Source organism: Osmerus mordax, chromosome 12, assembly GCF_038355195.1.
Source record: "Osmerus mordax isolate fOsmMor3 chromosome 12, fOsmMor3.pri, whole genome shotgun sequence".
Lineage (NCBI taxonomy): Eukaryota > Metazoa > Chordata > Actinopteri > Osmeriformes > Osmeridae > Osmerus > Osmerus mordax.
The window spans coordinates 15,731,580-15,875,758 of NC_090061.1; the positions used below are offsets into that span (position 1 = coordinate 15,731,580).

Below are 144,179 nucleotides of genomic sequence, written 5' to 3' on the forward strand. Positions count from 1 at the left end.
GAGGAATCCTAATAAATATAACTGCAAGCAGCAATGGCGGATTCCTCCAAACATTGCAAACCATTGAAAAATTTATATTCTTTACAAATTGTCACTGTAAAAATCCATGCTGCAGACTTACCGATGGGACACAAAATCTGAAATGCAATACCATCAAGATCCACAAGAGCTTTTATTCCGAGCCAAGGAGTGAAGGGAGGGGGCTTGGTGAGCCTACCCATTCCAGAAAGCCTTGTATCTTTGTGCATCAGGGCGTGGCCAGTAGCGTCACCTATGGGTGATGTTGGGCCATTTGTGGTGTGGTAGTTACTATTAACCTATACTATCAATGTCTCAGGATTTTTAGAACTTTTTACCATTGCATACAAAATCGGAAATGCAATACCATCAAGATCCACATGGGCCTTTGCTAAAGACCAAGCAATGAGTGGGGGCTTGGTCAGCCCACAATTGTCTGAAATGTTGTGTATGCGTCTCGCCAAGCTTGCGCGTGTCAAGGGAAAGGCTGAGTGTGTGAGAATGTGGAGCGCGCGCGCTGAGGGTCAGGGGAGACATTTCATTGGAAATTTCCTTAACAATTAGCAGAGCATGCATTTTTCAAATATTCACCAAAAATCAACTTTTCATCTTAGAGTCAACTTTTTCTGAGATTTGTGTACTAAACATTCTCAAGAGTCTTTATGAACATGTGATTGAATCAGAGGTTTTTGACTGGCGGGTGTGTAAAGCATTATTTTAGCGTTAGATAGAAATAAATTAGATTTCCTTTATTTCAATCATTTTTTAAGATATTAATTTGCCTTCTCACATGGGAACATGATGTAATGTCTTTGAAATTCAAAAATCTGTTGAAGAATTCAGTGAGGGTTGCTCTGACGATGATACCTGCCAATTCTGGGGACGATTGGACAAAAATTGTAGGAGAAGTAAAGAAAAAACGTGTTTCCTAAATCTTTATTGTACAAAAAAATCCAATATGGCGGCCATTATAGGTTATTGAGGCTTTTTTGTTCCTCATGAGAAATAAGGCATATCTAATGAATTTCAGAATTTTGGGACAAATGGGATGCGAATGGCATCACTTTGTAAATGGAAAATTGGGGCTTGGCCGTAGCGCCACCTATGGATAATGGTGCGTCATTTGTGGTGTGGTAGTTACTCCTGGCCTATACTATCAATGTTTCAGGATTTTGAGAACTTTTTCTAAAATGCATTACCATCAAGATCCACAAGGGCCTTCACTTCAAGCCAAGGAGTGAAGGGAGGGGGCTTGGTGAGCCTACCCATTCCAGAAAGCCTTGTATCTTTGTGTATCAGGTCGTGGCCTGTAGCGTCACTTATGGGTGATATTGGGCCATTTGTGGTGTGGTAGTTACTCTTGGCCTATACTATCAATGTTTCAGGATTTTGAGAACTTTTTACCATTGCATACAAAATCGGAAATGCAATACCATCAAGATCCACATGGGCCTTTGCTAAAGACCAAGCAATGAGTGGGGCTTGGTCAGCCCACAATTGCCTGAAATGTTGTGTATGCGTCTCGTCAAGCTTGCGCGTGTGTCAGGGAAAGGCTGAGTGTGTGAGAATGTGGAGCGCGCGCGCTGAGGAGCAGGGGAGACATTTCATTGGAAATTTCCTTAACAATTAGCCAAGCAAGCATTTTTCAAATATTCACCTAAATTCAACTTTTCATCTTACAGTCAACTTTTTCTGAGATTTGTGTACTAAACATTCTCAAGAGTCTTCATGAACTTGTGATTGAATCAGAGTTTTTTGACTGCCGTATGTGTAAAGCATTATTTTAGCGTTAGAAATAAATTAGATTTCCTTTATTTCAATCATTTTTTAAGATATTAATTTGCCTTCTCACATGGGAACATGACGTAGTGTCTTTCACGTGACACACCAAGTTTGGTGTTGATATTTCAAAGATTTGCTGAGATTTGATCCAACTTCCTGTTTGGTTGCTCTGTTGACGATTTTGATTGGCTGTACCGGACAAACGGTTTTGAAATTCAAAAATCTGTTGAAGATTTCAGTGAGGGTTAATCTGACGATGATACCTGGCAATTCTGGGGAAGATTGGACAAAAATTGTAATAGAAGTAGCGAAAAAACGTGTTTCCTAAATCTTTATTGTACAAAAAAATCCAATATGGCGGCCGTTATAGGTTATTGAGGCTTTTTTGTTCCTCGTGAGAAATAAGGCATATCTAATTGAATTTCAGAATTTTGGGACAAATGGGATGAGAATGGCATCACTTTGTAAATAGACAATTGGGGCTTGGCCGTAGCGCCACCTATGGATAATGGTGCGTCATTTGTGGTGTGGTAGTTATTCCTGGCCAATACTATCAATGTTTCAGGATTTTGAGAACTTTTTCTAAAATGCATTACCATCAAGATCCACAAGGGCCTTCACTTCAAGCCAAGGAATGAGTGGGGGCTTTGTCAGCCCACAATTGCCTGAAATGTTGTGTATGCGTCTCGCCAAGCCCGCGTGTGTGTCAAGGGAAAGGCTGAGTGTGTGAGAATGTGGAGCACGCGCGCGCTGAAGAGCAGGGGAGACATTTCATTGAAAATTTCGTTAGCAATTAGCCAAGCATGCATTTTTCAAATATTCACCACAAATCGACTTTTCATGTTACAGTCAACTTTTCCTCAGATTTGTGTACTAAACATTCTCAAGAGTCTTCATATGAACTTGTGATTGAATCAAAGTATCAGTTTTTGACCGGCGGATGTGTAAAGCATTATTTTTGCGTTAGCGATAAATTCAATTTGCTTTAAATCAACCATTTCTGGAGATATGAAATAGCCTTTGCACATGGTAACATGTTGTAGTGTCTTCCTTGTGACATACCAAGTTACGTGTTGATATCTCAAAGATTTGCTGAGATTTGACCCAAGTTCCTGTTTGGTTACTTTTTTGCTGATTTTGATTGGCTGTGCCGGACAAACGGTTTAGAAAATCAAAACGCCATGGGATAACTTTTGTGAGGCTTGGTCTGAAGATCATCTCTGGTCATTTTGAAGAAGATATGACAAAAATTGTAGGAGGAGTAGGCTTTCAAAGGTTTTTGATACAACCGGAAATAGCGGAAAATCTATATAACCGGAAATTGACGTCATATGGTGCGTTGAACTCGTCTTGATCCAGGGAATCCAATGGTACCTCATTTTTGAAAATCAGTCATACGGTTCAAAAGTTGCGTGTGTAAACACAAGTCCAACTTTGACCCATTGGTGGCGCTAGAGTGGTCTGATGGGATACATGAAACTTGGTGTAGGTATAGAAGGAACTGTCCTTAATGAGTGTGCCAAATTTAACAAAAAGTTATCCAAGGGTTCTAGGGGCTGCCATTGACTCCCATGGAACTAGAATAATAATAATAAATATAACTGCAAGCAGCAATGGCGGATTCCTCCAAACATTGCAAACCATTGAAAAATTTATATTCTTTACAAATTGTCACTGTAAAAATCCATGCTGCAGACTTACCGATGGGACACCAAATCTGAAATGCAATACCATCAAGATCCACAAGAGCTTTTATTCCGAGCCAAGGAGTGAAGGGAGGGGGCTTGGTGAGCCTACCCATTCCAGAAAGCCTTGTATCTTTGTGCATCAGGGCGTGGCCAGTAGCGTCACCTATGGGTGATGTTGGGCCATTTGTGGTGTGGTAGTTACTGTTAACCTATACTATCAATGTCTCAGGATTTTTTGAACTTTTTACCATTGCATACAAAATCGGAAATGCAATACCATCAAGATCCACATGGGCCTTTGCTAAAGACCAAGCAATGAGTGGGGGCTTGGTCAGCCCACAATTGTCTGAAATGTTGTGTATGCGTCTCGCCAAGCTTGCGCGTGTCAAGGGAAAGGCTGAGTGTGTGAGAATGTGGAGCGCGCGCGCTGAGGGTCAGGGGAGACATTTCATTGGAAATTTCCTTAACAATTAGCAGAGCATGCATTTTTCAAATATTCACCAAAAATCAACTTTTCATCTTAGAGTCAACTTATTCTGAGATTTGTGTACTAAACATTCTCAAGAGTCTTTATGAACATGTGATTGAATCAGAGGTTTTTGACTGGCGGGTGTGTAAAGCATTATTTTAGCGTTAGATAGAAATAAATTAGATTTCCTTTATTTCAATCATTTTTTAAGATATTAATTTGCCTTCTCACATGGGAACATGATGTAATGTCTTTGAAATTCAAAAATCTGTTGAAGAATTCAGTGAGGGTTGCTCTGACGATGATACCTGCCAATTCTGGGGACGATTGGACAAAAATTGTAGGAGAAGTAAAGAAAAAACGTGTTTCCTAAATCTTTATTGTACAAAAAAATCCAATATGGCGGCCATTATAGGTTATTGAGGCTTTTTTGTTCCTCATGAGAAATAAGGCATATCTAATGAATTTCAGAATTTTGGGACAAATGGGATGCGAATGGCATCACTTTGTAAATGGAAAATTGGGGCTTGGCCGTAGCGCCACCTATGGATAATGGTGCGTCATTTGTGGTGTGGTAGTTACTCCTGGCCTATACTATCAATGTTTCAGGATTTTGAGAACTTTTTCTAAAATGCATTACCATCAAGATCCACAAGGGCCTTCACTTCAAGCCAAGGAGTGAAGGGAGGGGGCTTGGTGAGCCTACCCATTCCAGAAAGCCTTGTATCTTTGTGTATCAGGTCGTGGCCTGTAGCGTCACTTATGGGTGATATTGGGCCATTTGTGGTGTGGTAGTTACTCTTGGCCTATACTATCAATGTTTCAGGATTTTGAGAACTTTTTACCATTGCATACAAAATCGGAAATGCAATACCATCAAGATCCACATGGGCCTTTGCTAAAGACCAAGCAATGAGTGGGGCTTGGTCAGCCCACAATTGCCTGAAATGTTGTGTATGCGTCTCGTCAAGCTTGCGCGTGTGTCAGGGAAAGGCTGAGTGTGTGAGAATGTGGAGCGCGCGCGCTGAGGAGCAGGGGAGACATTTCATTGGAAATTTCCTTAACAATTAGCCAAGCAAGCATTTTTCAAATATTCACCTAAATTCAACTTTTCATCTTACAGTCAACTTTTTCTGAGATTTGTGTACTAAACATTCTCAAGAGTCTTCATGAACTTGTGATTGAATCAGAGTTTTTTGACTGCCGTATGTGTAAAGCATTATTTTAGCGTTAGAAATAAATTAGATTTCCTTTATTTCAATCATTTTTTAAGATATTAATTTGCCTTCTCACATGGGAACATGACGTAGTGTCTTTCACGTGACACACCAAGTTTGGTGTTGATATTTCAAAGATTTGCTGAGATTTGATCCAACTTCCTGTTTGGTTGCTCTGTTGACGATTTTGATTGGCTGTACCGGACAAACGGTTTTGAAATTCAAAAATCTGTTGAAGATTTCAGTGAGGGTTAATCTGACGATGATACCTGGCAATTCTGGGGAAGATTGGACAAAAATTGTAATAGAAGTAGCGAAAAAACGTGTTTCCTAAATCTTTATTGTACAAAAAAATCCAATATGGCGGCCGTTATAGGTTATTGAGGCTTTTTTGTTCCTCGTGAGAAATAAGGCATATCTAATTGAATTTCAGAATTTTGGGACAAATGGGATGAGAATGGCATCACTTTGTAAATAGACAATTGGGGCTTGGCCGTAGCGCCACCTATGGATAATGGTGCGTCATTTGTGGTGTGGTAGTTATTCCTGGCCAATACTATCAATGTTTCAGGATTTTGAGAACTTTTTCTAAAATGCATTACCATCAAGATCCACAAGGGCCTTCACTTCAAGCCAAGGAATGAGTGGGGGCTTTGTCAGCCCACAATTGCCTGAAATGTTGTGTATGCGTCTCGCCAAGCCCGCGTGTGTGTCAAGGGAAAGGCTGAGTGTGTGAGAATGTGGAGCACGCGCGCGCTGAAGAGCAGGGGAGACATTTCATTGAAAATTTCGTTAGCAATTAGCCAAGCATGCATTTTTCAAATATTCACCACAAATCGACTTTTCATGTTACAGTCAACTTTTCCTCAGATTTGTGTACTAAACATTCTCAAGAGTCTTCATATGAACTTGTGATTGAATCAAAGTATCAGTTTTTGACCGGCGGATGTGTAAAGCATTATTTTTGCGTTAGCGATAAATTCAATTTGCTTTAAATCAACCATTTCTGGAGATATGAAATAGCCTTTGCACATGGTAACATGTTGTAGTGTCTTCCTTGTGACATACCAAGTTACGTGTTGATATCTCAAAGATTTGCTGAGATTTGACCCAAGTTCCTGTTTGGTTACTTTTTTGCTGATTTTGATTGGCTGTGCCGGACAAACGGTTTAGAAAATCAAAACGCCATGGGATAACTTTTGTGAGGCTTGGTCTGAAGATCATCTCTGGTCATTTTGAAGAAGATATGACAAAAATTGTAGGAGGAGTAGGCTTTCAAAGGTTTTTGATACAACCGGAAATAGCGGAAAATCTATAAAACCGGAAATTGACGTCATATGGTGCGTTGAACTCGTCTTGATCCAGGGAATCCAATGGTACCTCATTTTTGAAAATCAGTCATACGGTTCAAAAGTTGCGTGTGTAAACACAAGTCCAACTTTGACCCATTGGTGGCGCTAGAGTGGTCTGATGGGATACATGAAACTTGGTGTAGGTATAGAAGGAACTGTCCTTAATGAGTGTGCCAAATTTGTCAAAAAGTTATCCAAGGGGTCTAGGGGCTGCCATTGACTCCCATGGAACTAGAATAATAATAATAATAATAATAATAATAAAACTAACAATAACAATAGGTTTCCTCCTTACGGAGGAATCCTAATAATAATAAATATAACTGCAAGCAGCAATGGCGGATTCCTCCAAACATTGCAAACCACTGAAAAATTTATATTCTTCACAAATTGTCACTGTAAAAATCCATGCTGCAGACTTACCAATGGGATACCAAATCTGAAATGCAATACCATCAAGATCCACAAGGGCTTTTATTTCAAGCCAAGGAGTGAAGGGAGGGGGCTTGGTGAGCCTACCCATTCCAGAAAGCCTTGTATCTTTGTGTACCAGGGCGTGGCCTGTAGCGTCACTTATGGGTGATATTGGGCCATTTGTGGTGTGGTAGTTACTCTTGGCCTATACTATCAATGTTTCAGGATTTTGAGAACTTTTTACCATTGCATACAAAATCGGAAATGCAATACCATCAAGATCCACATGGTCCTTTGCTAAAGACCAAGCAATGAGTGGGGCTTGGTCAGCCCACAATTGCCTGAAATGTTGTGTATGCGTCTCGCCAAGCTTGTGCGTGTGTCAAGGGAAAGGCTGAGTGTGTGAGAATGTGGAGCGCGCGTGCTGAGGAGCAGGGGAGACATTTCATTGGAAATTTCCTTAACAATTAGCCAAGCATGCATTTTTCAAATATTCACCTAAATTCAACTTTTCATCTTACAGTCAACTTTTTCTGAGATTTGTGTACTAAACATTCTCAAAAGTCTTCATGAACTTGTGATTGAATCAGAGTTTTTTGACTGGCGGATGTGTAAAGCATTATTTTAGCGTTAGAAATAAATTTGATTTCCTTCATTTCAATCATTTTTGAAGATATTAATTTGCCTTCCTACATGGGAACATGACGTAGTGTCTTTCACGTGACACACCAAGTTTGGTGTTGATATTTCAAAGATTTGCTGAGATTTGATCCAACTTCCTGTTTGGTTGCTTTGTTGACGATTTTGATTGGCTGTACCGGACAAACGGTTTTGAAATTCAAAAATCTGTTAAAGAATTCAGTGAGGGTTGCTCTGACGATGATACCTGCCAATTCTGGGGAAGATTGGACAAGAATTGTAGGAGAAGTAGCAAAAAAACGTGTTTCCTAAATCTTTATTGTACAAAAACATCCAATATGGCGGCCGTTATAGGTTATTGAGGCTTTTTTGTTCCTCATGAGAAATAAGGCATATCTAATGAATTTCAGAATTTTGGGACAAATGGGATGCGAATGGCATCACTTTGTAAATGGAAAATTGGGGCTTGGCCGTAGCGCCACCTATGGATAATGGTGCGTCATTTGTGGTGTGGTAGTTACTCCTGGCCTATACTATCAATGTTTCAGGATTTTGAGAACTTTTTCTAAAATGCATTACCATCAAGATCCACAAGGGCCTTCACTTCAAGCCAAGGAATGAGTGGGGGCTTGGTCAGCCCACAATTGCCTGAAATGTTGTGTATGCGTCTCGCCAAGCCCGCGCGTGTGTCAAGGGAAAGGCTGAGTGTGTGAGAATGTGGAGCACGCGCGCGCTGAAGAGCAGGGGAGACATTTCATTGAAAATTTCGTTAGCAATTAGCCAAGCATGCATGTTTCAAATATTCACATAAAATCGACTTTTCATGTTACAGTCAACTTTTCCTCAGATTTGTGTACTAAACATTCTCAAGAGTCTTCATATGAACTTGTGATTGAATCAAAGTATCAGTTTTTGACCGGCGGATGTGTAAAGCATTATTTTAGCGTTAGCGATAAATTCGATTTGCTTTATATCAATCATCTTTTGAGATATGAAGTTGCCTTTGCACATGGTAACATGTTGTAGTGTCGTCCACCGATATACCAAGTTTAGTGTTGATATCTCAAAGATTTGCTGAGATTTGACCCAAGTTCCTGTTTGGTTACTTTTTTGCTGATTTTGATTGGTTGTGCCGGACAAACGGTTTAGAAAATCAAAACGCCATGGGATAACTTTTGTGAGGCTTGGTCTGAAGATCATCTATGGTCATTTTGAAGAAGATATGACAATAATTGTAGGAGGAGTAGGCTTTCAAAGGTTTTTGATACAACCGGAAATAGCGGAAAATCTATACAACCGGAAATTGACGTCATAGGGTGCGTTGAACTCGTCTTCATCCAGGGAATCCAATGGTACCTCATTTTTGTAAATCAGTCATACGGTTCAAAAGTTGCGTGTGTAAACACAAGTCCAACTTTGACCCATTGGTGGCGCTAGAGTGGTCTGATGGGATACATGAAACTTGGTGTAGGTATAGAAGGAACTGTCCTTAATGAGTGTGCCAAATTTAACAAAAAGTTATCCAAGGGTTCTAGGGGCTGCCATTGACTCCCATGGAACTAGAATAATAATAATAAATATAACTGCAAGCAGCAATGGCGGATTCCTCCAAACATTGCAAACCACTGAAAAATGTATATTCTTTACAAATTGTCACTGTAAAATTCCATGCTGCAGACTTACCAATGGGATACCAAATCTGAAATGCAATACCATCAAGATCCACAAGGGCTTTTATTTTAAGCCAAGGAGTGAAGGGAGAGGGCTTGGTGAGCCTACCCATTCCAGAAAGCCTTGTATCTTTGTGTATCAGGGCTTGGCCTGTAGCGTCACTTATGGGTGATATTGGGCCATTTGTGTTGTGGTAGTTACTCTTGGCCTATACTATCAATGTTTCAGGATTTTGAGAACTTTTTACCATTGCATACAAAATCGGAAATGCAATACCATCAAGATCCACATGGGCCTTTGCTAAAGACCAAGCAATGAGTGGGGGCTTGGTCAGCCCACAATTGCCTGAAATGTTGTGTATGCGTCTCGTCAAGCTTGCGCGTGTGTCAAGGGAAAGGCTGAGTGTGTGAGAATGTGGAGCACGCGCGCGCTGAAGAGCAGGGGAGACATTTCATTGAAAATTTCGTTAGCAATTAGCCAAGCATGCATGTTTCAAATATTCACATAAAATCGACTTTTCATGTTACAGTCAACTTTTCCTCAGATTTGTGTACTAAACATTCTCAAGAGTCTTCATATGAACTTGTGATTGAATCAAAGTATCAGTTTTTGACCGGCGGGTGTGTAAAGCATTATTTTAGCGTTAGCGATACATTCGATTTGCTTTATATCAATCATTTTTTGAGATATGAAGTTGCCTTTGCACATGGTAACATGTTGTAGTGTCGTCCACCGATATACCAAGTTTAGTGTTGATATCTCAAAGATTTGCTGAGATTTGACCCAAGTTCCTGTTTGGTTACTTTTTTGCTGATTTTGATTGGCTGTGCCGGACAAACGGTTTAGAAAATCAAAACGCCATGGGATAACTTTTGTGAGGCTTGGTCTGAAGATCATCTCTGGTCATTTTGAAGAAGATATGACAAAAATTGTAGGAGGAGTAGGCTTTCAAAGGTTTTTGATACAACCGGAAATAGCGGAAAATCTATATAACCGGAAATTGACGTCATAGGGTGCGTTGAACTCGTCTTGATCCAGGGAATCCAATGGTACCTCATTTTTGAAAATCAGTCATACGGTTCAAAAGTTGCGTGTGTAAACACAAGTCCAACTTTGACCCATTGGTGGCGCTAGAGTGGTCTGATGGGATACATGAAACTTGGTGTAGGTATAGAAGGAACTGTCCTTAATGAGTGTGCCAAATTTAACAAAAAGTTATCCAAGGGTTCTAGGGGCTGCCATTGACTCCCATGGAACTAGAATAATAATAATAATAATAATAATAATAAAACTAACAATAACAATAGGTTTCCTCCTTACGGAGGAATCCTAATAAAACTAACAATAACAATAGGTTTCCTCCTTACGGAGGAATCCTAATAAATATAACTGCAAGCAGCAATGGAAAAAATCTGAAATGCAATACCATCAAGATCCACAAGGGCTTTTATTTCAAGCCAAGGAGTGAAGGGAGGGGGCTTGGTGAGCCTACCCATTCCAGAAAGCCTTGTATCTTTGTGTATCAGGGCGTGGCCTGTAGCGTCACTTATGGGTGATATTGGGCCATTTGTGGTGTGGTAGTTACTCTTGGCCTATACTATCAATGTTTCAGGATTTGGAGAACTTTTTACCATTGCATCCAAAATCGGAAATGCAATACCATGAAGATCCACATGGGCCTTTGCTAAAGACCAAGGAATGAGTGGGGGCTTGGTCAGCCCACAATAGGCTCTGTGCACAATCGTACTGACGAACTTCCGCCGTAGCCCAAATTCGGCAAATCAGTTTCCGGTTTACTTCCTGTCCTCCTCCGAATTAGTGAACGAACAACAAGATGAGTGGTGCAGTTACGGAAAAAAGAAAGTAAAAAGAAATATAATGTACGTGATACATTCAAGTTCCAAGGTACTGTGCGTGGGTCTAAGGAACACTGTTGTGTGCCACTTTGCTCGGCTTCAGGCCGTTATAACAACCATTTGAGCGTCCACTGCTTCCCGAAGGACACCTGCCTTCGTGCGGGGTGGCTGCACAAAATAATGAGGGTGGAATATTCGGTGACCCAACACACCAAGGTTTGCAGTCGACTTTTCGAAGACCATGAAATCGTCACTACTGCTAAGGGTAGACGGGTTTTGGCAGCAGGCTCTGTTCCTTCTTTATTTGAGTGGAACAAATACACCAGTAAGTCACGGGCTGGTGTTTGGGAGCGCCGATCTCGACCACCAAGTCCGGAACCTGACCCGGCAGAGCCAGAGGAGGACAGCGAGCAACCCGCCATGGTCCCGATGGTCGTGGACCACGACTATGGGGCCAGCGGTACCGTATGTGTGGACAGGGAGCAGTATGGAGATATGTTGAGGGAACTCGAGGCGCTGAGAGAGCAGGTCCAAACGTATCATCTTTCCAACTTTGGACTGAAACGGTTTGCTTCGTCTCCTGAAGACATCAGATTTTACACCAGGTAAGCTAGTTATTAGATCAACATCTTCTCTTAACTTGATTATTTCCTCTTTTTTTCTTAAAGGTCTCATGACATGAAATGTTCACTTTAGGAGGTTATTGAACATTAATGAGTTCCAAGGCTGAATTTCGGGAAAGAGACTTCAGATATTAGGGGACCATTAAGGCCTATATAAAAGCATACAAAAACAGCATGTCATGGGATATTTAATGTTATTCTTAAGCTTGTATGACAAGACAACTGATTTCAATTGTAATGCTGTATTTTAGATTCCCCTCATACGAGCATCTGATGGCGTTTTGGAACCTGATCGAACAGCCAAAATAATTAGGGTCACCAGAGCAAAGAAAACCTACGCCACTAGCACAACAACTGAAAGCCCTTTAACCAGACCAACTGTAAGTACCCATTCACCCAAAAAACACACAGACACAGATCCCTAAGCATTAAAAGGGTGGTTTTGAACTAACACTCATTAAACACTTCTCCCCACAGAAACTGCTGCCAATAGATGAGCTCTTCCTGACATACCTGTCCACTGGCTGTACCCAGAGGGAGTTGGGTCATAGATTTAACATCCACCGAGCAACCGTCAGCCGAATCATCGTGACCTGGGCCAACTTCCTCTACAGCTTACTGGGCTCAGTCTGTATATGGATGTCTCCAGCAGCTGTGAAGGCCCATCTTCCACGCGACTTTGATGGCAGCTACAGTGACACACAGGTGGTCCTCGACTGTACAGAGCTACGGCGTCAAACACCGTCATCCATGCTCCTTCAGAGCGAAGTTTTCTCGACCTACAAGTCCCACTGCACCTTTAAGGCCATGGTGGGCATGTCCCCTCACGGAGCCCTGAGTTTTGTTTCAGCACTCTTTGAGGGTTCCATGAGTGACAAGGAGGTGTTTCGTCAGTCAGGGATTGCACCACTCTTAACGCCTGACATGGCCATCATGGTTGACAAGGGATTCTTGGTGGATGACCTTGTACCTGGGACTGTTCATCGTCCTGCCTTCCTCTCCAAGAGGGCCCAAATGCCAGAGGTGGATGTTCTGAAGACGCAGTCCATCGCCCGTTTGAGGGTGCATGTCGAGAGGATGATCAGAAGAGTTAAAGAAAATAAACTCTTTGATACCACCATCCCTCTCTCCATTGCAGGGAGCATAAACCAACTCTTCACTGTCGCTTGTCTCCTCTCAAATTACCAAAATGGACCTCTTGTCAAGAAATGGAGATATGAAGTTTGATATTGTAGCTTAATCTTTTTCTGAGGAATTTGATAACTATTGTTCTGTTAAACATACAGAATTCATGAAATGAAATCATTTTAATTGCCTTTAATATCAAGATAATAAATATTTCTTGGCGTGCTCACAGCACACACACATTTTATTGTGTTTACTTTTTGGGAAGGCAAGGTTAATCATGGAAAACATCTGCCATTGAAAGTTAAAGATGCACAAACATTAACATAAAATAATCTCAATCATAAAACGTACCATTAAAAGTGAAAATGAAAGAACAGATCTTAGAATATTTTATCTCAATCCTGAAGCATTACACATTTCTGCAAGTAGACATAAAAATAAAACCTGTCTACTTTCTCTCTGATTATATCCAAAACATCATTGTCTCTGTAAATTCTTTGGATGAGTACATCTTCCTCAGCTGAGACTACAAAATCACACCAACTCATTCCCGTTATTAGCATCTGCCCCTGTACTTGCCAGTAGTAAGCATGCTTTTCTTTTAGCTCCAATTTGCCTGACTTCATTTTGAGATACGGGCAGTCCACATAGCTTTTAACATTTGGGCACTTCATCTCAATCAGCCAAAACTGACATGGCTCTGAAGGGTCAAAGATTAACCCGTCTGGAGACGCCCCCAGCCAAGGAGCGTCAGGGTGAATTACCAATCCACAGGGGTAGTGGTTGACCCTTTTCATTTGGCAATATTCCCAAATAGCATCTGCCTCTAATTCGAGTCCCCTCTTCATAGCTGCCGTCTGACGTGTCCCTTGCAGTATCCGGTTAGCCAGACCTTCTTCAGAGTTCTCTCCAACCTGGCAGATCTCCCTGAAACGTGACGCCGTCAATCTATGCCTCCTTAGCTGATGCCATTCAGTACATGAACTTTGTGCTCTGGTAGCACATTCAAATTTGTGCACCATGTCCCAGGTGACCTCCAGACTCCTATGGTGTAGCTGTTGTGGTTCAGTACAGACAAACATGCAACTTGATGGCTGTAGGCAGTAATTCTGAAGAGGCATAGATGGACGTGGTGGGGCAGCATGGAAGGACAGATCTCTCTTTGCTGTTGCTGGTTGTTGGTAGGACAATGGACTTCCGGCTTGAACCTTGCCAAGGGCAGAGTCAACCAGGGGAATTTCACAGCTAATGCCCATGCTGCAGATCATCGGCGCCTCCGCTGTAGAAAAATCTTTATACGCCTCTGTCACCTAGGGATGTAATAATATAATGATTAGCAATATCAAACAAAATGATTATACCATACATTTTCATGGCCACAATATGTTGCGCATCATGCACAACGCCAGACACCATTACAAATAAGTTCATAATAAAGAACCCTTGTGTAAACATTTATTTTGTTTCAGTTCAATCAATTCTTTCTTCAAAAGCAGAATACTTGTTTGTATAATTGATGGGTCATAGTACATTTAATCAAAAGGAGAGGAAAAAGAAAATCATGAAATACTAGTATATTGTTTGATATGAAATCCCTACTAACCCGAAGGACAGTAAGATCAGGCAATTCCCCACTGAGGCCTTTGTAGAGTGTGCTCCTGTGTGGAACATAACACTTTCATGAGTGGAAAGTGGCATATCCACACAGGTATTTTAATTCAAACAGGCAACATATTGGAATACATCGACAATATCGAGGGAGTCAGTTGGCTGACCGGTGAGGGAGTCGGGTTAGTAATCCGAAGGTTGCCAGTTCGATTCCCGGTCACAACTGACGTTGTGTCCTTGGGCAAGGCACTTCACCCTACTTGCCTGGGGGGAATGTCCCTGTACTTACTGTAAGTCGCTCTGGATAAGAGTGTCTGCTAAATGTAAATGTAAAATGCAATATTCAGGTTTTACCTTACACCATCTTTGGTTGCTCTACACTTTGGTTTAGCAGAAAGCACAGCCATCTTATCCACAGGGCCTGGCTTTACACCCTATCAAGTTAAGCACAATACAGTTAGAAGTTGAATATAGTTAGAAAATATATCCAACAGCTCTGTAATTACAGTGCAAACTTACCAACGTTCTGAGCTTGTGCCACTGCTGTTCTCCTTCAGTACAGCTTAGCACAGGAGGGACCACTGGCACCTTCAGCTGAGAGTAATGTGCTGACTGGAACAGCAAAGCGACACAGTGGTTGCATGAAGCTGCTCCAGCAACACATGTGCAGCTGTGATGAAGCAGCTCCACAGGACTGGAATCTTTCAGTACCACCTGCATAAGTAAAATGTCATAGTAAATACTTATCTTAGCTTGGTCACTGTTTAACCATTCTTTTAGGACACAATCTTGTTTTTACAATATTTTCTATATCTAATATTCTAGAATCACAGATCAAATGTCATGTATTTCTATATGTTGGATTAGAGTATGTTGTATAATATGCCAACTGCATTAAATCAACATCCATAATCGTTTTTCTTTGAAACATGATAGCCTAATACCTTAAACACAAGATTGCATCTTAAATGAATGACAGTTGGGGGAAACTTGAATAAGAACACATTTAACAGTCAACTTTTTCTGAGATTTGTGTACTAAACATTCTCAAGAGTCTTCATGATTTTGTGATTGAATTAGAGTATCAGTTTTTGACTGGCGGATGTGTAAAGCATTATTTTAGCATTAGAAATAAATTAGATTTCCTTTATTTCAATCATTTTTTAAGACATTAATTTGCCTTCTCACATGGGAACATGATGTAGTGTCTTTCACGTGACACACCAAGTTTGGTGGTGATATTTCAAAGATTTGCTGAGATTTGATCCAACTTCCTGTTTGGTTGCTTTGTTGACGATTTTGATTGGCTGTACCGGACAAACGGTTTTGAAATTCAAAAATCTGTTAAAGAATTCAGTGAGGGTTGCTCTGACGATGATACCTGCCAATTCTGGGGAAGATTGGACAAGAATTGTAGGAGAAGTAGCAAAAAAACGTGTTTCCTAAATCTTTATTGTACAAAAACATCCAATATGGCGGCCGTTATAGGTTATTGAGGCTTTTTTGTTCCTCATGAGAAATAAGGCATATATAATGAATTTCAGAATTTTGGGACAAATGGGATGCGAATGGCATCACTTTGTAAATGGAAAATTGGGGCTTGGCCGTAGCGCCACCTATGGATAATGGTGCGTCATTTGTGGTGTGGTAGTTACTCCTGGCCTATACTATCAATGTTTCAGGATTTTGAGAACTTTTTCTAAAATGCATTACCATCAAGATCCACAAGGGCCTTCACTTCAAGCCAAGGAATGAGTGGGGGCTTGGTCAGCCCACAATTGCCTGAAATGTTGTGTATGCGTCTCGCCAAGCCCGCGCGTGTGTCAAGGGAAAGGCTGAGTGTGTGAGAATGTGGAGCACGCGCGCGCTGAAGAGCAGGGGAGACATTTCATTGAAAATTTCGTTAGCAATTAGCCAAGCATGCATGTTTCAAATATTCACATAAAATCGACTTTTCATGTTACAGTCAACTTTTCCTCAGATTTGTGTACTAAACATTCTCAAGAGTCTTCATATGAACTTGTGATTGAATCAAAGTATCAGTTTTTGACCGGCGGATGTGTAAAGCATTATTTTAGCGTTAGCGATAAATTCGATTTGCTTTATATCAATCATCTTTTGAGATATGAAGTTGCCTTTGCACATGGTAACATGCTGTAGTGTCGTCCACCGATATACCAAGTTTAGTGTTGATATCTCAAAGATTTGCTGAGATTTGACCCAAGTTCCTGTTTGGTTACTTTTTTGCTGATTTTGATTGGTTGTGCCGGACAAACGGTTTAGAAAATCAAAACGCCATGGGATAACTTTTGTGAGGCTTGGTCTGAAGATCATCTATGGTCATTTTGAAGAAGATATGACAATAATTGTAGGAGGAGTAGGCTTTCAAAGGTTTTTGATACAACCGGAAATAGCGGAAAATCTATACAACCGGAAATTGACGTCATAGGGTGCGTTGAACTCGTCTTCATCCAGGGAATCCAATGGTACCTCATTTTTGTAAATCAGTCATACGGTTCAAAAGTTGCGTGTGTAAACACAAGTCCAACTTTGACCCATTGGTGGCGCTAGAGTGGTCTGATGGGATACATGAAACTTGGTGTAGGTATAGAAGGAACTGTCCTTAATGAGTGTGCCAAATTTAACAAAAAGTTATCCAAGGGTTCTAGGGGCTGCCATTGACTCCCATGGAACTAGAATAATAATAATAATAAATATAGCTGCAAGCAGCAATGGCGGATTCCTCCTAAGATTGCGAACCATTGAAAAATGTATATTCTTCACAAATTGTCACTGTATAGAAAAATCCATGCTGTAGACTTACCAATGGGATACCAAATCTGAAATGCAATACCATCAAGATCCACAAGGGCTTTTATTTCAAGCCAAGGAGTGAAGGGAGGGGGCTTGGTGAGCTAGACCCCGAAGCCATTTGTTTTGAGAATAATGGCTGGCTGATGAAGTTATTGGCTGGCTAGCCAGCTCAGCCAAAACCTAAATGGCTGCTGCAGCCGCCAAAATGTTGATAGCTACAAATGCCTGAAGCTGCCACTTCATGTCTACAGATGTTTATGTTATACTGATTTACTAGATCTCAATATTTCCAAGTTTTAAAAGAGTACAAAAATATCGACAAAACCCTAGTCCTGACAAAACGGCATTCTTACTTCCAAAAACTGAAGATCTAACAAACGTCTGAGTATGCAACATAGAAATTAAGAAAGTATGTGAGAACAACACAATTACCTTTTCTAGTTGTTTCCGCCATTTCAGCTCAGCGTGAGAGAAAAACGCATTGCTTCTTTTACTGATGTCTATGATCATCACTATCGGAAAACGCACAATTTTAATTGGTCATCAATTCACTGTGAGTCTTGTGTATCATAGCAACGAGCACAAGACTGTGGCGAATCCGGTGTGCAAAATTGATTTAGTTTATCATTGATTTTTTGAGTGTGTATGTCTCTAAGTGATAGATATAATTATTGTTTGACGCAAATAATTTCATCTTGCTGAGCCAAAAAATATCAGATGGTGGCTCAATTTGGCTTACAAAATATTAGCTGGCTTTGGCTGAAACTCAAATGGCACCGCTTGGTGGCACTTGGCGTCGGCTTCAGGGTCTATGGTGAGCCTACCCATTCCAGAATGCCTTGTATCTTTGTGCATCAGGGTGTGGCCTGTAGCGTCAACTATTGGTGATATTGGGCCATTTGTGGTGTGGTAGTTACTCTTGGCCTATACTATACGTACTATACGTACTTTGTACGTTTTCAAAATGTTCACCGTACATGGTGGACTGTATGGGTCACCACTGTATAGTTTCCCATTATAAATAAGGCATGTATAGTTTCCGACGTTTTAGACTGATGGTGTGGAAATGCCATCACTTTGAAAATGGACAATTGGGGAGTGGCCGTAGCGCCACCTATGGGTAATGGTGGGTCATTTGTGGTGTGGTAGTTTCTCATGGCCTATACTATCAATGTTTCAGGATTTTTAGAACTTTTTACCATTGCATACAAAATTGGAAATGCAATACCATCAAGATCCACATGGGCCTTTGCTAAAGACCAAGCAATGAGTGGGGGCTTGGTCAGCCCACAATTGCCTGAAATGTTGTGTATGCGTCTCGCTAAGCTTGCGCGTGTGTCAAGGGAAAGGCTGAGTGTGTGAGAATGTGGAGCGCGCGCACTGAGGAGCAGGGGAGACATTTAATTAGAAATGTCCTTAACAATTAGCCAAGCATGCATTTTTCAAATATTCACCAAAATTCAACTTTTCACCTTACAGTCAACTTTTTCTGAGATTTGTGTACTAAACATTCTCAAGAGTCTTTATGAACATGTGATTGTATCAGAGTATCAGTTTTATACCGGCGAATGTGTAAAGCATTATTTGAGCGTTAGAAATAAATTAGATTTCCTTTATTTCAATCATTTTTGAAGATATTAATTTGCCTTCTCACATGGGAACATGATGTAGTGTCTTTCACGTGACACACCAAGTTTGGTGGTGATATTTCAAAGATTTGCTGAGATTTGATCCAACTTCCTGTTTGGTTGCTTTGTTGACGATTTTGATTGGCTGTACCGGACAAACGGTTTTGAAATTCAAAAATCTGTTGAAGAATTCAGTGAGGGTTGCTCTGACGATGATACCTGCCAATTCTGGGGAAGATTGGACAAAAATTGTAGGAGAAGTAGCAAAAAAACGTGTTTCCTAAATCTTTATTGTCCAAAAAAATCCAATATGGCGGCCGTTATAGGTTATTGAGGCTTTTTTGTTCCTCATGAGAAATAAGGCATTTCAGAATTTTGGGACAAATGGGATGCGAATGGCATCACTTTGTCAATGGAAAATTGGGGCTTGGCCGTAGCGCCACCTATGGATAATGGTGCGTCATTTGTGGTGTGGTAGTTACTCCTGGCCTATACTATCAATGTTTCAGGATTTTGAGAACTTTTTCTAAAATGCATTACCATCAAGATCCACAAGGGCCTTCACTTCAAGCCAAGGAATGAGTGGGGGCTTGGTCAGCCCACAATTGCCTGAAATGTTGTGTATGCGTCTCGCCAAGCACGCGCGTGTGTCAAGGGAAAGGCTGAGTGTGTGAGAATGTGGAGCACGCGCGCTGAGGAGCAGAGGGAGACATTACATTGGAAATTTCGTTAGCAATTAGCCAAGCATGCATGTTTCAAATATTCACCACAAATCGACTTTTCATGTTACAGTCAACTTTTCCTCAGATTTGTGTACTAAACATTCTCAAGAGTCTTCATATGAACTTGTGATTGATTTAAAGTATCAGTTTTTGACCGGCGGATGTGTAAAGCATTATTTTAGCGTCAGCGATAAATTCGATTTGCTTTATATCAACCATTTTTGGAGATATGAAATAGCCTTTGCATATGGTAACATGTTGTAGTGTCTTCCTTATGACATACCAAGTTACCTGTTGATATCTCAAAGATTTGCTGAGATTTGACCCAACTTCCTGTTTGGTTTCTTTTATTGCTGATTTTGATTGGCTGTGCCGGACAAACGGTTTATAAAATCAAAACGCCATGGGATAACTTTTGTGAGGCTTGGTCTGAAGCTCATCTCTGGTCATTTTGAAGAAGATATGACAAAAATTGTAGGAGGAGTAGGCTTTCAAAGGTTTTTGATACAACCGGAAATAGCGGAAAATCTATATAACCGGAAATTGACGTCATAGGGTGCGTTGAACTCGTCTTGATCCAGGGAGTCCAATGGTACCTCATTTTTGAAAATCAGTCATACGGTTCAAAAGTTGCGTGTGTAAACACAAGTCCAACTTTGACCCATTGGTGGCGCTAGAGTGGTCTGATGGGATACATGAAACTTGGTGTAGGTATAGAAGGAACTGTCCTTAATGAGTGTGCCAAATTTAACAAAAAGTTATCCAAGGGTTCTAGGGGCTGCCATTGACTCCCATGGAACTAGAATAATAATAATAATAATAATAAAACTAACAATAACAATAGGTTTCCTCCTTACGGAGGAATCCTAATAATAATAATAAAACTAACAATAACAATAGGTTTCCTCCTTACGGAGGAATCCTAATAATAAATATAACTGCAAGCAGCAATGGCGGATTCCTCCAAACATTGCAAACCATTGAAAAATTTATATTCTTTACAAATTGTCACTGTAAAAATCCATGCTGCAGACTTACCGATGGGACACCAAATCTGAAATGCAATACCATCAAGATCCACAAGAGCTTTTATTCCGAGCCAAGGAGTGAAGGGAGGGGGCTTGGTGAGCCTACCCATTCCAGAAAGCCTTGTATCTTTGTGCATCAGGGCGTGGCCAGTAGCGTCACCTATGGGTGATGTTGGGCCATTTGTGGTGTGGTAGTTACTGTTAACCTATACTATCAATGTCTCAGGATTTTTAGAACTTTTTACCATTGCATACAAAATCGGAAATGCAATACCATCAAGATCCACATGGGCCTTTGCTAAAGACCAAGCAATGAGTGGGGGCTTGGTCAGCCCACAATTGTCTGAAATGTTGTGTATGCGTCTCGCCAAGCTTGCGCGTGTCAAGGGAAAGGCTGAGTGTGTGAGAATGTGGAGCGCGCGCGCTGAGGGTCAGGGGAGACATTTCATTGGAAATTTCCTTAACAATTAGCAGAGCATGCATTTTTCAAATATTCACCAAAAATCAACTTTTCATCTTAGAGTCAACTTTTTCTGAGATTTGTGTACTAAACATTCTCAAGAGTCTTTATGAACATGTGATTGAATCAGAGGTTTTTGACTGGCGGGTGTGTAAAGCATTATTTTAGCGTTAGATAGAAATAAATTAGATTTCCTTTATTTCAATCATTTTTTAAGATATTAATTTGCCTTCTCACATGGGAACATGATGTAATGTCTTTGAAATTCAAAAATCTGTTGAAGAATTCAGTGAGGGTTGCTCTGACGATGATACCTGCCAATTCTGGGGACGATTGGACAAAAATTGTAGGAGAAGTAAAGAAAAAACGTGTTTCCTAAATCTTTATTGTACAAAAAAATCCAATATGGCGGCCATTATAGGTTATTGAGGCTTTTTTGTTCCTCATGAGAAATAAGGCATATCTAATGAATTTCAGAATTTTGGGACAAATGGGATGCGAATGGCATCACTTTGTAAATGGAAAATTGGGGCTTGGCCGTAGCGCCACCTATGGATAATGGTGCGTCATTTGTGGTGTGGTAGTTACTCCTGGCCTATACTATCAATGTTTCAGGATTTTGAGAACTTTTTCTAAAATGCATTACCATCAAGATCCACAAGGGCCTTCACTTCAAGCCAAGGAGTGAAGGGAGGGGGCTTGGTGAGCCTACCCATTCCAGAAAGCCTTGTATCTTTGTGTATCAGGTCGTGGCCTGTAGCGTCACTTATGGGTGATATTGGGCCATTTGTGGTGTGGTAGTTACTCTTGGCCTATACTATCAATGTTTCAGGATTTTGAGAACTTTTTACCATTGCATACAAAATCGGAAATGCAATACCATCAAGATCCACATGGGCCTTTGCTAAAGACCAAGCAATGAGTGGGGCTTGGTCAGCCCACAATTGCCTGAAATGTTGTGTATGCGTCTCGTCAAGCTTGCGCGTGTGTCAGGGAAAGGCTGAGTGTGTGAGAATGTGGAGCGCGCGCGCTGAGGAGCAGGGGAGACATTTCATTGGAAATTTCCTTAACAATTAGCCAAGCAAGCATTTTTCAAATATTCACCTAAATTCAACTTTTCATCTTACAGTCAACTTTTTCTGAGATTTGTGTACTAAACATTCTCAAGAGTCTTCATGAACTTGTGATTGAATCAGAGTTTTTTGACTGCCGTATGTGTAAAGCATTATTTTAGCGTTAGAAATAAATTAGATTTCCTTTATTTCAATCATTTTTTAAGATATTAATTTGCCTTCTCACATGGGAACATGACGTAGTGTCTTTCACGTGACACACCAAGTTTGGTGTTGATATTTCAAAGATTTGCTGAGATTTGATCCAACTTCCTGTTTGGTTGCTCTGTTGACGATTTTGATTGGCTGTACCGGACAAACGGTTTTGAAATTCAAAAATCTGTTGAAGATTTCAGTGAGGGTTAATCTGACGATGATACCTGGCAATTCTGGGGAAGATTGGACAAAAATTGTAATAGAAGTAGCGAAAAAACGTGTTTCCTAAATCTTTATTGTACAAAAAAATCCAATATGGCGGCCGTTATAGGTTATTGAGGCTTTTTTGTTCCTCGTGAGAAATAAGGCATATCTAATTGAATTTCATAATTTTGGGACAAATGGGATGAGAATGGCATCACTTTGTAAATAGACAATTGGGGCTTGGCCGTAGCGCCACCTATGGATAATGGTGCGTCATTTGTGGTGTGGTAGTTACTCCTGGCCAATACTATCAATGTTTCAGGATTTTGAGAACTTTTTCTAAAATGCATTACCATCAAGATCCACAAGGGCCTTCACTTCAAGCCAAGGAATGAGTGGGGGCTTTGTCAGCCCACAATTGCCTGAAATGTTGTGTATGCGTCTCGCCAAGCCCGCGTGTGTGTCAAGGGAAAGGCTGAGTGTGTGAGAATGTGGAGCACGCGCGCGCTGAAGAGCAGGGGAGACATTTCATTGAAAATTTCGTTAGCAATTAGCCAAGCATGCATTTTTCAAATATTCACCACAAATCGACTTTTCATGTTACAGTCAACTTTTCCTCAGATTTGTGTACTAAACATTCTCAAGAGTCTTCATATGAACTTGTGATTGAATCAAAGTATCAGTTTTTGACCGGCGGATGTGTAAAGCATTATTTTTGCGTTAGCGATAAATTCAATTTGCTTTAAATCAACCATTTCTGGAGATATGAAATAGCCTTTGCACATGGTAACATGTTGTAGTGTCTTCCTTGTGACATACCAAGTTACGTGTTGATATCTCAAAGATTTGCTGAGATTTGACCCAAGTTCCTGTTTGGTTACTTTTTTGCTGATTTTGATTGGCTGTGCCGGACAAACGGTTTAGAAAATCAAAACGCCATGGGATAACTTTTGTGAGGCTTGGTCTGAAGATCATCTCTGGTCATTTTGAAGAAGATATGACAAAAATTGTAGGAGGAGTAGGCTTTCAAAGGTTTTTGATACAACCGGAAATAGCGGAAAATCTATATAACCGGAAATTGACGTCATATGGTGCGTTGAACTCGTCTTGATCCAGGGAATCCAATGGTACCTCATTTTTGAAAATCAGTCATACGGTTCAAAAGTTGCGTGTGTAAACACAAGTCCAACTTTGACCCATTGGTGGCGCTAGAGTGGTCTGATGGGATACATGAAACTTGGTGTAGGTATAGAAGGAACTGTCCTTAATGAGTGTGCCAAATTTGTCAAAAAGTTATCCAAGGGGTCTAGGGGCTGCCATTGACTCCCATGGAACTAGAATAATAATAATAATAATAATAATAAAACTAACAATAACAATAGGTTTCCTCCTTACGGAGGAATCCTAATAATAAAACTAACAATAACAATAGGTTTCCTCCTTACGGAGGAATCCTAAATATAACTGCAAGCAGCAATGGCGGATTCCTCCAAACATTGCAAACCACTGAAAAATGTATATTCTTTACAAATAGTCACTGTAAAATTCCATGCCGCAGACTTACCAATGGGATACCAAATATGAAATGCAATACCATCAAGATCCACAAGGGCTTTTATTTAAAGCCAAGGAGTGAAGGGAGGGGGCTTGGTTGAGCCTACCCATTCCAGAAAGCCTTGTATCTTTGTGTATCAGGGCGTGGCCTGTAGCGTCACTTATGGGTGATATTGGGCCATTTGTGGTGTGGTAGTTACTCTTGGCCTATACTATAAATGTTTCAGGATTTTGAGAACTTTTACCATTGCATACAAAATCGGAAATGCAATACCATCAAGATCCACATGGGCCTTTGCTAAAGACCAAGCAATGAGTGGGGGCTTGGTCAGCCCACAATTGCCTGAAATGTTGTGTATGCGTCTCGTCAAGCTTGCGCGTGTGTCAAGGGAAAGGCTGAGTGTGTGAGAATGTGTAGCGCGCGCGCTGAGGAGCAGAGGGAGACGTTTCATTGGAAATTTCCTTAACAATTAGCCAAGCATGCATTTTTCAAATATTCACCAAAATTCAACTTTTCATCTTACAGTCAACTTTTTCTGAGATTTGTGTACTAAACATTCTCAAGAGTTTTCATGAACTAAAGGCAAACAAATCAACAGTTATTGGCCAAAAAACATTTTTGGTTCCTGCGGCCACGCCGATCACATGACACGATCACATGACACCAAATTGATTGGACATCCTCAGAAGACGGTTCCGAGTCATCTTACCAAGTTTGGTGTTGATATTTCAAAGATTTGCTGAGATTTGATCCAACTTCCTGTTTGGTTGCTTTGTTGACGATTTTGATTGGCTGTACCGGACAAACGGTTTTGAAATTCAAAAATCTGTTAAAGAATTCAGTGAGGGTTGCTCTGACGATGATACCTGCCAATTCTGGGGAAGATTGGACAAGAATTGTAGGAGAAGTAGCAAAAAAACGTGTTTCCTAAATCTTTATTCTACAAAAACATCCAATATGGCGGCCGTTATAGGTTATTGAGGCTTTTTTGTTCCTCATGAGAAATAAGGCATATCTAATGAATTTCAGAATTTTGGGACAAATGGGATGCGAATGGCATCACTTTGTAAATGGAAAATTGGGGCTTGGCCGTAGCGCCACCTATGGATAATGGTGCGTCATTTGTGGTGTGGTAGTTACTCCTGGCCTATACTATCAATGTTTCAGGATTTTGAGAACTTTTTCTAAAATGCATTACCATCAAGATCCACAAGGGCCTTCACTTCAAGCCAAGGAATGAGTGGGGGCTTGGTCAGCCCACAATTGCCTGAAATGTTGTGTATGCGTCTCGCCAAGCCCGCGCGTGTGTCAAGGGAAAGGCTGAGTGTGTGAGAATGTGGAGCACGCGCGCGCTGAAGAGCAGGGGAGACATTTCATTGAAAATTTCGTTAGCAATTAGCCAAGCATGCATGTTTCAAATATTCACATAAAATCGACTTTTCATGTTACAGTCAACTTTTCCTCAGATTTGTGTACTAAACATTCTCAAGAGTCTTCATATGAACTTGTGATTGAATCAAAGTATCAGTTTTTGACCGGCGGATGTGTAAAGCATTATTTTAGCGTTAGCGATAAATTCGATTTGCTTTATATCAATCATCTTTTGAGATATGAAGTTGCCTTTGCACATGGTAACATGTTGTAGTGTCGTCCACCGATATACCAAGTTTAGTGTTGATATCTCAAAGATTTGCTGAGATTTGACCCAAGTTCCTGTTTGGTTACTTTTTTGCTGATTTTGATTGGTTGTGCCGGACAAACGGTTTAGAAAATCAAAACGCCATGGGATAACTTTTGTGAGGCTTGGTCTGAAGATCATCTATGGTCATTTTGAAGAAGATATGACAATAATTGTAGGAGGAGTAGGCTTTCAAAGGTTTTTGATACAACCGGAAATAGCGGAAAATCTATACAACCGGAAATTGACGTCATAGGGTGCGTTGAACTCGTCTTCATCCAGGGAATCCAATGGTACCTCATTTTTGTAAATCAGTCATACGGTTCAAAAGTTGCGTGTGTAAACACAAGTCCAACTTTGACCCATTGGTGGCGCTAGAGTGGTCTGATGGGATACATGAAACTTGGTGTAGGTATAGAAGGAACTGTCCTTAATGAGTGTGCCAAATTTAACAAAAAGTTATCCAAGGGTTCTAGGGGCTGCCATTGACTCCCATGGAACTAGAATAATAATAATAAATATAGCTGCAAGCAGCAATGGCGGATTCCTCCAAAACATTGCGAACCATTGAAAAATGTATTTTCTTCACAAATTGTCACTGTATAGAAACATCAATGCTGTAGACTTACCAATGGGATACCAAATCTGAAATGCAATACCATCAAGATCCACAAGGGCTTTTATTTCAAGCCAAGGAGTAAAGGGAGGGGGCTTGGTGAGCCTACCCATTCCAGAAAGCCTTGTATCTTTGTGTATCAGGGCGTGGCCTGTAGCGTCACTTATGGGTGATATTGGGCCATTTGTGGTGTGGTAGTTACTCTTGGCCTATACTATCAATCTTTCAGGATTTTGAGAACTTTTTACCATTGCATACAAAATCGGAAATGCAATACCACCAAGATCCACATGGGCCTTTGCTAAAGACCAAGCAATGAGTGGGGGCTTGGTCAGCCCACAATTGCCTGAAATGTTGTGTATGCGTCTCGCCAAGCTTGCGCGTGTGTCAAGGGAAAGGCTGAGTGTGTGAGAATGTGGAGTGCGCGTGCTGAGGATCAGGGGAGACATTTCATTCGAAATGTCCTTAACAATTAGCCAAGCATGCATTTTTCAAATATTCACAAAAATTCAACTTTTCATCTTACAGTCAACTTTGTGTAAAGCATTATTTTAGCGTTAGAAATAAATTAGATTTACTTTATTTCAATCATTTTTTAAGATATTAATTTGCCTTCTCACATGGGAACATGAGGTAGTGTCTTTCACGTGACACACCAAGTTTGGTGGTGATATTTCAAAGATTTGCTGAGATTTGATCCAACTTCCTGTTTGGTTGCTTTGTTGACGATTTTGATTGGCTGTACCGGACAAACGGTTTTGAAATTCAAAAATCTGTTGAAGAATTCAGTGAGGGTTGCTCTGACAATGATACCTGCCAATTCTGGGGAAGATTGGACAAAAATTGTAGGAGAAGTAGCAAAAAAACTTGTTTCCTAAATCTTTATTGTACAAAAAAATCCAATATGGCGGCCGTTATAGGTTATTGAGGCTTTTTTGTTCCTCATGAGACATAAGGTATATCTAATGAATTTCAGAATTTTGGGACAAATGGGATGCGAATGGCATCACTTTGTAAATGGAAAATTGGGGCTTGGCCGTAGCGCCACCTATGGATAATGGTGCGTCATTTGTGGTGTGGTAGTTACTCCTGGCCTATACTATCAATGTTTCAGGATTTTGAGAACTTTTTCTAAAATGCATTACCATCAAGATCCACAAGGGCCTTCACTTCAAGCCAAGGAATGAGTGGGGGCTTGGTCAGCCCACAATTGCCTGAAATGTTGTGTATGCGTCTCGCCAAGCTTGTGCGTGTGTCAAGGGAAAGGCTGAGTGTGTGAGAATGTGGAGCGCGCGTGCTGAGGAGCAGGGGAGACATTTCATTGGAAATTTCCTTAACAATTAGCCAAGCATGCATTTTTCAAATATTCACCTAAATTCAACTTTTCATCTTACAGTCAACTTTTTCTGAGATTTGTGTACTAAACATTCTCAAAAGTCTTCATGAACTTGTGATTGAATCAGAGTTTTTTGACTGGCGGATGTGTAAAGCATTATTTTAGCGTTAGAAATAAATTTGATTTCCTTCATTTCAATCATTTTTGAAGATATTAATTTGCCTTCCTACATGGGAACATGACGTAGTGTCTTTCACGTGACACACCAAGTTTGGTGTTGATATTTCAAAGATTTGCTGAGATTTGATCCAACTTCCTGTTTGGTTGCTTTGTTGACGATTTTGATTGGCTGTACCGGACAAACGGTTTGAAATTCAAAAATCTGTTAAAGAATTCAGTGAGGGTTGCTCTGACGATGATACCTCCCAATTCTGGGGAAGATTGGACAAGAATTGTAGGAGAAGTAGCAAAAAAACGTGTTTCCTAAATCTTTATTGTACAAAAACATCCAATATGGCGGCCGTTATAGGTTATTGAGGCTTTTTTGTTCCTCATGAGAAATAAGGCATATCTAATGAATTTCAGAATTTTGGGACAAATGGGATGCGAATGGCATCACTTTGTAAATGGAAAATTGGGGCTTGGCCGTAGCGCCACCTATGGATAATGGTGCGTCATTTGTGGTGTGGTAGTTACTCCTGGCCTATACTATCAATGTTTCAGGATTTTGAGAACTTTTTCTAAAATGCATTACCATCAAGATCCACAAGGGCCTTCACTTCAAGCCAAGGAATGAGTGGGGGCTTGGTCAGCCCACAATTGCCTGAAATGTTGTGTATGCGTCTCGCCAAGCCCGCGCGTGTGTCAAGGGAAAGGTTGAGTGTGTGAGAATGTGGAGCACGCGCGCGCTGAAGAGCAGGGGAGACATTTCATTGAAAATTTCGTTAGCAATTAGCCAAGCATGCATGTTTCAAATATTCACATAAAATCGACTTTTCATGTTACAGTCAACTTTTCCTCAGATTTGTGTACTAAACATTCTCAAGAGTCTTCATATGAACTTGTGATTGAATCAAAGTATCAGTTTTTGACCGGCGGATGTGTAAAGCATTATTTTAGCGTTAGCGATAAATTCGATTTGCTTTATATCAATCATTTTTTGAGATATGAAGTTGCCTTTGCACATGGTAACATGTTGTAGTGTCTTTCTTGTGACATATCAAGTTACGTGTTGATATCTCAAAGATTTGCTGAGATTTGACCCAAGTTCCTGTTTGGTTGCTTTTTTGCTGAATTTGATTGGCTGTGCCGGACAAACGGTTTAGAAAATCAAAACGCCATGGGATAACTTTTGTGAGGCTTGGTCTGAAGATCATCTATGGTCATTTTGAAGAAGATATGACAAAAATTGTAGGAGGAGTAGGCTTTCAAAGGTTTTTGATAAAACCGGAAATGGTGGAAAATCTATATAACCGGAAATTGACGTCATAGGGTGCGTTGAACTCGTCTTGATCCAGGGAATCCAACGGTACTTCATTTTTGAAAATAAGTCATACGGTTCAAAAGTTGCGTGTGTAAACACAAGTCCAACTTTGACCCATTGGTGGCGCTAGAGTGGTCTGATGGGATACATGAAACTTGGTGTAGGTATAGAAGGAACTGTCCTTAATGAGTGTGCCAAATTTAACAAAAAGTTATCCAAGGGTTCTAGGGGCTGCCATTGACTCCCATGGAACTAGAATAATAATAATAATAATAATAATAATAAAACTAGCAATAACAATAGGTTTCCTCCTTACGGAGGAATCCTAATAAAACTAACAATAACAATAGGTTTCCTCCTTACGGAGGAATCCTAATAATAAAACTAACAATAACAATAGGTTTCCTCCTTACGGAGGAATCCTAAATATAACTGCAAGCAGCAATGGCGGATTCCTCCAAACATTGCAAACCACTGAAAAATTTATATTCTTTACAAATTGTCACTGTAAAATTCCATGCTGCAGACTTACCAATGGGATACCAAATCTGAAATGCAATACCATCAAGATCCACAAGGGCTTTTATTTCAAGCCAAGGAGTGAAGGGAGGGGGCTTGGTGAGCCTACCCATTCCAGAAAGCCTTGTATCTTTGTGTATCAGGGCGTGGCCTGTAGCGTCACTTATGAGTGATATTGGGCCATTTGTGGTGTGGTAGTTACTCTTGGCCTATACTATCAATGTTTCAGGATTTTGAGAACTTTTTACCATTGCATACAAAATCGGAAATGCAATACCACCAAGATCCACACGGGTCTTTGCTAAAGACCAAGCAATGAGTGGGGGCTTGGTCAACCCACAATTGCCTGAAATGTTGTGTATGCGTCTCGCCAAGCTTGCGCGTGTGTCAAGGGAAAGGCTGAGTGTGTGAGAATGTGGAGCGCGCGCGCTGAGGAGCAGGGGAGACATTTCATTGGAAATTTCCTTAACAATTAGCCAAGCATGCATTTTTCAAATATTCACCAAAATTCAACTTTTCATGTTACAGTCAACTTTTTCTGAGATTTGTGTACTAAACATTCTCAAGAGTCTTCATATGAACTTGTGATTGAATCAAAGTATCAGTTTTTGACCGGCGGATGTGTAAAGCATTATTTTAGCGTTAGCGATAAATTCGATTTGCTTTATATCAATCATTTTTTGAGATATGAAGTTGCCTTTGCACATGGTAACATGTTGTAGTGTCGTCCACCGATATACCAAGTTTAGTGTTGATATCTCAAAGATTTGCTGAGATTTGACCCAAGTTCCTGTTTGGTTGCTTTGTTGACGATTTTGATTGGCTGTACCGGACAAACGGTTTTGAAATTAAAAAATCTGTTGAAGAATTCAGTGAGGGTTGCTCTGACGATGATACTTGCCAATTCTGGGGAAGATTGGACAAAAATTGTAAGAGAAGTAGCGAAGAAACGTGTTTCCTAAATCTTTATTGTACAAAAAAATCCAATATGGCGGCCGTTATAGGTTATTGAGGCTTGTTTGTTCCTCATGAGAAATAAGGCATATCTAATGAATTTCAGAATTTTGGGACAAATGGGATGCGAATGGCTTCACTTTGTAAATGGACAATTGGGGCTTGGCCGTAGCGCCACCTATGGATAATGGTGCGTCATTTGTGGTGTGGTAGTTACTCCTGGCCTATACTATCAATGTTTCAGGATTTTGAGAACTTTTTCTAAAATGAATTACCATCAAGATCCACAAGGGCCTTCACTTCAAGCCAAGGAATGAGTGGGGGCTTGGTCAGCCCACAATTGCCTGAAATGTTGTGTATGCGTCTCGCCAAGCCCGCGCGTGTGTCAAGGGAAAGGCTGAGTGTGTGAGAATGTGGAGCGCACGCGCTGAGGAGCAGAGGGAGACATTACATTGAAAATTTCGTTAGCAATTAGCCAAGCATGCATGTTTCAAATATTCACCAAAAATCGACTTTTCATGTTACAGTCAACTTTTCCTCAGATTTGTGTACTAAACATTCTCAAGAGTCTTCATATGAACTTGTGATTGAATCAGAGTATCAGTTTTTTACTGGCGGATGTGTAAAGCATTATTTTAGCGTCAGCGATAAATTCGATTTGCTTTATATCAACCATTTTTGGAGATATGAAATAGCCTTTGCATATGGTAACATGTTGTAGTGTCGTCCACCGATATACCAAGTTTAGTGTTGATATCTCAAAGATTTGCTGAGATTTGACCCAAGTTCCTGTTTGGTTTCTTTTATTGCTGATTTTGATTGGCTGTGCCGGACAAACGGTTTATAAAATCAAAACGCCATGGGATAACTTTTGTGAGGCTTGGTCTGGAGCTCATCTCTGGTCATTTTGAAGAAGATATGACAAATATTGTAGGAGGAGTAGGCTTTCAAAGGTTTTTGATACAACCGGAAATAGCGGAAAATCTATATAACCGGAAATTGACGTCATAGGGTGCGTTGAAGTCGTCTTGATCCAGGGAATCCAATGGTACCTCATTTTTGAAAATCGGTCATACGGTTCAAAAGTTGCGTGTGTAAACACAAGTCCAACTTTGACCCATTGGTGGCGCTAGAGTGGTCTAATGGGATACATGAAACTTTGTGTAGGTATAGAAGGAAATGTCCTTAATGTGTGTGCCAAATTTCACACAAAGGTATCCAAGGGTTCTAGGGGCTGCCATTGACTCCCATGGTACTAGAATAATAATAATAAAACTAACAATAACAATAGGTTTCCTCCTTACGGAGGAATCCTAATAATAATAATAAAACTAACAATAACAATAGGTTTCCTCCTTACGGAGGAATCCTAATAATAATAATACCACCAATAACAATAGGTTTCCTCCTACCGGAGGAACCCTAATAATAATACCACCAATAACAATAGGGTTCTCCTACCGGAGGAACCCTAATAATAATACCACCAATAACAATAGGTTTCCTCCTACCGGAGGAACCCTAATAATACTACCAATTACAATAGGAGCCTCGCAGCTTCGCTGCTTGGCCCCTAATAATAATAATACTACCAATTACAATAGGTGCCTCGCAGCTTCGCTGCTTGGCCCCTAATAATAATAACACTAACAATAACAATAGGTTTCCTCCTTACGGAGGAATCCTAATAATAATCATAATAAAACTAACAATAACAATAGGTTTCCTCCTTACGGAGGAATCCTAATAATAAAACTAACAATAACAATAGGTTTCCTCCTTACGGAGGAATCCTAACTAGAGAGGGTACAATTTATGGGGAAATTGTAGGGTGTGCTTGCTTGCGTCGGTTGCACAGGGGTCTGTATATTTAATATAAAAATGCATAGGGCCTACTTATTATTTATAAAGATTACATAGATTTAAAAGCATCTTTTTTTTGCTGCTCATTTACAACTCAAAATACGAGTGAAGTATAGAATGAAATATGATGTCTTCTCATTTCCCCTGCAAGAGGCAGCCTCATAGCTGAATCAAAACAAATAAATTTGGCAGACCGGTGTAAAAATTGAACTAATCTCACGAAGTGAAGTTACTTTCATATTCGACATTCGACATTCGTCTCACATTCAGAAGACGCTACTTTGCAGCGTCGAGTTAGGGACCGGGTGAAGATGACCCATACAATTTTGAAAAATTATGACTTTTATAATGATTTTATGACTATAAAACCTCAAACAAACAGCAGAGTATTCCAACAATGTCTGGTATACTTCCACAGCCTTTAATTTTTCAATAATGTTTTTAAAAGAATAATAGAAAATCGCTAATCTGAAAATAGCATGAAATCTTCACTAATCTCAATATCTTTTTCAAATTTGTGTCAATAAATCTCAAATATACACCATATTATTCTAATCATGTCTGGCCTACTTCCACAACCTTTACTTTTCCAATAAGGTTTTGAATAAAATTCCAATTAATCGCTAATCTATGAAAATAGCATGAAATACTCGCTAATCTCAATATCTTTTTCAGACTTGTTTCAAAGAATCTCAAATGCACACCAGATTATTCTAATAATGTTTGGCCTACTTCCACACCCTTTACTTTTTCAATAAAACTTTTTTTTAAATGATAGAAAATCGCTAATCTATGAAAATAGCATGAAATCCTCGCTAATCTCAATATCTTTTTCAGACTTGTTTAAAAAAATCTCAAATACACACCAGATTATTCTAATAATGTCTGACCTACTTCCACACCCTTTACTTTTTCAATAATGTTTAAAAAAAATGATAGAAAATCGCTAATCTCTGAAAATAGCTTTTTCAGACTTGTTTCAAAAAATCTCAAATGCACACCAGATTATTCTAATAATGTCTGGTCTACTTCCACACCCTTTACTTTTTCAGTAAAACGTTTTAAAAAATGATAGAAAATCGCTAATCTCTGAAAATAGCATGAAATCCTCGCCAATCTCATTATCTTTTTCAAACTTGTTTCAAAAAATCTCAAATGCACACCAGATTATTCTAATAATGTCTGGCCTACTTCCACAGCCTTTACTTTTTCAATAATGTTTTTTAAAAAATGATAGAAAATCGCTAATCTCTGAAAATAGCATGAAATCTTCACTAATCTCAATAACTTTTCCAGACTAGTGTAAAAAAACTCAAATATACACCAGATTATTGTAATAATGTCTGGCCTACTTCCATACCCTTTACTTTTTCAATTATGTTTTTAAAAGAATGATAGAAAATCGCTAATCTCTGAAAATAGCATGAAATCCATGCTAAACATCATAACTCAAGTCTTAATTACTGTGGTATAAGTCATTTATTAAAACAAATACATTATTTTTAGTGCAGGACATTTTCAGACACCGTCTGTTGCAGGCAAGGCATTTCCAGTCTGTTTCTTTTCTTGCGGCGTTGAACTCTCTGTGGGTCATGTCCAAGCACTCTGCATGATACCACCTCATGCATTCAGAGCATGCAATCTATATAATGTCAAGTATAAGAGTATTAATGGGAGTAGCAATTGTTGTTCATTCAGACGTCAAAGGATTATTCCAAACACTACTCACTGAATAAAAACTGTGTTTAAGATATAGCAAAACTGTTCATTACTATGGGATTAACATCATCCAATTTCAAAAGACTAGTTATACTTTCTCATTACAAGCTGGTCTTTATTGTTTTTAAAGTATGTAGAGACTCTCCAATCATCTGGTTGCTTTGTAGTTACACATTTCTAGACTAAAGTCATGCAGTTCCAGTGGAGACTTACATCTAGTCATTTAGCAGACGCTCTTATCCAGAGCGACTTACAGTGAGTACAGGGACATTCCCCCTAGTCAAGTAGGGTGTAGTGCCTTGCCCAAAGACACAACGTCATTTGGCACGGCCGGGAATCGAACCAGCAACATTCTGATTACTAGCCCGATTCCCAAACCGCTCAGCCACTTGACTCCCTTGACAATTTCTTCCACATTCTTCTTTCATAGACTCCCTTGCATAGACCTGGCGCGCGCGTGTGTTTGCGTCATCAATCCTCGAAGAATCTCTGGTTCTGGTGTCGTATAAACTCAACCATATAGGTGTCAAGCAAATGGTCACCAGAGTTTGCGTCTCCATCTAGCCCTTGTCAAACAGTATCTCTTTAAAACAAACAAACCCCCCCTTAGTCCTCAGCTCCAAGATAAGGGTCTTGTGTGTGTACCCAGAGTTCAGATTTGGGGGTAGGCCTCTCTTTGCACACAAGGAATGCTGAACACAGTATCATTTTATACAGAATAAAAAAGTTACATCTTCAATTTTTCTGACAGGCAGACACTCCATGTGATGGGGTGTGTCGAGGGGTTACATCAGAGTAATCTTACACATACCTCTCTCTCTCTCAGTATTGACTGGATTCAAAATATTCCTTACATATAAAGTGTTTTACCTAAGACTTGACAGCTGAGACTGTCAATGGAACCGTGGTGGTGGATGTGATCCTGTCGTCTTGTATGAAATGATTACTCGTCTTCTATAAAATTAGCGAGGATTTCATGCTATTTTCATAGATTAGCGATTAATTGGAATTTTATTATTTTATTATTGAAAAAGTAAAGGGTGTGGAAGTAGGCCAGGCATTATTAGAATAATCTGGTGTATATTTGAGATTTTTTGACACAAATTTGAAAAAGATATTGAGATTAGCAAGGATTTCATACTATTTTCAGAGATTAGCGATTTTCTATCATTTTTCTAAAAGTTTTATTGAAAAAGTAAAGGGTTTGGAAGTAGGCCAGACATTATTAGAATAATCTGGTGTATATTTAAGATTTTTGGACACAAATATGAAAAAGTAATTGAGATTAGTGAAGATTTCATGCTATTTTCAGAAATTAGCGATTTTCTATCATTTAAAAAAAAGTTTTATTGAAAAAGTAAAGGGTGTGGAAGTAGGCCAGACATTATTAGAATAATCTGGTGTATATTTGAGATTTTTTGACACAAATTTGAAAAGGATATTGAGAATGGCAAGGATGTCATGCTATTTTCAGAGATTAGCGATTAATTGGAATTTTATTCAAAACTTTATTGGAAAAGTAAAGGGTGTAGAAGTAGGTCAGACATTATTAGAATAATCTGGTGTATATTTGAGATTTTTGACACAAATTTGAAAAATATATTGAGATTAGCAAGGATTTCATACTATTTTCAGAGATTAGCGATTTTCTATCATTCTTTTACATTTACATTTAGTCATTTAGCAGACGCTCTTATCCAGAGCGATTTACAGTAAGTACAGGGACATTCCCCCAAGGCAAGTAGGGTGAAGTGCCTTGCCCAAGGACACAACGTAGTCCGACTCCCTCACCGCTCAGCCACCTGACTCCCATTAAAACCCTTTTAAAAACATTATTGAAAAAGTAAAGGCTGTGGAAGTAGGCCAGACATTATTAGAATAATCTGGTGTATATTTGAGATTTTTTGACACAAATTTGAAAAAGATATTGAGATTAGCGAGGATTTCATGCTATTTTCAGAGATTAGCGATTTTCTATCATTTTTTAAAAAGTTTTATTGAAAAAGTAAAGGGTGTGGAAGTAGGCTAGACATTATTAGAATAATCTGGTGTGCATTTGAGATTTTTGGAAACAAGTCCCTAACTCGACGCTGCAAAGTAGCGTTTTCCGAATGTGAGACGAATGTTGAATGTCGAATATGAAACGAACTTCACCTCGCTCCTGATCTCTATGACTTAGACATCCTTTTAAGTTTTCCCTTCTCATGATATTTTCAGGCATTTAGCCTACTCATATTGCATTCATTCATTAATAAAGAACCCCCTTTGAAGATTATTCTACGACGTTACCGGCAGTAGAAGATAGAATCGCGATTCAAACAGTACCATCTGCTAACTGAAAATATGCCCCCAAAAACGTAAATAAGCTTGACATTTATTTAGTGGAAAATCGCTCATTCATAAAAGACTCACTGGTAGCGATCATTGTCAGTAACAACGCAAAATGCGATATAGCCCTGTGTGGAGAAGCTGCCCCGGTAAATTGTACTACTACGGTACAGTACTAGACTACTGCTGTGTTCGTCTTGGTAGCGATTGTGTTGGTTGAATTGGATTTAACGTTCCGTTGTACGGTTTAGGCTGAAATTAGTTATTTTCATAAACAGATTGACAACGTTTAGGCTGTGGCAATGAAGTTCAGGTTAGTAGTTAGATAGACTTTTGATTTAAGTAAGGGGAGTGCCGAACATGTTCTGTCGCCGTTTGACTTCCTAAACAGCTGTGTAGATGTTTTTGTAGTGTCTCGCGTAGGCTACAGCATTGCAGTGAGCTACAGTACACTGGTTTGAAACCACAGGTAATGATAATTTCACCCAAAAATCGTTTACTTGTAATCTAATGTCATAATAAATCCTACAAAGAAAATGTATTTGTGAGGAATGTTTATTTTAACGATTGAAAACAGATGCATCATAGACCACTGTAGTATGTGTTGCCCGGGCAACAGAGGCTAATGTCATGATGCTTCAGTGAAATAGTAGACTACTGTTTCCGAAAGTAATATCAGCTTATATTGTACATTACAAATATCACAAAGTAAAATTAGTAAATAGTTATCACCCTGGCCTCTTTGCTTGTGGCGTTTCTGCAGCTGCCTTGCAGTAAAGCAGTTAGATTAACGAGAAGAGTTCAACAAAACATCCAGCAGGTGGTGTATACAGTCAAATTGAGATTTTAACTCCAAGTTTGGAGATGTTGAAGCGTGATATCTTATTGTGGAGGACATAACTACATCTCCGGATATGTTGACAGCATTGATGGTCAGTTTGGTGACCCTGGATCAAGTTAATATCCCCAGAAAAACAGCAGCGGCCAGTGCTTAGAAGTGCGGTCGGATCTTTACAGGATCTTTCTACTTAAAGATCCTGTAAAGTAAATTCCATGTTTTGCTTCTAAGTACATTATATACGTGTGAAATGAGTTCCTGAAAGCATGTGCAAAGCGCTAAAACTTTGTCGCACTGAAATGTGGAGTTAGACCGAAGAACAGTTTCTCCTCCGGTTTCAGATCAGGTTTTAATGGGCGGAGCCAAAAAATGCCCTATCTACGTCATTTCGCCCTATCTACGTCAGATCACTGAATGGCTCCTCCTGCTGTACTGTTATTGTAGCCTAAATCAGCTAGCTAGCTAGCTTCAGGATGTCTCCCACCAACCGCAACTGCATCTTCCCTGGATACAAGAACTCCAGCTGCGCTGCAACGCCATTTAAGTTCCCTATTGATAATGAAAGGAAAAATAGGTGGATAGATTTTGTGAAGAGCCACGCTGATGGAAAGCTTCGAATATACTCCAACAGCCGCCTCTGCAGTGGATAAGAGAGTCTGCTAAATGACTAAATGCAGTGACCATTTCACAGCGGATAGTTTTAACATGGACCAGAGACAGACGGGGTTCGCGGACACACGGCTTCTCTTGCAGCGCGGAGCCGTACCGAGCATCGCCCTCCCGGCCGTTTCTCCTCCCGGTCGCACTGTCTGCTGTCTCTGGTGTCCATTTTTACTGTTACAGTTCAGGGGAACATTTCATTTATATGCATCTGTATGTTTCACTCATTGAACAAATAAATTCTAATTAGGATTCCTCCGTAAGGATGAAACCTATTGTTATTGTTAGTTTTATTATTATTATAGTTCCATGGGAGTCAATGGCAGCCCCTAGAACCCTTGGATAACTTTTTGTGAAATTTGGCACACTCTTTAAGGACAGTTCCTTCTATACCTACACCAAGTTTCATGTATCCCATTAGACCACTCTAGCGCCACCAATGGGTCAAAGTTGGACTTGTGTTTACAAACGCAACTTTTGAACCGAAAATTGAAAAATGAGGTACTATTGGATTCCCTGGATCAAGACAAGTTCAACGACGTCTATGACGTCAATTTCCGGTCATATAGATTTTCCGCCATTTCCGGTTTTATCAAAAACCTTTGAAAGCCTACTCCTCCTACAATTGTTTTCCAATCTTCCCCAGAATTGACACACATCATCGTCACAGCAGCCCTCACTCAGGTATTACTAATATTTATATTGGATTTTCAAAACCGTTTGTCCGGTACAGCCAATCAAAACTGGCAACAAAGCAACCAAACAGGAATTTGGGTCAAATCTCAGCAAATCTTTGAGATATCAACGACAAAGTTGGTATATCAGTGGAATGCACTACAACATGTGACCATGTGCAAAGGCAACTTCCTACCTCCAAAAATGATTGATATAAAGCAAATCTAATATATTGCTAACGCTAAAATAATGCTTTACACATCCGCCGGCCAAAAACTGATACTCTGATTCAATCACAAGTTCATATGAAGACTCTTGAGAATGTTGAGTGAACAAATCTGAGAAAAAGTTGACTGTAACATGAAAAGTCGATTTTTTGTGAATATTTGAAACATGCATGCTTGGCTAATTGCTAACGAAATTTCCAATGAAATGTCTCCCCTGCTCCTCAGCGCGCGCGTTCCACATTCTCACACACTCAGCCTTTCCCTTGACACACGCGCAAGCTTGGCGAGACGCATACACAACATTTCAGGCAATTGTGGGCTGACCAAGCCCCCACTCATTGCTTGGTCTTTAGCAAAGGCCCATGTGGATCTTGGTGGTATTGCATTTCCGATTTTGTATGCAATGGTAAAAAGTTCTCCAAATCCTGAAACATTGATAGTATAGGTTAATAGCAACTACCACACCACAAATGACGCACCATTATCAATAGGTCGCGCTACGGCCATGCCCCAATTGTCCATTTAAAAAGTGATGCCATTTGCATCCAATTTGTCCCAAAATTCTATAGATATGCCTTATTTCTCATGAGGAACAAAAAAGCCTCAAGAACCTATAACGGCTGCCATATTGGATTTTTCTGTACAATAAAACTTCAGGAAACACGTTTTTTCGCTACTCCTTCAATTTCTGTCCAATCTTCCCCAGAATTGGCACACATCATCATCAGAGCAACCCTCACTCAATTCTTCAACACATTTTTGATTTTCACAGCCGTTTGTCTGGTACAGCCAATCAAATTTGGCAAAAAAGCAACCAAACAGGAAGTTGGGTCAAATCTCAGCAAATGTTTGAGATATCAACACCAAACTTGGTGTGTCACGTGGAAGACACTACAACATGTTCCCATGTGCAAAGGCAACTTAATATCTTCAAAAATGATTGAAATAAAGGAAATCTAATTTATCGCTAATGCTAAAATAACGCTTTACACATTCGCCGGTCCAAAACTGATACTCTGATTCAATCACAAGTTCATATGAAGACTTGAGAATGTTAAGTACACAAATCTGAGAAAAAGTTGACTGTAAGATGAAAAGTTGATTTTTTGTGAATATTTGAAACATGCATGCTTGGCTAATTGCTAGGGAAATTTCCAATGAAATGTCTCCGCTGCTCCTCAGTGCGCGCGCTCCACATTCTCACACACACTCAGCCTTTCCCTTGACACACGCGCGAGCTTGGCAAGACACACACACAACATTTCAGGAAAGTGTGGGCTGACCAAGCCCCCACTCATTCCTTGGCTTGAAGCGAAGGCCCTTGTGGATCTTGATGGTATTGCATTTCAGATTTGGTATCCCATTGGTAAGTCTGCAGCATGGATTTTTCTATACAGTGACAATTTGTGAAGAATATACATTTTTCAATGGTTCGCAATGTTTGGAGGAATCCGCCATTGCTGCTTGCAGCTATATTTCTATATGGTTTTGTTCGGCTTGACATAGAGTCTATTATCTGGGTTGGAGGTAGGCACTAGGCAGCGAGGGGCAGAGCTTCAGCTCCTTCAGGCGACACGCCCCCCCAGTCTCAGGCAGAGAAGATTTTTTCACGATTTCAAAGCCTAATTTAACATACTTGTCTGTGTTATTTTTTCATTCGAATTTGGATGGGTAGTTAATAGCACATTATTCTGTGGTGTGGCGATCTTAAAACTCGTTTTCAGGTCCACTTTACAGGATCTTTAAACCGTGCAACGGAACGTAAATCCCAATAGAAGCAACTCAATTGCTACCAAGACGAAACTTTAGACACCTAGGTTGTCTATGTAGGCCAAATATTGACTGAGTTTTAGGGGGGCAAAAAGAATATTAATAATAATAATATATATGTGAGAGAACAAAGGTTGTGCTCTCGCCGAAGGTTTGAGCACACCCAAATATTGCAGGGGATTTTGCCAAACTCTTTTGTGGCCGATACCCATACGGTTAGCTGTGTTGCTCATTCCATGAATGAATGATCCTTACAAGTTGTACCTCGTTGTAAAGGTGACTAATCAGGCTTTCCAACGATGTAAAATACAATACCAATTGGTATTATTAAAGGGGAGGGATAATCGACCGAAATAACGTTTCCAAACCTTTTTTGAGGAGTTTTTTTTTATATTACTAAGTAATACAATACAGATCTCTTTTCTTACAAAATAGTGATGAACTTTGCATCATAAGTATTGGATATTTCAATTGTAGCTCAGGCTCACATGGAACTCTACGAATACCAATCTTATCTTACAGTAGTCTACTTAACCCTTGTGTTATCTTCGGGTCATTCTGACCCATCAGTCATTGTGACCCACCGTCGTATTGCGACAACTTTACCGCATACAAAAACAAAGTGAAGCATTTTCTTTTAACTGTCGGGCTGTCTCAGACCCCCCACATCATGAAGGTTAAAAGAAAATGCTTTTTATTTGTTTTTGTATTGGGTAAAATTGGGTAAACACAACGATGGTTCATTGTGAACCTTTGGGTCATGTGACCCGAAGGCAGCACAAGGGGTAAAACAGCTTTATAAGGAGTCGCCATTGCAAAATATGAGAAGTCTCTCTTACGTGAGTAGTTAAAGGGGCAAGGTTCCTTCTCACTTTTAGCAATTTATTCTGTATATTTCACTCCCACTGAGGGTAGCTTGGTAAGTCTGTGTCTTTCACTGTAAGTCCAGGCTGAAGGGAGACAGCTAGCAACGACATAAGTGGTAGAACTATACAACAAAAGGTTAAACATTTTGCAGAAAATGTAATAATGATCAGAAAGGGGTTTACAGATGTGTAAAGGAGCTGGTCATTAACTTGAGGACTGATCTAACTGTTTCATAATTTTGAATGAATCATGATGAAAAAATGATGAGACAAAAAGAATTAATGAGACAATAAGCACACGTGCTAGCTTTATTAAAATACATAGAAAACTACTTTGTGGGTTTCTGTGAGGGTGTTTCTTTCATATCTCCTTAATTGCACATTGAATAACAGCACATATATAAAGCAATTTTATTATACTTAGATATACTGTATACGCATAGCCGCGGGAACATATTTTATCAGCGGGTCGCTGGGGGGGGGGGCTTAATGTTGCGGGGAGGTGTCGCGGTGATGGATTTTCAAGTCGTATCATTTTTATTCTCGTGCTGTCAGCAGGGGGTGCTGCAGCACCCTCAGCACCCCTAGTTCTCGCGGCCATGAGTATACATATATACAGCTCTGGAAAGAATTAAGAAACCACTGCACCTTTTTCTTTCCTTTCCAAATAATTAGATAAGGAAAGTTTTGAGTGAGGAACAAAAGGGTCAAACTTGCAGTGGCCTCTTCTGTTCCTCACACAAAATTGTCCTTCTCAATGTTTTTGGAAAGGTGCAGTTGGCTCTTAATTTACATTACATTTACATTTAGTCATTTAGCAGACACTCTTATCCAGAGCGACTTACAGTAAGTACAGGGACATTCTCCCCGCGGCAAGTAGGGTGAAGTGCCTTGCCCAAGGACACAACGTAATTTTGCATGGCCGGGAATCAACCAACAACCTTCTGATTAATAGCCGGACTCCCTAACCGCTCAGCCATCTGACCCCAATTCTTTCCAGAACTGTATAAATATAGATATTTCTGATTCTAAAACCCAAATTTATGAAACAAGGTTTTATGACATGATAGCGAGGAACCCCTCTAGCCATGGAGTCTCAGGTAAATTATCAGCAGCAGTAACCTATATGCAACATAATGGAATATAAAACCATTTCCACCAGTTCAGACTGTCAATAAGAAAAAGCTTTGGGCAAAAAAAAAATGGGGATGCGTGTTTTTTACATTTTTATTTATTTATTGTACAGCGAGGTTGTGCAAAGGTTTGATTTTTAAGTGTAATTATTTACACTGAGTGCGATGCTAAGCAAAGTGTAGTCCACCAATGTGTGTGTTTGTGTTTCTGTGTAAAATCCTTTAAAATCCTCTAGTTTAAAAGCCAAGGCAAAAGGCAACAATTAATTAGAATTTAAGTGGCCAGTGAGTTGGATGTTCTGCTACATATTCCACAGTGAGCAAGTGTCAATACCTACTGTACTCATTTCATGTCTCATCTACACATGAATGGGATTGGCATGGTCTTCTGTGACTGTGATTTGTGGATTTTCTATATTGCACTTTCAACATTGTAAAATACAGTACAATACTTTCAGTTCGCCATACACCAAGGGCGTAGGTTTGTTTTCAAACATGGGTGGGACAGCTTTTTTTAAGAACTGAGGATGTGGCCGTAAAATATAATTTTCTTTAAAAAAGTGAGGGGGACAGATTTGAAAAACGTTTTCACATACAATGAAACCTGTGCCCCTGACCAAGGAGATCTCCATTTAGTGTCACAATAGTATAAATTGTTACCTAACTAGCAAACACATGACCTACTAACCCACTGAAGTACCTAATTAACATATTTGCTGCTTAATGTTTTTCTCATAGTAGATTTTAGCACATCATCATTTATGTCTGACAGTAAGTATAGATATACTCTTTCTCATCAATATATATTCCAAATATTACTCTCACCCTGTGAGTTTCCACAAACTGTATACTATTTCTCAAAAAGATAAAACGTAATGGTACAGTACATACTAAAAATGACGAAGCCTTATGAAAGTCAATGTTCTGGCATCCACTGCTCCTTATGTTTCGCTGTCTCACCATTTTTATGCTATGGTGATAATACTGGTCCATAAGCTCCCTAAATATCCACTACAAGGTTGCCACATCCCTTGTAAACATGGAATGGAGCAGTTGCATTGCAATATTTTCTGTAGATAGATCATTGCACTTCCCATAAAAAATGTAAACAATAAATACGTTATTGATTAGGTGAGCACCTGTCTTGGCTTACCCTATCTGCAACCTATTATAGCTGTTACTAACTACCAACCCCTACGGTTAAGGTATTTACTGGATGAGCAAGGTTTTAATTGGGCGGGTTAGAGAGCTCATATTTGTGGTAGACATACGGACTTGAGGGCTGACGCTCTTGGTGGGCAGGCTGCTAGAAGTTCCCATGGACTCCTCTGCTGCACGTAAGAGTAGAGTGTAGTTTATGGCCACCTCCTCCACTTTCCGGAGCAGCTGCAGCCGCTGCGCCTCAGAGCGCAACCCTCCCACCAATTTTATAAAGGTCTGGGTGAGGTCACACAGGACTTGGAAACTAGCAGTAACAGCGCTCAGCATCCTCGAGGGGCTCTTCTCCACGCTTGCCACACGACGGCACGATGCCCGGAACTCCTTGAAGCGTACTGCCAGCTCTTGCTTGTACTCGCCAATACGAGATGGCTGGATGCGGTTGTCCACTTCCACTTGGGGACTGTTGGCGCACTGGCGTAGGATGGAGAGCAGCTCGTTTGCGTCCAGCTGGGCATTGAGGAAGCCATCGGGCAGGGTGAAGTTCTTCCCCTGCAGTGCCTCCACCCTTGCCAAGCTACTCTCCAGTGTTCCACAAGCCCTCAGGTCTATCTCCTGAGTCTGGGGCTCTTCCTCCTCCTCCTCCTCTTCTGCCTCATCCCCACTGCAATCCTCTGCATTAAGCACTTGCAAGGTCTTGCTTACCACAGGCAGGGTGTCAGAGTCCATCTGCATGCCTGGCAGTACCTTAAGAGGGATGGAGTAGGACAGCTCATCCTTCTCACTGCTCTCATCTGCCGCTTCACACTTCCTGTAGCAGAAGCAGAAGGAACAGCATTTCTCCCGATCATCGTTGTCCTCGCATGGTATGTTCAGAAGCACCTCCGTGCCCCCCTCTCCTTCTCTCTCCCTCAGCATCTCTTCTCCTTGTATGAAGAACACCCCCTTCTTTCCCTTACAATCTACCTGCTGGGACTGAGTGTGGACTGGTTGTACAGGAGTAGGAAGCCTCAATCCTCCCATGGCCCTAACTCTCTCCATCTCTTTCTCCAGGCTTTTGATTTTGGGTTTCACCTCTGCATAAAGTGGCATGCTGTCACTGTTTTCAACTTCTCCAATGCTATATCTCCTCTTGAGCTTTGTGTACTGGGGGGCTCCTATGCACTCTGAGCGAGAAGAGCATGTCGGCAGACAAGAGGCCTGCTCCCCTCGAAGCTCCCTGGACTCAAGGCTGGTGGAGCGGATGCGAGTGGTCTTGATCTCTAGGGTCTGGGGTTTCCTCGAGGTGCCAAGGATGTCAGGGGATTTGGTGACAGCTGGTGGAATTTTGGAGTTGTTCCTCTCTCTGCCCCGGTGCTGCTGAGGTTCTGCAGTGGAGCCTACTGGTGTGTCAGGGAGGCGCATGCCTCGACACAACCTTTTACAATCACAGCTGCGTCTCTGCTCCCTAGAGATGCCAGGGGCCTTCAGGACAGGACTTGTGCGGAGCTGGCATGCGCAAGGGATCCCAGAGGCGACTGGAGATGAGCCCTGGGGCAAATACTCTCCTTGGGAAGACTTTGGCTTTAGCAGCTCCTCAAGGAACTCCAGCTCATATTGCCGAACCTTCTGAAGCTGGGCCCGCCGTTCATCTGTCTCCCTTCGCATCCTTGCTGGGAAGGTAGCCGAAAGCAAATTCCTAAAGCTTAGGAACGGGGCACTACGCTGGGCTTTTCCCTTACCCCCATCTTGCTTAGTGTCAGCGGCGGGGAGGGTGGACACCTTATCTACTGAATGGCTGGCATGGATGGGATCCACCAGGAGGGGTAATGACTTGGGAGTGCATTTCTGCTGCTCGGTGGGAGCTTTATTCTGAGAGCTTTCTGCCTTGTTGTCTGCTGCTTCCTTTTTATCTGTTTTCTGAGACAAGTGGGGGGAGTGCTTGGTTTGGACTTGAGGGCTGGCATTAGCCAGAGTGGGGTCAATTATATCTGCTCTCACTGCGTTCTCTTTACTGCCAGCCAGTGGCAACCCCTTGGCTCTTAGACACTCATCATCGGTGGGGGAAGATGAATGAAACAAGATCACTTTCTGGGTCTGAGGTTCCTTTAATCGTAGTTGGGAACCCGGCTCCGCAAGCACAGGGCATGTGCAGAACAGGTCTTCGACTTGAAGTAGGTCTTTGGAGCTGGGAGGCTTTGTGGTCTCATTAGAGGCAGATTCGGCATCTTGGCACATGTTTGTGGGGCAAATCTTGGCAGAGGATGTTCTGTCCACAGACAGGATGATAGGTAAGGCTTTGCTGGTGGGATCAGGGCCAGGAGGTGACAATGTTTTTCCCCTGGCTCCTACAGCAGAGAGATTTAGGCTCAGTTTCCCCCCTGCAGAAAATGACAACTTCTGCTTTTTACTTACTGGGAGGGTCTGAGCCTTGGCTGGGTCTGATTCCTTCAGCTCCACAAGTAACTTAATAGGAGGGTTAGGGCTGCTGACTTTGCTGGGCTCTGGCTTGGCTTTCTGATCTGTCTTCTGCATGCCTGATGCTGGTTCTGGACTTGTCTTGAGACCCTCCTGGTCTGATGCCAGATTACCCTGGGCCGTTGCTGTTTCCTGCTCAAGGCTGGTCTTCAGGGGAACCGTTTTTCTGAGGATAACCTCTTTAGCGGGGCAGCCAGCGCGGATCTGTCCCATGGAGAAAGCACCGCCTCCTAGTGTTTGGGTGGTGCAGCTGGGGATTGCAAGAGGGAAGTCTCGCCTTGAGAAGACGCGCTCCTTGTTGATGTGGTGGGCCAGCAAGTAGGCCTGATTCTGATGCTGCTTCATAGCTGACACCATCTCTGATACATCCGTCAGCTCGGATGAGTTGGTCTCGTGGCCAGAGTCCAGTGATGACTCAGGTGTGATGGCTGCCAACACAATGAGACCTGCAGAGAAAGGAAATACAAAATACAATCAGGGTCACCAGGGAGAAGCCACATAAAGCACACTAAGTTTAGTAAATTAAGCAATAAAATTGTATTTACACATGACTGACTCACAACGGTTTGTCCAAAACGTGAAAGAGCTTTTTTCTTTAATCCTTTGGTTATTCACCAAATATTTATTTTTCTCAAGACTAAATTACAGATATGTGTTTACCACACACTTCTGAAAACCATTCATCTTTCAGTAGGAGGGACCATCTTCAATTTAGATTTTAGTCTTTTTTTTTATGAAAGTATGAAAATAAATGGCTTTCCCCACTTTGAAATATATTATCTTGTGGCACATGAGAAGAAGCAAGTTTTTCAGAAGCATGTTCAACACAAAGATGAGATTTTTCTCATTTCTTATGGTAAAAAGGATCCGGACTTTGTTTCAGATCCAGAAGAAACATAGCCTCTCTTCAAGACAATATAATAACAAAACGTCAGCTCTGTATTACAAATGACAGTTGTTAAGTTATACATATATACAAGTTCTCATAAACAATGGCAAAATAACTCAATTATATTTCAGATTTAAGAGAAATATTTCTATATGAAAGGATATATTTGATATAGTGGCAACTCGACTATGACCAACTGTACATATATAGTAAAGACTATATTTATCTGCTTATCTAGGAGTCAGGTAGACTAAACTAGCCCCTCTCTCTGAGAGACCTGAATCCTGACATGACTAAGTGGGTTGACCTGCGGTCTGGGTGGGCTGTTGATGGTGGTGAGGATAGTCCTCCGAGGCAGCAAGGGCTTCCAGAGCCTGCAGGGTGGACACAAGAGCATCATCCAGCTCCTGAGCGTGGTCTCGGACTGTCCTGGTTGTCACGTTGTCTATCAATGTCACCGGCACGTCCTGCTGTGGCTGGTTGCAGGCTCGTTGCATCTGTGAGATCTGTGCCATCTGTGCCCCCTGTGCCACTTGGCCAGTGGCGGCCACAGATGGGCTGTTAGTAGAGGCAATTCCAATCTTTTTGCCTCGTTTGGCGTCATCCTCATCCGAACTGTTGTCTCTAAAGCCAGGAGGCGGGGCCGCGATGCCAGGTGTTGGAGGCTGTAGCTTCTCCTCCTCATCATTTGCCTCCTCCTCATCCTCTGCCTCGTTTCCGCCAGGGGGCGGTAAAGCCATTAGGTCTACAGCCCCCCCCCCATCACGGGAAGCACAGGTGCTGGAGCAGTGCTTCCTCGAGCTACCACTACCGATCATGGTCATGTCCTCCACCTTCAACCGTGCCTTGCAGGAGTCACAGAAGAATCGTGTTGCCTTCTGGGATTGGCTAAGCGTGTGAGCCCGGGTTCTGAATCCAACATTCTCCACTGTGGGACTCTCTGGACCTTCTGCAATAGCCTCTGTACTCTTAAGGGTCGGATCTGACTTGGTTCGTGGCCGTCCTGGTAGAGGAGGAGGATTTTGGGAAATTAGGTTCTGGTTGATGTCAAGTTCGGTCTCGGTCTGTGTCTGCAGCTGTTGGAGCTGCTGATGCTCTCGCAGATGGATGTGGCAGAGGCCAAGGTGTTGGGGCTCCACAGGGGCCACAACTCTCTGCGACCCCCCTGCATCTCTTTGATCCCGCTCCTCCGGGCGCCGACCGCCACTGGATGAGGAGCCAGACAATGCTCCAGAGCGAGGGTGGGCATGGTGGGAGCTTCTGTAATCTGAGGACAGAATGGTCAGAGCAGTTGAGAGGTTGAGAGGTAGACAGTCGCATGTGGTGGTGGGTGGAGTGACGTTCTGCATTGTAGAGCAAAACAGAGCATGGCGGTTGATAGCCACATAAAGAAAAGTACTTTCAGAGAGATGAATGCTGGAAGCTAAAGTTGAGATGACGAGGAGGGAGAAGAACGACAGCAGAGAAACTATGGGATGCATTTCCATGGTTACAGTTGTTATTGTTTGTGGTCCAGGTATGGATGCAAATGCAGCAGAAACTTAGTCCAGGTAAAGATTGAGCAGAGTAGAGTAGACAGAGGGAAGCTGCACTAAAATGGCTTGCATGCGATGTATCAAAGTTTGGGCAGGCTGAGAGGACTTAATGCCAGATGTCTATGAAGTACACACTGTAGCCTCACAATACTTATCAACATTAGTATGACGATAAACACATATATAAATGTTTATGATGTAGCCAAAGCAAACAGAATTACAACACCCTTTGAATACTGATGCAGTTTTAATCCAATTCAGTGCCCTGAAAATTGTATGGTATGTTCATATTAAAATATACAGCTAATCTTACAAATATTATCTTACAAATTTAGATTTGAGAGAACCAGAGTTCAGTTCAGAACTAGAGTACTGTGCCTCTGTGTTCGTTTTGTATTCAGAGAGTGTTTAGCGAGTCTTAGTTTGATCCCATATAAACATTGCTAAAAATCAAGGAGGTGACAACTACCATACCTGCCTTGATCATGTAAGACTGACCAGGTGTCCTGAAGTAGATGGTCTTTTTGGGGTCAACAAACAGCTTGTGGTATCCAGAAATGAGGCAGGCAAAGTTACTGGCATCAGGCCACTCCATAAGCAGAACAAGGGGCTGGAGGGAGGGCAAAGGAGGAGAAAACACATCGAGGAACTGCTTAGGACACGAGTAATAAGCACTGCCTGTGATGATGACAATGTTCTTTCAAGATCCAGAATAATTCTATCCGACTAAAACATTAGCTACATAAGGTTCTACAAGGATTCAGGTAGCTGTACCTTAAAGCTAGTAAAATAACTTTGCTTGAAACTGTGTGTGTTTGCATGTGTAAGTGTTACCTTGGCCTCGTGGATGGCTACCTCAACCCGAGCTACTCCCTGGTTCTCCCGGTACAACTGGACCTTAGTGACCCGGCTGAACTCGGTCAGAACTGTGGTCAGGTTGTTCTTCAGATCTATCACATGACTGATGCCATGTCTCGGACCCACCAACAGTGTTGTAGCTGACTGCTTCTCATCCTTAAAAGAAGGGGTCACATGCAGACAAAAAGGTTAAACAAAAAGGGCTTATAGAATTGATGAAGGAATACAGTACAAAAACTGGAAAACTAGCTCACAAACTTGCTCAAGAGTTTTCCCTAGGGATACTGTAGATATAAAATGCAATCCTTGTGACTCACAGCACAGTGGAACGACTTTAAAGGGGTCATTGACTGCAAAACCAAGTTTACCTTGTCATAGTTGAATAACGACAGTTCGGTGGGTAAAATGGACATACATACCCCTTTTCCACCAACTCATTTTGGGTGCCGGTTCGGAGCCAGTGCTTAATCGCGAACCAGTTCTTTCGACAGACTGAGAACCGGAAAATTGGTTCGTAAGTGGTTCGCAAGTAGCACCACTTCGAAGCTGGACTAGATTGGGAACCAAGTAAGAACCGCTTGGGGCGGGGTTACCGTGACCAACAAGACGAACAGAATCCTTTGACTGCCATTGCTAAGTTTTTACAATTCATATTTCAGCTAAACGGTACTTGTAAATCAGCATCTGACTTAAAATGTAACGAGAAGTGGGCAGTGTAGTTGCTGAAAATGTTATTTTATTGATGAAACCGCTAATTTGTAAATTTGCTCAGACTTTTCGATAACTAAGATAGCATCGCAGTGCAGTGCAGACAGTAGTTGCTGCGTTTTATCAACCAGCCCAAACTCGGGTTTGGGCTGGTTGCGGGTAGGGAAACGTAGACAGCCCCAGAGCTCTGGACGTGTTGATTTCTAACTGCTGCATTAAAGCTGATATTATGGGACCTCTGCGACTCCAGACCACTCTTTCTAGAACACAGATTTGTGTCATTGAAAACCATCATTACATATTGGAATAGACACAAAATACTTTAAATCCTTCAACTGGTGACCCCGACGCTGAAAAGAGGGAGTCCAGAGGGTTCCGGCCCGACCGACGGATCGGGAGAGAGACCCATACACCGGTACGAGGAGGCAGACGTAATCGTCAGAGGCGCCTCAACATAAAAAAAGGTAAGCAGACACCTGTTAATTCAAAGTACTGCTATTCGTAACTGACGATTACTATGTTTCATCGTACCTAGTCAATTCAACAGTGGGAAATTAACCTTTTTTATGATTCAAAATAGTTAAATTCCCTGAGGTTAAGTGTCCTCAAAGAGGTTAAGTGTCCTCAAAATTGTTAAAGTCCATGAGGTTAAGTGTCCTCAAAGAGGTTAAGTGTCCTCAAAAGGGTTAAAGTCCCTGAGGTTAAGTGTCCTCAAAGAGGTTAAGTGTCCTCAAAAGGGTTAAAGTCCCTGAGGTTAAGTGTCCTCAAAGAGGTTAAGTGTCCTCAAAACGGTTAAAGTCCCTGAGGTTAAGTGTCCTCAAAGAGGTTAAGTGTCCTCAAAAGGGTTACAGTCCCTGAGGTTAAGTGTCCTCAAAACTGTCAAAGTCCCTGAGGTTAAGTGTCCTCAAAAGGGTTAAAGTACCTGAGGTTAAGTGTCCTCAAAGAGGTTAAGTGTCCTCAAAACTGTTAAAGTCCCTGAGGTTAAGTGTCCTCAAAGAGGTTAAGTGTCCTCAAAAGGGTTACAGTCCCTGAGGTTAAGTGTACTCAAAACTGTTAAAGTCCCTGAGGTTAAGTGTCCTCAAAGAGGTTAAGTGTCCTCAAAAGGGTTACAGTCCCTGAGGTTAAGTGTCCTCAAAACTGTCAAAGTCCCTGAGGTTAAGTGTCCTCAAAAGGGTTACAGTCCCTGAGGTTAAGTGTCCTCAAAACTGTCAAAGTCCCTGAGGTTAAGTGTCCTCAAAGAGGTTAAGTGTCCTCAAAATACTTAAATTCCCTGAGGTTAAGTGTCCTCAAAGAGGTTAAGTGTCCTCCAAAAGGTTACAGTCCCTGAGGTTAAGTTTCCTCAAAATTGTTAAATTCCCTGAGGTTAAGTGTCCTCAAAATAGTTAGAGTCTCTAAACAAGTAATATTTGTGTGGAGTCAGATTGTGTTGAATAAAAATAGAGAGGAGTGTGGTGTGTCTTTTCTTTTCGTTGTCCTCTCCGGTACAAGAGGGTTACAGTCCCTGAACGAGTCATATTTGTGTGGAGTCAAATTGTGTTGAATAAAAATAGAGAGGAGTGTGGTGTGTTTTTTTTTCTTTGACCAAGAAGTTACAGAAATCCAGAGGAAAGGTGGGGGCTAAAAGAGTCCCTTTACGTTGAGATCTTACAAAGGTTATCCCAGAGGGTATACCCCTGGTTCATAAATTGGTTCTAATATAATTGGAAGAGTTATACTAGAGCAAAATTAAGTGAATAGACGGTAAACGCTAACCAGCTGTGTTGGTCAAAGAATGGTTTGAGGAAATGTATGTGGAAAATTATGAGGAAGCAATTAGAAAGTTACATAAAAGATTGGTTTAGAGAGGATCATGGTAAATAGTAAAATCTACGGTTTTTAAGAGGTTTTTGATAAAGGTATTAGATGTAATTTGGCTAAAAATTAGCAAGAGAAAAAACTAAATGTATTTTTATTTGGAGTTTAATTGTAATTTGGTTTTAAGTTTTATTTGAGAGTTTTATCAGAGCCTGGCATACTATTTGGGATAAACAGTTAGGCTGTGATAATGTTGTATTAATAAATGGCATTAGTGCATGAAGAGGGTTATTATAACATTCAGTTCTGAAATAATTTGGGAAGACTCATCAAGTCTGATAAATTGTGGTTATGATGGTTTGAGATAATTGGCTTGTTTTGAACTGCAGCAAAACAAGTTATGAAGTTCTACCTATCTGACCTTTATAGAAAATATAGCTGGGAAAAATGTTTGGTTAATAGCTACATTAAGAACATTATTTGGTCTATATTTCATTTAAGAAGCATACGGATTCTGGTTTGACATAATGAAAATTGCTTTTATCATATCTTTGATAAAAAGAGGTGATTTGGTCAAATAGAGAATCTAAAACAATATAGGTCTTAAACTTAACTGTTTTAAAAGACAGAAAAAGTTTTTGGGAGTGAAAGAAATTAGACTAACAGTTGATTTTCTAAAGAAGGGAACAAAGAAACAGGAATTTCTAGGCATGACTAATAGGAGTTGAATATCAAATGATGATGTATTGTCTTATTAGATGCTGTTACATGTGTTTGCTCAACAATAAGAAAACTGAAGGGTCAATACTGCCTGGTAATTATAGATATGTTTACAGTGGATTGAAATCTTTCCCAGTCCTGTACCAGATGCATTAACAACATTTGAATTGAATTATGGAAGATCATAATTCCACAACTTAAACCTAATGCTCACGAGAAAAGAGATGTCTTCTGCTAAATTCTGTTCCAGGTGAAGCAGTTAACAAAAGAGTGGAGGAGTCAAACGAGGAGATTGGGTATTGATTAAATTTATCAATGAAAGGAGGGATCTTATGAAAACTTTAAAATATCCTGTCTAATTTCTGGTTTTTCTATTTGTTTCGAATTTAGTTTATTTTATTACAATTCTAAAAGCTTGGCTAAAGTTGTATGTATGTGGTGAAGGGGGCCTGTGAGCATGTCCAGGTCTGCCGTGGATACATGGATGTCGAATGTCCACTCTGTGGAGTGACGGTGGGTTTTCCCCTATAACATCAGGGTTTTCCCACTGTGTCCTCACCACTAGGCCATAACGCTGGATAGTCTCAACATTATTGTTGATTTGTATGTCAACATTGTGTAATCAGTAATGGGATATTTTTAAATTTGTTTTGTTGTCACACCCTAAAAGGGTGTGAAAGGAGGGATTTATTTGAACTTAAAAAATATCCACTTTAAATCCTCAAATGGGTTCTTGATTTCAATATCTGTGTTTAATCATTGGTGTTCGACTGTTCGCATCTCATCTCATTTGACTCAGTTACTGCTTGATCATGGGAGATAAGGAGATGTTGGGACTGTAACTCTTTTCTGCTTCAGGACGAGTCAGACCGGCGGGTCTGACTCGGGGACTACCTTTGGATATACAACCCCTGTTCTAAGGCCCCATTCCCCTGGAGACCCTGTCTCACTGGATGATCTACCCCTTCCCCTTGGAGACCCTGCCCCACCTGCCCCAATACATCATCAGATGTTCGGGGAAGCCTGTTCTACATTTATGGATAGGACCATTCAAGGTCCCTGTGCAACCGGATAATTGTCTCGGCTGTGGAGAACCCAAAGACGGGGTTCCAAATGCCGTTACTGGGGCTGGCTGACCAGGAGGAGGAGGCGGTGGTTGGTCCGGGCTATGTTGATTGATCTCTGGTGTTTTCAGAGATCAAAAGAGGGATTAAAGAATATATTGTGCTTATTAAAGTTATGTCTTATGAAACTTAGAAGTGTGCTCATAGGGTCTCACACTGAGTGTGGGAAGCAGGCTGTTCTTTGTGTCTCTATCTCTTCATTTTCAGAAACAACCTTGAAACTGGGTGGAGATGGCACCCGAGCAGGTGGGACGCGTAGGCAAGAACAACTCCCTGATGCACGAGAGAACAAGCTCAACCCTCTTTTCATCTTTCTGTTTTAATTACACTGTATATTATATGCTGGGGCAGGGAAAGATAGCCAGTTGGACTTCGTGAACCAACCCAAACTCTGTTGCGGGTAGGGAAACGTAGACAACCCCAGAGCTCTGGACGTGTCGATTTCTAACTGCTGCATTAAAGCTGATATTATGGGACCTCTGCGACTCCAGACCACTCTTTCTAGAACACAGATTTGTGTCATTGAATACCATCATTACATATTGGAATAGACACAAAATACTTTAAATCCTTCAATATATATACAGTTAGGTCCATAAGTATTTGGACATTGACACAATTTTCATCATTTTGGCTCTGTATACCACCACAATGGATTTGAAATGAAACAATCAAGATGTGCTTTAAGTGCAGACTTTCAGCTTTAATTTCAGGGTATTTACATCCAAATCAGGTGAACGGTGTAGGAATTACAACACATTTTATATGTGCCCCCCCCCCTTTTTAAGGGACCAAAAATAATTGGACAAACTAACATAATCATAAATCTAATTGTCACTTTTAATACTTGGTTGCAAATCCTTTGCAGTCAATGACAGCCTGAAGTCTGGAACCCATAGACATCACCAGACGCTGGGTTTCGTCCCTGGTGATGCTCTGCCAGGCCTCTACGGCAACTGTCTTCAGTTCCTGCTTGTTCTTGGGGCAGTTTTGTCTCCCTTCAGTTTTGTCTTTAGCAAGTGAAATGCATGCTCAATTGGATTTAGGTCAGGTGATTGACTTGGCCATTGCAGAACATTCCACTTCTTTGCCTTAAAAAACTCTTTGGTTGCTTTCGCAGTATGCTTCGGGTCATTGTCCATCTGCACTGTGAAGCGCCGTCCTATGAGTTCTGAAGCATTTGGCTGAATATGAGCAGATAATATTGCCCGAAACACTTCAGAATTCATCCTACTGCTTTTGTCAGCAGTCACATCATCGATAAATACAAGGGAACCAGTTCCATTGGCAGCCCTACATGCCCACGCCATAACACTACCTCCACCATGCTTCACTGATGAGGTGGTATGCTTTGGATCGTGAGCAGTTCCTTCCCTTCTCCATACTCTTCTCTTCCCATCATTCTGGTACAAGTTGATCTTGGTCTCATCTGTCCATAGGATGTTGTTCCAGAACTGTACAGGCTCTTTTAGATGTTTTTTGGCAAACTCTAATCTGGTCTTCCTGTTTTTGAGACTCACCAATGGTTTACATCTTGTGGTGTAAACATCCTCTGTATTTACTCTGGTGAAGTCTTCTCTTAATTGTTGACTTTGACACAGATACGCCTACCTCCTGGAGAGTGTTCTTGATCTGGCCAACTGTTGTGAATGGGTTTTTCTTCACCAGGGAAAGAATTCTTCTGTCATCCACCACAGTTGTTTTCCGTGGTCTTCCGGGTCTTTTGGTGTTGCTGAGCTCACCAGTGCGTTCTTTCTTTTTAAGAATGTACCAAACAGTTGATTTGGCCACACCTAATGTTTTTGCTATCTCTCTGATAGGTTTGTTTTGATTTTTCAGCCTAACGATGGCTTGCTTCACTGATGGTGACAGCTCTTTGGACTTCATATTGAGAGTTGACAGCAACAGATTCCAAACACAAATACCATACTTGAAATGAACTCTAGACCTTTTATCTGCTCCTTGTCAATGAAATAACGAACTCCCTTTATGAGGGAATAACATACACCTGGCCATGGAACAGCTGAGCAGCCAATTGTCCAATTACTTTTGGTCCCTTAAAAAGTGGGGGGCCACATATAAAATGTATTGTAGATCCTACACCGTTCACCTGATTTGGATGTAAATACCCTGAAATTAAAGCTGAAAGTCTGCACTTAAAGCACATCTTGATTGTTTCATTTCAAATCCATTGTGGTGGTATACAGAGCCAAAATGATGAAAATTGTGTCAATGTCCAAATACTTATGGACCTAACTGTATATCCTTTTTCTTCTTTTTTCTAATCAATGTATTTTTCCCAGGTGTTTTGCATCTTTGCAAGAACTATAGACTTATACAATAACAGGCTTAAATGAACTGACAAAATTTGTTATACCACTTACAGTTCTCATGGACGCACACACGCAATCTCAACTGCGGTGTGAAGCGCGTGTCCGTGCAATTCTCCGACATGCACTCTAACAATCACTGCTGATAGACGGCCTATAATTTTGTACAGCCTGATTTCTGATACCATGGTGGCAGAAATTTAGCCATAGAGGAAACACTGCACTATATATTATCATTCCAGGTTAAGAATACCAATGAAGGCTGCGTTTGAAATCGTGAATCAAACTTTTGTCAGCATTTTGAGTGGAAATTTCATTTGCATTTGTACAGGTGTATTCGTGCACGTTGGGCTGGCCCTCGCAGCGGAACGACAGTTTAGTGGCCACTCTGTCCATTCGCGCACCTCACAGTTGCGTATTGATCAGACAAGAAGACACGCTTATCAACCCGATTACTATTGATCAAAACAGAATGAGGGTTCGGCTGTAGCCTACTTGAAACATACTATTGAGAACATATTCGCTGACATGCATTGCACGCGTGATGAACACAGCTTTTTCTTTTCTTCATCGCAGACTTTTTTTGGCCTTTGGCGCTCGGGATTTGTCATTGGCACTCGGGAAAACGGCTTTGGCGCGCGCCAAAATGTTCTCTATGCATGAAAAACCCTGTATACAGCAAAAGTTTATAAAATGTTGCGCTGATAATGCCAGTGTTTTCATACTGCTGCGAGTCAAGGGTATTGCGCAATAGCCAAGAAAACACGCATCTCAACCTTGCATTCTTAGGATTGATAAACAGCCTTTAGACGGGCTCTGCTTTGTGTTTGGCGCTGTCGCACTAGTGTTGCTGGGAAAGATGAGATGTATACAGTGACGTAATGAAGTGGCTCTGTGGTGGCTCTCTTGCCCGTGGAAAAGCAAACTTGTTCTTAGAAGGCTCCGTTCTTGAACCAGCTCCGAAATGGCTCCCGGTTCACTTTTGTGGAAAGGGGGTAACAGTGAATCTCAAAGTCCATTGAAATCTCTTTCCTATCCAAATCTCACAATTTGAAACTGCAGCTGTAAAACGGTCGGTTTCGAAAAAAGCCACATTTGTGACGTCACAAATGTGCCTCTACCTTTTTTGGCTCTCGTCTGTACCTTTCCCACGCCCCCAAATTTGCGGCGCGCTGATCTGTGTATTTCCACGGAATTACAAAGAAGAACGTTTTTCAAGGATATTGAAAATGGACTACGGTCGTAAATGCAGTGTTCCAGGCTGTACAGGGAATGCTGACACTTTTCAGAGTCTTCCCAAGGAACCAAACACTCGACGGGCTGTGATGTTTGTATGATGAAAAGATCACTGTGCAGTTTGACCCTCAATTACACATTTGCTCGAACCATTTCACCGAGGACAGTTTTGAAAACCTGGGACAATGTAAAGCAGGATTTTCTATGAACCTGTTACTGAAAACAGGTGCTGTTCCGACCTTATGTTCATCACAACCGCAAGCTGTGGTATGATTTTGTCGCTAATAGTTATTAGCAATGCTAATGCATCCTGCCTGTATCTAGCATAGGTAGAATGTGTGATGGTTTAGTTTATTGGCAATGGGGCTAACATTATTTCATGTTCCTGACTGTAATAACCCGTGTTGTCATGTAAATATACAATTCATGATGCATGTTTGTCCAGATCTTTGTCAGGTTATTTATTTTATTTCTCAGCAAGACAGCTAGAGCTAAATGAAGCTAAGTTGAATTACGATAGTTTGGTTGGTAAGCTGTATTGTTACCTACCTAAGTCGATCCCATTTGCTTCGACAACAGAAGTGGAAACAACTAACGTTATCATTTCAAATGATATCTAGTCAATTTGTTTAAAACAGTGTTGTGTAGACACAATAGATTTATATGTACATTTTTATTTCAAGTCTCTTTGCCCCGTAGCTTCACTCGTTGTAAAGCAACCAATCAGCGTGCAGCTCATCTACATATTTATGAGCATTCCATAAAAGGGAGAAAACATCTTGTTTTATTCCAGGGCTATTTCACAGGGTGCATCAGGGCGCATAGAACAGTACCCGGGCCATTTTAAGCCCAACCAATGTTACATACCCTATTCGGAGACAGTGTGAAATACCACAAAAATCAGTCAATTACCCCTTTAATGCAGGTGTTGCCAGGGTATTTGAGTTAAATTAGCCGAGTATTAAGAGCACAATAATACATGTGTGCTATAAGTTGCGTCTGCAATTACAGTAGAGTTGTAGGATGGGTACCCAAGGGTTTCAAAGCTGTGCAGTTGTGTCAGATATATATGCCCATGGAGTATTGTTCTAAAGGATTTCCTGATATGGACATAAGTAGACGTTTTTGGCAGTTACCAGGCCAACAGTGTAGAAAAGCAGTCCTCCAAAAGGGGGAAGGTCGTTGAGCACACGCATGTACTGCAGCTTCCCCTGGAGTGGAGGCACCTGTTAATAGATTGGAGCAGAGAGAACGAGAGGCTGAATCTGACACATGTTTATTGTAGTACCATATATATTCTCTTGGGGGCATTGTTTACCCACACAGACAGTTCTAAAGCAGGAAGTGCCAAAGAGAGTGTGATAGCATATGAAAGATGGATACAACCCCTGCTTATACAGAAATGCATCAAAGTGTCAATATCATATGCAAGAATCTGACTGTATGCTCGCTAATGTAATGTAACATCACAGCAAAGAATAATCAACCTATTCATACTACTTCCCACTGTTCCACTGCTCCATAATCCTGAACATGAAAACAGCCTTCACAATGGATGACAATTTGATGTTTTTGTGCGAGTGGAGGAAAGTACAGACACCTTGTTGCCAGAGGGAGGTGGGTGTTGGTAGGTCTTGAGAAGCTGGGACAGTGTCTTACACACATTTTTCTCCTTGACTGTTGGCAGCAGAGTGAGAGGGAGAAAAGGCTCAAGGCCCCACTCTTTCCTGACAAAAGAGATAGGGAGGCAGACATATAGACATCAGGATACAATAACAAGAGACTGGAAAAAAATCTCAGTCTTTCTCCTCGAGAATACGAGAGATGCTTTATTTGACTCTAAGCCAGGGGTTGGCAATTAATTTCCCCGAAGGGCCACATGAGAAATTGGGACCGTTGTGGCAGGCCGAACAATAGGCTGAACTTAATTCTGCTCAATATGAATTTGATTACTTTATAGAAAACAGTACATTATATGGTTTTGAGCTGCTACTGGTATTACATGTTACAATAAGGCTATGAAAATGTCAAAAGTGTCATTTAATTTTTTTAACATACCTTTAAACCTTCACGAAAATACATAAGATGGATATTTAAGACCAGCAATTGATTAACTTTATACAAAAGCAATAAGTGCTTTTGATGTTTTCCAGTTCAGTTTTTCTCAGTCAGTGTGAAAAATCCAGTCTGTCTTGGGTTGAACAAGTGCTTTGAAGTCTGGTTGAATGTCTGATGCGAAGGACAGCTGACAGGTGATCAGGGTCTGCAGCTTAACTCCTGTCGGTGAGGCTGCATTAGCGCATATGTAAATCGCCTGATCACTGTAGTCTTTCAGGACTACAGATTTCCTACCGCTTAACACATTTATTTATTTTTAATTTTTGATTTACCTCACGCGGGCCGAACTGGGACAGCTCGGGGGTTGTAAAATGGCCAGGGGTGTCATTTATAAAACAGTGCGTAGGATTCATACTAAAAGTGTACGTACGTCCAAAAGCCTAAAATGGCATACGGCCAAATAAATTCAGACTTGAATTGCGTACACACACTTGTAAGTAATGTTCCCTTTATATATCACAGATTACCCACGTGAATCAGCATCTTACCCTGCTCTGAACACGCCCATTTTTAAACATTAATAGTCAATGCAAAGCACCTCATGAATGCTGATCCAGTATATTAATGGCCCTGGCATGCGATTGTTCTTACGTAACGTTATGGTGAATCATGGCATCAGGTGGGAAAAGAACGAAAAGGCGCAACTTCTCAGTTAGGACATTGAAATAGCCTACTTGTAGGCGGGTGGAGGCGTGAAAAACCACATTAGGCCTATTTGGTGGCCAGCAGGAGGGAGCGGGATCACCAATAAAAAAAAAAACAGTGCGAGGTAACAATTTGAAAACAAAAACGTAGCCTAATAGGTAAACACACGTTTCTTCATGCCGGTTTTGTTATGAACAGTATTAAAGTTTGGACTGATGGATGAACGAGGACGTAGTGTAGCAATTGCGCGGGAGCTTAACGGCTGTATTTCCAGTTTTTGACATATGATATACAGAACATATATGCACAGTATTAAATAAATATATTTAGTTATACACTGTGTTCTGCAGTTATCTAAAGGTAGGATATGTGATGTTATCCTGTATTCCATGCAGTCGGGGCATCTCCCCCTCCTGCACTCCCGTAGTGGATAATCTGATGGCGAGACAGCGCAGAATTTTTATTTATAATTTGAGTTGGATTGTACAAGGTGTTTATGGAACAATTATCACTCAGTAAAAGCGCAAATAACACTGCTGGATTTTATCTTCATGATAATGATGAAATGGAGTGAAAAAAACGTATAATTCTTACAACATTTACTTTCTGCAGTATGACTACAGTATGGTCATCTGCGTCGCCAATTCCCACTGTCTCCAAAATGTGCGTAGGCCTACATTATGGGTCAGAGTTTGCGTGGAGCACCGCACAGGTCTGCTGTAAGCTCTTGTCCTTTCACCCCAAGAATGACAAAGTTTTCCTCAGACAGAAAGCTGTACAATATGTGTGTGGGAGTCAGCAGGGCAAGTTATAAGTGGAAAGGGGTCATAGAAACTAAATAGGTACATTGACTCTACTTTTAAATGGGATTGTCTTGTGTCAGAATAACCTCAACCATAATTTTGGTTTCCCTAAAGTCCTTTTTCAGATTCATTTTCAGATCCGTTTTTAATCTTTTGCCATACCAAAAGAAAAGTTGGGTACAGGAACAAAGTAATATCTGTGCCATTTGAGCAGATGTTTTTATGAAACAGCCATAAAATTTGAATTTTAATGGAATTCACACACCTGAACGCATGCACGCATACACACATGCACACACTTACTCAACGTGCTTGAGAGAGATCTTCTGATTAGGCCTAGCAGAGGAAACAGTGATGTAGATATGCAGTGCCGCCAGACGTAGTGTGATGTCAGACTTCCAGTCCATTCCAAAGCGTTCTTTGATGACATCATTGCGACTCTAAGGTGAGGTAAAGATGGGTTCCGTGAGGTCAGGTAAAAACATCTATTGATTAACCAATTGGCCAATCAATTAACCTAAACACAAAATGTAAAGTACTGATCAAACAACCAACCAAACAATCAGGCCCTCATGTATGTACATTTGCAAACGTGGCGTTATGTAGGGCTGGGCGGTATGACGGTATATACCGTGCGACGGTAGAAATGTGTCTAGCGGGAGAGATTTGGCTATACTGTTTCAACTGCGGTATACTTTTATACTATATTTTTGTATTACACGTGTCAATTAAATGTCTGGTTGTTGTATTGTACATAAGCCATCATATAAATTGCATTCTTGCGATATTTAGAATTGTAGTTTAACTTTTATTTGATTTGCTGTTTTTGTTTGACCTTGAAGCATATTTGCGTTGGTCTGACGGAACGGAGTGTATTTTGACTAAGCGGACCACATTCATGCCGATGCTAATTAATTATATATTTGATGACCCATTCTGCAGGTAACCAATTTGATTTGTTGTTCAAGTTTTATGTCTCCTGCTGTAAAATTATAGTTGTAAAATTACACTGGTGGCGTTGCTAGCATTCTTGATCAAGGATGACTGGTGAAGGCTACTTACTAACTGAGAGTGACGTCATGCCGGGAAATATCAAACTGAGGCTTTAACATATCGACCGAGCTTTAACGAGGTTGATATGCCGAAACCGAAGTTTGATATGGATAGTAAAACTCAGACTGATCGCATTCGCTCATTTAGAAATTTTCGTCGGAGGGCAATACGGATCCATATTGAGCTGTGAGTAGGTCACCACGCGGATGGCATGACTGCGCTTCAGCCAATCGGAACGCTTGTACTCTTAACTTTTTTGAGTCTTTTGTTTTTAACTCAAGTGTTGTCTCATGTGAGGCAGTTGTTTTTGTTTGTAATAAATAAGTGTCGAGTGTGATGATGAAGTATGGTATGGTTATTTTGTACCATTTTTAAATTGAATTTACAGAACAATTACTATACCGTGATATATACCGTAACCGTGATATAAAATGACTCATACCGTGATAGAAGATTTTGGCCGTATCGCCCACCCCTAGCGCCATGGCCAACCCGCAGAAAGCGCACGCTGTGATACTTCAGTTTCCATCGTATTTACCAAACCTGCAGTTCATCAGGCAACCCTCTACAATGCGAGTAAATCACTTGCATATGCGACCAAATTTCACGCTGGGCGACTAAAAATGATCTGTAATTAGCCAATGGATAGTAAATTGTTCAATTTCACTTGCCTGTGACTGAGTTAGAGGCAAATAATACGTTTAGCTCAGATTTCAATGACGCACCGTCGCTTGACTGCGAGTTAGCATGATTGGCTGCTATGACAACAGACATACAATTCGTTATTTTGCTGCTGCTCAACAATGAAAATGGAGACTGCCAAAGTAATGGAAAGTCGCTAGATTTGACGCTCGTCGCTAGATTTTTGGTCGCTAGGGAAGGTAAAACGCTACACTGCCTCTCTGTTTTTCTCACAAAAAGATCGACTTGATTTTACGGGACTCGTCACGCACAGAGATGGATGCAAACAAGCTACAATTCCAGTCTGAGCAGAAAACACTTAAAAGGCCTACTTTTTTTTGTTATCAAGACAATTTAAGATTACTGTTCCTTGTTCAGATTATTCTTGTTCTGCTAATCATCTCTGCCAACTGCGAAAGAGCCTTCAGTGCCCAAAAGAGAATACAATCAGATGTCTGCAGCAGTCTCACATCATCACGCCTTTCAGACCTGATCCTTATTTCAACAGAAGGCCCAGAGCTTCAGCAGTAGTCCTAAGAACCATTGTCAGCACTAGAGAGGTGGCTGAAGTCAAGTAGCAAGAGAAAGCCATTTGCTAAAAAAAATTATTAATCCATATGCAACATAAAGAATAATTCAGACAGATAATGTACTTGAATTGTTCATGCATTTCATGCAAAAAGTCTGGCGAGTAAAATAAAAAATAGCCAATGGCGACTCAAGCTTCATTGTGTCCGTAGAGGGTTGTCAGGTAATCAGCGTCTTTCTCCGCCCACTATACCGTAAATTGTGAGCATTTAAACGCGCAATTGAATGGGCCTTCTCTCTTTCTATCATGGATCAGCGACCAAAGTCAAAACAGCAAAAACAAAGATTTAGTGATAACAAAATTGATGAGGTAACAGCAAATTTAAATACTATACAAGGCTGGAACTCCACACCGACACAAAAAAATGCCATCTGGACCTAAATTACAAATTCCAGTAACTGTAATAAGCATGGCTGCTTAATCTGTAACACGTAATGATTTTGTGTTCACTCAACTGAAAAAGTGTGAGCCTTGTGGCAAAAATCCTTTCAGCTCATCTCCTTGGCCTATGTCTTTGTCTTGCTCGGATTACTGCTGCCATTTCATCAGGAGGCATATACGAGGAAACCCGCATCCTGGTTTACACAGCGCAGAGGCGCTTTCACGGGCGTTTTTTGTACATACCGCAGAATACATAATTAGGCGCACTTTACGCATCCCCACCAATCTCTTTATGGGAAACTCCCACTTTCCCCTTAAAACTCCCATGAATGCATATGCATGACACGGAAAAGCGCAATTTGCCATTTTCAGTTCCCATGACAGGCAGTCTGCGCTTTTACCTCAGTGCGGCATGTTTGTACATACCTCGCCATGCTTTTACCCGCAGGTTGCGAAACAAATACGCCTGAAGTGGGCGCAAAAGCATCAGCACATGAGGCCCTCTGTGTACTAACCGATCAATCACTAATCATTTCAGTTAATGACTGATGACTTGATTTCATTTAATAATCTGATTGCTTTTCAAAACACTTGGAACTCAGATGATGTACGTATTTACCTAATTTGGTATGAGTACATCTGCGTGGGTATGTTTATATATCTAGTGTCATATTACATTCACAGCCCTGATGTGTTTGTAAGCACCTGTATGTAGAGGTACTCAAAGGCAGCAGGATCTCTCCTCAGCAGGTCTGCAGGGTCCTTGGGGAAGAAACAAATCCTGAATAGGCACTTCATCCCCTGGAAGTATGTTCTGTGTACCACCTGAGGGAAGGAAGCAGTCACATTATGTATTCTGAAGTAGGCACTTCAGGAGTGGAAGAGCCGGACACGAACATTAGACATTAGTAACATGACCCAAGGATGCCATCTTGTCAATCCCATTGGTCAGACACACAAGGCTGACTGTATAGTCAGTCAGACATTGTCACAAAAGGAGGGCTCAAACAGTTAAGATGGATGACATCCCTCTCACTGTTCACACACCAGACAGCACTGTATCTGACGAGCTCATCTGCTGTAGCACTTCTAAATGTTCGAGGGGGAGGCTGGCAGGGCTATAAGTACCTCTCCTAAACCCAAGCACCATTGTAGACATCTGTCATAGAGCTAGCAGCGGCCGCCTGAGACACAATACTCTCTACAATCTCTAACAGTGTGATGATAAACTACAGTACATTCTGCACATTACATGAACACGAATCCATGAATCCTTGATGCATTAGAAGCATACCTAAGGACATAATGATATTGAACAGTCATTATATGTGCCTGAAGACGTCAGAAGGAGTCAGATGGCTGAGCGGTGAGGGAGTCGGGCTAGTAATCTGAAGGTTGCCAGTTCGATTCCCAGCCGTGCCAAATTACGTTGTGTCCTTGGGCAAGGCACTTCACCCTACTTGCTTCAGGGGGAATGTCCCTGTACTTACTGTAAGTCGCTCTGGATAAGAGTGTCTGCTAAATGACTAAATGTAAATGTAAAATGAAGAATTTCAGTGCCTTGCAAAAGTATAATAATCAGCTATATCTGACAGTAATACGACCCCCATAAAATTGGGAGTTTGGTGGGTCTTTGAAGTGAGAAAAACAGCAATCTTTTATTCTGACCATAACTCAGATCCCTAACTCTGAAGATTTATGATACACATACATGTGATAAAGGCTGGTTCTCCAGAAGCAGGTGTAGTCTCTGGTTCTGGTCCAGCCCCCCAGACTCCAGGACCAGGGCAAAGTGCTCAATGTAGCGCAGAGTGAGACGGTCCTGTAAAGATGAGATCACATCCTGCAGGCAAGGTGGGGGACATAAAAACAAAGAAACAGAGAGACAGTAAGAAGAAGGGGAGAAAGAGTGCATGAGAGATGGGTAATTATGAAATTATGCAGGAAATGTACTGGTGAAACTTGAAATGCATATTTATTTATAAAGATTTTAAAAAATTAAAAAGGGTGCACATTTCAGATTGATTTGTATATGTTGATTGTTTTATGTGACTTTGGGAATTGTGTTTTCTCCAAAGTTTCACAAATACTTCACCTTGTATTTACACTGTGGTAAGAACATGCAGTTCCTTATTTGCCTATGCAAGCTATGTTTACGGATTTTGTAACAAAATGCAACTAAATATTTTTGGAGATTACCTTGAGCCACTGTGCTACTTATATTTATTATTATGATAATTTTTTTTATGTTCTGTTTAAAAAAAAGTATAACTCGTTTCAGCATTATATAACGACATACCCCCCAAAAGATCTTCACTTTGTCAATAACTAAAACCGGGTGAACACTGCTATTTTTTATAGTCCTTTTCGACTATTGCTTGTCAGATTGTACGAACATGATCCCCGCTGACATTTTTTTAATCTGAGGATATATTTTTTTGTCGCAACGACCATTAATCAATCAGCTGTCGGGGAACATGTCAAACTAACAATCACAGACTACAGATTTTGGCCTAGGATTATGGGCAGTAGCGGCCCGATCTTATCTGGCTCGCTGGGCGAACCCACCCTCGGGCGCCGCCGCCCCAAATTAAGTAGTGTGACAGATTTTACTATATGCATACTGTACAAAATTAGAAGTGCGCTATTTGATAGATTCCTTCGCACCCCCCTCAGGCTTCCAGTGGGGCGACTCCCTCCCCCCTTCCCATATCATGCTTCTGAATGGGAGACCTTTCCAGCCCAGGCAGTAGTCTGCCTAGCTCACAAATTAGAATCAGGGCACCCACTCCGTCAACGTGAATGGAGACTGATCGTGTGAATGTCACCATTCAGATTTTTTTATTGTGTGGACGCCCTGTGCCGCTCCAGGCAAGATGCCACCCTTGGTTGGCTGCCCATGTCGCCCATAGCTAAGTCCGTCCCTGTTTATGGGAATCTTTCTAATGCCAGGAATCTCTGTGTATATCTGTGTGTGTCTATATGTGTCAATGGGATTTTAGGGCAGCGAGTTTCCGACGATTATCTCAAGAACCGGACACTCTGCAAAGTTCATATTTCGCAGGTGTCCTTTTTATAATCCAATAGAGCAGGGGTCACTAATTGGCGGACCGCGGTCCGGGTCCGGACCCAGGCGGTTCCCTATCCGGATCCGGACCTATAACCGATATATTATTATGGAATTAATTCATTTTGACGGAACGTTTCCATTTTAACCGGCACATCTTTTTGTTCCAACTAAATGTGGTTTCTATCTTACTTGTCCAATACAAAAGGTCCAATCAGGAGCTTTAATAACTGTAATCACCATGACAACTTACTCACTGAAAGTTGGTTGCAACCTCTGTGGGTCAGGTTGTGTGTGTCATTGCAACAACGCAGGCTAATCGATTTGCTAACAGCACCTGTTTCTTCCTAAGCGAAAAACATGGCGTGCTCTAAACCCGGCGAAAAGTTGATTCCAAAAATACCTAATTTCAGACAAGTATGCATTTGTGCTGGCGGTGGGGCGCACAAAACCGATGTGTTTAATGAGACGGTTGCCCTTGTCCATAGTGGTAGCTAATGTGAAACTTCACTATCATGGCCGTGGGAACTAGGAGTGCTGTAGTACCCCCTGACAGCACGAGAATTTCCAATGATATGACTTGAAAATTCACCACCGCGGCACAGCCCAGCCCCGCAGTAGCGGACTGGCCATCGGGAGCACCGGGGAGAAGAATAACAATGGAAAACCAGGCTAAGAAACGTAAGGGTGGGGCTGAAAAATTAAGAGACAAAAAGACATCACCTTCACTAGACAAGGTTTTACCAATTGAAAAACGGCTATGTTAATTTTACATAAAGCTCCAAAAACTATTTTGTGCTCAAATAAAGGCAAAAAAATGTATCTTGCTTGTACGCGCGCTCGCATTAAGTATCCTAGCGTTCTCACGAACTAGCATCACATCAAACAGAATGTGCATGACCTATTTTTACTCCCAGTCCATCCCTACCGCCCCGCAACATTAAGAACCCCCCCCAGCAGCACCCCCCTGAAAAAATATCCTATGTTCCCGCGGCTATGGTCACTATGACACGAAGCATGGACACTTTGAACAAAATTACCCCCAGAACTAAGGGCCAGAAAAATAAACCATAATTGTTCCGGACCCTGGACTGAATGGAAATTTGGTTAGTGGACCTTTTGGGTTTCTAATTGAGTACCCCTGCAATAGAGTGTAGTGCCGCGATTGACGTGGTTTGGATAAGCATTTCAACATTATTATTTTTAAATTCTCTAATATTCTCAAACATGGATCATTCTACTAGCTTTATTTTTGGTTAGGTTTGAAACCAATCCGGAATGGGTAAAGTAGCACCCCATTTATTTGCTTACATCAACAAAAGTTGCCTGGAAATGTCCTCGTGGGTACAAACGGGGCACGAACATTAGCCGATCGCTGACTGAGTACAGTTATTTTAAAGCAGATTTTACAATTTTGAAATGAATGTTATTAAGTTCATGACATGACACACGTAATTATATATAAACGAAAATGAGTAAATATAGTGCACTGTGCTCTATATTTGTGACACACTCTGGTGAAAAGGGGCTGTTGTCGGCCAATTAATTTCTCAGTTTCTTATAGATTGTGAAAGTGCAGATTGTAAGCTTTCAAATGATGAAATCTGAAAATAGTTGAAAAAGATACACATATTTGAACGTTGATAAACCTGGAAAGCTCTAGCCCAGATATTCAACGTAAAGGTTTTAAGACATTTTTAAGCCTTGAGAGGTGTGATTGTTTTGTGTTAATCATTAGAAGCGTTGAGCGGCGGTTATTTCACCGCAGTGAAGAAAATACAAATAAAACAATATTTGCACTCAATCAAATTTCAGGATTCTGCTTTCTTGACTTGATCCTAGATGTGTGTTTTAACACCCAGTATTTTTGTACTGACTACATTGCCCTGTACCTGGCCCCAGGGCCGACCCAACCCAATAAACAAACCAAACATTTGTTTAGGGCCCGTGACTGGTTTGGGCCCCCCCCAGGAAAAACATAAAAAAAGAATTTAAAAAAAGAATGACAATCAAAGGGCTGTTGTGTAAAATTATCTAGTCTTAAAAAATCTTCAAAGTTCAAAAATGGCAAATTTTGATCCAAAATGTTTCTTGGGTTTCAAGGTGACAAACAATCGCAACAAACGTGAAATGGTCCCGGGAGCAGACTGGTCTTATTTTCTCCGGACAATACCTTATATACGATGTAGTTTCCTATCTCGTATCTTATGTTTTGTTTTACTATTGGTAATTTCAGATGGTCTCAGATTTTGTGTCACTCAATTGGTCCCTTGTCCTGGGAGTTTTAGATTACAGATGCTTTTTAATACAGCCCTACAGATGCTTTTTATACAAATACATTTCTCCCATGGCTAGTACTGACCATGAACGGTGCAGCTGCAGATAAGATTCTGGCATAAGGCCATAAACGTGCAACTAGATTTATAGCTGGGGCCTCTAGAGACCTGCAGGGGCGTCTTAATAGCACTTGAGGCCCCTGGGCTATGGACCTTTCAAAAAAAAATTGAGGCCCCCCGCCCATCCATTGCACGGTTTAGGCTGAAATTCAGTTTTTGTGGCAAAACGTGCCTTGTGTCAACGAAGGGAACTCAGTGCTAGTCTACGTCGCAACGACACATGGATACGACGTGCATTGCTGTTGCACAGCAAGTATCGTATCGTGCCATGGTGTACTAGCAGCATTACACATTTAAGCAATTCAAGACTTGCATGTACAGTAAGTAATGTCACATTAACAGGGCTCTCAAGTTTTGAAGACAGGCAAGAGTGACATTTCCCCTCCCCCAGCCCCCCCTCAAAATTAATTCATTAGGGTTCCTCCGGTAGGAGGGAACCTATTAATTTTGTTAGTATTCCTATTATCATTATTTTTCCTCTTCTCCACTAAATGGCTCGATAGCTCAAAAAGTCCTTGACCCGATTTTTTCAAATTTGGCCCAATGATACACCAGGTCACTCACTACTCCCAGACCGCTAATGGCCCATGTACGCCCATAGGTGGTGCTATAAGCCACGCCCAAAGTCTACGTGATTTCCCCAGCGCCCCATTATTCCAAAATGCCTGAAAATGGAAATTGGTATACATGCCTTATTTCTCATGGGGAACAAAAAAGCCTCAAGAACCCATAAGGTCCGCCATGATAGATTTTGCTGTACTGTCCAAATTTGGTACAACTTTCAAAACCCTTCTCCTCATGAATCAAGCGGAGCTGGTTCATGAAGGAGGACGCAAGACAGCGCGTCACTAGCAACGCGTCATATTATGCTGCAGGGTACTCCCTCCTAATAGGGCGGGGTATATAGCGGGGTATCCCGGCATATGCATTGCTAGTGCGACATAGACATCAGTCAGCCTGCTGCCTCCGCCTCCCCGGCCTCCACCCTTGGTTCTGTTTCCTGTTGTAGGGGGAATGCGTCGCTGCTCTCTGCTCGGAGGTCGAGACGGTGTCTCGTTGGGTGCGGCAGGGAGCTGATGCAAGCAGAACCACAATGCCAAATCAAATGTACAAAAATGTACTGTATAGTGTGCAATAAAGTAGAAATAAAGACATACTGAGTCCTCCTGCCTGAACCATAGATCCAATCGACTTGAAAATTGTTACAGATTTGTAGAATACATGTTTTTCTATAGGGTGAAATTGAATAAGGAATGCAAATACAAAATGGCTGAAAGAAGTGTATTTATGTAAATGTCCACATTGCCACAATATCTTTGTGTTAATAAATCACATATCATTTTGACTGATGGTTTTTCAAACCTTTGTGCCTTCAAGATGACATCATTCTGAAGTACCATACGCAATTTCACCTTGATATGTCAATATATGATTGAATTCAATTGAATTGCTCCACAGCGCGTGTGCTTCAAATTCTCAGACTCATCCTGCCCCTTGACACTAGGGTGACCACCTGTCGCGCTTTGTGTTGTGTCGCACAGCATTTTCACCCCTTGTCCCATATTGAAAATGCTGTGCGATACAGCGCAAAGCGGGACAGGTGGTCACCCTACTTGACACACGCGCGAGCTTGGCGAGACGCACACACATCCTTTCTGGAAATTGTGTGCTGACCAAGCCCCCACCCTCTGTTTTTAGCTTGTGTTTCATTTCGCTTCCAATCGCAGCTTGCCATTACAAATATAAACTAGAGAGGATACAATTTCTGGGGAAATTGTAGGGTGTGCTTGCTTGGGTCGGTTGCACAGGGGTCCGTTTTTTTATGACATTTTTACAACTGATATTTCTGTATATTTTATATAAAAATGCATAGGACCTACTTATTATTTATTAAGATTACATAGATTTAAAAGCATCTTTGCTGCTCATTTACAACTCAAAATACGAGTGAAGTGTAGAATGAAATATGTCTTCTCATTTCCCCTGCAATAGGCAGCCTCATAGCTGAATCAAAATGAATGAATTTGGCAGACCGGTGTAAAAATTCACCTCATCTCTGACTTAAACGTCCTTTTAAGTTTTCCCTTCTCGTATTATTTTCAGGCATTTAGCCTACTCATATTGCATTCATTCATTAATAAAGAACCCCCTTTGAAGATTATTCTACGACGTTACCGGCAGTAGACTCCCTCACCGCTCAGCCACCTGACTCCCATTAAAACCCTTTTAAAAACATTATTGAAAAAGTAAAGGCTGTGGAAGTAGGCCAGACATTATTAGAATAATCTGGTGTATATTTGAGATTTTTTTACACAAATTTGAAAAAGATATTGAGATTAGCGAGGATTTCATGCTATTTTCAGAGATTAGCGATTTTCTATCATTTTTTAAAAAGTTTTATTGAAAAAGTAAAGGGTGTGGAAGTAGGCTAGACATTATTAGAATAATCTGGTGTGCATTTGAGATTTTTTGAAACAAGTCCCTAACTCGACGCTGCAAAGTAGCGTTTTCCGAATGTGAGACGAATGTTGAATGTCGAATATGAAACGAACTTCACCTCGCTCCTAATCTCTATGACTTAGACGTCCTTTTAAGTTTTCCCTTCTCGTGATATTTTCAGGCATTTAGCCTACTCATATTGCATTCATTCATTAATAAAGAACCCCCTTTGAAGATTATTCTACGACGTTACCGGCAGTAGAAGATAGAATCGCAATTCAAACAGTACCATCTGCTAACTGAAAATATGCCCCCAAAAACGTAAATAAGCTTGACATTTATTTAGTGGAAAATCGCTCATTCATAAAAGACTCACTGGTAGCGATCATTGTCAGTAACAACGCAAAATGCGATATAGCCCTGTGTGGAGAAGCTGCCCCGTAAATTCTACTACTACAGCACAGTACTAGACTACTGCTGTGTTCGTCTTGATAGCGATTGCATTGGTTGAATTCGATTCAACGTTCCGTTGTACGGTTTAGGCTGAAATTAATTATTTTCATGAACAGATTGACAAAGTTTAGGCTGTGGCAATGGAGTTCAGGTTAGTAGTCAGATAGTTTCATCTATTGAAAGACTTTTGATTTAAGTAAGGGGAGTGCCGAACATGTTCTGTCGCCGTTTGACTTCCTAAACAGCTGTGTAGATGTTTTTGTAGTGTGCCTCGCCTAGGCTACAGCGTTGCAGTGAGCAACACTGGTTTGAAACCACAGGTAATGATAATTTCGCCAACAAGTCGTTTACTTGTAATGTAATGTCATAATAAATCCTACAACAAAAATGTATTTGTGAGGAATGTTTATTTTAACGATTGAAAACAGATGCATCATAGACCACTGTAGTATGTGTTGCCCGGGCAACAGAGGCTAATGTCATGATGCTAATGCTTCAGTGAAATAGTAGACTACCGTTTCCGAAAGTAGATGTGGGCCTACTTCCTTAATAATATCAGCTAATATTGTACATTACATTTCACAATTGTGATTCACGTCACAAAGTAAAATGAGTAAATAGTTATCACCCTGGCCTCTTTGCTTGTGGCGTTTCTGCAGCTGCCTTGCAGTAAAGCTATAGTTAGCCTAGCTATCCCCCAAGTTAACAGATGCGAAACGAATGTTCTGCTACAGGTAGTCACGCGTGTTTTTGTGACGTTAGTAACGTCAGTGACTGTGGCTAGCAAATTAGCCACCGTTAGCTTCACTTTTCGCCACAAAAACTTAACTTGAGCCTAAACCATGCAACGGAACGTAAATAAAAATATAAGCAACTCAATCGCTACCAAGATGTAACTTTTGACACCTAGGTTGTCTATGTAGGCCAAATATTGATGAAGATTTAGGGGGGCAAAAATAAATAATAACTAGAAAAACCTGTTCCTGCGAAACAGCAGTGAGAATGCTGAAAACCTGATAGCTGACCATGCTAAAAAAAGCTGAAAATAGTAAAGATTTAGTAGAAAGTTATAAGCTGAAGCTTCAAAGCGCCCGAAAGGTATTTTTGAAAGGGGCAGGAGATGGACGAAGGCATGAAACTACAGAAAAGAGAAGAACAATGCAAAAAGAGAAATAATTCAGAAGAATTTGAAAATTTTGTAAAAAGTCATTTGCTCAGGTTTCAAAAGGTCTGAAATGTATTTTAGAGAGGACCTGGAGCTAACTGATTAAAATGCTGCTGCAAAAAAAGTTGAACTATTGTGGGTAGTAAATAAGATCAACCAGCGCATCATCTTGCAAGTGTGTCAAAGTGGTATTTTTACAGACTGTATTAACACCATAGGCGTGAATAATGCATGCATTGTGATTGTCGTCCATCTGTAGCCGAAGCTAAGCTAGAGAGAGGATGCAATGGGAGACTTTCTACAGTAAGCCATATCTACTGCTTCAAATTGAAAACGGAGACCATCTTTTGATTAAATACAAGTTCCTTAACCTCTGTTGTCAATATCGCCAATAAAAAGTAAATACTCTTCAGTTACGAAGCATTTGTTTGTAGCTAGGTAACGAATATTATGTCTGGAAAAACGTAGCTAGCTATTTGACCTGGTTTCGCTGTATGATGACAGTCATAGTGTCACTAGAATGGCCATAACAAAAGATCATATTTCAAATCTGTCTGCTGTTCTACATTACCCACACAATTCAACTCTAACATGGCCTGTATCTTGTATCGAAAGTGCTCGAAAATTAGCTTGTCTAATGAATGGTGCACTGAGAACATATTTGTTAGTCAAAGCAGAGCGAATGGATGTCGTGGGAGAATTCCTACTGTGTTAGATTTACTGCTTCAAATTGAAAAAGGAGAAGATATTTAGAGTAAAGACAATTTACTTAGCATCTGTGTTCAATATCGTCAATTAAAAGTAAAAACTTTCCAGTTACGAAGTGTTTGTTCGTAGGATTAACGTCAGCTGCAGCAAACACTTGCCCCGGTTTTTGGCTGTTCGTGACGGTCAGCTATGACAGTCTTGAGCCTCGATTTTTGCAGATTTCTGTGAAACTTGCTAAAATAAAAACGATCTAGCTAGATTATGTACACTTTAAGCTCAATGTACATACCTTGTTTGGCCAATTTGGTCGATTGTGGAAAGAAAGTCGAACCGTTTTTAGTTATGGAGAGCCATCGCGCTAGCTCGATTATAAGAGAATAACAGAAATGTAGCTAGAATCCACACCTCACACAAGTTAACCTAGACGCAAAACTGTACGTCCAATCCAAAAAATAAGGATATTTTCCGAGACCCAAGACTGCCTAAACCAGAGATATTCTTTATATGTCTGTGCAGTCAGAAATAGGACTCTACCTGCAGTTTCGAAAACGTGTTCCTTTTGCTTTCCTGGTGCGTGTTTGTTTGGTTGCCACGGTGATGGCGCAGCTGTGATAGTTAACGAGCTAGGCGGAGAGAAAAACGAACATTTACCTAGCATCCACACCTCAAACAAGTTGACCTAGACGCAAAACTACACGTCCAATCAATAAGACTCTGCCGTAACTATAGATGTCATTTATATGTATGTGCGGTCAGAAATATGTCTCTACCGGCAGTTTCGAAATCGTCTTCCTTCTTGCTTTCTCTGACGGATTTTAGCCACCTCTCCATTGAAGTTAGTGAGAGAATTTGAAAGGCTGCTCTCGCTTCAAGGCTCATAGCTGAAAATCTGTAAATGTGAGCTATTTAGTAGTTACATTGGCTGAAAGAGGACAATTTGTCCTACATTTAAGGTATAACTTGTTTCTGTAAGTTAAACTATATGAACGTTAGAGGAATTTGTTTGACAATTTAGTTGAATATCAGAAAAAGAGCAGGCAGCAGTGTGCCACTCTGCTTGCTGCTCATTCATAAAAATCAAGAAGGAGCAAACATTTTAATGTATTTCAAACTGTCATAATTCAAAATTGGCTGAATATTTGAAAAAGCTGAATCATTTGGGAATAGCTGAATGTCTTGTGAACATTTTAAAGGTTGAATGGTGTCTCTAGCTGAAAGTATGCTGAAGTACTTACGTTTGAAAGAGGAGGAAGCTTTTTAATGATTTGAAAGGATTTACCATTACTTTTAATGGGAGAATAATTTGCACAAAAACCTTAATATATTAAAAAGTATAAAAGTGAGAAATTAGAAAAGTCATAGCACAAATCTCCTGAAGGAGCTGAACGTTTTGATTGCAAAATTGAAGGAATCGGTGAAAGTATGCAGGACTAGTTAAAGGACATGGAAGAACTAAGAAGTTGGAATAATAACTAGAAAGTGCATTTCCTCCAGAAAATGCGTTGGAATGCTGAAAGATGAATTATTTGTTTTTATATTGCTGAAAATAGGCTACAGAAATGAGAAAATACCCGCAAGCTGAAAGCTGAAATGAATTTCAAAAATGTGTGAGTCACACAAAAGAGGCAGTGTGGAAGCTTAACTGCATCATCTAACAAAGCTAAGTGCTTAAATACAATGCGGGAGGATAAGTTTGAACATTGTGAAGCAATCGAAGAAATAGTAGAATTTCAAGAGGCAGTGTGGAAGCTGAACTGCATCATCCAACAGAGCTAAGAGCTTAAATAGCCTACAATGCGGGAGAAGCTGAAAGCTGAACTGTTAAACTGTAGAAGTAGTAGAAGTAGTATATTCGTTTTAGTAACTGAAATTATAGTGCTCTTAGTCTTTTAATGAGACGAGTTGACTGAATAGCTCTGTCTTGTGACTCCACTAATCAGCTAATACAAATCACCTGTGTGAGAGACTGAGAGGTGCGTGTCTGTCGTTGCCATGGTGATGGTGCAAAAATAGTTTAGGGTTTTGTCAACATGTTAAAGTTTAAGTGGTGGCTCTAGCTGAAAGATTGAGGAAGAAGAAGGATTTGGAAGTTGAAGAAGTTTAAAGAAGTTTGAGAGGATTTGAAAGAAAACTCCATTGGAAACCCATATTAAAAATATTATGAATATTGATTTATATTAATTCAAGCATAAGAGGTACAAAGCTGAAAAGTCAGCAGGAATGGCCTGAAACTGCTGAATTTTTTGATAGCTGAACGGTTTTAATAGCTGAAGATTTGAAGGCGCTGAAAGGTGCAACGGAAGAAATAGAAGATAAATAATAAAAACTAGAAAGGCATTTCCTGCTGAAAATGCGTTGGAATGCTGAAAGATGAAATTATTTTTCTTAAATTGCAGAAAATACAGAAATGAAGCTGAAATAAATGTAAAAAATGTGTGACTCACACAAAAGAGGCAGTGTGGAAACTGAACTGCATCATCTAACAACGCTAAGAGCTGAAATATAATGCAGGAGAAGCTGAACTGTTAAACAGAAGAAGAAGTAGGCCTAGGCTAGCTAGTCATAAAAAGAATATTATAGTCTTAACAGCTGAAATTATAGTTGGGATAGTAATAGCAGTAGCAGATGTGTGCATTTACTCGGCTTTCTTAGTAGGATTCAATGTGTTGATTTGAATGAAACATACAGCAGTAGGGCTGATACAGGAAGACACGGCGACAGTTTGTTGCAGAAGGATGATGGTGCAAGTTTTGTCCGTGGAGCATACAACGATTAATAAAAAGAATCATGTAGACGCGCTTATTGAGTAATCGCATAACTAATTACACATGTAAACGGAGTAATCGTATGGCATAAACCGACAATTGCTAGTAATCGGGTTTCTCATGGTCAAGTAAACGCACTCAGTGGCGTAGTAGAATAAAAAAGTTCCATTAGCAATAGTAGTAAAAGAGATATTAGCAGCACCTGCAGAGTCACCTCTTGTAAATTGTATTAGGTTGAAATACTATCAGCTAATACCAATCACCTGCGTGAGACTGAGTGGTGCGTGTCTGTCGTTGCCACGGTGATGGTGCAGCTATGATTGCTAACGCGCTGAGGGCAGAGAATAACAGAAATGTAGCTAGAATCCACACCTCAAACAAGTTAACCTAGACGTAAAACTATACATCCAATCCAAAAAATAAGGACATTTTCCGAGATCCAAGACTCTGCCGAAACCAGAGATGTTCTTTATATTTCTGGGCGGTCAGAAATACGACTCTACCGGCAGTTTCAAAATCTTGTTCTTTTTGCTTTCTCTGACGATTTTGTCACCAGATTTGCATTGGTCTCTATGGGGCGAGAGTTGGACTTTGTCTCGCTTTCGTGGGGCTCTGAACAAATGTGTACGTCTGTTGGATTCAACAGTCAACTGTCTACGACCAGCACAAAATTATCTATCTATTGATCCAAAAATGAAGCATGAAGAGCGAAAATTGTGGCAATGCTGGCAAACTACAAATATTTTTTCAACGACATCCGAAGCTGCCCTCCACTCTAAGCGTTTCAGTCTGCACTCTAGGGTTTCACGTACACGCCCATGTAAATCTCAGAAACGGCTTGAAAAAGTCATGAAACATAATCAGTAATATTGAAAAAAGTTGAATAGATATCAAAAAGCTGAATTATTTAACAATAGTTTAGGGTTTTGTCAACATTTTTAAGTTTAAATGGTGGCTCTAGCTGAAAGATTGAGGAAGAAGAAGGATTTGGAAGTTGAAGAAATTTAAAGAAGTTTGAGAGGATTTGAAAGAAAACTCCATTGGAAACCCATGTAAAAAATATTATGAATATTGATTTATATTAATTCAAGCATAAGAGGTACAAAGCTGAAAAGTCAGCAGGAATGGCCTGAAACTGCTGAATTTTTTGATAGCTGAACAGTTTTAATAGCTGAAGATTTGAAGGCGCTGAAACGCACAGGAAGAGGGATTAGACCTCCACCAAGTCGGCCTGCCCAGTTGTTACGTGGGCCATTCCGGCAAATTGGTTTCATTAGCATGTTGTAACGTTTCAAAATTAAAGATAATTCTACATATTTTTTCAGCACTGTATCTAATAACACACATGTTCAACTGTTCATTTTTTCAGTTCTGTTATCAAAACCTTTTCAACTTTTTAAATATAAACTTAAAGTAATGCAAACTAGTTTCGTAGTTTTTACCTAAATTCAGTGGGTATTTTGATAAAATACCTGGTTACATGTTCCAAAAATATATATCTATAGCTAAAAATTCACAACATATGCCGGCGAATGTATAATAAAAAAAACACAAAGCCATTTTACATTTTGAAGGAGACCCCAACCTCAATTTTATATTGAAAATCTATTACGTGTTTTATTAAACAATTGTTTATCAGTTTTCTGCTTTTAAAATACCCCATTCACTTACAAACATGACAAACAATTGTATTTCATATCGAACATATGTTAGTAATACATTTGTAAAAACTTGCCTCCCTTTACGGATCTCGTCTCCCCCCTGCCACCACTTACCTATCTGCCTCCCCTTTCTGCCCCTCCCTGCCTCCCCCTCTTCCTCCGCTCTCCCCCCAGCCACTCCCTCTCTCCACTTCCCTCTCTGCCTCCCCCAGCCACCCCCCCCTCCGCCATCTACATCCCTGTCAATCTCCCCGTTCTCTCTCTGCTTCCCCTCCCTATTCCAAAAAACTTGCATTTTCTAAGAAACAGTCCCTATTTTGGCCCACACTTCTTTGTCAATGTCCATGTAACTGGCTGTGATTTGCCTCCCTGGTGGGATGGTACGCAGGATGTCTTGAAATGGGTACCAAAGGATATCTTCACGGATTGACCAGTAAAATCTGTTGGCCACAATCGTTTTCATACAACGAACCCTGACGTGTGTGTTGTTTTTCTCTGTGATGATTCCAGGGTACAGTTGTCTATCGTACTTCAGCACACACCATTTACCAACAACTTCTGTACTCTGCCACTGATTTTCTACAGTCATGGGAGCCTTCTATTGAGTGAATCTGAAATGCTTTGCATTAAAGCACTTACAGCTCAGCTCTTGTCTTGCTGTGCACATGCAGCTGATGTCCCTGTAGGTCAGCTCTCCATGGCCTAAAGTTACTGCCAGATGCATCTTCATCGTAGATGGAACTGGTGGCACATCCTTGGGCATCTCTGACACAGCTCTCTCCACTGCTTCCTCGTCCACAAAAAACAACTTGATTGTTGTCCGTTTTGCTCAACACGGAAAACAGCTCTAAAGCATCAGGGATATCTGTCCCCTTGCTACAAGACTGTCCGCTTTCCTCTTCAGGGCCCCTTCCACTCCATCCGGAGTTCCACGTTCCTGCATTAAATCCTCCTCTGAACACCTCAGTACAAAACAGTAAAAAATGTCCTAGCTGATTGCACTGAGTGCAAGGGCCATCACTGTAAAAATGTATTGTGGAGACTTCTGGATTTGCACATAATCAAGTGCTGCCAGATTGCTTGTGGGCCCTTCTGTCTAGAGGGGGACACTGAGTAGAAGAACACCGGACGGGGTATGTATGTGCTTTTTGTATGCACATACTGTAAAGCACACCTGTGAACAATGTTGACTGCTGGTATGAAGCTCGCAAAGTGAACCGCCTGTATTTCTTTGCTGTACTTACAGAGGTAATTTTCTGAAAAGTCCACATAACTTAAGCATTCATGTGCTTTCAAGCCTTGTTTACATTTACATTTAGTCATTTAGCAGACGCTCTTATCCAGAGTGACTTACAGTAAGTACAGGGACGTTCCCCCGAGGCAAGTAGGGTGAAGTGAGTTTTTTTACTACCCTAGTCTTTTTTCTTTTCCTTTGGTAGTTTTATTCTGCATTCTTTGCATTCATAAGCCACCTTTTCTTTGAAAACCCAAAGGAACTTTGGGAGAGATGTTGCAGTCTGTACTTTTTCACTAGTTTTCCTGTCAAAATCTTGGATATTAGATTATTTTCCCTTTCTCCTCATGAGTTTATGTATTTCTGTAGAATGTCCTCAACTAAGGCCTCACGGAAGAGAAGGGTCCTTTGTTCTGTAACACCTGGAAGCTGTCTCATTTGTTTCACTTTTGTACATGGAGATGTTTCATATGCTGAATTGTTTTCTTCTACTTTTCTTTTTTTCAGGTTTGTTTTTCTGTAGCTTCTTCTTTTTCAGTCTTGAGCCTCGATTTTTGCAGATTTCTGTGAAACTTGCTAAAATAAAAACGATCTAGCTAGATTATGTACACTTTAAGCTCAATGTACATACCTTGTTTGGCCAATTTGGTCGATTGTGGAAAGAAAGTCGAACCGTTTTTAGTTATGGAGAGCCATCGCGCTAGCTCGATTATAAGAGAATAACAGAAATGTAGCTAGAATCCACACCTCACACAAGTTAACCTAGACGCAAAACTGTACGTCCAATCCAAAAAATAAGGATATTTTCCGAGACCCAAGACTGCCTAAACCAGAGATATTCTTTATATGTCTGTGCAGTCAGAAATAGGACTCTACCTGCAGTTTCGAAAACGTGTTCCTTTTGCTTTCCTGGTGCGTGTTTGTTTGGTTGCCACGGTGATGGCGCAGCTGTGATAGTTAACGAGCTAGGCGGAGAGAAAAACGAACATTTACCTAGCATCCACACCTCAAACAAGTTGACCTAGACGCAAAACTACACGTCCAATCAATAAGACTCTGCCGTAACTATAGATGTCATTTATATGTATGTGCGGTCAGAAATATGTCTCTACCGGCAGTTTCGAAATCGTCTTCCTTCTTGCTTTCTCTGACGGATTTTAGCCACCTCTCCATTGAAGTTAGTGAGAGAATTTGAAAGGCTGCTCTCGCTTCAAGGCTCATAGCTGAAAATCTGTAAATGTGAGCTATTTAGTAGTTACATTGGCTGAAAGAGGACAATTTGTCCTACATTTAAGGTATAACTTGTTTCTGTAAGTTAAACTATATGAACGTTAGAGGAATTTGTTTGACAATTTAGTTGAATATCAGAAAAAGAGCAGGCAGCAGTGTGCCACTCTGCTTGCTGCTCATTCATAAAAATCAAGAAGGAGCAAACATTTTAATGTATTTCAAACTGTCATAATTCAAAATTGGCTGAATATTTGAAAAAGCTGAATCATTTGGGAATAGCTGAATGTCTTGTGAACATTTTAAAGGTTGAATGGTGTCTCTAGCTGAAAGTATGCTGAAGTACTTACGTTTGAAAGAGGAGGAAGCTTTTTAATGATTTGAAAGGATTTACCATTACTTTTAATGGGAGAATAATTTGCACAAAAACCTTAATATATTAAAAAGTATAAAAGTGAGAAATTAGAAAAGTCATAGCACAAATCTCCTGAAGGAGCTGAACGTTTTGATTGCAAAATTGAAGGAATCGGTGAAAGTATGCAGGACTAGTTAAAGGACATGGAAGAACTAAGAAGTTGGAATAATAACTAGAAAGTGCATTTCCTCCAGAAAATGCGTTGGAATGCTGAAAGATGAATTATTTGTTTTTATATTGCTGAAAATAGGCTACAGAAATGAGAAAATACCCGCAAGCTGAAAGCTGAAATGAATTTCAAAAATGTGTGAGTCACACAAAAGAGGCAGTGTGGAAGCTTAACTGCATCATCTAACAAAGCTAAGTGCTTAAATACAATGCGGGAGGATAAGTTTGAACATTGTGAAGCAATCGAAGAAATAGTAGAATTTCAAGAGGCAGTGTGGAAGCTGAACTGCATCATCCAACAGAGCTAAGAGCTTAAATAGCCTACAATGCGGGAGAAGCTGAAAGCTGAACTGTTAAACTGTAGAAGTAGTAGAAGTAGTATATTCGTTTTAGTAACTGAAATTATAGTGCTCTTAGTCTTTTAATGAGACGAGTTGACTGAATAGCTCTGTCTTGTGACTCCACTAATCAGCTAATACAAATCACCTGTGTGAGAGACTGAGAGGTGCGTGTCTGTCGTTGCCATGGTGATGGTGCAAAAATAGTTTAGGTAGCTGAACGGTTTTAATAGCTGAAGATTTGAAGGCGCTGAAAGGTGCAACGGAAGAAATAGAAGATAAATAATAAAAACTAGAAAGGCATTTCCTGCTGAAAATGCGTTGGAATGCTGAAAGATGAAATTATTTTTCTTAAATTGCAGAAAATACAGAAATGAAGCTGAAATAAATGTAAAAAATGTGTGACTCACACAAAAGAGGCAGTGTGGAAACTGAACTGCATCATCTAACAACGCTAAGAGCTGAAATATAATGCAGGAGAAGCTGAACTGTTAAACAGAAGAAGAAGTAGGCCTAGGCTAGCTAGTCATAAAAAGAATATTATAGTCTTAACAGCTGAAATTATAGTTGGGATAGTAATAGCAGTAGCAGATGTGTGCATTTACTCGGCTTTCTTAGTAGGATTCAATGTGTTGATTTGAATGAAACATACAGCAGTAGGGCTGATACAGGAAGACACGGCGACAGTTTGTTGCAGAAGGATGATGGTGCAAGTTTTGTCCGTGGAGCATACAACGATTAATAAAAAGAATCATGTAGACGCGCTTATTGAGTAATCGCATAACTAATTACACATGTAAACGGAGTAATCGTATGGCATAAACCGACAATTGCTAGTAATCGGGTTTCTCATGGTCAAGTAAACGCACTCAGTGGCGTAGTAGAATAAAAAAGTTCCATTAGCAATAGTAGTAAAAGAGATATTAGCAGCACCTGCAGAGTCACCTCTTGTAAATTGTATTAGGTTGAAATACTATCAGCTAATACCAATCACCTGCGTGAGACTGAGTGGTGCGTGTCTGTCGTTGCCACGGTGATGGTGCAGCTATGATTGCTAACGCGCTGAGGGCAGAGAATAACAGAAATGTAGCTAGAATCCACACCTCAAACAAGTTAACCTAGACGTAAAACTATACATCCAATCCAAAAAATAAGGACATTTTCCGAGATCCAAGACTCTGCCGAAACCAGAGATGTTCTTTATATTTCTGGGCGGTCAGAAATACGACTCTACCGGCAGTTTCAAAATCTTGTTCTTTTTGCTTTCTCTGACGATTTTGTCACCAGATTTGCATTGGTCTCTATGGGGCGAGAGTTGGACTTTGTCTCGCTTTCGTGGGGCTCTGAACAAATGTGTACGTCTGTTGGATTCAACAGTCAACTGTCTACGACCAGCACAAAATTATCTATCTATTGATCCAAAAATGAAGCATGAAGAGCGAAAATTGTGGCAATGCTGGCAAACTACAAATATTTTTTCAACGACATCCGAAGCTGCCCTCCACTCTAAGCGTTTCAGTCTGCACTCTAGGGTTTCACGTACACGCCCATGTAAATCTCAGAAACGGCTTGAAAAAGTCATGAAACATAATCAGTAATATTGAAAAAAGTTGAATAGATATCAAAAAGCTGAATTATTTAACAATAGTTTAGGGTTTTGTCAACATTTTTAAGTTTAAATGGTGGCTCTAGCTGAAAGATTGAGGAAGAAGAAGGATTTGGAAGTTGAAGAAATTTAAAGAAGTTTGAGAGGATTTGAAAGAAAACTCCATTGGAAACCCATGTAAAAAATATTATGAATATTGATTTATATTAATTCAAGCATAAGAGGTACAAAGCTGAAAAGTCAGCAGGAATGGCCTGAAACTGCTGAATTTTTTGATAGCTGAACAGTTTTAATAGCTGAAGATTTGAAGGCGCTGAAACGCACAGGAAGAGGGATTAGACCTCCACCAAGTCGGCCTGCCCAGTTGTTACGTGGGCCATTCCGGCAAATTGGTTTCATTAGCATGTTGTAACGTTTCAAAATTAAAGATAATTCTACATATTTTTTCAGCACTGTATCTAATAACACACATGTTCAACTGTTCATTTTTTCAGTTCTGTTATCAAAACCTTTTCAACTTTTTAAATATAAACTTAAAGTAATGCAAACTAGTTTCGTAGTTTTTACCTAAATTCAGTGGGTATTTTGATAAAATACCTGGTTACATGTTCCAAAAATATATATCTATAGCTAAAAATTCACAACATATGCCGGCGAATGTATAATAAAAAAAACACAAAGCCATTTTACATTTTGAAGGAGACCCCAACCTCAATTTTATATTGAAAATCTATTACGTGTTTTATTAAACAATTGTTTATCAGTTTTCTGCTTTTAAAATACCCCATTCACTTACAAACATGACAAACAATTGTATTTCATATCGAACATATGTTAGTAATACATTTGTAAAAACTTGCCTCCCTTTACGGATCTCGTCTCCCCCCTGCCACCACTTACCTATCTGCCTCCCCTTTCTGCCCCTCCCTGCCTCCCCCTCTTCCTCCGCTCTCCCCCCAGCCACTCCCTCTCTCCACTTCCCTCTCTGCCTCCCCCAGCCACCCCCCCCTCCGCCATCTACATCCCTGTCAATCTCCCCGTTCTCTCTCTGCTTCCCCTCCCTATTCCAAAAAACTTGCATTTTCTAAGAAACAGTCCCTATTTTGGCCCACACTTCTTTGTCAATGTCCATGTAACTGGCTGTGATTTGCCTCCCTGGTGGGATGGTACGCAGGATGTCTTGAAATGGGTACCAAAGGATATCTTCACGGATTGACCAGTAAAATCTGTTGGCCACAATCGTTTTCATACAACGAACCCTGACGTGTGTGTTGTTTTTCTCTGTGATGATTCCAGGGTACAGTTGTCTATCGTACTTCAGCACACACCATTTACCAACAACTTCTGTACTCTGCCACTGATTTTCTACAGTCATGGGAGCCTTCTATTGAGTGAATCTGAAATGCTTTGCATTAAAGCACTTACAGCTCAGCTCTTGTCTTGCTGTGCACATGCAGCTGATGTCCCTGTAGGTCAGCTCTCCATGGCCTAAAGTTACTGCCAGATGCATCTTCATCGTAGATGGAACTGGTGGCACATCCTTGGGCATCTCTGACACAGCTCTCTCCACTGCTTCCTCGTCCACAAAAAACAACTTGATTGTTGTCCGTTTTGCTCAACACGGAAAACAGCTCTAAAGCATCAGGGATATCTGTCCCCTTGCTACAAGACTGTCCGCTTTCCTCTTCAGGGCCCCTTCCACTCCATCCGGAGTTCCACGTTCCTGCATTAAATCCTCCTCTGAACACCTCAGTACAAAACAGTAAAAAATGTCCTAGCTGATTGCACTGAGTGCAAGGGCCATCACTGTAAAAATGTATTGTGGAGACTTCTGGATTTGCACATAATCAAGTGCTGCCAGATTGCTTGTGGGCCCTTCTGTCTAGAGGGGGACACTGAGTAGAAGAACACCGGACGGGGTATGTATGTGCTTTTTGTATGCACATACTGTAAAGCACACCTGTGAACAATGTTGACTGCTGGTATGAAGCTCGCAAAGTGAACCGCCTGTATTTCTTTGCTGTACTTACAGAGGTAATTTTCTGAAAAGTCCACATAACTTAAGCATTCATGTGCTTTCAAGCCTTGTTTACATTTACATTTAGTCATTTAGCAGACGCTCTTATCCAGAGTGACTTACAGTAAGTACAGGGACGTTCCCCCGAGGCAAGTAGGGTGAAGTGAGTTTTTTTACTACCCTAGTCTTTTTTCTTTTCCTTTGGTAGTTTTATTCTGCATTCTTTGCATTCATAAGCCACCTTTTCTTTGAAAACCCAAAGGAACTTTGGGAGAGATGTTGCAGTCTGTACTTTTTCACTAGTTTTCCTGTCAAAATCTTGGATATTAGATTATTTTCCCTTTCTCCTCATGAGTTTATGTATTTCTGTAGAATGTCCTCAACTAAGGCCTCACGGAAGAGAAGGGTCCTTTGTTCTGTAACACCTGGAAGCTGTCTCATTTGTTTCACTTTTGTACATGGAGATGTTTCATATGCTGAATTGTTTTCTTCTACTTTTCTTTTTTTCAGGTTTGTTTTTCTGTAGCTTCTTTGATGTGTTTCGCCTCCTTTTAAGGCCAGCAACTTGTTGCCTAAAACACACAAGTACATCACAAGTCGTAGTTGTTAAATTATATTAGGCATGTCATTTCAGACATTAGCACTAACTCTCATCCTGACCAGGAAGTTGTTGGCTCTGGATCAACAGGTCTCTCTCTGTCTGGTGAAAGCTGGGGGCTATAAGGCTTCTTTCCTGTAGTAAGTCTCCCTCCGCTTTTTGTGACGTCTGCACTTGTCTCTCTTACTAATGTCATTGACTGTTTATTTCCTGCCTGATGCTATGTCCTCACTGTAATTCTGCCGCTCCTTCTGTAAATACCTCTCCTGTCTGGGTCGGCATCGCGACGAGCACGATATTGCCGTTGCTTCTCACTTAATCTAATGGCTCACTGCAAGTAGTGTTCACATTTTAAAACATAAAACACCTTTAGTAATCATCAATGCTAATATTATGAGAACATCTAGCACCTTTTTTGGCTTTACCAAAACTATATTAAAAAACAATAACATAATATTATATAAGAAATTATTTAGATAACAGGACTGTATGTTGAGATTGACATTTGTAGTCTTACAATATGATCAAATGTACAAAAAAATATCGTAAGCTAACTTACTTTTGATCTTCCCATGGCCTTCAAAAAGGATCAGATGATGCAACTTCCTGTTGAACATGTCACTTTTGGAATTTTCAGAACAATTTGAGCGGACATAACATATTTAAATATGGCTTCTGTTAAAAACAGGGCTAATTGAATATGTAAATTAGCCATGTGTGCACTGAAAATTGGTAGTTGCCACTCAATTGAAACAATCATCAACGCATCTGAAGTTTATAGAAAAGAGAGATTAAACATGTATTAGATCGCCAAATTATTATAAATACAATGCATTGTGCGCCATTATGGATTTTTTCTGCGTACCCCTGAAGAGAGTTTGCCGCTGTTTATCAATGGCTGTTTATCAATCTGAAGAACGCAAGTACAATCTTTTAAAGAACGTTCTTCCTCAAGCGTCCATGCGAGAATGGTCTTGCAAGACCGCAAGGACAGAGAATGAATTGAGATGCGGGTTTTCTTGGCTATTGCGCAATACCCTGGACTTGCTAGGTTATCAAAAAGTCAGAGCAAATTTACAAAGTAGCCGTTTCATCAATACACATTTTCAGCGACTACACTGCCCATTTTTCGTCACATTTTAATTCAGATGCTGATTTTCACGTACCGTTTAGTTGAAATATGAATAGTAAAAGCTTCAAGGTATGAAGTTTGTCCGCCTCTCCTGACATCTTGCATTGACTTCTGGGAAATCATGTGCATTCTTGCTGGCCAAGTCACCATCCAATGCATCCTCGATAAAAGGGGCGGATCAAGAACATTTCCGGGGATTTTTGGCGTTCTTGGTGACTTGGTTCTTTGGATTGGAACTGTACTTGGGCAATGAAAGATGACGTCAAACGAGTTTTCCAGAACACAAGAACGGAGAAAAGCGTGGATAGATAAACAGCCAGTCTGAACCATCCGTGCATCCTCGATTAAAGGGGCAGATTAAGAACATTTCCGGGTATCTTTGGTGTTCTTCGTGACTTGGTTCTTTGGATTGGAACTGTACTTGGGCAATGAAAGATGTCGTCAAACGAGTTTGCAAGAACACAAGAATAGAAGAAAACGTGGATTGATAAACAGCCTGCGTACCCCAAAGGGTATGTGTTCCCCAGTTTGGAACCGATGATTTAGTAGGATTGGATTTACACAGCCGTATAAATTTGAGCCTCCATAGGAGAGAGAGTTGTAGCCAATTCAGTGGTCTGTACACAGAGCACTAGGGTGTGCTTAAAGGCCATATGGCAGGTTTATGAATTTGCGCTATTTGCTTGTTGGTAATAAACATTTACACTGTTATCCATTGTATTTGATGTTGTTGGGTGTCACAAAACGGAATATAATACAAAAAAGTAGCTACTTTTTGCAATGATTCTTCTTTCCCCCACAATTCATTGCATGACGCCACGTTGGGGAGACGACAGACCAAATCCCTCTTTGAGACCATTGAAATCGATTAGAAATAAACACTTACAGTGCGTGTCCACTGCAGCGACGCGATGCGAGTGACAACATGTTTTCCATTCATTTTCAATGGAGCAAGGCGAATCGCTTGCGTGGTGCATTGTGGGTAGCGACGCGACCGAGTTGAGATTTTCTCAACTTGATGCAAATGAGGAGCGATTTTCGCTAGCGATGGCCAATCGGAATGTTTTCTTGTTTCTCATAACGTAGCAACCATGGTGAACATTTCTAGCTTTCTAAGTTTCAAGGTGGAGGAGAAACTAATCGTTTGTGTGGCTGCTTACCCAGTCCTGTACGATACATAGCTGTATTCGTACAGAGATGTTAACAAAAAATAATGCATGGCGCAAGGTTGCCGAAGTTGTTGGTGCTTGTACTTTCAAATTCAGTCGAGTCACATTACGTAACTTCGTTCTGTGGTAACTACAGTAGCTAGCTAGCCCGGCTGGAACTCCCTATCGTATCGACAGATTAGCAGACTTTGAGTAATATAATACATAATACGTTTTTTACACATGTCAACGTTTATTAAACAGTTTTGTATTTTGTATACAAGTTGTATTTTGATCGATGCTGCGAGTATGTAAACCCAAGTCTGCACACTTGGCTATGACAACTACAACAGTGACTTTAGAGAACTACATTTTACTTTAATCTGTTTGAAACGCCCCCGAGCGTGGTGAACTGTGGGAAGGCGAGCGATGGCAAGCGATTCGCGTCGCTGCAGTGGACACACACTGTAAGCTAGTACCAGAGAATGTCTAATATGGGCTCTGCTAGTCAAGGGCGTAGGTTTGCATAGGGACCATAGGGACTAGTCACGACCAAAGTTTGGGAAAGACACAATTGTCCCCACCAATATTTTGTTAATTTTCAAAAAAAAATATCTATTTGCAAAACTCATTCGTATTATTATCTATACTATGTTCGTCGCCGAGAAAAGTGAAAAATACATTTCCAAGTTAACCAATGCGCCCTCGAGCCTGCGAGACAAGATGATGTAATTTAAGTTAATTGGCTTAAGTGGCAGAGTCAGAAACACTTCGTGAATTGTGAGTTGCAGAAAAAGAGCTCGCAGTACGCCAGGAAATCATATTAGTATTTCGTTTGGTCTCAGCATTGATATTTTTGACCCTTTTGTGCTTTATAGATAGGAAAATGTCACCCAAAAAGAATAGAGATATCAGAAGTTTTTTCACCACCCAGAGAGTAAGTATCTATAAAGAAGGTTGTTGTAGGTTAGCTAGTAGGAAAACTACACACACAGTGCAAACCTGCTAGCCTTACATCGCCACCCATTGTACAATGGAAACATGTTTTGAAAGTTATTAGTGTAGTAGAGCATGTAACTTTTGCTTGTATTAAATCTATCCCTAGCGTCTGCAATCTTTCGACCATTGTGTTCTTGTTGAAGCCAGAATGATAAAGCTAACCTACCCACATAATGGGACTGTGCTAGTTTAGCCTAGTACCAGCAGGCTAGCAACTCAAAAGTGATATTAACTGATAATAAGTAGGCCTATATGATCCCTTGGATAGTAATATGCCTATCCCTGTAATCTCGACCAATGTCAGCAGTCAAATAAGCATGGTTAGTGTCTGTATTAAATTGACGAATTACTGTGCAGGAAAAACAGCACCCTGAAGATACAGATGTAGAGCAGGTTGGTGATGGATCAGCATCAGGGGTTCAGGTGAGAAGTTGAATTGTCCATTTTGGTAAAGATTGCATTAAATAGCAGTTTTTTAAGGGATGTTTAGACAATGTTACCCATGAATGTTATCATTCACACTTATACTTGTAGATAGTAAAAAGGTGCTATAAATTGGTATGCCCAAATGTATGCATCATATATGATTTCATTGCTCAGAAGTCCAGTACAGATGATGTAGGCCTAGTACAGCTCCATAAAACCTGAACCAATTACGTACATATAAAAAAAGTGTCCCTACCAAAGCTGAGACCAAACCTACTCCCTTGCTGCTAGTACCATCAAAACGTGGGACATCTAATCGGAAATGTGTTTACAACGTCAGGGAAAATATTTAATTAGGGGAGATCTTGGGGAGATTTTACAGGTGGGACTGGCAAGTTAGCTCATAGCTAGCCCATAGCTAGCATGATGTCTTCTATTTCTAGATAAGTTTACCGGTAGCATTAGTCTACTTATCTGAACTACAGCTAACGACATGATTGTCCGGGACAAGTGGATTTTTGTGTAGGGCAAGTGGAAGAGAACTGTACTTGCCCCACTGGACAAGTTTAAACTCAAACAAAATAAAATGCCATGTTACTTGCACTGGCCAGCTTGCAAATACTGAGGATAGCCTACCGAAGTTGAGTTAGCCAATGTCGTTAGCGATGCTAGCTAACGTTAGTTTGCTAGCTGTGTATAACATTTTAATGGGTCTTTCAGCTGTTTGATTTACTGAAATTATTATTAAATGTTATGTTCTACTAGCCATTTGCCTACTTTAGCAAGTCACAGTATTTCCAAGCCCTGATAGTGTAACTGAAAAGACGCAGTACATAATTCCTCTTTCAAGTAATAATCCCCCGTTCAAGTGTTGAGCATTAAATTAGCTGCACGGTCTGTAGAGATATTGGGACGAAGCTGCAATACAGTACATAACATAAAGTGTTTCATTCTGCAAACATTGTGTAAATGTTTAATGTAATAAATAAATAAAAATATAACACCTCAATTGCTATCATTTGTATAATATTACAGCTCATCTTCATTGGTCAAAGGCACAATCTTTACCCGGACGTGACTTTTGTACATGGAAACGTTCCAAAGGACAAGTGCCTCAAAAAGTTAATGTCAGGCCCTGAATGATCACTGTCACTAGATATAAAGAAAACGTTGACTTTCACTCGGTGCTATTCACTGACAGTAAATCTTTTTTTTGTATATGTGCACTGCTGTTCGTAGACTAGTTCCAGAGCTCGTCGCTGTGTTGCTAAATGATAGCAACTCACCAGGACACTTCACCAACTCTCCACTCATTCTCCTCAGACCATCCATTTAATTGTCTTTGACGGCCATCAGGTCTCGACAATTTCTCATTTGCCCTCTCATGTCTAGGCTACTTGGTTCAAAATTATACGGCTGCGGGCCATCATACACATTATTGGTTTTTGCCACCTCTTCTTCATCCCAGTCAGTCGCCATAGTTCTAGTACTAGACTGAGGCTACTCTCCTCCACGACTCCCCAACGTGACGTCATTGCCGAATTGCGCTGAGATGCTAATGCTAACACCAAAAACAACAAAAACTGGTCTTTAACACCATTTGGAGATTTTTTTTATTATATACATATCTTGAGTGCTTCCTGTACTGATTGGTGTTTAACCTGCAATTAGGCCTTTAAGCCATGTACCATTATGTGTACCTTCCAGTCCGGACCTCTTACTCCGTGCACCATTGTGAGTACCTTCCGGTCCGGACCAGTTACTCCGTGTTCCGTTTCGTTGTCCTTGTGGTCTGGACCAACTGCTGTGTTTTGTCTCATGGTCCGTATCGATAGTGAGTGGTTTGTAGACCAGCTTGTTCAGAGTTCCTTTCGCGTGGTCGGGACCGTTAGTCACTCGTTTCTGGTTTTAATCGAATCCGTGTTGGCAGTGCTGGAAAATGTTAGACGTCTTCACAGTCATGTAGATGGCTTTCGTGAACAGATTGACAAAGTTTAGGCTGTGGTGTTAGGCTCATATGAAAACCAACCAAGAATAATTTGGAATTTGATGCTTTCCCGAACCGTGACTTTTGTGAAAGTTTACACGACTAGCCATATTCATATGATCGGTATGACATTTGAAAAGTGAAAATCAACTACTAATAAACTGTCCCTCTAACGGCAAATTACGTTTTGTGTAGCTCATGTTAGCCTCTAATTTAGCTGGCTAACATGAACTATTGCGTATCCACTGCATTGAAAGAAATAACTCTATCTAGCTAATCAAAAAGTCAGAGCAATTTACAAATTAGTCAGGTGGCTGAGCGGTTAGGGAAGTGGGCTAGTAATCAGAAGGTTGCCAGTTCGATTCCCGGCCGTGCCAAATGACGTTGTGTCCTTGGGCAAGGCACTTCACCCTACTTGCCTCGGGGGGTATGTCCCTGTACTTACTGTAAGTCGCTCTGGATAAGAGTGTCTGCTAAATGTAAATTAGCAGTTTCTTGAATATTTATTTTTATTTTTTGTCATTTAGCAGACAGTCTTATCTGTTTTGATGGAGGATAGAAGCATAAGAAGGGAGCAAGTTACATTTACATTTTGTCATTTAGCAGACGCTCTTATCCAGAGCGACTTACATTAAGTACAGGGACATTCCCCCGAGGAAAGTGGGGTGAAGTGCCTTGCCCAAGGACACAACGTCATCTTATCCAGAGCGACTCTCTTCAATGTGAAAATACAGCATTTTCAAAAAATATTTTTTTTTAATAAAGCCAAACAAAATATATTACGATTTAACATTTTCAAAACAAGTTGTGTGCACAACATAAGGCATCCAGATGCTGTAATCAGTATTTACATTTACATTTATTCATTTAGCAGACGCTTTTATCCAAAGCGACTTCCAAGAGAGAGCTTTACAAAGTGCATAGGTCACTGATCATAACAACAAGATAGCCAAAAAACATCGCAAGTAGCCAAAACATGAAGCACACATTGTGAACAACCAAAGTAAGTGCCAAAGGGAAGAACCATAAGAGCATGTAGTTAAACAAGTTACAATTAAACAACATGAACCGCTATAAGTGCAAGTGAACCTGTGGAAAAAAGCAAGCAACAGTAATAAAAACAATATATCACAGCGAGAACAAAAATTTAAATCAGTTACCACTAACCACAAGAGCAACAAGTCTCTAAGCAAGAGTCATTGTGATCCTTGAGGAAACTAACATCGGGTCAAGCGAACCATTCCTAAGTACCGTTGTACTCCCGGAACAAGTGCGTCTTGAGCCTTTTCTTGAAGGTGGAGAGACAGTCAGTGTCTCTGATGGAGGTGGGGAGTTGATTCCACCACTGGGGGGACAGACAGGAGAAGAGCTTGTGTTGGGACCGGGCGGTCTTGAGCGGTGGGACCACCAGGCGGTTGTCTGAAGAAGACCGTAGGTGACGGGTGGGGGTGTAAGGCTGCAGGAGAGACTTGATGTAGACGGGTGCAGTCCCGTTCACTGCTCGGAAGGTCAATACCAGGGTCTTGAATCTGATACAGGCCATGATAGGTAGCCAGTGGAGAGAGATGAGGAGCAGGGTAACATGGGAGCGTCTGGGTAGATTGTAGACCAGGCGGGCCGCTGCGTTCTGAATCCTCTGAAGAGGGCGGGTTGCACATGCTGGGAGACCAGCGAGCAGCGAGTTGCAATAGTCCAACTTGGAGAGGACAAGTGCTTGGACTAGCAGCTGGGTGGAGTGCTCAGACAGGTATCTCCTGATCTTCCGGATGTTGTAGAGGGTGAATCTACACGACTGGGAGACCGCAGCAATGTGGGCCGTGAGTATCCAGATTTACAACTGTAGCATCGGCTAGCTGTACTAATTGGATTGGAACATTGCTCGCAGCACGTCTGTCTTATTAGACAGGTTAGATCGCCATCTAACTGGACAACATTCACACTCAGGGTGAACACTTAATTTATCCAAACTACAGACCATCACATTACACATATCAAAACAGAACGAACACAACAACAAAACTCCAAACAATGCTTATCTAACTAAGCTTAAACCTTTCACTTTGTAGCTTTTCAGCTTGCCACGGGATATTCTGGGAACAGGGCCCTGTTCGTCGTAAGGGTTGAAGCTAAGTTAATCAATTGTCCCTTTAGCCCGTTAACATTAGCGAGATGAGTGAGAACAGCAAATATCGGTTCGTCAACGGCTGATCCGCATTCAAATCATGTGGTTAATTTCAATCAGGCTAAACTTATCAGGGAAATTGCACGTGCACGTCCTACTTCAAAAGGCAGGAAAAGTCGATCACCAAAACCGTGATTTTCTAACGGTATGATGGCGGAAAAGACGAAAGAGAGAGCGGTTTGGCCAAAATTCAAACGTAAAAATGTTTATTAAATCATTTTATTTAATAAACTTGTATTTGTATTTTTACTGTTTATGCAATATGTGTGTTATTCCAATTGTTTAGACGTTACGATGACAAATGTAGCAGTTACGCATAATCAAATAGGCTACAAAAAGAATTCTACAAATTGTAGAATAAGCCTTTACTGTCCGTTCACTGCGGACGACAAGCACTTCGATCCCTACTCATTGCACAACTCTGCTGTGCCTTTGTACGTAAATATGTTTTGCCAGTAATCACCTACGTTATGTATCAAACATGAACCAATTAAAATCGAGATATTACTGGACATTTGCGCAGCTAACGTCATTACACCAGCTACATTGTAAGCGTAATCCCCACAAAATTCAAGTCAAAATGACAGCAGCGGTGTCTGCCGATATCACGGAGTTGAGGAATTTCTCCAAGCTCGATTTTATTCAAAGAATTAGGTAATTAGGTAATCTGTCTTTGATAACTTGTGGGGTATATATAAACGCATCTGGCGTGTGCTAAATGACAAAAAATATCCGACGCCATCACCCAGGTGTGCCAATCACTGGAACGAGACAAAATAAACTTCTCCTCCCTACAGTGCTTAACCAGCCATTAGATACACATACAAATAGGGCCAAAAAAATTACTCACGCAATTGGAATTTACATGTCATCTTCAATGCGCCCGTATTCACTTGTAGAGGAACATAGTTTGTTTTGCTTTTCCCTCCGTTGTACCGAACTCGTACCGAACCGTGATGTCTGAACCGCGGTATGAACCGAACCGTGACTTCATTGTACCGTTCCACCCCTAGTAGCTACTACTTGTTTTGCAGTGGTTTACAAAGTCTCGCTAAACAGATGATCAGAGTGTTGTGAGGGGCTCAAATAAAGACTCACTGCTATGTTTTACAACCGGAGGATTGACCAGAAGACTAGAAACTCTTCTGTCAGAATATAAAAAAAAAAAAAAAAACAATGCCTCTGACTGGTTTTGAACCTACAACCCTTAGTGTACCAGCACAACATCTCATTACAACTGAGCCATTGCCAGATCTGGAATTGCCATGTTCAGTAACTGGGTAACAAATTTCTTTCCGTTTTTTGGCACGCCGAAAAGAGGCTTAAAAAACAAAGAGATTATGAAATTGTACGAGTTGGGCTATACTGTACGGAGTAGAATGTTGATAGACTACTTTACTAACTAGCTTAGATGAGCTTAACGATACTAAGTAGAGTAAGCGGCCCCATTATCGTCCATTCAAACTCGCCAACATTTCAGACCCCATTATCGTCCACGACCGTTTTTTCCGTTAATTTCTTAAAGAAGATATGCAGCAGGAAAGAAAGAAACTCATCAATATGTACACACCAAATTACAGCTTCTTACTTTGATATTTGAGTATGTAAATATGCTCTCAAACAGTATGTGTAGCATCTGCCTTCCGAAGCGTCAAACTTGACATTTCTCCATTGAAAGTGGTTGGGTGGACGATAATGGGACCCCCTGGCTAACTACTAAAATTAGGAAAATAATATTTCTAGGCACATCCTTTTCTAACCTTGTCTAGTGAAGGTGATGTATTTTTGTCTCTTCAGCCCCACCCTTACGTTTCTTAGCCTGGTTTTCCATCGTTATTCTTCTCCCGGTGCTCCCGATGGCCAGTCTGCTACTGCGGGGCTGTGCCGCGGTGGTGGATTTTCAAATCATATTATTTTAAATTCTCGTGCTGTCAGGGGGTGCTGCAGCACTCTCAGCACCCATAGTTCCCGCGGCCATGGGTATTCCCTCTCCACTGAAATCCAAAACTCAGCCAGTGTCTTGGCTGAGAACGCTGCCTTTAACGTTCGGTCGCTTAACAGTTCAACTAATGCGTCCTCCTGGTTGGATTTTTAGATGGTTTGCCGTACTTACAGTGAATGGAAAATCAAAAGGCTGATGGCTTTTTTATTGTTGGAATGCTGCTTCAGCATTCCAAGTATTGTTCTTTGAATCTTTATTGTTCTTTGAATCTTTATTGTTGGAATGCTGCTTCAGCATTCCAAGTATTGTTCTTTGAATCTTTATTCAACTTCTTATTCTATTTCTTCCGTGGCACATTTCAGCGCCTTCAAATCTTCAGCTATTAAAACCGTTCAGCTATCAAAAAATTCAGCAGTTTCAGGCCATTCCTGCTATGACTTTTCAGCTTTGTACCTCTTATGCTTGAATTAATATAAATCAATATTCATAATAATTTTAACATGGGTTTCCAATGGAGTTTTATTTCAAATCCTCTCAAACTTCTTTAAACTTCTTCAACTTCCAAATCCTCCTTCTTCCTCAATCTTTCATCTAGAGCCACCATTTAAACTTTAAAATGTTGACAAAACCCTAACCTATTTTCGAATAATTCAGCTTTTTGATATCTATTCAACTTTTTTCAATATCACTGATTATGTTTCATGACCTTTTCAAACCGTTTCTGAGATTTACATGGGTTTCTATGTAGAGAGCTAGAGTGAGGCATTGGAATGTTGCACAAATTCAGAGTGACAGCAGAGTCCGAAACCATGTTTTTTTTAAATGGCACTTTTGCCCTCACGGCCACAATATTAACTTTTCAAGCTTCATTTTGGATCAAAACGATGCCGTGCTTGTGCTGGTCGGATTCATATGGGTATGGAAACACACAGTTATTTACTTTTTGCGTGAGGAGCCCGAGAGTGAGACAAAGTCTGTCTCAAGCCCCATAGAGACTAATGCAAATTTTGGGCAAATTCGTCAGAGAAAGCAAAAAGAACAAGATTTTGAAACTGCCGGTAGAGTCGTATTTCTGACCGCACAGACATATAAAGGACATCTCTGGTTTCGGCAGTCTTGGGTCTCGGAAAATATCCTTATTTTTTTGGGATTGGACGTATAGTTTTGCGTCTAGGTTAACTTGCTTGAGGTGTGGATTCTAGCTACATTTCTGTTATTCTTTACCCTCAGCGCGTTAGCAATCATGGCTGCACCATCACCGTGGCAATGACAGACACGCACCACTCAGTCTCTCACACAGGTGATTTGTATTAGCTGATTAGTGGAGTCACAAGACAGAGCTATTCAGTCAACTCGTCTCATTAAAAGACTAAGAGCACTATAATTTCAGCTACTAAGACGAATATACTACTTCTACTAGCAATTGTCGGTTTATGCCATACGATTACTCCGTTTACATGTGTAATTAGTTATGCGATCACTCAATAAGCGCGTCTACATGATTCTTTTTATTAATCGTTGTATGCTCCACGGACAAAACTTGCACCATCATCCTTCTGCAACAAAGTGTCGCCGTGTCTTCCTGTATCGGCCCTACTGCTGTAGCCTATGTTTCATTCAATCAACACATTGAATCCTACTAAGAAAGCCGAGTAAACGCACTGAATGCACACATCTGCTACTGCTATTGTAACTGTTGCCACCATATTACTTTAATATTTTGTAAAGGTTTTTCAGAATTGTACATTTTGTATTTGTATGTAGTATTACTGTATTGTATTGACATTATTGTAATAACAGAGAAGACTTTTATTTTGGAGCCTTGGTGGAGCTGCTAGTTTTTGAGCGCGAAACACAGAGAAGAAAGCTGATGTCCTTGCACACACATTAGTTAGGTAGTACATTAGTCAAGATAATTAGGTTCCTCCGGTAGGAGGGAACCTATTGTTATTATTGGTATTCTTATTATTATTTTTCTTCTCCTTGCGCCGCAATATCTCAAAAAGTCCCTGGTCATAAATTTTCTAATTTGGCACATTGAGACTACATCCAAGTGGGTACCCCCACACCAAATATGGGCCACATCGGACCATAGGGGACGCCACAGGCCACTCCCAAAAGTCCGATTTTCAAAGTGATGGCATTTCCACCCCATTGCTCCAATTCTTCTGAAACTTGGTGTGCATGCCTCATGTTTCATGAGGAACAAAAAAGCCTCAAGGACCCATAAGGTCCGCCATGATGGATTTTCCTGTACTGTGATAATTTGGGAAAACCTTCAAAATTCCTCTTCTCTTGAACCAAAGGTGAAATTGACTTGAAATTTGGTACAGATATGTATCATCGACGTATTTAAAAACGTTACTTAAGGCAATTGAATCAAGTACAAAATGGCTGAAATGGGTGTATTTATGTAAATGTCCACATTGCCTCAATATGTTTGTGTCACTAAATCAAATGTATTTTTGAAGGATGGTTCAAACCTAATAAGCTTTAATGTGACATGCCTCTGAAGTACCATGCAAAGTTTCACCTTGATATGTCAAAATATGACTGAATTACAGCTGTTTGAACTTGGACCAAATCTGACAGTGCTCGCCATTGGAGAAACAGCTTTTTTTAATTATCCAGTTATTGAACTTTGTGTATTCCATGCCTGGGAATGGCTCAATTGGCTGAGATGTTGTGCTGGTAATCAAGGTTCAATACCAGTCAGAGGCATAGTTTTTATTTTTTTATTCTGACCAAACGGTTTCTAGTCTCCCGATAAATCCTCCGGTTGTAAAACATAGCAATGCGTGTTTATTTGAGCCCATCACAACACATCTGTTTGGCGAGACTGTGTAAACCACTGCAACACAAGCCAGGTTCACCACAGTAGCTAGCTACACATGGTAGTGTTAGATTCACAACTGAGTTAGCTCTAATGAGGTATATTGATTATTGAGGTGGACCCCTTGCCTGTTGCGAAAATTATTTCAGTGACCTAAGCTAGGACACACGGCCACTGATGCTAGGCATGATTTGAAATTCTCTTCCATGACTTATGTTGAGTTATGGCACCCCAAACAACCTAATCTAAGCACTATGAGTAATATATTCTTTACAGCAGCAACCAGGTCTAGCCTGACGTTGTCATACTCATAATTCTAGTCAGAATATGAGTCTGTAAACTCTCCGTTGGGCTGTGACTACGGGGCCTGTTTCAACCGAACTCGTAAAACAAATGCCTCTTCGCTCAATTGGATAGACCTACAACCAATCAGAGCAACGTAATATGTTGTTTGTTGAAAACGAATTCAACCCAAGGGCTCTTTCGTGACGTTGTTGATTACGTTACTGTTGATCATCTGTCCATCATCGTATAAAGCCCGCCCTGGCAATTTCATTGGTCCGTCCAGATCCTGGTTTTATGTAGTTGTTCCCAATACGAGACCCTCCAGACCCAACTTCCCAACCAAATTATTTTGTGGGCGGGGAGAAGTTGGGCTGGCAGCCAGGCTAAACCAGGTCATCCCCATGTCTTGTTTTTATAGGAAATTTACATATCTTGATTGTGGACAACTTTTTGTTCCCCAATCTCAATGAACAGCCAAATACAGCATTGACATTGTTTAACAATTACCACTTGTTGTACTTCTAAACTCGCAGAATGAAATCAAAACAACCACTAGCGCGGTGGTTTCATTCCACCTTAGATTTAATGAATGGTCACATTTATAATCTTTGAAATAATTTGATCAGTTTTCAAAATATTATAATTATATATGCATATGGAAAACATTTCAACAACAATGATATGGTATGCAATGCCATAGATTAATTATACATTACATGTTTATAATATTTTGCCATTTTGCGGAGGAACCCGCATCGCTGCTTGCAGCTATATTTACATTAAGATATTAATGCCTTTAACATCTGAAAGGGACTGTAAAAGAAGATAAGAAGATTTCCTTTTAGAGCATCCAGCCAGCGAGGTATTTTGTCTGTTTGTTATGTACTTTAACTTTGTGTTACTTTAGATGCTGTGTTTGCTAACCAGCTAACGTTATGTCTTATGTGTTTTGATACCGTGTATTACATAGTTTTCACGGTTTGATGTGGAGAAGAAGACTTCATTAAAAACCCGTAAAGGAAAGCATTTGCTGTCTGACTGTGCTTGGGAGGGAGTCACTATTCCAACTATAATTTCAGCTGTTAAGACTATAATATTCTTTTTATGACTAGCTAGCCTAGGCCTACTTCTTCTGTTTAACAGTTCAGCTTTCAGCTTCTCCCGTATTGTATTTCAGCTCTTAGCGTTGTTAGATGATGCAGTTCAGTTTCCACACTGCCTCTTGTGTGACTCACACATTTTTGACATTGATTTCAGCTTGCAGGTATTTTCTCATTTCTGTATTTTCTGCAATTTAAGAAAAATAATTTCATCTTTCAGCATTCCAACACATTTTCAGCAGGAAATGCCTTTCTAGTTGTTGGAATGCTGCTTCAGCATTCAAAGTATTGTTCTTTGAATCTTTATTCAACTTCTTCTATTTCTTCCAAGACACCTTTCAGCGCCTTCAAATCTTCAGCTATTAAAACCGTTCAGCTATCAAAAAATTCAGCAGTTTCAGGCCATTCCTGCTATGACTTTTCAGTTTTGTACCTCTTATGCTTGAATAATATAAATCAATATTCATAATATTTTTAACATGGGTTTCCAATGGAGTTTTCTTTCAAATCCTCTCAAACTTCTTCAACTTCCAAATCCTTCTTCTTCCTCAATCTTTCAGCTAGAGCCACCATTTAAACTTAAAAATGTTGACAAAACCCTAAACTATTTTTAAATAATTCAGCTTTTTGATATCTATTCAACTTTGTTCAATATCACTGATTATGTTTCATGACTTTTTCAAGCCGTTTCTGAGATTTACATGGGTGTTTACGTGAAACCCTAGAGTGCAGACTGAAACGCTTAGAGTGGAGTGCAGCTTCGGATGTCGTTGAAAAAATATTTGTAGTTTGCCAGCATTGCCACAATTTTCGCTCTTCATGCTTCATTTTTGCATCAATAGATAGCTAATTTTGTGCTGGTCGTAGACAGTTGTCTGTTGAATCCAACAGACGTACATATTTGTTCACAGCCCCACGAAAGCGAGACATAGTCCAACTCTCGCCCCATAGAGACCAATGCAAATCTGGTGACAAATTCGTCAGAGAAAGCAAAAAGAACAAGATTTTGAAACTGCCGGTAGAGTCGTATTTCTGACCGCACAGAAATATAAAGGACATCTCTGGTTTCGGCAGAGTCTTGGGTCTCGGAAAATATCCTTATTTTTTGGATTGGACGTATAGTTTTGCGTCTAGGTCAACTTGTTTGAGGTGTGGATGCTAGGTAAATGTTCGTTTTTCTCTCTGCCTAGCTCGTTAGCCATCACAGCTGCGCCATCACCGTGGCAACCAAACAAACACGCACCAGGAAAGCAAAAGGAACACGTTTTCGAAACTGCAGGTAGAGTCGTATTTCTGACTGCACAGACATATAAAGAATATCTTTGGTTTAGTTGAGTCTTGGGTCTCGGAAAATACCCTTATTTTTTGGATTGGACATACAGTTTTGCGTCTCGGTTAACTTGTGTGAGGTGTGGATTCTAGCTACATTTCTGTTATTTTCTCGTATAATCGAGCTAGCGCGATGGCTCTCCATAACTAAAAACGGTTCGACTTTTTTTCCACAATCGACCAAATTGGCCAAACAAGGTATGTACATTGATCTTAAAGTGTACATAATCTAGCTAGATCGTTTTTATTTTAGCAAGTGTCACAGAAATCTGCAAAAATCGAGGCTCAAGACTGTCATAGCTGACCGTCACGAACAGCCAAAAACCGGGGCTGGGGCATGTGTTTGCTGCAGCTGGCATTAATCCTACGAACAAACGCTTCGTAACTGGAAAGTTTTTACTTTTAATTGACGATATTGAACACAGATGTTAAGTAAATTGTCTTTAATCTAAATATCTTCTCCGTTTTCAATTTGAAGCAGTAAATCTAACACAGTAGGAATTCTCCCACGACATCCATTCGCTCTGCTTTGACTAACAAATATGTTCTCAGTCCACCATACATTAGACGAGCTAATTTTCGAGCACTTTCGATACAAGATACAGGCCATGTTAGAGTTGAATTGTGTGGGCAATGTAGAACAGCAGACAGATTTGAAATATGATCTTTTGTTATGGCCATTCTAGTGACACTACGACTGTCATCATACGGCTAAACCAGGTCACATGGCTAGCTACGTTTTTCCAGACATAATATTCGTTACCTAGCTACAAACAAATGCTTCGTAACTGAAGAGTATTTACTTTTTATTGGCGATATTGACAACAGAGGTTAAGGAACTTGTCTTTAATCAAAAGATGGTCTCCGTTTTCAATTTGAAGCAGTAGATATGGCTTACTGTAGAAAGTCTCCCATTGCATCCTCTCTCTAGCTTAGCTTCGGCTACAGATGGAGACAATCACTATGCATGCATTATTCACGCCTACGGTGTTAATACAGTCTGTAAAAATACCACTTTGACACACTTGCAAGATGATCCGCTGGTTAGATGTAGCATGATCTTATTTACTACCCACAATAGTTAAACTTTTTTTGCAGCAGCATTTTAATCAGTTAGCTCCAGGTCCTCTCTAAAATACATTTCAGAGCAATTTGAAACCTGAGCAAATGACTTTCTACTAAATTTTCAAATTCTTCTGAATTATTTCTCTTTTTGCATTGTTCTTCTCTGTTCTGTAGTTTTATGCCTTCGTCCAGCTCCTGCCCCTTTCAAAAATACCTTTCGGGCGCTTTGAAGCTTCAGCTTATAACTTTCTTCAAAATTTTCACTATTTTCAGCTTTTTTAGCATGGTCAGCTATCCCCATTCAGGTTTTCGGCATTCTCACTGCTGTTTCGCAGGAACAGCCTTTTCTAGTTAGTTATGCGATTACTCAATAAGCGCGTTCTACATGATTCTTTTTATTAATCGTTGTATGCTCCACGGACAAAACTTGCACCATCATCCACCAATTACCACTTCTCTGAAAATGTTCAAAACATATCCAAACATTCAATGTTAAAGCACATGAAAAGGAGTGCCTTTGATAGGCATACTAAATGTCCACACTGCCTCTTTTGTGTGACTCACACATTTCTTGACATTCATTTCAGCTTGCGGGTATTTTCTCATTTCTGTATTTTCTGCAATTTAAGAAAAATAATTTCATCTTTCAGCATTCCAACGCATTTTCAGCAGGAAATGCCTTTCTAGTTTGCATGCATTAATTTAACTACTATTTTTAACTTGTTAAAATTTGGCTAAAATATGCTATTTCTAATTGTTTTAAAATGTCCTTGATTTCTGGAAATCGGGACCCCCCCCGGGGGGGGGGGGTCACTGCTCTATAGGACTAAAGATCATTCCAGTTAATTCCCTTAATTGGTTTTTCAAAATAGTTTAATTCACTCTTAAGTATTCTTAGTTGATCCGGCTTTCTAACAGTAGAGAAGTTAAACCTGTTCTTAGAAAGCTTTCTGGCTGTGTCAGATTATGATCAGACAGCCCAGTAACCATATTGAATGATTTAGTCACTCTCTCTGGTTTATTACTGAACACTAAATCAATCTGTGTTTTAGAGAAACAAGTCACCCTGGTTGGCCCTTTAACCAGGGCCAACTAATTCTTGTTGTCCAACTAGTTGGACAACAAGAGGGCAAAACTACTTCCTGTTTGGCCAGCAAAAATACGCTGAATGGGTTTTTGAACTCAGCGTAAGGTTACAAGTCATCCTCTGCTACACACCAACTGTTGAGATTTCATGAATATAAAAGGGCAGAGTATTAGCTTTGGTCAGCTTTGGGACAAAGGTTAAGAAACGGTTGACATTTCAAGGTGAAATTGCATGAAATTGCGTATGGTACTTAAGAATGATCATCCTGTTTAACTAAACGGATAATCAAAATTATGACAGAGACTGAATTTGAACCTATAGCCTTGCACTTTGGAGTACACTGTCTCAACCCACTGAGCTATTCTCAGTGTTGGGAAATTCAATGGTCAATTACTGTATAAAAAAAGGAAGCCGTTTTTCCTGTGGCACACAGATTCGGACAAAGTTTTAACAGCTGTAATTCAGTGATCTTTTGAGATATCAAGGTGAAATTGCGCATGGTACTTCAGAATGAATATTGAAGCCAATTTTTCAAGCCAAAGTTTGAAAAACCATCAATCAAAATTATATTTATTAACATAAAGATATTGTGGCAATGTGGACATTTACATAAATACACTTCTTTCAGCCATTTTGCATTGCATTCCTTATTCAATTTGACCCTATAGGAACACATGTATTCTACAAATCTGTAACACGAGGAGAATCGTTTTGGAGGTTGTACCAAATTTGGACAGTACAGCATCTATCATGACGGACTTTATGGGTCCTTGAGGCTTTTTTGTTCCCCATGAGAAATAAGGCATGTATACCAAATTTCAGAAGAATTGGAGCAATGCCTTCACTTTGAAAATGAGACGGAGGAATCCTAATTATTATAATAATGTGGTTGTGTAGCCTTGCCTTGTTGGTGTCCCTACAGTCAGGAGGTACATGAAAACCTAGCAACAGAAACACAGCGTCCACTGAAACAGAGGATTCACCTTGAGTTGCACAGTAGTATCGAATTAATAAGCTGCCAAGCCAAAGAAAACGAAAAGCAGTTTAAACAATATTGACAAGAGGATTAAAATGGTGGGAATCTGATGCTGATACTGAAACATCTGAACCCTAGGGAGACCATTCCAGCTTTTTTGATAAGCTGTAAGATTGTATAGATCTAGGGGCCTTCAGAGTGCTTTGACAGACTCCATGCCGGGTTCATAGTTGTTCATGTGATTCTGTTTAATTAGATTGAAAGAAATGGAGAGTACATTATTTCTTTATTTAGGGAGTCAGATGGCTGAGCAGTGAGGGAGTCGGGCTAGTAATCTGAAGATTGCCAGTTCGATTCCCAGCCGTGCCAAATGATGTTGTGTCCTTGGGCAAGGCACTTCACCCTACTTGCTTTGGGGGGAATGTCCCTGTACGTACTGTAAATCGCTCTGGATAATAGCGTCTGCTAAATGTAAGGTGCTTCCCACCTTCCTTTGTCTTGTCTACTAGTGTGCTTTGATGAGGTTAAGATATGTCAGAATATGACTTTTAGAAGCTGGCACACAAGCCCAGTAAAGGCTGCGCTCTATCTTCTTATTGATCATGCACTGCACAGACACTTCCAAAACATACATGGTTTTCAACCATTTAGCTGCTCAATATTTTAATACATGTGTAACCGGGTAGCTCTAGGATCCAGGAGCATGGCTGGCGCTTCCTTAAAGGCCATATGTACGGTGGCCCTGAAGTGCAAATCACAACAGCAAATCATAAAACACAACGCCAAATAGGAAAACACAACAACAAATCAAAAGCACAACGCCAAATAGGAAAACACAGCGCCAAAAAGGAAAACACAACGCAAAATCAAAAAGCACAACGACATTGTAGGGTTTTCCAATAAAAATCTTCCTACACTGGAGCCTATGGTTGACGCGTGTTCTTTGTTCTAAAGAGAAAAAATGTTCCACCGGAGTTGTCTTTGCCGATTTATTTTTTGACACTTTTCATCTTAACACGTTGACACAACACGGTCAGAAAAACCGTGAGACTCCTAGTTTTTTTGAGCCATACGAAAACATATATACCACCCAGCTACGGCAGCGCAATTAGCCCAAAAACAATTCCCTTAAAGTTACAGGCACCAATTACATCAATAAAATATCAATGAAGGTAAATAGCAATTATCAAATATGAACCCAACACTAAATATGAATAAATCAACAATCATGAATAATTGTGTTCCAAAAACATTAAATAGGCATATGGCACCTACATTACCGGCCTCTAATTGTTCTAATAATGCGGCAACTTAGAGCAATTACCACTTCTCTGAAAATGTTCAAAGAATATCAAGAACAGACAATTCACATATCCAAACATTCAATGTTTAAGCACATGAAAAGGAGTGCCTTTGATAGGCATACTAAATGTCTAATGTCCTTCAATTAAATTTAGAAACAAAGGAAATGAAGTCCACTGGCAATCCATCTTCAAACGAAGCCTGGAGAGAAAGATAGAAAAAAGAGGAAAGAGACAAAGAAAAAGAGCCAGAGGTTGCTAGCACATGGCTCATCGTTGGGGCTCAGTCTTTACCACTGGCTCGGTTGGATTCCAAAAGCAGACAGATCTTTGTGTTGGGTCTGTCCAAAACATTGGTCTTTGTCTTTATCCGTACTCTGCGAACAAGACCTTTGTGGTCTGGAACTGTCTCGACGATCTTTCCCATAATCCATGAATTCCTTGGCGCACAGTCATCTACAAGAAGAACAAAGTCTCCTTTCGCGAAATTTCTTGAAGCTGTGGCCCAGCGCTGGCGCTCCTGGAGTTGAGGTAAGTATTCTTTTATCCATCTTTTCCAGAATAGATTGGACATATATTGCACCTGCTTCCATCTACGCCATGTGTAGAGGTCATCCTGGTTGAACAATCCTGGAGGTAAGGACGGCTTTGTTTTCAGTAACAGGAGATGATTTGGCGTCAACGCCTCCAAATCATTTAGATCACTTGAGGCTTTTGTGATAGGTCGGCTGTTGATGATCGACTCTGCTTCGCACAGGACTGTATGAAGGCCTTCTTCTTCAAGGACTTGCTATCTCACAGTGGAGTTCAGCACTTTCCTTATGGATCTTATCAACCGTTCCCACGCTCCACCATGATGTGAAGCGGCAGGAGGATTGAATGACCACTTGATCCCATGTTGGTGGAACAGATGCTGAAACTGTGAGGAGTTCCAGTCGGCAACGGCCGCCTTCAGCTCGTGGTTTGCTCCAACAAAATTTGTCCCATTATCCAAACGAATCTCTTTCACTTGTCCTAGTCGTGCTATGAAGCGCCTGAGTGCATTTATGCACGAATCTGTGTCTAATGATGAGGCAAGCTCAATATGCACTGCATGCACGGCTAAACAGGTGAATATGACTCCATATATTTTTATGAGGCTTCGTCCACGTTCACCTCAAATGGTCCAAAGTAATCCACACCGACTCTTGTGAAGGGTGGGTCATCCGGCAGTACTCGCTCTTGTGGGAGGTCAGCCATTAGGTGTTTTCCAACCTTTCCATGTAAGCGGCGACAGGTCACACACTTTCCAAACTTCTGACGCAATTCGGAGAGCGTGTGATTGCGCCCTCCATGCCCAGTGTCTTCAAGGATCTGTTGGAGAACCAGATTGGTTATGTGGAAGTCTCTTGACAAGATGACAGGCTGCTTGCTGCTCTCTGGCATAGCTGCACGACTCAGCCTTCCACCAAGGCGCAGCAGGCCGTCTTGAAGTATGGGATTTAACTTATACAAGAGGCTGCTGCGTTTCACATTCTGTCCTTTGAACAGAGAGGACATTTCTTCAAGAATTCATCCACTCTTTGACCTCTATAGGCGCAGTCAGCCGGGTTCTTGTCAGTGCCAACATGTCTCCATTGTTCCACATCAGAGCCTTTCAGGATAGCTGAAGTTCTGTTCGCCACAAACGTGCGGAAACGTGTCGTCTCATTTTGAAGATATCTCAGCACCACCGTACTGTCAGTCCAGAACATTGATTGTTCAAGATCTAGTTGAAGCTCTCTTCTCAGGACACCGTCCATTTTCACGGCTACTGTGGCAGCGGTCAACTCCATCCATTCAGACCTCCTACCATTCCATGGAATGGTAGGAGGTCTGAGAGGTGCCACTCTGGACTTGCCCATCATGAATGCACAATGCAGTTTGTTACTTGCGCTCCGCATGAGAAGGTAACTGACTGATCCATAAGCATACTCACTTGCATCAGCAAAGTGATGTAGCTGTGCAAACCCATATTCGCCAAATCCTTCAGGCTTCAGACATCTCTGAAATGAGAAGTTCTCCAAAGTAGGAAGACTTGTTAACCAGTCGGTCCACCGTTTCTTGATGTGTTCAGGTAAGTCGTCATTCATATGGGGGTCAGGTGGCTGAGCGGTGAGGGAATCGGGCTAGTAATCCGAAGGTTGCCAGTTCGATTCCCGGTCATGCCAACTGACGTTGTGTCCTTGGGCAAGGCACTTCACCCTACTTGCCTCGGGGGAATGTCCCTGTACTTACTGTAAGTCGCTCTGGATAAGAGCGTCTACTAAATGTAAATGTAAATTCCTGATGCATTTCCGCCTTAAGCTCTGTGTTCGCTGCTCGGCCATGATCCGATTGTTTGGCATGTTGACCATCCTGTTCTTGAGAGGCAAACATATGATGTAGTGGCCGTCGACACGTTTTGCAGAATCCATTACCATGTCCATGAACTGATGGTCTTCTCGGGACATTTCCACTTCGTGTTTCCCTTCCTCCGGGAAATCCATCTGAAACTGTTGAAGCCACAAGTTCTCCAGACTGGCCACTGAAATGCGGTTTGCCATGGTCTTGGTTGGTGTTCTTTTATCTGTGTGACTGCAGCTTTCTCTTATAGGTCCATTTACAGTCCAGCCGAGTTTGTTTTTTACAGCGTATGGTCCATTACCAATACTGCTCACCACCTCCCATGGCTCCATAGCTTTAGGCACATTTGCTCCAATGAGAAATCCAATGTCAGCTTCAATCTGAGGCAGTTTTATTTCTTTGAGGTAAGACCACCTTTCGAGATCCTTTTGATGGGGTATGTTTTCTTTACCTACGGGTATTGTCTTTTGCGTGAAAGCATCTGGAAGATCAATGAACTCGTCACCTGACAGACTGCTGACCTCCAGGCCGGACACCACGTAAGTACTGACAGGTTTCTCTTCGTTCATGGTTCTCAGCAGTATGTCGGTCTTCCGTCCACTGAGCTTCAATTTGTTCATCAGTGTCTCGGTACAAAACGTGGCTGAGCTACCGGGGTCCATGAAGGCATACGTCTGCAGCACCGCACTTCCCATCTTGGCCTTGATTTGGACAGGAACTATTGCAAGTATACAGTCATCTTCCCCGGCCCCAGTCAACTCACAACCCTCTGGCTGTGCACAGACAAATGCACTCAATAATGTCTGACTGTCACAGTTGTCCCTCTTCTTTTCTGCATCAGTGACACTGTCCTTTCTCTTGATGTGCAGCAGTGTAGGATGAGTCAAGGAACACACCTTACAGCTCACCTTTCCTTTACAGAATTTACTCATGGCCATGCTTCAGACAGCTAAAACAAAGTCCTTTGCTTCTCAAGAATTCTATTTTTTCTTTGTGTTGCTTGCCTTTAAGCTTACTACATGTCTCTATTGCATGCTCACCTTTACAGAAAAGACACGCTGGTGCCATTTGTGAGTCAGGATCTGTGTGCTCAACTGAGCCTGTGTCTCTTTGATTTGTCCATCTGTATGGCACTTGTGGTGAATGACTTCTTGATTATGCCTCTTGTCTGTTCTTTGTTATAATTTGTTTTAGGTGGGGGTGTTTTAGTTGCAGTGCTATCTTTTATGTCACCAAATACTGGGTGAAGTGCAATTCTAGTCTGTTTGCTAATGAACTCAACTAAATCTTTAAATTTGACTCTTCTGTCACATCGCTCTTGTATGCCACACGCGACACTTCTCCACCTTTCACGCAACTTGAATGGAAGCTTTGCTACAATAGCCTTCAAGTTTGCAACATTATCTAGTTCTTCCATGTAACTCACTTCATCCATGGTGTTGCAGCAGGCTGTTAGGAAGAGTGAGAAGGCATTCAAAGCCTCAGAATCCTCTGGTCTGATAGGTATCCAGTTTAACACTTTGTTCATGTCTATGGCGATTTTATAGTCATTTCCAAAATGCTCTTTGAGTAGTTGCTTGGCCCTGTGGTATCCTGCATCTGATTTCCTGTGAAGGCAACTCTTTATCAGCTCTTTGGGCTGTCCGCTAGTGAACTGTTCTAAAAAGTAGAAACGGTCTTTGAAGCTTTCAGTGCGGGATTCTTCTTCTCTGTTGCTTCACCATTAACTCTGTTATGATGTTCTGGCGCGTCATAACACTGCAGAGCGTTTCCACGGTGTAGTCATCTGTAATTAAATTGACACTATTCTGTTGCACAGCAGTAGACTGGGGTTGAAGTGGCCTGAATTCACCATGTCCATTTTCCTGTTTGTTAACTGGATTTTGGCCCACAGGTAGGCCCAATGGTAAATATCCAGACTCAATGGTCATTCCCCCTACAGGACTTACTTGTGATACGCGCTCATTTTCGTACATTTCCAAAACTTTGAGTTTAGCATCAGAGGCTGCAATAGCCATTTGCAGTTCTAGAGTTTCTCTTTTTGTTTTTAATTCAGCCTCCTGACGTTCAATATCTTGCCTTTGTTTCAAAGCTGCAGCCTGTGCGAGTAATGTGGCTCTCTCTATTTCAGCTTTGAGGCACACTGAGGATGTGCTGGACACTTTACTTCCGTTAGCTGACCCACGCTTTCTGCTACTACTGCTTTTAGCAACGGACACCATTGACACACTGTCTGCTGGCTGAATGGTTGCGTCACATTCTTTAGCTTGTTTCGCGCGCTCTTCAGCTGCATTTATCCACGTTTCCACATCTTGCATGAATCCACGAATTTGCATTACTTTAGGCTCATACCATGAACTCTGATCGATTTCTAATTCTACACCATGCCATACATGTTAAATCATCATTTATTTTGCACAATTCTTCTATGGAATCTTGATAATCCAGAAGTAATTTTTGTTTAACTCTTCTAACGTTGGCATCGTCTTCCATCAGCCGTTCAAGCTCGTTAGCTTGGCTAGTTAGAGGACCTAGTTTAGCTTTTCTAGATTGAGTTAATCTATGCACATTTTCCTCGATAGCCTCCTCAGTCATTTTACGTTCTCTTTTTTTACAAGCTAGCTCTTCGTATTCTTCTTGCATAATAGCAACTTTCCAAAATTATCCAGGCTAATTTTTACTAGTGTTTTGCTAACAAGGCTAATTTCCGTTGCCTTTGTGCTGCTTTCCTTTAGCTTCCACAATGCGCCATTTTCCACAACATACCTTGTAGAACGTTGTCCGTCAAAGCAGTCCACAGTTTCCACAATCCTTGTCCTTTCCAAAGTCCAGTTTTCCACACGGAGATGAAAAGGGTTTTTCTGACTAAATGTAGGGTTTTCCAATAAAACTCTTCCTACACTGGAGCCTATGGTTGACGCGTGTTCTATGTTCTAAAGAGAAAAAATGTTCCACCGGAGTTGTCTTTGACGATTTATTTGTTTACACTTTTCATCTTAACACGTTGACACAACACGGTCAGAAAAACCGCGAGACTCCTAGTTTTTTTTGAGCCATACGAAAACATATATACCACCCAGCTACGGCAGCGCAATTAGCCCAAAAACAATTCCCTTAAAGTTACAGGCACCAATTACATCAATAAAATATCAATGAAGGTAAATAGCAATTATCAAATATGAACCCAACACTAAATATGAATAAATCAACAATCATGAATAATTGCATTCCAAAAACATTAAATAGGCATATGGCACCTACAGACATTAACTTCTGACGGAAAAGGTAGGGCCTATCTAGCAGAGGACGGACCCTCTTGATTGGACAGACGGACTGTGTCTTTTAACAGGAAGGAGAACGCCTATTTTGAAAACATAAATCCCTCGAAGATACTTTCACTATTTTTAAGAATGATTTTGATGCAAGGCATACATACCACGTGATAGTTGATATGTTGTCAACCAATCACAACATCAGGATGAATATAAGCACTTGAAGTCACGTTTGTCAAATTAGTTCTAGTTATTGGTGTTGGCATACAAAGTTAGTCTTCTCTTATTAGCGTAGTTAGTGATTAGAGCTAGCAACAATGAATTGCAGATTAAGGGTTCCTATCGTCCAGCCTATTGTTATAGATTAATCATGTAATACATGAATGTTAATAAAGTATGAGACATATACATGATGCAACTAACCCTAACTAACCAATTGATATTATGTGTTGGTATACCGAAAATGTCAGTAAATCGAGATGGTGCTGTTGTCCCGTCGAAAACCATTCAAACAGGTGCTGTTCGTGTTTTTCACCACTCCTTCCTGTTAAAAGTCGGTCTGTCCAATCAGGAGGGTCCATCTTCAGCTAGATAGGCCCTACTTTTTCCGTCAGAAGTTAATGTTGTTGTGTTTTCCTATTTGCCGTTGTGTTTTGCACTTCATGGCCACCGTACATATGGCAGGTTAAACATTACTGTTGATTAATGGGTACATGAAGCACTCAAGATATGTATATCATTTAAAATATCTCCAAATGGTGTTAAAGACCAGTTTTTGTCGTTTTTGGTGTTAGCATTGGCATATTAGCTCAATTCGGCAATGACGTCATGTTGGGAGTCGTGGAGGAGAGTAGCCTCAGACTAGTACTAGAACTATGGCGACTGACTGGGATGAAGAAGTGGTGGCAAAAAACACTGATGTGTATGATGTATAAATTTGAACCAAGTAGATATGAGAGGGCAAATGAGGAATTGCCGAGACCTGATGGCCGTCAAAGCCAATTAAATGGATGGTCCGAGGAGAATGAGTGGAGAATTGAAGTGTCCTGGTGAGTTGCTATCATTTAGCAACGCAGCAACGAGCTCTGGAGCTAGTCTACGAACAGCAGTGCACATATACAATTTTTTTTTACTGTCAGTGAATAGCACCAAGTGAAAGTCAACGTTTTCTTTATATCTAGTGACAGTGATCCTGACATTAACTTTTTGAGGCACTTTCGTTTACCACATCCGGGTAAAGATTGTGCCTTTGACCAACGAAGATGAGCTGTAATATTATACAAATGTTAACAATTGAGGTGTTATAAAAATGTTTATTTGTTACATTAAACATTTACACAATTTCTGCAGAATGAAGCAGTTTCTGTTATGTACTGTATTGCAGCTTCGTCCCAATATCTCTACAGACCGTGCAGCTAATTTAATGCTCAACACTTGAACGGGGGCTTAATTGAAAGAGGAATTGCGTCTTCTCAGTTACACTATCAGGGCTTGGGAATACTGTGACTTGCTAAAGTAGGCAAATGGCTAGTAGAATTTCATGATAATTTCAGTCATTCAAACAGCTGCAAGACCCAGTGAAATGTAAAATTATATTCAGCTAGCAAACTAACGTTAGCTAGCATCGCTAACGCTAACTGAACTTCAGTAGGCTATCCTCAGTATTTGCAAGCTGGCCAGTGCAAGTAACATTGCATTTTATTTTGTTTGAGTTAAAACGAGTCCAGTGGGGCAAGTACATTTCTCTTCCACATGCCCTACAAAAAAAATCCACTTGTCCCAGACAATCATGTCATTCGCTGTAGTTCAGATAAGTAGACTACTACTGGTAAACTTATCTAAACTCCTCCAAAAAAGTTTGGAAAGGTTATTTCGGTCGATTATTCCTCCCCTTCAATAATACCAATTGGTATTGTATTTTATATTGTTGGAAAGCCTGATTAGTCACCTTTACAACTAGGTACAACTTGTAAGGATCGTGCATTCGTGGAATGAGCAACACAGCTAACCGTGTGGGTAGCGGCCCAAATTTTTGGGAGAGAATTGGGCTAGTAATCAGAAGGTTGCTGGTTCGATTCCTGGCCGTGTCAATCAGAATCAGAATGGGATTTATTCGTCATGAAAGTTTGCACAGACAAGGAATTTGCTTTGGCAGGAAGGTGTATACAATAAACATATACCTAAAATTTAAATATGTGGACTATCTATACTAAGGGTACATAAACTAGCACTACTAAGTGGGATTAGAATAGAATTAAATATACAATAAAATATAAGTTGCCGTAAAGAATATAAGTTGCCGTAAACACAAATGACGTTGTGTCCTTGGGCAAGGCACTTCGCCCTACTTGCCTCGGGGGAATGTCCCTGTACTTACTGTAAGTCGCTCTGGATAAGAGCGTCTGCTAAATTACTAAATGTAAATGTATTTATTTAAACAAGTTTAAAGCTCATGATTCATAGCCTACCCGATGTTTCTGGTTGGACTTGGGCCTCTGTTGACGTGTCTGGCTCTGGCACATGCGTTCTTTTAGTAACTTTCTGAAGCCAGGCTAACATAACGACTTACAAACTCTGAAACTTGACACACCTTTTTAGTTTCTAGGTTTTCAGCAGTGAAACATCTGTTATGCACTTACGCAGGCATCAGACAGCTTTTTCGAACTAGCGTCTGTGGAGATGCGAACTTCTGATAGAGTGAGCCGACTGCTTGCCTTTACGTGAATCGTCAAGATCTGAGGTTAGTCACGTAGTGCTAGTGCCCTCTGGGTAGTGTACAGGGCCGGGGTGGGTAATCGAGAGAATCGGGAGAGTTCCCGGTTGGCCGCTTCACTTTTGGGCCGGTCGAGGATTTTGTTGTTGTTGACATTTGTCACGTTAGTCTATCTTCTCTTAACCCTTGTGCTGCCTTCGGGTCACATGACCCAAAGGTTCATAACGAACCACCGTTGTGTTTACCCAATTTTACCCAATACAAAAACAAATAAAAATAATTTTCTTTTAACCATTGCAATGTGGGGGGTCTGAGACAGCCTGACAGTTAAAAGAAAATGCTTCACTTTGTTTTTGTAGGAGGTAAATTTGTCGCAATACGACGGTGGGTCACAATGACTGATGGGTCAGAATGACCCGAAGATAACACAAGGGTTAAAGTAGGCTCCACATGTTCCGCATTCTGACACCTCAGCCTCAGCATGGGTTGTACCATGTGAGGGAGTTCTCCCCTCCCAAATAGAGTTGGTTGGGTCCATAGCCCGTCTTTTCCAAAAAGTTTTCCCAGATCGGCTACCGATAGCTAGGACGGCTCTACCGTAACGATACGCGTCAGGGAGGATGGATGGGAGCAGGGCCTGAGTGATGGCATCGCTAGACAAGGTTTTACCAATTGAAAAACGTCTGTTTATTTTACATAAAGTTCAAAAAACTATTTTGCGGTCAAATAATGGCCAAAACATTTCTGTGCGTGCTCGCATTAACTGTAGAAGTCCCTATCTTGCATCACATCAAACCCATACGCCCTAGGTTGGGGCAAAGCTCCTAATGTTTACAACGTCTGGCTCCGTGCCTGATTAACACTTGGATCGTTAAGCAGTCTCAAAAATGGTATCAATATAAAAAATAATACAATCCCTTTCTGTAATCATGATACCCCCCAGAAATGTTCACTGCACCCCCAGTCAAAGCAGGCTGCATCCGGCACTGTTTGGTATACAAAAAAAAGGGCCGGTCTTGGGCCTGAAACTCCCGGGCTGAAAAGTGGCCCCACGCCGGCCCTGGTAGTGTAGTTTATGTAACGTTAGGGTCATTACCAATCTCTCTGACACCGACGCTTTCTCTGTCAGTGGTAGAGTACCGGGCCGGCTACATGCGAGAAGTAGCGGTACGCAAGAAAAGGTGCCGGTACGCAACAAAAGGTGCCGGTATGCTTAAGGGTAAAATGTAGAGGTGCCGGTACTGCGTACTGGTGAGTACCGGCCCACTTCGAGAACTGTACACAAGCATACATTCAAACACACAATTACAACAACATGCAAACACACCCATTGTGTCCTTACCCTGACGGTGGTCCTGCTGTCAAATGTGAAGGACTTAATCTGTCCATTCTCCAGAAACACCTTCAACACATTTGGTATGAGGAGCAATGAGTCGTCCTTAAGCATTGTCTGGGAGAGAGAGAGATCAGGGTAAATGGTATGCTGGGGGGACATGCAGAGCGAAGTTCAGTAGACTCCATCTAAAAGCAGTTGAGAGGCTAACGTTTCCCCCACAGACCACAGAGCAAATACCCAGATTGAACCTGCAGGGAGAAACTGAAGAGGAAACAAAACTCAGCTTTAGGAGCCTCAAGTGAATACATTGTGTCGACTTCAAAAGAGCAATTATTCAATTTCGGCATGCACCCTCTTAGTAAGCAGTCTTAGTACAATTGGGTTCAATTTATTTTCTTAAATACTCATCTAAAAAGTTATATGTACAGCCAACCGGTTTATACCCCGATTTAAAAATGTTATTTTGGATGTGAGGCTTGTATTTCAATGCGGCTTATAGCACGTTTAACAAACAACAGTAGAAACACATTTTTCGCTAGCTAACTAAGCCCGGAAGCTAAGTAAAGCTAGCTAGCTACCGTTTCGGAAAAATAACTTACGCTTTGGGGACCGTCGGAAATATTTAGAACTCACGCATCTAAAGGTAAATATTAGTTAATTCCCGGGCAATAGACATCATACATTGCTTACTTTCATTTTCGAAGTGTGTTACACAATGGCATGCTGTAAGATTGCCTACTCGTGCATTGCTTGGTATCATTGTTCCCATATCAACTGCGGCATATATTCCAGTGCGGTTTATACTCAGATTTACAAACAAAGTTCCCATCCTGGTGGGGTGCGGTTTTATAGAAAATGCGGCTTATTTTCTAAAACATACGGTACTTTCTTTTGTGTACAACAAGGTGATTGATCAATACAAGTGTAATAAAAGGTGATCATAGAATCATACAGAGCCTTTCCCAGACAACCCAACCTGCAGAGACTCATTTCCGGGAGGTAGCTCCCCCCCCCGACGCAATCAGGACGCGCGATATGCACCTATCTCTAGCAGAAATGACCATTAGACAGTCTCTCGCTCGCCCGAAATACAAAATCCCCGATTTCCGGGAGATTGTACAGCATTTGCGGGAGACTTGGGATGTCTGCTTTCCCTCTTTCTCACTCCTTCTCATCGTCTCTCTTTCTCCCTCAAAGCATGCTAGGCAGCAAATTAGAGTAGTCTTCAATGATACGCAATTCTCAAACAATCAATCCTTACATGCAGTTCCTGATCACGACAGCAGGAGACATGATTAAACAGTTCATGGTCTGCTATTAATTCTGACTCCCATCACAAGCCCATCCCCATGTGTAGCCCGGTCTACTCTAATCAACAGGATTTACCAGACACAGAGAATGAGATTAAAGATGAAAGGAGACAAAACATCCACCTACACAAAACCCCTTCTTCACACACACACACTCCCACAACTCTTTGTAACACAATAAAAGGCTATGAGAACCCTGAAGTCTGTGTAAATGTTCTCATGCTCAATCCATTAAGGAACCATCTGAAGAATCAAGAACAGTTGTCAGGTGGCTGAGCGGTTAGGGAATCAGTCTAGTAATCAGAAGGATGCTGGTTCGATCCCCGGCTCTGCCAAATGACGTTGTGTCATTGGGCAAGGCATTTCACCCTACTTGCCTCGGGGGAATGTCCCTGTACTTACTGTAAGTCGCTCTGTGTGTCTAAGAGTGTCTGCTAAATGACGTAATGTAATGTAACAGTAGGCTACAGAAAAGAGGATGATGGAAACAAAGGGAAATGTCAGAATCTTTCTCCTTCATCTTCTCTTCCTCCTTCTCCCATGCCTGCTGTTTATCATTATATCTGAGCGTGCCTGTGTAGAACTAGTCATATTAACAGGTCAGTTTCAACATGTATCCTCATTGATTGAGGTCTTAAAGACAGTCAGAGGAGGCCAAGACAAGAGTACAACTCACCACACACACAAACCCATATATTTTAGAGGTTGCTACATCTGCATGAATACACTTAGGAAACCAATTGGCTAACTTGTACTGGAATTGTGTTCAAAGAAAACAATTATTAAATGCACATACAGAAACTGTACAATTGTGAATGGATCGCCAAAAAGCAATTTTGAAAGTAATGTCCAAGGTACGTACACTTTATAATAAAATACCACAGTGCAACGCTTTGCATTTACATTTATGCATTTAGCAGACGCTTTTATCCAAAGCGACTTCCAAGAGAGAGCTTTACAAAAGTGCATAGGTCACTGATCATAACAACGAGATAGCCCAGAACATTGCGAGCAGCCAAAACATGAAGCATACATTGTGAAAACCAAATAAGTGCCAAAGGGAAGAACCATAAGAGCATGCAGTTAAACAAGTTACAATTAAACAACATGAATCGCTATAAGTGCAAGTGTACCTGTAGAAAAATAATCAACAGTAAAACATATTTCACAGCGAGTACAATAATTTAATTCCGTTACAACCAACCAACAAGAGCAACAAGTCTCTCAATAAGAGTCATTGTGATCCTGGAGGAAACTAACATCAGGTCCAGCCAAGCATTCCTAAGTGCTGTTGTACTCCCGGAACAAGTGCGTCTTGAGCCTTTTCTTGAAGGTGGGGAGACGGTCAGTGTCCCTGATGGAGGTGGGGATTTGATTCCACCAGTGGGGGGCCAGACAGGAGAAGAGCTTGTGTTGGGACTGGGCGCTCTGGAGCGGTGGGACCACCAGACGGTTGTCATAAGAAGACCGTAGGTGGCGGGTGGGGGTGTAAGGCTGGAGGAGAGACTTGATATAGTCGGGTGCAGTCCCATTCACCGCTCGCCTCTGCTTGTGCCAACCTGAATGTTAACTAACCATATAACTGACAGTAGGGCTGAACGATTAATTGCATTAGCAATAATATCGCAATGTGACAAAAGGAGATTTTGTAATCGCAAAGGCTGTGATTTTACTTTGGTCATGTGACACGCGAGATTAACGCAGTTTGCAGACGAAGGATCAACTTTGCACGCTACACTTTACCTTGACCTGTACGATGGCCTCAGGCTCGCCAGAACCTGACACACTTTGCCAATTTTGCCTTAAAAAAAAATGCTGCGCAGTATTGTGCAAAATCTGCCTGGCTAACGTTGCTACCTCACGGGGCAACACCACCAACCTAATTCGGCCCTAAAAAAACACCACAAAGCCATGTACAATTATAGACTTATATATTAATAGACACAGCAAGATTTTTCTTCCAAGATGGCGTCCCCATTCATTTCTATGAAAAGTGATCAGTGGCGCAGTGAGGCAAGCGAGAGCGTGAAATGGACCGCGCCATCTTTCCAGACTGACTCGTCCGGTCTTGCGCAGAAGCTTGTTCCTAACTCCAAAACTCGTGCATGCTTGCAACTAGCTGTACACATCATATTTTGCGACAACCAGTCGCAAGCTTGTGAGCTGGAGCTAAGGCATTGCACAAAACTGTCAGAATGTGGTACAAGTCCGATCAAGAAGCAGATACATATGAACTTTACGAAAATCAATACTATTAGTACTGTAGTATTATACGTGCAGGGCCTATACGTTGTTCTTTTTGCTTCGTGTTTTTAGTTTGACTGCTTAAGTATTGTGTCGCATTAAAGAAACTGTAAACTTGAATATCTGGCTCCGTCGTTGTTCTAGCTCGTCAAAGCAAGCTAAATTAAGCCTATGGTACTATTATAATGATGATTATGAGTGTTGCTTACTATTACTAGCTTATTGTTAATGCCATCGTTGTGGTGTTTACTGACATAAAGTTCTAAGAATATAACGACCATAACAATATTGTGTAGCCTGACGTTGTCATACTCATAATCCTAGTCAGAATATGAGTATGATACCGCTCCGTTGGGCTGTGAGTATGGGGCGTGTTTCAACCGAATCCGGAAAAAATGCCTCTTCGCTCAATTGGATAGACCTACAACCAATCAGAGCAACGTAGTATGTTCTTTGTTGAAAACGAATTCATCCTAAGCGCTCTTTGGTGACGTGGTTGATTACGTTACTGTTGATCTGTCCATCATCGTATAAAGCCCACCCTGACAATTTGATTGGTCCGAACAGCTCTTGTTTGGACATAGTTTTTCCCCAACCGAGCGACCCCAGACCCAACTTCCCGACCAACATTGTTTGTGGGCGGGGCTAAGTTCGGCTGGCACCCAGGCTAAATATTGTGGTTATCAGACATGAATTATACATCTTCGTCTTTGCTCCAGAATAACATGTCAACAATCTATAATGATGCCGTAACATGCCACAATATTATAACATAGCATAATAGCGTTCATTACTTCAGGACAAGCTCTCCCAGCTGAACGTGCCCGACTCCACCTGCAGATGGAGCACAGACTTCCTGTCTGACAGGAAGCAGTGCGTTAAGCTGGGAACACAAGTCTCTGACTACCGGTCCATCAGCACCGGATCTCCTCAGGGCTGCGTCCTTTCCTCTCTGCTCTTCTCCCTGTACACCAACAGCTGCACCTCCAGTCATCCGTCTGTCAAACTTCTGAAGTTTGTGGACGACACCACCCTCATTGGGCTCATCTCTGACGGGGATGAGTCTGACTATAGGTGGGAAGCTGACAACCTGGTGACCTGGTGTAGCCAGAACAACTTGGAGCTCAATGCTCTTAAGACAGTGGAGATGGTTGTGGACTTCAGGAAGAATACAGCCCCACTCACCCCCATCACCCTGTGCGACTCCCCAGTCAACACTGTGGAGTCCTTCCGCTTCCTGGGCACCATCCTCTCCCAGGACCTCAAGTGGGAACTGAACATTAGCTCCCTCACCAAAAAAGTACAACAGAGGATGTACTTCCTACGGCAGCTGAAGAAATTCAATCTGCCAAAGACAATGATGGTGCACTTCTACACAGCCATCATTGAGTCCATCCTCACCTCTTCCATCACCATCTGGTACGCTGCGTATCATCCACACTGTTCAGACAGTGTTTATTTTAATTTTAAGATTTAACCTTTAGATGCGTGATGAGTTCTAAATATTTCCGACGGTCCCCACAGCGCAAGTTATTTTTAGTTAAGAAAGTGCAACGCACATGTTATTAGCCTACATTTAGCTTTGATTTACCAAAATATTTTTGAAGAGGTACAAGTTCTCCTTAATTTTTATGAACTTTGTGTGTTATGTTGCTAACTGGAGATCAGTAGTATATATCTATATTTATTAATAATAAATCATATAATCGCATATTAAATCGCAATTGCAATATTAGTCAAGTTAATCGCAATTAGCTTATTTCCGAAATCGTTCAGCCCTACCTGACAGCCAGAGTGGTCATTCCAGGACCATTATACCCCATTATACCCCTGATATACATATGTTTAATAAAACATATGTATATCAGGGGTTCCCAAAGAAAATGTTAAGGTGGTAGGGTGTGGTTTGCCGTCAGACGCTTTTCCCCCCCCAAAAAAATTTGAATGCGTTCTGCAGAGAAGGGAGACTGGTGTTGGTCAGGTTTTTTTGGGGGGGTCAACCGCCTTAACTACGACTTAACTAAAGGCGGCAGCCTTAACTGCAAAGTGCTGTGGGAAACCCTGTATATTCACCAGTGGAGGCTGGTCCATAGTGGCATAGGAAGTTGCTCCTTCTGTTTTTTAAAGGCAAGAGGAAAATCTAAATATTAAAAAAGAGTAATTGGTTGAAATAAACCCTTACAAAATCTTAGTATCATTTATCAAATCATTTCTTTCTTTGGAAAAAGTCCATTATTGAAATTCTGATAAAAATGCTTTAACAACATCACCTGCAGGCAGAGGGGAAAGGGAGGGGGCAGAGGACGACGGGCTTCTGTTGTCCTCCTTAGGGCTGGATCTCATATCATTTTTATGTACTTAATTATTTTCATGCTTATCTGTTCGCTACCCTAGAATAATAAGGTTCTATCTGACATTTTTGTCAAAATTGAGTTATTTACATAGTCTTACTCTGGTATAACTTGTGAACATTATTTAAGGTGTTTTTTTTTTATAAAATTAATTTTGGGTGTTTTATTCGGAAAACTAAAAGGTTCTATCTACAAAGTTACGCTCAGACTTGGAGTTATAAGGTTCTATCTGTGGCCCGATCTTCTTTTGGAATATTTACAGAAGGACCAATCAAATACTGTCGTCAGGCGCTCACTCTCTGAAGTCTCTTTATGGCGCCAGGTTGTCTTTTTCACCCCAGTAATAGAAGATGGAAAAATGTCAAGCAAAACCAAAGCAAGATTTACGCGCAATTTAAAGGTTAATGATTTCATCGATGAACTAACAAAGAAACAGGTGAGTTATCTTCTTAAAATCGCTTTAATGTCAGTTCTTGTTGAGGAAATTGCCATTCCTGTGCAGTATTAGCTGAGGAGATAATCACTACCAAATAGGCTATCTATAATACCAGGCTATTGATAGTGTGCTAATGTTAATTTAGTAGCATACATGTAATTTAGCCATCATTTTGAGGCAAGCCCTAACATACAGTGGGATTTATTTAAGTAATATATTTCTTTCTCGTGCTTTTAGGGAGTCAGGTGGCTGAGCGGTGAGGGAATCGGGCTAGTAATCCGAAGTTTGCCAGTTCGATTCCCGGTCATGCCAACTGACGTTGTGTCCTTGGGCAAGGCACTTCACCCTACTTGCCTCGGGGAAATGTCCCTGTACTTACTGTAAGTCGCTCTGGATAAGAGCGTCTGCTAAATGACTAAAATGTAAATGTAAAATGTTTTAGATTATGCCGAAGGCAACTTAGATAGCTAATGCTAGCTAACGCTAGCTAACGTTAGCTAAACTGCATCTCGTACTGGTTGTCCTTACTTGTGCAATGACGATAAAGTTGAATTTAATGTAATCTAAAACTGATAATGGAGGAATACATGGGCCTAAAGGGATTTAAATTTTATCCTTGATTCTCATCTATTTTCTATTGTGCTATATGATTACAGCAATGGTATAATATCAGTAATTTTCCCACAGACTGGTGATGTTGACCAAGATGCTGAGCCTGGGACTGTGGAGGAGGAGGAGTTGGCGGCAACAGACATTCTGGGTGGGACTGTAGATGAGGAGTTGGGGGCAACAGACATTCTAGGTGGGACTGTGGATGAGGAATTGGGGGCAACAGACATTCTGGGTGGGACTGTGGATGAGGAGTTGGGGGCAACAGACGTTCTGGGTGGGACTGTGGATGACGAGTTGGGGGCAACAGACATTCTGGGTGAGACTGTGGATGAGGAGTTGGGGGCAACAGACATTCTGGGTGAGCCTGTGGATGAGGAGTTGGGGGCAACAGACATTCTGGGTGAGACTGTGGATGAGGAGTTGGGGGCAACAGAGGAGTCGGGCATGGCAGGAGAGGAGCTGGGGGACACAGAACCAAAGAAAAAGACAAGAGAAAGACCATGAAATTCATCTAAATGGAAAGCAAATATCCGCAAGAGGCTACATCAAGAAGGCAAAGAATACACTAATGCAAGCAATACAAAAGTTCCAGCCAAAAAAGTAAGATCACAGAAAAATTTGCCCTCTCTTGTAAATTTAAATGTGCACAGAAGGTTACCCCTACTGAAAGGGAAGAATGTTTCTTGGACTACTACAAATTGACACAAAACAGGAAACATGATTACATTGCAATGACAACAGAATGTGCAATGAAAGGCAAACATGCTGCGAATCACAAAGAAAACGCACATTCTCATTTAAATACTACCTGAATATTGAGGGTGAGAGGATTAGAGTGTGCAAGTCATTTTACCTGGGCACACCGGCAATTAGTCAGAAGCCAGTTTACAACACACATTTAAAGAAAAAACAAACGACTGGCATGCCAAAACTTGATTCTAGAGGCAAACATACAAAACGTGTGATAGATCTTCAACTAAAAGAGCAGGTTCGGGATCAAATCAGGTCTTTCCCTGTTGTTGAATCCCATTACTGCAGGGCTAGGACAGAGAGGCAGTATCTGGAATCCACGCTCAATGTGTCTCGAATGTATGATCTGTACAAACGTAAATGTCTTGAAGAGGGCAATACACCAGTAAAGGAGTCTTTCTATAGATTCATTTTCAACTCTGAGTTCAACATCAGTTTTCACGTTCCTAAAAAGGATAGGTGTGATCAGTGTGAATCTTATCAGCGACAGGCAGACAGGGATGTTGAAAACACATTAGTAGTGTGTTTTGACCTTCAGAATGTTATAACTTGTCCACGTGCAGAGATCAGTTCATTTTTCTACAAACGAAAACTGAACGTGTACAATCTTACAGCTCATAGCTCTCTCTCAAAGAAAGGCTATTGTGCGATATGGACAGAGGGAATGTCAGGCAGAGGGGCTAACGACATTGCTAGTGCACTTGTTAAAATTTTCGACAAAATTATTCTTGACCACCCATATGCCACGAGCATAATTACATGGAGTGACAGCTGTGTGCCCCAAAACAGAAACTCCATAATAGCGTTTGCTATGGCAGAATTCTTGACAAGGAATTCTAAGATTCACCAGATTACAATGAAGTACTCTACCCCAGGTCATTCTGCTGTACAAGAGGTAGATAACATGCACAGTCAAATTGAGAAGGCAATGGCATTATCTGAATTCTACTCTCCCGTGTCATTATTGCGTGTGTTACTCAAAGTAAACAGGAACAACCCATACAGAGTTATACAGATGAAAGAGTCAGATTTCTATGACTTTCACTCATGTTCCAAACTGTTCAAGTACAAACAGGTGCCATTTTCTGCAGTGTGTCAGCTCGTATTTGATCAGTGCCCATATACACTTCACTACAAAACATCACATGCACAGGCATTAGAGGTAGCAGTAGACCTTAGAGGACCAAGTAAAACCAGGAAACCAAACTTGGCGCCTACATGCACCCTACCCAAGCCAAGGATGCTCCCAAAACAGAGCCACGTCCCAGAGGTCAAGATGAATGATCTAGAGTCAATGTTTAGATTCATGCCACTTGCAGATAAAGAGTATTACCATACCATAATGAAGAAATGAGCAATATGTATGTATGTATGTATGTATGTATGTATGTATGGATGTATAGATGTACAGATGTATGTATGGATGTCATGGGTTGGAAATTCATTGATATGTTGAAGAAATAATTGTTCAATAGGCCTTAATGTTGCCAACATGAGCTGTGTGTTGATTATAAAGTGAATAGTATGTGATGTATGTGTATAGTAAGAGATACTATGTATATTTTTATTGCATTAAATTATTTTCATTGCAAGGAGCAGCATCTCAAATAAGTTCGATTTTAAGTAACCAGTCTTGAGTTTGAAATACCTTGTTCATAAGCAAAACATTTCTGATCAGTTTTATCTGAATGAGTGTCAGTATTGCCATGTGTGATGTATGATGAATTTTACATTTAAATTGTTTGAAAATGATTTGATAAACTAAAAAAATAAAGACTGATTTTAAATATTCTTTCAACTCGTTTTGGTTTGCTACTGAAAATACTTTGATAAACTGAAGGACCTGACCATCAACAGACCATGTATTTTTTAAATCATTCATTTACATTTAACATTATTAAATTACTGTTATCTTGAATAAGAAAGATGAAAGGAAAAATGACGCACTGGAAAAATTGTGTTATAGCAGTAAGTGCATGAATGCATGAAGATTTAACATATTAACCAATAAAAATACACTTTTTATTATATAAATTGAACATCCCAACAGTATGTATAAGTAAATTGTTAAACTTATTTGATAATCATTGTTCCTTTTTCAGTTTTTTAAGATAGAACCTTATAATTCCAAGGCGGCTGTTAGTTTTTAGAACTATAAGGTTCTATCTACAATTGACCTGTTTCAAAAACCCTAATTTACAATTCATGTAGAATTTTGGTATCTCAGATGTAAAATACATGTAAGGTGTATGTAACTCTGGTGCTATAAAGAAATGTGCTCCATTTGTCAGTTTTGCTATTTGTAATGCTAAAACTTTAAACCTCAATATCTCAAAACTGACCTGAACGCAGATAGAACCTTATTATTCTGAGGTAACGTGTTGTTATTGGCCAAAACACTTAAAATTATGCTTAAAGGGAGGACGTCGTCCTTTACCAATCAACAACCAGAATACAACATTGACATTGCATTTGTCCAATTATAATTAAAAATGTCATCTTGAATTCTCAACCACAGTACTGTACAGTGACTGTGACAAACGGGTGGTAAAGTGATAGAGATAGCAATAGATATAGCAATAGCGATAGACACAGTCAGAGCCATGGAAAAATAGAGACACGCGATCACGTGGTTCATGTAGCTCTCTACAGTTCCAAAAAAAACACAGCTCTCAACCAGTTTGAATGGTTTTCTGCCGGACAGACAGCAGTACCAACTACATTTACAGCCATTTTCGGTGTATATTAACACATTAAATCAATTGGTTACTGGTGTGTTATATCATCTGCTACTTTATTATAATTTACATTCATATAGAACATTAACATAACACTAATTAGCAATATTGTGAAACACAGCTAGAAATGGCTATGCTAGCTACCATACTGTAGCCTACTGAGGACTATTGTGTTACATTACATTTAACCTTCGACTGTTGAAGTAAATAGGACTTGTTAAACACGTTCTTTTATTAATCAGCCCACTTTACAATTTATTACTTTGACAAAAGTCATATTTATACTTGATGCAATGGCAAAGTTGAATCTAGATATCAATCACACCAGCAACTTCTCAATTTAACACAAGAAAGGAGTTTGGTCAATAGAACAGAATATACAAGGCAACCAATTGCATTCCATAAAACATTTCATTAGACAATATGTTCAGTGAGAGGGTAAAGGTTGTTTCCCCACCCATGGTCTTCCACTCCTGTTATTTGCAGTGCTAGATCCAGTGATCTATATGTCTGTTGTGGACAAACCTCAGACTAGACACACACACACACAAACATCATTATAGCGGTTGAAACACAATATAACATTTCCAATTATTAGCTCCTGCACTTTTATCCTAGAAGACAACAGGGAGAGAGCAAATTATGGTTGGCTGTGCAGCATTTAGATGCACCAATCGTCTGAGAAGGGAAAGTGGGGGAAGGGAGGACAAGAAAAGTTTAGACTGTGAGGAGATTGAGAAGGGCATACCTCTCAGACAAGAAGGTTACAGGGCCTTAAAACTTCAGAAAAAAATTCATGTGATTCTATGGGAAAATTTAATGTACAATTTAATCAGAAGATCAGATACAAGTGATGGAGCTGCAGTTGGGGGAACAGGGAAGCTTTATGGGGACATGACGTTTCCTGGCCACACAGGAGAGGCAACACATAGACAAGGTGGAAACTACAAAAAAAATAGTTGTTTACAGTGATGTTTGATCCCCTGCTGATTTTGTACATTTGCCCAGTGACAAAGAAATGATCAGTCTGTAATTTTAATGACAGGTTTATTTGAAAAGTTAAAGACAGAATAACAACAACAAAAATCCTGAAAAACGCATTTCAAAATAGTTATTTGTTGATTTGCATTTTAAATTTACATTTAGTCATTTAGCAGACGCTCTTATCCAGAGCGACTTACAGTAAGTACAGGGACATTCCCCCAAGGCAAGTAGGGTGACGTGCCTTGCCCAAGGATACAATGTCATTTTGCATGGCCGGGAATCGAACTGGCAACCTTCAGATTACTAGCCCGATTCATTTTAATTAGTGATATAAGTATTTGACCCCCTGAGATCTGAGATTAGGAGCACTCTCCTAATGTCATGTTGTTACCTGTATTAAAGACACCTGGGAGCCAGAAATCTTTCAGATTGATAATTTTTCAGTGGGAAAACGTATAAATCAGCAGGGGATCAGATAATCCTGTCCACAGAAGCAATCAATCAGATTCCAAACTCTCTACCATGGCCAAGACCAAAGACACAAGGCATCTTCACTGCATCAAAGGGACGATAGACGGGGCCATGTACCGTCAAATGTTGGGTGAGAACGACCCAATGACGACCCAAAACACACGGCCAAGACAACAAAGGAGTGGCTCAAGAAAAAGCACATTAAGGTCCTAGAGTGAGCTGAATGTTTGAGTTGCCAAATGTCAGCCTTGAAACCTTAATGACTTGGAGAAGATCTGCAAAGAGGAGAGGGACAAAATCCTTTCTGAGATGTGTGCAAACCTGGTGGCAAACTATAAGAAACGTCTGACCTCTGTGATAAGTCATATTGGGTAGAGGGGTCAAATACTTATTTCACTAATTAAAATGCAAATCAATTTATACAAATGTTGCGTTTTTCTGGATTTTGTTGTGGTTATTCTTGTCTCTCACAACTCAAATAAACCTACCATTAAAATAATAGACTGATCCTTTCTTTGTCAGTGGGCAAATGTGCAAAATCAGCAGGGATCAAAAGAAAATTCCCTCACTGTACAACTACAGTGACAATTCCAAAAACCTGTGAAGTACATTTACGTTTAGCAGACGCTCTTATCCAGAGCGACGTACAGTAAGTACAGGGACATTCTCCCCGAGGCAATTAGGGTGAAGTGCCTTGCACAATGACACAACGTCATTTGGCACAGGCAGGAATCAAACCAACAACTTTCTGATTAATAGCCCGACTCCCTAACCGCTCAGCCATCTGACCCGAAGTAATTAAAGTTTTAGGACTTGGCAAGCAACCAATGTATGAGCATTTAAGTTATTAGCTACTAATGTCCTGACATATAAATAAATATATATATATTATTCATTAATTAATTCAATTTGATCAATTTACCAGCTAACATGCTTTGGAAAAATTGAAAATGAATGGGGTTGAAAATTGGAACTACACAACATTTGGAACTATGGGTTGGCCCATGACAGGCATTACTTCTGTATTCTTCGATTACAATTGAAGTCTATGGGAGTGTCCCAACTTTTTCTATGGCTCTGGATACAGTACAATATTTGAAAAGAGAAATTATAAATGCAAATTGTCATTACCGGTTTTAGATTCTACAGATTTAGCTGGTGTTGGCTTGTTGTGGCAGCCCTGGGGGAGTGTTAGGCTAACAGCTAGAATGAATGCTATTGAGGCAAGTAACTGCAGCCTGAGTGAGGGGGTCACAGAGAGGCATGGACACAGCGTGTGGGCTGGGGAAGAACCACTTGTGGATTATTTGTTGTCATAGCCATTCCATAGTTTGGATTAAGCAGCAAGGGAAAAGATCAAGACTGCTGGATGACCATCTCCACAGATAATAGGATATATATATATATATATATATATATCCTTTGTGTCGTGAAAGGCCTTGTTCCTTATGAAAGATGGGGATAAACTTTGGGTGCATTACCTTACTTTAGTTATATAGTACATTTGCATTAGGTTCGTATTTGGATTATGGCTACATTTGAAAGTAAGAACATAACATAACTTGAACATCAGAAAGTAGAGATAGCCTAAGTAGCCAACTAGTATAAAATAACATGATGCAGTGGTTCGGTTTTCCTCCTGTCCTCCCATATTTTTGGAGTCACCAGCCGTCACTGATATTCGCCCCCTAAACAGTGCCTATAAAAAGTAGCGGCCCCCATGGACCTTTTCATGTTTTATTGTTTCACAAAATTGAAACACAATGGATTTAGACATTTTAAACAGAAAAATACTTTTCAATGTCAAACTGAAAAAAAGATCTACAAATAGATCTAAATCCATCCATCCATCGTCAACCGCTTATCTGGAGTCGGGTCGCAGGGGTCGCAGCTCCAGCAGGGGGCCCCAAACCTCCCTATCCCGAGCCACATTAACCAGCTCCGACTGGGGGTCCTCAAGGCGTTCCCAGGCCAGTGTGGAGATATAATCTCTTCACCTAGTCCTGGGTCTTCCCCTAGGCCTCCTCCCAGCTGGACCTGCCTGGAACACCTCCCTAGGGAGGCACCCATCCTTACCAGATGCCCAAACCACTTCAACTGGCTCCTTTCGATGCAAAGGAGCAGCGGCTCTACTCACATTTGTCATCGATCTAAATCAATAACAAATTTAAAACACTAACCCAAACACCTGTGTCATCCGGTGTTTTTAAAAGGTAGTCATTGTGTGTGTGAGTCAGAGGACCCTGGTTTGAACCCCGGAATTGGCAAGTGAGGAAAGAAGCGATTTTGAGGAGAAATGCGATGACAGCTTTGACACATGTAGAGACATAGGACACAGAAATTTGCTGCTGAAATTTTTAGTCAACTAACATTGTTTAAATTCTACAGTCAGAATTTGACACATCTTAACTGTCAGTTTAGAAACCTGGAATAACACAAGGTGTTACAAATGGTTTTGGAACCAACAATATGACTAGGTGTTGATCAGCCAAGTGACTGTTGAAGGTGTGGACATGTGTCAGGGAAAGATGAGAGTGTGCTTGTGTATCCGTGTGATGCCTTACTGAGTCTGGGTCGCTGATGGACACTTGCTCAGAAAAGCGCACTTTAGGCGGGTTGGTTCTCAAGCGGGCCTTCTTGGCTGCACTTATAAAGGCAGACTTAGGTGACTTAGAAAGAGAAAGACAAGGAGAAGGAAAGTAAAAAGACAGAAAAAGGGATGTCAGAGTTAGAGGCAGAAATGGTATACAGTATAAAATAAGCATTTTATTCATTTTGCATTGCTGCATACATAATTTAAGTTCATAACGGGTTCCAGCTCAAACAATAAAATTCAACAATATTATATTTTTTGTACTTGTTTTGATACCATTTAAAAAAACGTTCTGCTTAAATTGGTTAGATGGATAAATCATTTGAAAATTGTACTTTAAAGTTTCATTACATGGCTGTGCACCACAGGCGGATGTAAGTATGTTGCTCCTGCAGGCAGGGAAATAACCCTTCATTCAATGCAGTGTTAGCAAACCCTGACATATACCAACATAAAACTCATATCCAGGGCCCACAAAAATGCATGTGAAAAATGCATTTGTGCGTGTGAAAGTAGCAAACAGAGATAATAAGTGTGCTTTTATCATACCTGATGGGGCTGCAACACAATCAGAACAATAGAGTCTTTACAGCATCTGAAAGAGAGAGAAAAAAGAGACAGACAGAGAAAGTGGTTAAGATGAGAGCACATCTGTTGTAATTTGAAGTTAATATTTCTGTCCTTCCTGTCCTTATTCTCCTCAGTCCTACTGAAAATAATTTGACCTCTTGCTCACGCAATTTATCAGTAAATCAATTAAACTGACCCCAAAATGTGGGTGGAATAATGTGATGACATTGAGTCATTTGGCTGGTCCCTATAACCAGTCAGGTGCCCAACTGTACAAACGGGGGTTGTGGGAGAGATTAGGAAAACCTAAAGTTCAACGCGTCTTTGTTTCTAAGGCAATAGCTGCCATCAACCATGACATCACCTTCTATGGTTGCACTTTGTAGTGTTCTGACCTTTTTTCTTTTTTCTTGCAATTTGATGTTTGCTATTTCTTGTTTTTAATATTATTTTTGTGGTTGTATGTACAGTTGGTTTCTCTTATATATTTTATGCCGTACCAAAAATTCCCTCTGGAGATAATATAGATTTATTGAATTGTAAAAATCAATGTCTAATATCAACCACTCGTCCAGAGGAAGTTATAAAGCTTGTAATGATAAACAATCATGTGCTTAGCCAGGGTAACCATTTAGTAGATATGTGACGTAACCTCTCGCGTCGCAACTAACCTGGGCTGCGTTTCCCGAAAGCGTCGTAAGCCTACGTTGATCGTAGAATCCATTGTACGACGAATCTAAGTTTTACAGGCTGTTCCCAAAGACACAGTAGCTAAAGTGTCTCTTGAAAATTCATAGCTTTTGAAAGCGCATAGATTAGCCTTCTCCTTACGAGCATGTTTGGGAAACGCGCGTAAGAAATATCGATGGTTTCGTTATTTTGCTCGATCGTTGCTACAATCCATCGTCATCGGGAAACGCGGCCCTGAACATTTACGCAATGGAAACCCTTGCAATTTACATAGACGGCATTGTGCTCGCTTGACAGATTTATGACTATTGTTCAAATTGGTTGGTGGAAACAGTGTTTTTGGAAAGAATTCACAGTAACAACACATGAGAGTAGTACACCTTCCCCAACATACCCATAACTTGTGTTTTGTACTTCATGGCAGACTTTATGGAATCTATGCAAAACACACTTGAGGTTGCATGGAAAATAATTACTTCACAGTGTGTCATTGTAAAGTACAGCACATACAATTGTATGTGCAGGGGGGTATTCGTCGTAGCTCGCTAAGCGGTTTAGCTAGCTAATTTTCAGGCTAAGATAAAAAAAACGCCCCTCTTTTTGGTTCGTGGAAGCAACTTTCGATAAATCACCATAGTAACATATCAATTAGCACTAACCTGCTCCAGAGCAGGCTAACGTACAGTGCCTTGCGAAAGTATTCAGCCCCCTTGAATTTTTCGAACTTTTGCCACATTTCAGGCTTCAAAAATAATATATAAAAATTAAATGTTTTGTGAAAAATCAACAACAAGTGGGACAAACTCGTGAAGTGGAACGAACTTTATTGGATATTTCCCAAAAAAAATAAAAATAAACATTGTTCGTGCAAAATTTTTAGGCCCCCTTGACTTAATACTTTGTAGCGCCACCTTTTGCTGCGATTACAGCTGTAAGTCGCTAGGGGGATGTCTCTATCAGTTATGCACATCGAGAGACTGAAATTTTTGCCCATTCCTCCTTGCAAAACAGCTCGAGCTCAGTGAGGTTGGATGGAGAGCGTTTGTGAACAGCAGTTTTCAGTTCTTTCCACAGATTCTCGATTGGATTCAGGTCTGGACTTTGACTTGGCCATTCTAACACCTGGATATGTTTATTTGTGAACCATTCCATTGTACATTTTGCTTTATGTTTTGGATCATTGTCTTGTTGGAAGACAAATCTCCGTCCCAGTCTCAGGTCCTTTGCAGACTCCATCAGGTTTTCTTCCAGAATGGTCCTGTATTTGGCTCCATCCATCTTCCCATCAATTTTAACCATCTTCCCTGTCCCTGCTGAAGAAAAGCAGGCCCAAACCATGATGCTGCCACCACCATGTTTGACGGTGGGGATGGTGTGTTCAGGGTGATGAGCTGTGTTGCTTTTACGCCAAACATAAAGTTTTGCATTGTTGCCAAAAAGTTCGATTTTTGATTCATCTGACCAGAGAACCTTCTTCCACATGTTTGGTGTGTCTCCCAGGTGGCGTGTGGCAAACTTTAAACGACACTTTTTATGGATATCTTTAAGAAATGGCTTTCTTCTTGCCACTCTTCCATAAAGGCCAGATTTGTGCAGTATACGACTGATTGTTGTCCTATGGACAGAGTCTCCCACCCCTGCTGTAGATCTCTGCAGTTCATCCAGAGTGATCATGGGCCTCTTGGCTGCATCTCTGATCAGTCTTCTCCTTGTATGAGCTGAAAGTTTAGAGGGACGGCCAGGTCTTGGTAGATTTGCAGTGGTCTGATACTCCTTCCATTTCAATATTATCGCTTGCACAGTGCTCCTTGGGATGTTTAAAGCTTGGGAAATCTTTTTGTATCCAAATCCGGCTTTAAACTTCTCCACAACAGTATCTCGGACCTGCCTGGTGTGTTCCTTGTTCTTCATGATGGCTCTCTGCGCTTTAAATGGACCTCTGACACTATCACAGAGCAGGTGCATTTATACGGAGACTTGATTACACACAGGTGGATTCTATTTATCATCATTAGTCATTTAGGTCAACATTGGATCATTCAGAGATCCTCACTTAACTTCTGGAGAGTGTTTGCTGCACTGAAAGTAAAGGGGCTGAATACTTTTGCACGGCAAATTTTTCAGTTTTTGATTTGTTAAAAAAGTTTGAAATATTCAATAAATTTCGTTCCACTTCATGATTGTGTCCCACTTGTTGTTGATTTTTCATAAAAAATTACATTTTTATATCTTTATGTTTGAAGCCTGAAATGTGGCAAAAGGTCGAAAAATTCAAGGGGGCCGAATACTTTCGCAAGGCACTGTAAGTGTAGCTGGATAAGCTTGCCACACCCCCGGAAAATAACATGGCAGCTCCCTTTTTGAGAGACCCAGTTGACCAAGGAGCTATATTTTAGTTAGATTAGCTTTCCATACCAATAGAGTTCTTCGCGATTGCCAAGATCCTTTATTTCACACGGATGAGTTCTTGTTTGAGCGATATCGATTCAGCCGACAAGGACTCATTTATTTGCAAGACCTTCTCGGGCCGTACATTGCAAATATCACACGCCGCAGCAAGCTTTATGCTGCTGTATGTTAATATGTAACGCTATGTTTTACGAAATGTCTTGTCTTATCTGTTGTGCCTGTGCTTTTTATATGTTTCACTGTGGGAGAGTGGGAAACGTCATATCGATTCCTTTTTATGTCTTGACATGTGAAGAAATTGACAATAAAGCACACTACTTGAAACTTTAACTGTGCTTCAGACTCCATAGCCTTGAGGTTTTTTTGCGTCAGGTAGGCTATAGGCTACATTTTTATACAGTATAGGCGATGCAGAAAACATTGGCAAAGCCGCAGCATGCATTGCTGTAAGAAAAGTGTACTTGGCGCTTAACCAGCTGATGACTCAATTCATCATATTCCCTGGCCATGTCCCAGTCAATGAAATCAAAGAGGGATTTACACATAGGCCTACATTCATATACACATATATAGTACATGATATAAGCGCAGTAGCCTACATATATCCTCATAATTGTCTATGAATTCGTATCAATTAGATACTCTTTGGCCTTGTTTTTATCTAGCCTACTTATTCTGAAAGAGTTGAGATCATTATTTTCGCTAGCAAGATCTCATTCGATTATTAATTTCCATTAAGCCTATACCAGCAGGCACATTTAAAGAAATGTGATCTGATTGATTGGGGTAATGAGGCACTTAAGATGAGCCCATACATTTCCCCAAAACTTTCGCATTTAGCTTATTGGCAATTTTTTGCCAAGCTGCTTGTCTTGCTCTGGCAGCGGTGGCGGTGTTTGACTTACAGTGCGTTCACACTGCAGCGGAGCGGGCGGCGCGGGGCGTCGGCTTCCAATTAATTTTCAATGAAACCAGGCGTTGACGCTCGCGTAGGGCATTGTGGGAAGGCGAGTGGAGCGTTGCAAGTTGGATTCTCAACTTTATGTAAACGAGGAGCGTGAAAACGCTAGCGTTGGCCAATCGGATTGGTTTCTTGTAACGTAGCAACCGTTGGTCATGATAAACATTTCTAGGTTTCACAATTTCAAGATGGAGGACAAACTTTTCGTATGTGTCTGCACACCCAGTTCTGTTCAGAACAAAGTTACTAATGTGACGAGCCCGAATTTAAAGATTACATTAAACTAATAATGCATGGTGCATGGTTGCCGATGTCGTCAGTGTTCCTAGTGTGTTTTTATAGCCTACTTTTAAATTCAGTCTTGTCACATTACGTGACTGTTCTGTGCCACTGCTAGCTCGCTAGCCCAGCCTACAAACGACTGGTTGAGTGACCGGTGGCGTAACATGTATTCTACTGTAATCTTGCACTAGTAAAATCTTGCACTTACATAAATGTTGTGTAAAAGTGGTATTTTGATCGATATTGTGAGTACATGATCCCACATCTGCACGCTTGGCCATGACTACAACAGTGACCTTAGAGAACTACAACTCTGTATTAACTTGTCTAACACGCCCCCGAGCGTGGTGTACTGTGGGAAAGCAAGCGATGCAGAGCGTTAAAAAACACTGCAGTGTGAACGCAGTGTTATTGTCTGGACTCATTATAATAGTTTGCTCGGATGGCGAGAATATCCTATCACCGCTCTCTCTTTCGTCTTTTCCTCCATCATACCGTTAGAAAATCACGGTTTTGGTGATCGACCTTTCCTGCCTTTTGAAGTAGGACGTGCACGTGCAATTTCCCTGATAAGTTTAGCCTGATTGAAATTAACCACATGATTTGGATGCGGATCAGCCGTTGACGAACCGATATTTGCTGTTCTCACTCATCTCGCTAATGTTAACGGGCTAAAGGGACAATTGATTAACTTAGCTTCATCCCTTACGACGAACGGGGCCCTGGGACTCCTGGCTGCATTACCAGACATGTTTGAAAGAAGCTAAAAGGAAATATCTTGCTGAAATTATTCTCTCAAATTGTAAAAAGCCTTGTGTATTATTTAAGACTATTGATTCAGTTCTAAATGTACCGCTAACTGTCTGTTTTGATGCCTCATATGATGTGTGTGAAAAGTTTCTTCACTTTCTTATTGATAAGGTCACTACCATTACGGCTCAAATCTCACCTTCGGCTTATGACCCCTCAATCTCTGTCCTCTGCTTTGCTGTCTTTGACACGTTTGAACCTGTGACTTTGTTTGTTTGACAGAAGATTGTTGGACATTTGAAGCCCTCGGGGTCTCCAAATGATATTATCCCTCCTCAACTTTTCAAGGAGGTTGTTTCTATTACAAATCCATCTATTCTTGCAGTTTTAAATAGTAGCCTTTCTTCAGGGGTGGTACCTAAGCTTTTTAAACATACGATAGTGCAACCTTTAATTAAAAAACCTGGGCTGGATCCTGCAGATCTCGCAAATTTTACACCTATATCTAAACTCCCCTTTCTGGCAAAAATCCTTAAAAAGATAGTTTGCAGTCAATTAATGGCCTTCATGGATGAGCACAATATTCTTGAAGTTTTCCAATCTGGTTTTAAAACCTTACATAGCACAGAATCGGCACTTCTTAAAGTTTTTTATATTTTTTTAGCAACTGATTCTGGGGATTGTGTTATTCTGGTGATTCTTGATCTGACTGCTGCTTTTGACACAGTGAACCATGAAATCCTGATTTCTCATTTGGAGCGGTGGGTGGGCATCAAGGGCATTGCACTGAAATGGTTTAGGTCCTATTTGGAAGGTAGAACTGTCTGTGTCAGCTGTGGAGATTATGCGTCCTCCTCTGCTCTTCTGTCTTGTGGGGTCCCACAGGGCTCAATTTTAGGCCCTCTTCTTTTTTCTCTGTATTTGCTCCCGCTGGGGTTCACTGTGGGTCTTTTCACTGTTATGCAGATGATAGTCAGATCTATGTCCCTCTTAACCCTTGTGTTATCTTCGGGTCAATCTGACCCATCAGTCATTGTGACCCACCATCGTATTGCGACAACTTTACCGCATACAAAAACAAAGTGAAGCATTTACTTTTAACCGTTGGGCTGTCTCAGACCCCCCACATTGCGAAGGTTAAAAGAAAATTATTTGTTTTTGTATTGGGTAAAATTGGGTAAACACAACGATGGTTCATTATGAACCTTTGGGTCATGTGACCCGAAGGCAGCACAAGGGTTAAAAAGAATGAAACTGTTGGTCCATCACTTAAAGGGGTGATTGACAGCTTCATAGCAAATCCTGCTTTACATTGTCCCAGGTTTTCAAAACTGTGAAATGGTTCGAGCAAATTGAGGGTCGAACTGCACAGGGATCTTCTCATAGACAAACATCACAGCCCGTCGAGTGTTTGGTTCCTTGGGAAGACTCTGAAAAGTGTCAGCATTACCTGTACAGCCTGGAACACTGCATTTACCACCGTAGTCCATATACAATATACTAGAAAAATGTTGTGCTTTGTAATTCCGTGGAAGTACACAGAGCAGTGCGCAGCAAATTTTGGGGCGTGACAAAGGTACAGACTAGAGCCCAAAATGGTGGACCCACCAAACTGACGTCAGTTTGGTGGATTTTTCAAAACCTACCGTTTTACAGCTACATTTGTTAATTGTGAGATTTGCATAGGAAAGGGGTGTCAATGGACTTTGGGGTTCACTGTATGTCCATTTTACCCACTGAACTGTCGTTATTCAACTGTGACAAGGTAAATTCGGTTCTGCAATCAATGACCCCTTTAAGTGTCTTGATGACATAAAGGCCTGGATGGCTCTTGACTTTTTAGGTTTTAATGAAAGTAAGACAGAAGTGATGTTTTTTGGTGGCACCACCAGGACCCTCTGTGCTGATCTGGGTTCCTTGAGCCAATATATTAAGCCAACAATCACTAACCTAGGGGTTTAAATTGACCGTGACCTTAAATTGGACAGACAGATTAGGTCAGTGGTTAAAACAAGTTTTTTTCATTTGAGGCAATTGTCCAAAATAAAGTCATTTCTGTCTAGGCAGCATTTTGAGACAGTAATCCACGCCTTTGTCACTACTAGATTGGATTATTGTAATGCATTGTATGTGGGGGTCAGTGGGTCCTCTATCGCTGGTCTCCAGTTGGTGCAAAACGCTGCTGCACGTCTTCTAACTGGAACACGTAAATACACGCAGATTTCCCCCGTTTTATCTTCACTCCATTGGCTCCCTATATATCAAAGGATCCATTTTAATATTCTTTTATTTGCTTTTAAAGGCCTGAATGGCCTGGCCCCCCTCTACATCTCTGAGCTGTTACATTCCTATAGACCCACCAGTTCTCTCAGGTCAGCCGATAAACTGCTCCTAAGTGTGCCTAAAACAAAGTGCAAGCTAAAAGGCGATAGTGCTTTTGCGGTAGCAGCTCCTAAATTGTGGAACGATTTACTTCTACACATTAGACAGGCAGCTTCAATGCCTGTTTTTAAGTCTCTTCTTAAAACCCACCTCTATGCTTTGGCCTTTGAAAACTGAAATTGAAAATGAATGTCTGGTTATATAGATGGTATTGGGTCTTTGTATGGTGTATTATTGTTTTTGTATTTGTATTGTATGAGACGTGTGAGTTTTTGTATTTAGGGCTTTTATGTATGCATCTATTGTTTTACTGTACAGCACTTTGTGTTCACTTTGGATTTTAAAGTGCTCTATAAGTAGATTTTGCTTGCTTGCTTGCACTGGTACCATTTATCTAAATAAACATAACTCTGCATGTATGTTTACAGTGTGATAGTGTCTTTGCTCACGAACAGGTTCAATAATCAAATTAAGTTGTCATAATGTTGAGGCTGATATATAACAAATAAGAATAATAATTACTTTTCATCATTGTCTTTTTGGTGAACAATTTTGTAAGGCTGGGTGTCAAACCTGCCCCCACCTCTCATATGCTAAAGTCTGGAGTTTCTGGACGGTCTCAACTTGATGGTCCTCACACCCCATTCAAGATATGGTCTGATTGGTTGGTCTTGTGTATAAAGGGAATTGTAATGCATTGTTCTGTGGATTCTTCATCTCCTGAGACCTTCTCCTCAGTTCTGGTTTTGTCCTACTGTCCTACTCCTTGCTCACCTCTTTCTCTCTCTCTGATTTACAATGATCATGGTAGAGTAGGTAAGATTTAAAGCCTTCATTTTGTAACATGTTTGCCTTGTATTAGGGATGGGTATCGAGAACCGGTTCCCAGTGAATTGATTCCTTGGAATCGTTAGCAAAATTCCTTAACGATTCTGTTAACGATTCTCTGTGCCGTTAAACAATTCAAATGCCAAGTTTGATAATGGATTAAAAATTGATATGCTCAGTTTAATAATGGGACACGCGAACATCTGTCTGAATAAACTATAAAAGTTTGCGCACGCATGCGCGAAGACAGACTGCAGAAAACATGGCAACTAGGAAGAAGCGTTCTAAAGTTTGGTTGTATTTCACACAACAAAATGACAACAACGCCACTTGTAATGCGTGTAAAAAGTCTATTTCGTCGAAGGGAGGAAATACTACAAATATGAAGAAGCATTTGAACACACAGCATGGAATGAAGTAAGTGGAACGTCATGTGTTCGATGCATGCAGCAGCGCAGCTAACGTTCGCGCTTCATCTCTAACTATCTAAGGTAGAGCTAAACTGCTCAAAAGTGATCACAACCACTTGTTACTTTGTGAAGCAATTTGCCTTTATTGTGTATAGTCAATCTAGTTATCTTCTGTCCCGTCGTTTGAAGCATACATTTTAGCTCCGGCATTCGTCTCCCATTAGTATTGATCTTATTGATCATTTCACGTTATCGGGGTGGCATGTGTTATCAGCAAACGTTCGCGTGTCGCATTATTAAACTGAGCATATGGATTTTTAATCCATTATTAAACTTTTAATTGTTTAACCTTTTAATAGTCCTGTTAAATGTGCCTGAAAACGCCTAAACAACGTACCCAAAGTAAATTGAAAGCTGTTGTTGAACCATTTGGAGTACATGCATGTAAATAGTCTCTTTTGAAAGGTGACACAGAAGTTATTTCCCCTGTTGTTAGGACCCCTGTAAGTCCTACTGGTGTTGAGTAATAGAAGCTTGAACACAAGGAAACTGAAAGTTTCTATCTCCGACTAGATTTTGTTTTGAAAACAGAGGCCTAGAGGTGGTAGGTATTAGCTCATTTCAGAGCCAGTCAAAGCCAGTTTGAGAAATTTGTTTAGAACGAGTGTGTGTGTGGGGGGGGGGGGGTGCAGGACGCACAGACCTAGTTGGCTGTAGAGGGGAACATCAATAAGAAAATCGATAAAAAATCGAATCAATAAGCAGGAATTGATAAGGAGTCGGAATCCTTAAAATCTTATCAATACGCATCCCTACTTTTAATTCATTTCATTCATTTGCAATGTTATTAAATGCGTATTTCATTTAACCGTACTTTGACCATCCTTGCTTTGATTTAACCCATAGAGTCAAATACCTGGAATTATATTGGTATTGGCATTATTTGGTTCATGCTAATACACTGTTCAGTTTCCCATCTTCCTTTAAACCATAGGGAATTTGTTTTGGTTGTTTGGCCAATATTTAACCCATATTTAACTCTCCTTCGTCCAGCTACTAACCTCGGACAAGTAAGTTAACAAACGCTATATCATTTTGTAGCTTTACTGTATATGGTTACCTAGCTTGCTACCCTTAGAATGTGGCTGTAACATTAGCTCTGCAGCTAACAGCTGAGTTACTGTCGCTAATGGAAAGGTATATAGCATCAAGTATGTGTGTGAATACACATGCTGTAACGTGAGTGTTGTACACTTATTTGTTATTTGGATAACCGTTCTGCTGTTGGTGTTATGGCGCGCGCGATATCCGCCTTTCCCCTCATTGAAATGACTGAGTGTGTACCTCTGCAAACCAGGGTTATCAGATGAGAATGGGCAAATTCGAGGCATCTTACAGCAACGGGGCTACAGCCATTGCGATACGTCCATTGTAAACATTAGCGCATGGTGCCGCCCCTCCGCTCCTCATTAGCATTTCAAGCTACAGACACCAAAACAGCGCGTTCTGAGGAAAGCTCCTTGTGGGACTGCTAGTTGTGGCTGTAATTCTGCACCAAGGCTGAATTTCGGGAAAGAGACTTCTGATACAGTATTAGGGGACCACTAAGGCCTATATAAAAGAATCCAAAAACAGCATGTCATGTCTCCTTTAAGATGTGTTGCAAATAATTTCAAACAGGCAGAAACAGAATCTCAAAACACAGTTCCGTCGAGTGAATTCCAACCCGCTAAGCACTTTTGTAACGTCCGTGCGTCCCATAAGTGCAGACTTTTTTTCACAATATGACCCAGCATGAATTAATTTACGTGTTTTTACTTCATCTACAAAGAATGTATTAATTTAAATAAACAAGTTATGAAATAATGTCACTTTCACTGTTTTCAAAAGCTATTGGTTAATTGACATAAAATAAGGCCTAAAGTAAGCAGTGCGTCTTGACAAGTTTAGTCAATTATGTCAATTATGGCGTATCCGTTCTTCAACCCTGTTGATGAAGGTGCTCAGATTACAAAGAGTGTTCATCCCACCAGCCCCAAGGGTCTTCAAAGACAGAAGTAATGCTTCTCTTACCAGTATCTGTGGAATAGGTATAGGTTCAGTAGGCCCAGAATAGTTTATCTAGATAGATTTTGTCATTCTTCAAATATATATATATATAGAAAAACACTTTAGCAACTCATAAGGAGGGCAATGAACACATAATAGTAGCCTACCATCCTTCGTAGAAAGTAGTAGAAAGGAGAGTAGTAGACTATAATAGTAGAAAGGAGGGTAGTAGACTATGCAGTCTATGTAGGTATGCCTAGACTATCTGCTGGAATCACACATAAGGAAGCAAACTCACTGTAGCCAAGCCTTTCCCACTGTTCAGTCTGTCTGCATATCTGTGAGTCTTTTGCATGTGGGACATTCTTGAACAGGGTTGGTGACTCAGAAAGGTTTAGAAAAGGCAACTATGCCAGGAAACAAGAAGGGTATATGTAACCATATTCTTCAGGCCGCTAAACCCCAGCAAAGTCTCTGCGTTGTGTTCTGGTTGGTTTGTACCAGGGTAAGTGGAAGAACAGGGAAACCGGAGTCCAAATGGCAGTTGAGGCAGAGCAGAACTTTCCCCCTTCAATGCTTTTTGACATCAAAACATCATATGTCAGTTTCACATGACAACTCTTAAATCAAATATAGAAAAAATAAATAACTTTAGCTGCCCCTCTTGCGGTAACAGCTAGCTACTTGCTGACTAAAGCTAGCTAGTCACACGTTTGGCTGCTAGCAGTATTAAACATTAAGTCGCGCTGCTACAAATGCGGCTCAACACTTTACATAATAACATTGCTGACAGGTGAACTAAACATATTCGTGGCACAAACTAACATATTTACGACCAAATAAATGTTTTAGTGTTACAGTGCTCTGGGACTCGAATCAAAACAAACAAAGGCGGCTCATAACGGCAAGCCCAAGGAGAAAAGGGCACCATCTGCTGGACAATTTACAACACTCCCTTACACTTTGCTCCAAAGCGGTATACCTGAATATTTTCATCGGTTTTCCAGGTCATCTTGAAACACAAAGAATCAAGGAGACTTTTTATTCAATTGTAGAAACTATTTTCATTGTTTAAAGTAGTCTATATGTTGACAAGCTTCTGTATTACTTCATCCTCTCCTTCTGGCTTCCCCAATGTTATATGTGCAATATACTTTCCCCATGGGTGTATCCAGGCCCACTGGAAGACTCAAGGCCTGACTGCCTGGTGCCCCCAGGGTTGAAAAAGTGTTTCTAAAATGCCCTCTAGAGTGGCAAAAATTAGACAAAGTGCCCTACTGTCTGCCAGTCACATTGGGAAATATGCTTGATTGCCCAGAATGCCCCTTAACGCAATAAATGTAAGTGTGCCCTCTATGATAACGTAAAAAAAATTATGTGTGCCTTTATAGTAGAAGAAACGTGATGCAGTACCCTATAAGGTGCCCCTACAATGCTCTAAACTTGACTGTTCCCGTGCCCTTACTTCCAATGGAAAAGGGTGCTGTTATGAAGTGCCCTATATGCTGCCCCTACATGACAGTCTCCCAAATGGTGCCCTTTCCAAAGGAGAAAATGAAATGTGGTGCCCAACACTCTCCCCTACAATGGGCCTCCTTCACCAAATGTTCTTAAGAACAAATCTGTTCTTAAACCCCACTTACGCAGTTTTCACGAAGATTCTGGCATTCACCAATGTTTTCCTATTTGGGATTTGTTTTAGGTAAAACAGAATCTAGCACACCTAAAAGCACTCTTACACACGTGTCCTTGAGTGGTGAGAAAGGCGCCGTGGAAATAAATGTATTACAATTGAGAGCTGACATGTCTGCGCAAAATAAGTCGTTATAACGTTTTCGCCCGTTCTAATTTAAAATTGAATATATCTCTACTTTATAATTTTGCTACTAATAATTTTCATTATTTTACACATATGTTTGTTTGTTTTAATAAATACACACTACACTTAGACTTCTGCTTATTTGTAAAGCCTTTTGAATTGCCATTGTGTATGAATTGTGCTAGGCCTATTTAAATAAACTAGCCTTGCTTTGCCTTCAATTCACATCAATTATGTTAACGGGCCTTTTTGCCTCAGATTTCAGATCAAACCATTTCTTTTTCACTTCATCAGTTCTGCGCCCTTCTCCAGATACAGCGTTCACTGCATGAGTAGGCTAATTGCATTCCATGCATCGGTTTTATTTACTGCTTTGTATCCACTGCTGACGCTAAATATGTGTAGTTTGTCACTAACTTCTTGCAGCAGTACCTTCAGAATTACAAAAGTTTTTCTTTCTTTTGGATTCAAGGCCTCCACCTTCTTTACCATTTATCTTTATCTTTTAGACATTTCTCTGAGTCTGCACACGTTCCTGCCATCTCCTGCCCTTTTATGGGAATTAACGGGGCGTTTAGCTATGCTGAATAGGAGCAACGGGGCACGAGTTTCAATTTGCAACATATTCGGATACATCTTTCTAAGACCACACCTGCGAACAATTCGGCCGTTTAGGAACACGTCATGAATCACACGTAGACTTTTCTTAGGAACTTTCTTAGGAACAAATGTAAGAAATAACTTAAGGAAATAACAAGAAATATATTGGTAAATGAGGCCCAATGTGCCCACTAGGGCATGCTTTCCCAAAGTGAGGCCGTGACCACACTTGGTGTGTCGTCCCATTCCCATTGTTACACTGGTGAGGCCCCATGTTGTGCAGTAGCAGCCCTATTAATATTTCCGCCCCTGCCCTTC

The 144,179-nt window shown here is 40.8% G+C and overlaps 1 protein-coding gene across 1 annotated transcript; it reads right to left on the bottom strand.

Annotated features, from left to right (window-relative positions):
- Positions 1 to 42,018: 42,018 nt before the first annotated feature.
- On the bottom strand, positions 42,019 to 115,736 carry frmpd3 (FERM and PDZ domain containing 3). Its single transcript, XM_067247751.1, has 10 exons — positions 115,629 to 115,736; positions 65,600 to 65,731; positions 64,594 to 64,713; positions 61,488 to 61,624; positions 59,219 to 59,345; positions 58,755 to 58,844; positions 49,683 to 49,862; positions 49,323 to 49,458; positions 47,621 to 48,580; positions 42,019 to 46,870 (listed from the first exon to the last, which is right to left on the bottom strand). The coding sequence occupies exons 1-10, from the start codon at positions 115,731 to 115,733 to the stop codon at positions 44,019 to 44,021; spliced, it is 4,839 nt and encodes a 1,612-aa protein (XP_067103852.1). The 5' UTR covers positions 115,734 to 115,736; the 3' UTR covers positions 42,019 to 44,018.
- Positions 115,737 to 144,179: the final 28,443 nt, after the last annotated feature.

Coding starts and splice junctions, on each gene's coding strand:
- frmpd3 (XM_067247751.1), bottom strand. CDS start 115,733: ATGCTTAAGGACGACTCATTGCTCCTCATACCAAATGTGTTGAAGGTG. Junction 58,845..59,218: donor CACCTCCCTCTGGCAACAAG/GTGTCTGTACTT, acceptor ATCTATTAACAG/GTGCCTCCACTCCAGGGGAA. Junction 49,863..58,754: donor TTTTCTACACTGTTGGCCTG/GTAACTGCCAAA, acceptor CCTTCTTTTAAG/GATGAGAAGCAGTCAGCTAC.